Source organism: Pongo pygmaeus, chromosome 4 (genome assembly GCF_028885625.2).
Source record: "Pongo pygmaeus isolate AG05252 chromosome 4, NHGRI_mPonPyg2-v2.0_pri, whole genome shotgun sequence".
Lineage (NCBI taxonomy): Eukaryota > Metazoa > Chordata > Mammalia > Primates > Hominidae > Pongo > Pongo pygmaeus.
Window position 1 is genome coordinate 179,023,961 of NC_072377.2, and position 144,179 is coordinate 179,168,139.

Genomic DNA, 144,179 nt, shown 5'->3' on the forward strand with positions numbered 1-144,179 from the left:
CAATATAAGCTGAGGAAATGTTAAAATTTGGGAAAAGTCTTGGGTAATCTGGGAATCTTATGGGAGTAAACTTATAAAATAGTGAAATAATGGTCTTGAGTTTAGGAGCGGGTCTGTGGGAGTCGGGTGGCTGGACAGCCTGGGAGTAGAGGGGGAACAGCACTAGTGCAGCATTTTATTTTAGGGAGAATGCTGAGTTAGGTGGTGGTATGTTACTGCAATAGTATTCCAGTTCCTGAGTCATGGACTATACCTATGGCAGTCATGAAAATGTGCTTCTTGGATTTCCCACACAGGGGCATAATTGACTGATAGCCCAGCTGTGCTGTATTGTGAATTCTACTGCATTTGTATGAAGCCATTCTTCCCAACAAGTTGCTCCCAAGCCAATGATTAAGCATGGTAAGGATTTTAAGGCAGGTATGTTTCTGGAAGACAGGCCTCAAAGGTTCTCCATTTGTTTTCCTGAAAAATTCTTAGAACTGCACCAGAGATAGCCTGAGACTCTCACAATGGGTCCACTGGGTTTGGAAACCTACCCAATAGCGATCTCCCCAGGCCCTCGGTGTGTATAATTGGAATTGATATACCTGGCAGTTGGGGTAACTCTTACATTGGATGCTTGTCTGGTGGAGTAAGAGTTATCACAGTGAGGAAGGACAAGTAGGAATGCCTAAAACTGCCTCCTTTCTCCCAGCCAAGATAATAATAATAATAATAAAACAAGATCACATTCTGTGGAATGGGAGAAGGGTGACAGATTATTGCTACCATTAAAGACCCAAAGGACTGTAGACTACTACAGAGTTAATTGAATAGTAACCCTGAACACAGCTGCTTTGCTAGACAGGTACCATTGTTAGAGCAGGAGCATGGTATATAGCAATTGATGTGGCAAATGCATTCTTTTCCATTTGAATCAGAAAAGGTCACACAGTTGTATTCACATGGGGCAGACAGTATTAAGTATTAAGGTTTTGCCTCAGGGCTATGTTAACTCTCCTACCTTTTTTTTTTTTTTTTTGAGACGGAGTCTTGCTCTGATGCTGAGGCTGGAGTGCAGTGATGCGATCTCGGCCCACTGGAACCTCCGCCCCCTAGGTTCAAGTGATTCTCCTGCCTCAGCCTCCCGAGTAGCTGGGACTACAGGTGTGTGCCACCACACTCGGCTAATTTTGTATTTTTAGTAGAGACCGGGTTTCACCGTATTAGCCAGGCTGGTCTCGAACTCTTGAGGTCAGGTGGTCCTCCCACCTTGGCCTCCCAAAGTGCTGGGAGTGAGCCACCACGCCCAGCCCTCTCCTACCTTTCATGAGATGTAGTCCAAAGAGATCTGTACTGCTTGTTCATCCCACAGAATTTCACACTGATCATTACATTAATAACTTTATGCTGATCAGCAGAACAAACAACAGGTGGCTCGTATACTGGAGGCCTTGGTAAAAGGTGTGTGCTCCCAAGGGTGGAAGATAAATGCTACAAAGATTCAGGGACCTGCCTGGATTTTCAGTGAAGATTTTAGGAGTCCAATGTAAAGCTTGAGTGATATTTTTAGGGGTCCAATGGCCATGGGTATGCTAGGATATCCCCTCCAGAGTGAAAATCACTGCTCACATCTTGAATCCCTCACCACAAAAACTGAAGCACATGCATGGTGGGCCTCTTTGTATTTCTAGAAGTAATATATTGCTCATCTAGCAATATTGATCTGGCTCATATATTAGGTGACACAGAAGGTTGTTAACTTTGAATGAGACACAGTGCAGTAAAGGGCTCTGCAGTAGTTCCAGGCTGTGGTGTAAGCAGTGCTGCTGCTGGAGTCATATCATCTGGAAGACCTTATGATGTTAGAGATGTCAGTAGTGAGAAAAGATGTAGTACGTTGCTTATGGAAAGCCTAACACGGGCCCTGTAATGATATTATGGATCAGGGTCATCTGTCCACAGCATAGAATTAAATGCCTTTTGAAAAACAGCTTCTGGGCCAGGCGCGGTGGCTCACGCCTGTAATCCCAGCACTTTGGGAGGCCGAGGCGGGCGGATCACGAGGTCAGGAGATCGAGACCATCTTGGCTAACATGGTGAAACCCCGTCTCTACTAAAAATACAAAAAATTAACCAGGCTTGGTGGCGGGCGCCTGTAAGTCCCAGCTACTCGGGAGGCTGAGGCAGGAGAATGGCGTGAACCCGGGAGGCGGAGCTTGCAGTGAGCCAAGATCGCGCCACTGCACTCTAGCCTGGGTGACTCCATCTCAAAAAAAAAAAAAAAAGAAAAACAACTTCTGACATGATTCTGGGTTCTGGTAGAGACAGATTGCTTGGCCATGAGGCACCAAATGACTGGATCTGGGACTTCACTTTGAAAATAGGATTCTACCAGACTCACCAAGTAAAAAAAGTCGAGTACTAGCAGTAGACTATCATAAAATGGAAATAGTGCATCTGGACTGAAGACTGAGCAGGACCAGAGAGCGCAAGCAAGTTACATGAGCAGGTAGTCTAATCTTCATATCATCCACCTTGGTTGCCCTAGCTAGAAATGCCCGCTAGAAAGCCTCCAGTGTCCTGGAGGTTGCAGTGAGCCGAGATTGCACCACTGTACTCCAGCCTGGGTGACAGAGCAAGACTCTATCTTAAAAGAAAAAAAATAATCCTCCAGTGTCCTGGAGAGATACTGGACAATTAAGAAAACAGAATGATGGCCAGATGATTTTGCCATCCTTCATCAGTGGCCACCCAGGAGCTCTCGTTTTTCTGTTTTCAATTTCTTTCATTTCTGTTTACTATTTCCTTTCTTGTGTTTGCTTTGGTTTTATTTTGCTCTTCTTTTTTATATTCTTGAAAAGAATGCTTACATTATTAATTTGAGACTTTTCATCTTTTCTATTATATGCATTTGGTGTTATAAGTTTTTCCGTCAATACTGCTTTAGCTGTATCCCACAGATTTTGATATATTGTGTTTTCTCTTTTTTCCTCCTGATCAAATAGCTCAGATTCTAAGTGTTTTAATTTTGGTTTACTTAGATGTATTTTTTGATTTTCCTTGAGATTTCTTCTTTGACTTGTAGATTATGTAGAAATACGTTGTTTACTTTCTAATTGTTGAGATTTTCCTGTTTATTGATTTCTGGCATGATTCCATTGTGGTCAGAGGACACACTCTGTATGATTTCAGTTCCTTTACATTTGTTGAGGCTTGTTTGATGGCCAATGATATGACCTATCTTGGTATAGGTTTCATGGGCACTTGAAAATAATATATATTCTACTGTTGATAAGTGTTCAACAAATGTCTATTAGATTCTCTTGGTTGATGCTGAGTTCTTCTGTATCCTTGATGATTTTCTGTCTAGTTATTCTATCAGTTGTTAAAAGAGGTGTGTTGATGTCTCCAATTGTATGTTTTTCTATTCTTTAGGTTCTCACAGTTTTTACTTCACATATTTTGCAGCTTTATTATTTGTTGCATACATATTTAGGACTGGTAAGTCTTCTTGGTAATTGATCCTTTATCATTATATAATGCCCTTTTTTGTCTGGTAATTTTCTTTGTTCTCAAGTCTATTTTATCTGATAATTATATAAATATTCCTGCTTTCATTTTATTATATCTTTTTCCATTCTTTTATTTTCAACCTGCCTGTATCATTATATTTGAAATGAGTTTTTTATAGATAACATATAGCTGGGTCATTTTTTTTAATCTACTCTGACAATGTCTGTCTTTTATTGATATGCATATATTTAGATCATTTACATTTAATGTAGTTAATATTAGTACTTAAGTTTTCCATTTTATTTTAGTTTCTTTCTGTTTGTTATTTTTGGTCTGTGTTTTTCTGTTTTCTTTTTCCTGCCTTCTGGCTAGTGGGGTGAACGTCTGGGCTCTCTAATTTGCGTTTTCTGGCATTACCCCATTGTGGGTGTTGGGACACATCAGCATGGCCTCATGAGTGTGAAAGCCTGGGCTTCCTACTAAGCCCTCACTGCCGTTAATGTGGTTGGGGCCCCAGTTTTTTCTGTGGTATTTGGCTAGTTGAGTGGTTATCATCGTAAAGTTTTCTGTCTTGCTCAGCTATTCCTTTCCTGGTCCTTCAGGTAGAGAGAGCTGGTTTTTGTTGGGCCTTTTTTGTCCATGCCTTTTGGCATTTCCAGGTTCCTGGCTTGTTAAGCTTCAAGTCTGGAATATATGAAACAAAAAGAAAGCCTAAGAACTCACTCCTGTGTTGTTCCTTGAGCCTTGAGGTTCTTAACTGGTCTGTTCTCTACAGCTTTCAGAGTGTTCTTATATTTGTTTTATATGTAATGCTCCAAGTTTTTAGTTTTTAATACTTGGAGAGAGGAATAGGGAAAAGTGTGTCTGCACCATTTCTCTGTGGAAGCATAAGTCTCAGCTGATATTTTATAAAGGAAATGTGCAAATGCAGTTCAGTAAAGAAAGGGTGGTCTTTTCAATAAATGGTGTTGGAACAATTGGATATCCATGTGCAAAAAAGTAAATGTTTTCCTAAACCTCACTTTTTTTTTTTTTTTTGAGACAGGGTCTCACTCTGGCCTAGCCTGGAGTGCAGTGGCGTGATCATGGCTCACTGCAACCTCGACTTCCCAGGCTCAAGCGATCCTTCTACTTCAGCCTCCTGAGTAGCTGGGACCACAGGCATGTGCCATCATGCTCAGCCAATTTTTGTATTATTTTTATTTTTGTATTTTTTTGTAGAGAGAAGGTTTCACCATGCTGCCCAGGCTGGTCTTGAACTCCTGGGTTCAAGCAATTGCCTGGCTTGACCTCCTAAAAGGCTGGGATTACAGGTGTGAGCCACTGTGGCCAGCTCTTCATATCTTATATAAAAGAAATATTCAAAATGGATCATAGATCTAAGGAGGAACAAATGCAAATTCTCTAATTTGCATTGTCAGGGAAATGCAAATTAAAACCATGATGAAATAACACTACGGATGAAATAAAAAAATACTGACTGGAGAGGAGGAGCCAAGATGGCCGAATAGGAACAGCTCCGGTCTACAGCTCCCAGCGTGAGCGACGCAGAAGACGGGTGATTTCTGCATTTCTATCTGAGGTACCAGGTTCATCTCACTAGGGAGTGCCAGACAGTGGGCGCAGGTCAGTGGGTGCGCGCACCGTGCGTGAGCCGAAGAAGGGTGAGGCATTGCCTCACTCGGGAAGCGCAAGGGGTCAGGGAGTTCCCTTTCCTAGTCAAAGAAAGGGGTGACAGACGGCACCTGGAAAATCGGGTCACTCCCTCCCGAATACTGCGCTTTTCCGACGGGCTTAAAAAACGGCGCACCAGGAGATTGTATCCCGCACCTGGCTCAGAGGGTCCTACGCCCACAGAGTCTCGCTGATTGCTAGCACAGCAGTCTGAGATCAAACTGCAAGGCAGCAGCGAGGCTGGGGGAGGGGCGCCCGCCATTGCCCAGGCTTGCTTAGGTAAACAAAGCAGCTGGGAAGCTCGAACTGGGTGGAGCCCACCACAGCTCAAGGAGGCCTGCCTGCCTCTGTAGGCTCCACCTCTGGGGGCAGGGCACAGACAAACAAAAAGATAGCAGTAACCTCTGCAGGCTTAAATGTCCCTGTCTGACAGCTTTGAAGAGAGCAGTGGTTCTCCCAGCACACAGCTGGAGATCTGAGAATGGGCAGACTGCCTCCTCAAGTGGGTCCCTGACCCCTGACCCCCGAGCAGCCCAACTGGGAGGCACCCCCCAGCAGGGGCAGACTGACACTTCACACAGCCGGCCGGGTACTCCAACAGACCTGCAGCTGAGGGTCCTGTCTGTTAGAAGGAAAACTAACAAACAGAAAGGACATCCACACCAAAAACCCATCTGTACATCACCATCATCAAAGACCAAAAGTAGATAAAACCACAAAGATGGGGAAAAAACAGAGCAGAAAAACTGGAAACTCTAAAAAGCAGAGCACCTCTACTCCTCCAAAGGAATGCAGTTCCTCACCAGCAATGGATCAAAGCTGGACGGAGAATGACTTTGACGAGCTGAGAGAAGAAGGCTTAAGACGATCAAATTACTCCAAGCTACGGGAGGATATTCAAACCAAAGGCAAAGAAGTTGAAAACTTTGAAAAAAATTTAGAAGAATGTATAACTAGAATAACCAATACAGAGAAGTGCTTAAAGGAGCTGATGGAGCTGAAAACCAAGGCTCGAGAACTACGTGAAGAATGCAGAAGCCTCAGGAGCCAATGTAATCAAATGGAAGAAAGGGTTTCAGCGATGGAAGATGAAATGAATGAAATGAAGTGAGAAGGGAAGTTTAGAGAAAAAAGAATAAAAAGAAATGAGCAAAGCCTCCAAGAAATATGGGACTATGTGAAAAGACCAAATCTACGTCTGATTGGTGTACCTGAAAGTGACGGGGAGAATGGAACCAAGTTGGAAAACACTCTGCAAGATATTATCCAGGAGAACTTCCCCAATCTAGCAAGGCAGGCCAACATTCAGATTCAGGAAATACAGAGAACTCCACAAAGATACTCCTCGAGAAGAGCAACTCCAAGACACATAATTGTCAGATTCACCAAAGTTGAAATGAAGGAAAAAAATGTTAAGGGCAGCCAGAGAGAATGGTCGGGTTACCCTCAAAGGGAAGCCCATCAGACTAACAGCGGATCTCTCAGCAGAAACTCTACAAGCCAGAAGAGAGTGGGGGCCAACATTCAACATTCTTAAAGAAAAGAATTTTCAACCCAGAATTTCATATCCAGCCAAACTAAGCTTCATAAGTGAAGGAGAAATAAAATACTTTACAGACAAGCAAATGCTGAGAGATTTTGTCACCACCAGGCCTGCCCTAAAAGAGCTCCTGAAGGAAGCGCTAAACATGGAAAGGAACAACCGGTACCAGCCACTGCAAAATCATGCCAAAATGTAAAGACCATCGAGACTAGGAAGAGACTGCATCAACTAACGAGCAAAATAACCAGCTAGCATCATCATGACAGGATCAAATTCACACATAACAATATTAACTTTAAATGTAAATGGACTAAATGCTCCAATTATAAGGCACAGACTGGCAAATTGGATAAAGAGTCAAGACCCATCAGTGTGCTGTATTCAGGAAACCCATCTCACATGCAGAGACACACATAGGCTCAAAATAAAAGGATGGAGGAAGATCTACCAAGCAAATGGAAAGCAAAAAAAGGCAGGGGTTGCAATCCTAGTCTCTGATAAAACAGACTTTAAACCAACAAAGATCAAAAGAGACAAAGAAGGCCATTACATAATGGTAAAGGGATCAATTCAACAAGAAGAGCTAACTATCCTAAATATATATCCACCCAATACAAGAGCACCCAGATTCATAAAGCAAGTCCTGAGTGACCTACAAAGAGACTTAGACTCCCACACATTAATAATGGGAGACTTTAACACTCCACTGTCAACATTAGACAGATCAACGAGACAGAAAGTCAACAAGGATACCCAGGAATTGAACTCAGCTCTGCACCAAGTGGACCTAATAGACATCTACAGAACTCTCCACCCCAAATCAACAGAATATACATTTTTTTCAGCACCACACCACACCTATTCAAAAATTGACCACATAGTTGGAAGTAAAGCTCTCCTCAGTAAATGTAAAAGAACAGAAATTATAACAAACTATCTCTCAGATCACAGTGCAATCAAGCTAGAACTCAGGATTAAGAATCTCACTCAAAACCACTCAACTACATGGAAACTGAACAACCTGCTCCTGAATGACTACTGGGTACATAACGAAATGAAGGCAGAAATAAAGATGTTCTTTGAAACCAATGACAACAAAGACACAACATACCAGAATCTCTGGGATGCATTCAAAGCAGTGTGTAGAGGGAAATTTATAGCACTAAATGCCCACAAGAGAAAGCAGGAAAGATCCAAAATTGACACCCTAACATCACAATTAAAAGAACTAGAAAAGCAAGAGCAAACACATTCAAAAGCTAGCAGAAGGCAAGAAATAACTAAAATCAGAGCAGAACTGAAGGAAATAGAGACACAAAAAACCCTTCAAAAAATTAATGAATCCAGGAGCTGGTTTTTTGAAAGGATCAACAAAATTGATAGACTGCTAGCAAGATTAATAAAGGAAAAAAGAGAGAAGAATCAAATAGATGCAATAAAAAATGATAAACGGGATATCACCACCGACCCCACAGAAATACAAACTACCATCAGAGAATACTACAAACACCTCTACGCGAATAAACCAGAAAATCTAGAAGAAATGGATAAATTCCTCGACACATACACTCTGCCAAGACTAAACCAGGAAGAAGTTGAATCTCTGAATAGACCAATAACAGGTTCTGAAATTGTGGCAATAATCAATAGCTTACCAACCAAAAAAGTCCAGGACCAGATGGATTCACAGCCGAATTCTACCAGAGGTACAAGGAGGAACTGGTACCATTCCTTCTGAAACTATTCCAATCAATAGAAAAAGAGAGAATCCTCCCTAACTCATTTTATGAGGCCAGCATCATCCTGATACCAAAGCCGGGCAGAGACACAACCAAAAAAGAGAATTTTAGACCAATATCCTTGATGAACATTGATGCAAAAATCCTCAATAAAATACTGGCAAACCGAATCCAGCAGCACATCAAAAAGCTTATCCACCATGATCAAGTGGGCTTCATCCCTGGGATGCAAGGCTGGTTCAATATACGCAAATCAATAAATGTAATCCAGCATATAAACAGAACCAAAGACAAAAACCACATGATTATCTCAATAGATGCAGAAAAGGCCTTTGACAAAATTCAACAACCCTTCATGCTAAAAACTCTCAGTAAATTAGGTATTGATGGGACATATCTCAAAATAATAAGAGCTATCTATGACAAACCCACAGCCAATATCATACTGAATGGGCAAAAACTGGAAGCATTCCCTTTGAAAACTGGCACAAGACAGGGATGCCCTCTCTCACCACTCCTATTCAACATAGTGTTGGAAGTCCTGGCCAGGGCAATTAGGCAGGAGAAGGAAATAAAGGGTATTCAATTAGGAAAAGAGGAAGTCAAATTGTCCCTGTTTGCAGACGACATGATTGTATATCTAGAAAACCCCATCGTCTCAGCCCAAAATCTCCTTAAGCTGATAAGCAACTTCAGCAAAGTCTCAGGATACAAAATCAATGTACAAAAATCACAAGCATTCTTATACACGAACAACAGACAGAGAGCCAAATCATGAGTGAACTCCCATTCACAATTGCTTCAAAGAGAATAAAATACCTAGGAATCCAACTTACAAGGGACGTGAAAGACCTCTTCAAGGAGAACTACAAACCACTGCTCAAGGAAATAAAAGAGGATACAAACAAATGGAAGAACATTCCATGCTCATGGGTAGGAAGAATCAATATCGTGAAAATGGCCATACTGCCCAAGGTAATTTACAGATTCAATGCCATCCCCATCAAGCTACCAATGACTTTCTTCACAGAATTGGAAAAAACTACTTCAAAGTTCATATGGAACGAAAAAAGAGCCCGCATCGCCAAGTCAATCCTAAGCCAAAAGAACAAAGCTGGAGGCATCACACTACCTGACTTCAAACTATACTACAAGGCTACAGTAACCAAAACAGCATGGTACTGGTACCAAAACAGAGATATAGATCAATGGAACAGAACAGAGCCCTCAGAAATAACGCCGCATATCTACAACTATCTGATCTTTGACAAACCTGAGAAAAACCAGCAATGGGGAAAGGATTCCCTATTTAATAAATGGTACTGGGAAAACTGGCTAGCCATATGTAGAAAGCTGAAACTGGATCCCTCCCTTACACCTTATACAAAAATCAATTCAAGATGGATTAAAGACTTAAACGTTAGACCTAAAACCATAAAAACCCTAGAAGAAAACCTAGGCAACACCATTCAGGGCATAGGCATGGGCAAGGACTTCATGTCTAAAACACCAAAAGCAATGGCAACAAAAGCCAAAATTGACAAATAGGATCTAATTAAACTAAAGAGCTTCTGCACAGCAAAAGAAACTACCATCAGAGTGAACAGGCAACCTAAAAAATGGGAGAAAATTTTCGCAACCTACTCATCTGACAAAGGGCTAATATCCAGAATCTACAATGAACTCAAACAAATTTACAAGAAAAAAACAAACAACCCCATCAAAAAGTGGGCAAAGGACATGAACAGACACTTCTCAAAAGAAGACATTTATGCAGCCAAAAAACACATGAAAAAATGCTCACCATCACTGGCCATCAGAGAAATGCAAATCAAAACCACAATGAGATACCGTCTCACACCAGTTAGAATGGCAATAATTAAAAAGTCAGGAAACAACAGGTGCTGGAGAGGATGTGGAGAAATAGGAACACTTTTACACTGTTGGTGGGACTGTAAACTAGTTCAACCCTTGTGGAAGTCAGTGTGGCGATTCCTCAGGGATCTAGAACTAGAAATTCCATTTGACCCAGCCATCCCATTACTGGGTATATACCCAAAGGACTATAAATCATGCTGCTATAAAGACACATGCACATGTATGTTTATTGCAGCATTATTCACAATAGCAAAGACTTGGAACCAACCCAAATGTCCAACAATGATAGACCGGATTAAGAAAATGTGGCACATATACACCATGGAATACTATGCAGCCATAAAAAATGATGAGTTCATGTCCTTCGTAGGGACATGGATGAAATTGGAAATCATCATTCCCAGTAAACTATCACAAGAACAAAAAACCAAACACCGCATATTCTCACTCATAGGTGGGAACTGAACAATGAGAACACATGGACACAGGAAGGGGATCATCACACTCTGGGGACTGTTGTGGGGTGGGGGGAGGGGGGAGGGATAGCATTGGGAGATATACCTAATGCTAGATGATGAGTTAGTGGGTGCAGTGCACCAGCATGGCACATGTATACGTATGTAACTAACCTGCACATTGTGCACATGTACCCTAAAACCTAAAGTATAATAATAATGTTAAAAAAATAAAAAAAAATACTGACTATAACAAAAGTTGGTGAGGATACAGAGCAGCTGGAGCTGTCATACATTGCTGGTGGGAATGTAAAATGCTGCAGCCACTTTGAGAAATAGTTTGGCAATTTTTGAAAAAATGAAACACTCAACTACTGTACAACCTGGCAATTGGGCATTTATCCCAGAGAAATGAATTTATGTTCACACAAAAATCTGTACACGAATATTTATAGCAGCATTATTTGTAGTAGACAAAAATGGAAAACAACCCAGATGTCCTTTAATGGATGAATGATGAAACAAACAGTGGTATCTCAGCATGGAATAGTACTCATCAATAAAAAGAAACAAACCGTTGATACATGCAACACACTTTAATCTCCAGAGAATTATGCAGAGTGAGAAAGCCAATCCAAAAAGCTTATATACTATATGATTCCATTTATGTAACATTCTTGAAATGGCAAAATTATAGAAATGTAGAACAGATGAGTGGTTGCCAGGGGTTAAGGAGAGGGTTGGGGATGGAAAGAAGTGCATGTGGCTATGTAAGTGCAACATGAGAGATCCTTGGTCTGTGTCTTGCTCATATCAATCACAGTATCCTGGATGTGATTTTTCACTATAGTTTTGCAAGTGACATCTTGCAAAATCACATCTGGGATATTCACTAGGAGAAAGTGAGTAAAGAGTACACAGGATCTCTCTATTATTTCTTACAATTGCTTGTGAATCTACAGTTATCTCAAAAAAAATAAAAACTGTATCCTAATTCTTAGGCTAAGTTATTAATTATTATGATAATATATAATAAACAAAGATGCCTTTAAAATATCAATTGATCATATGTCTGTGGGTTTATTTCTGGATGCTCTAACACTGTTCCTTTGATCTCGGTATCTATTCTTTCTCCAATACCACACTGTCTTAAGGCAATAGTAATTTTGGGGTAGTTTGGCCTATGACTGGCTATAGTAATTTTAGAAACTAAGTATTGTGTCTTACAGCTTAAGGTGTTTCCCCAAAATTGTTTTGGCTATTCTAGCTTTTTGCCTTTCTACATAAATTTCAGAATTAGCTTGTTGATTTCTGCAAGAAACACTAGGTATTTTTATTTGATTGCATTGACTCTATAGATCAGTTTGGGAAAAATTGTCATTGTAACAATGTTGAATCTTTTGATTCCTGAACATGGGATATGTCTTCATTTATTTAGGTCTTTTTACATTTTGTTAGGTTTTGAATGTGTTGTGGTCTCACTCTACAGATCTTGCACATAGTTTGTAAGATGTACACCAAATATTTTGTGATTTTTGGTTCTATTCTGAATGGCACTTTTAACTTGAATTTTCCATTGTTAATTGCTAGTATACAGAATTTTTTGGGATTTCTACAATCATTTCATCTATAAATGAGACTTGTATTTCTTCCTTCCAACCTGTAAATACCTTTTACTTATTTTCTTTGCTTTATTGCACTGGCTAAGATTTCCAGAATGTCAGGTGCCAAGTTGGTCTTTCTCTGACTTTAATGTGTTCTTATTGGACCCCATTATTCTAGGAATCTGGTGAAGTTTAGTGAATTTTTTTTAACAACTGGGAGTAGCCTAGTTTGTTAGTGGGTGACTCCATTAGTCTCAGTATTTACTATATGCCATATTAGAAACATTTCCTACCTTTCTCCCTCCTTCCCCCCTCTTTCCTCTCCTGTCCTCTTTCTTTCATTTCTCTCTTTCTCTTTTTTCTTTTTTCATTTTTCTTTCTTTTCTCTCTTTTTTAGTTTTCTCTATCTTTCTTTTCTTTCTTTCTTTCAAGACAGGGTCTTGCTGTGTTGCCTAGGCTGGACATGAATGAGATATTTCCTTTCTGAACCGCTTGTCTCCATCCCCAACCCTCTCCTTAACCCCTGGCAACCACTCATCTGTTCTACATTTCTATAATTTTGCCATTTTAAGAATGCTATATCAATGGAATCAAACACTATATAACCTTTTTGGATTGGCTTTCTCACTCTGCATAATTCTCTGGAGATTCAGATATGTTGGATATATTAACGGTTTGTTTCTTTTTATTGATGAGTAGTATTGCATGCTATGGAGATACCACAGTTTGTTTCATCATTCATCCATTAAAGGACATCTGGGTTGTTTTCCATTGTTGTCTACTACAAATAATGCTGCTATAAATATTTGTGTACAGATTTTTGTGTGAACATTTTTCTTTTCTTTTAAAAAATTTATATGAAATTGAATCTTCCAGAGATCAAGAGGCAGAGACCAACTTAAAACGGAAATTACCTTAAATCAACAAAAGGCAATGCCAAGTAGTTACAAACATGTACTACCCACTCCTGCCTGAAGGTGGGAGTCTTTAGTTATGTAATGGTCTATGGCACAGCTTGTGGAGGAGGGGTGACATCCATGCACAAGGCTCCTACTTATGTGAGTCTGGTTCAAGTGAGACACTTATCCATTCATTCCTTCATTCTTTCATTCGTGTAATATTTATTGAGTCTATATTCTGTACCAAATTCTTTTCTAGGTACTGGGGGAGCAAAAGTGAGCAAAACATACAAAAATCCATCTTTAAAGAAAGACAAGTGATAAAATAACTAAAGTATACAGTATGTTTAAAAAAATAAGTGCTATGGAGAACTAAAGCAATAAATGAGAGAAAGAGATGAGGGTGTCAGGGGAGTCAATGTTAAGTAGAATGGAAAAGGAAGGCCTCACATAGAAAGTGATATTTACATAAAAACCAGAAGTAAGCAAACCAGACATGCAAATAGTTGGGGTCAAGGCCAGGGTCCTGAGGCTGAAGAACAGGAAAAAAAAAAGAAGAAGGAGAAGGGGAAGGGGAAGGGGAAGCGGAAGAAGGAAGAAGAAAAAGGAAGAGGAAGAAGGAAGAAGAAGAAGGGAGAAGAAAGAGGAAGAGGAAGAAGAAGAGGAAAAAGAAGAGGAAGAAGAAGAGGAAGAATAGGAAGCAGAAGAAGAGGAAGAGGAAGAAGAAGAGGAAGAATAGGAAGAGGAAGAAGAGGAAGAGGAAGAAGAAGAGGAAGAAAGAAGAAGGAGAAGAGGAAAGAGGAAGAAAGAGGAAGAAGAAGAGGAAGAAAGGAAGAGGAAGAGGAGGACGAAGAGGAAGAGGAAGAAGAAAGAAGAGGAAGAAGAGGAAGAAAGAAGAGGAAGAGGAAGAAGGAGGAAGAAGAAGAGGAGAAAGAAGAGAAGAAGCAGAAAAAGAAAAGAAGAAGAGAAGGAGAAGGAAGAAGAAGAAAGAAGAGGAAGAGGAGGAAGAGGAAGAAGAGGAAGAAGAAGAGGAAGAAGAAGAAGAAAAGAAGGAAAAAGAAGAAGAAAGAAAGAAGAAGAAAGTAGTCCCATGGAGTGAGAGGGAGAGGGAAGATGGGAGTGTGAGTAACAGAAATTGGATTATGTTGGGCTACTTAGAGGACTTTCCCTCTCTTCAGAGTTAGATGTAAAAACTATTGGAGAGTTTTGAGCAGTGAATTTACATGAACTAATTAACATGTAACTACTTTGTCGACTGTTTTGAGAATGGACTGAAAGGAGGCAAGGGCCATCTTACCTTGTATGAATCAGTGAGGGATGATGTTTTCCCCTTATTCTTTAATATAAATATAAAAAATCAAGCATACCTTCTCTACAAAGAGAAACTTTTCATGAGGAATTTGCAAATACTACATGTTATCTTTCTTTGGTGGAGATGTATGGTCCATCTTTTGGGAGGGGACACTCATGTCCCTGTTGCACCTGGTTTCAGAGCAATAGATATTTGCATTCTGCAAATCCTCTGGTATATCAGAGACTTTCAGGCTCATAAAAGGAATTTTCCATGGGCTCTTTCATTACACCCAAACTTATACTCAAAATATTTGGTTTTATCATATTGACTTACTAGTATGCGATAAACTCACTGTTTTTTAACATTTGTATTTTCTAGAACTTAGTGGATTTTTTTCTGGCAGAAAATTTACATGTTTTTCCCATATTTAAGAATAAACAGCAGCTGGCATGGTGGCTCATGCCTGTAATCCCAGCACTTTGGGAGGCCGAAGCAGGTGGATCACTTGAGGTCAGGAGCTTGAGACCAGCCTGGGCAACATGGTGAAACCCCGTCTCTACTAAAAATACCAAAATTAGCCGGGTGTGGTGGCACACACCTGTAGTCCCAGCTACTTGGGAGGCTGAGGTGGAAGAATTGCTTGAACCCTGGAGGCAGAGGTTGCAGTGAGCCAAGGTCACACCACTGCACTCCAGCGTGGGTGAGAGTGAGACTCTGTCTCAAAAAAAGCATGTATTTGGGGACATGAACAAAAAAGTATTTTAAAAATAATGGAAATCACCCATAACATCATCTAGAAAAAAATCCAATAAACAGTTTTGTATTTTTTAATCTTTATTTTTTCTCAAGGTTGAGATTATATAATGTCTATACAACTTTGATTCCTCTTTTTACTCGAAATTACATCGTAAACATTTCCCATGTTATTCCATATTCTATGCCATCATTTTTAATGACTGCATAATATTTCATCATATGCAGTGAACCAAGATTTACCCATCCACCTCTGCTTGCTGATATTTATATTGTAAAAACTCAGTCCTCATTCTCATTAAGTCACAATTACACAACTAATTATGTAGTTTTATGTATCATGGTATTTCAACAATGAACAGGGTACTAAGGAATTGGACAGAGTCCAGGGCCTCAGGGGGCTTCTCTGAGGAAGTAATATTTAAATGGCTCTCAAGAATCACAAGGAATTAATTAAAGGAGTGGAAAGAGCGCTCCCTGAAGAGGAAACATGAAAGGAAGCATCAGGGGAGAGTCTCTGGGCTGGGAGGGAGTGGGTGTTTGGGAGGCTGGGCTGTAGGATTGGTGGGGAGGAAAGCACGGCTGTTAGATCAGGAGACAGAGCAGAGTAGGGTGGAGTTGTGGAGACAGAGGGTGGACTGGTTTGAGTGATATCTGGGAGGGAGAATTGCCAGGACTTGGTGATTGGATGTAGGAGGAAGAAGGAGTTGGCAGGAATTCTTCTCAGGTTTCTGGCCGGAACAATGGATGGGTGGATGATGGGACAGATTCCTGAAGGAGGCATGGCAGGAAGAGCAGCAGGTTGGAGGGCAGAGGCTGCCTCAGTCTGTTCCGGCCACTTTCACAAAGCATCCTTGATTGGGTGTCTGATAAACAGCATGAATGTATTTTTCACAGCTCTGGAGGTTAGAAGTCAGAGACCAGGGTGCCAGCATGGTCAGGTTCTGGTGCACTCCCTCTTCCAGGTTCCAGGTGGCTGATTTCTCCTTGTCACGTGGGGGAAAAAAGAGGTAGACAGCTCTCTGGGTCTGTTTTATAAGGACACTAGTCCCATTCATGAGGGCCCCACCTCCTAATACCATCACTTTGAGGGTAGATTTCAACGTATGAATTTCAGGGGGACCCAAACATTTAGTTCATAACAGAGACCATGAATTCAGTTTTGGACATGCTGAGATTCAGGTGTCTTGAAACATCAAGTGAAGATATCAAGGAAATAGTTGCATATATGGGTCTGGAGTCCTAAAGAAATCTCTGTGCTGAAGGTATACATTTAGGAGCTACCTGTATAGTGATGGGATTTGCAGTCGGTGGTGTGGGTGCTGAGCAAGAGAGTGTGGCATGAGGACAGCCAGGACAGAGCCTGCAGTGGATGCTGAGCAGCCCGGACAGATCTCCCTTTGGGACTGAAAGACGTTTTTCCCTCGGCTGCTAGCTGACAACCCTTAGCTATTAGCCCTCTCTGGGAATCGGCCTTAGCTAAAGACAGCCACATTGCCCGGGGTTATGCCTTCTTGGGAAAGAGGGCCCACCTGCATCTCAACGTGGGGTGGCTGTAAGAAAGGCCATCCCAGCTTCGTAGCTACTTGTGGGGTCAGCTGAGGAGTTCATTGAGGCTGTATCACAACCTACCATCTTCCTCTGACCAACCCTATTTCCTTTTCTTCCCTTCTTCATCCTGGAACCACACCCTAATAAACATCCTGTATTCAGAGCTTCCCAGAGCTAGCTTTTTGGGGAACCTGTCCTGTAACTGAAAACCTTCCATTCAAATGTGGCTTGTTTTACGGCACAAACTAGGAAGTGTTTTCTTAGAAGAGACAGATGAATGGATCATTTAACAGGAAAATAGTCTCTAAGAATGCTCTTTAAAGACAGAAATTTCTAGGCAAAATTCAAAAACTTTTTCAAAAAGCCCTTATTTCTTTCTAAATGGATTCCTAGACCTCAGTTGGAAAGGTTCTTTGTAAGTCATGCTGCTTGCATTAAGTTGATGTCAAAGTATCACCCCTAGGGCTAGTCTCCTTTATTTGGAGAATCTCCATCTTCATCTATTTCTAGCCAGCTGGAGGAGAAATTTTGACTGTCCTTTCTGCCACTTCCTTTCTGCCTCTCTATTGTCCTTTTTCCCTTGAAATCAAAAGTAGGCAATGTCTCCTTTTATAAGAAAAAAGAGAATCTCATGCTTTTCATAGCTTTCTGACATGGTTATTTGAAATTTAAATATAGAGCTCCTAGTAATAGTCTTAGTATAGCTTTCTTTTGTGCTTGTGTCTGCGAGATTCTTAGAACAGATTTCTAAAAACCTTATATTCTTATCAGACCATTACATTTTGAAAAACATTCTTAAACTGACAACAGGATTTATAATGAGACATTTAAAGTGCTTTTATCACGTCTTTCATTGGCGGTATGCTTATACATGGAAAAAGAACACTAAACGTAGGATGTAATGAAAACCTATCACATAACATCACAAATCCTTTGAAACCTATGTATGTAAAATAATTATTTTCAGATAAAGCATCATTTGAGGCCTTCTGGAAATAGAAACTTACATTGTATCAATTTTTCTCCTACTTCCAATTCTGATGAAAGTGTCTCAGGAAATGGAAATAAAACAGGGAAAAGTATGTATCAGTGAAAATAAAGACGAGTTAATCTAAGATTTGACTGATAAAGGTGGGAGAAAGGAGAAGCAGGAAAAGGAGAAGGCGAAGGAACATGTGTGCTGATGATCTCATTTTACACAGAGGAAGATCTAAAGTGTGTTCTATTCCCAAGGCTAAGAGGTAAGTGTTGTTTCAAATGTTTTTGACTTATTAAGAAATAACTACAGATGTAATTTTAACAAAGCACCTTCCAAATTACTGGGAGAAAAAAAGTGTGTGTAGAAAACAATGAAGGAAATGAAGAAAATAGCAAAGAATCAGAAAAAATTATGACAAGTACATGACAATACATGTTGTCATAAGAATTACTTTTTTTACGTGTATTTTTTAGAGATGTGGTCTTGCTATTTTGCCCAGGCTGGATTTGAACTCTTGGGCTCAAGCTGTCCTCCTGCCTCAGCCTCCTGAGTAGCTGGGACTATAGACAGTGCTACCATGCCTGGCTAAGAGTTAATTTTAAGGGGTTAAATCCTTACATTGAAAAGTTTACCTATAAAGTACAATGACCTAGTGAAGAAATAAGTCCAACTATAAAAAGCTGGGAAGAACAAATAGAAACCATAGAAAGAAGGCCTTGCAATTGTATTTTAGATAAAGAAGAATTCAAATCATGAAATGCTAAATAGGACTAATAGCTCATTTTACACTTATAAAAGTAAAATTCACGAGAAGATGTGACATCATGAAACAGTTTGCCAAATATCATAGCTTTAATGCAAGGAGAAATTTCATAACAATCATGTAAGATAGAAACACCTCTCCTCATTTCTTGACAGATCAGGCAAGTAAAAAAATAAATGAGGGCAGAGAAGATTTAAATGGCATAACTAACAGACATGATGTAGTAGTTATATATACAAATCTGTATTTATAAATAATATGGCTTCTTTCTTTATGTCCAGAGAATTTTAACAGAAATAGTTCATATGTTAGGCCATTGTGAAAATGTAATACATTCCCCAAAGCAGAAAAGACCACAGTTTTGGACTACACATAATAAAACCAGAAACTAGTCTCAAAAGATACGCATCATAGCAACAATGAAAACCAAGCATTTGGAAATTAAAACAAACCAAAACCATCTTACTGAACAAGTCGTGAGTCGAAAAGAGAAGTAAATCTTCAGTTAAATGTGAAAAATTATAATGGAAAAACAACAATCAGCAGAGATAAAGTAATGACATTAACTTCTTTCATGATTAAATAGGAAGAAGGCAATTCAATAAATTAGATATTTGTCCCAGGAAGTTCAAAAGCCAAACTTAAGGAAATTAGACACTATAAAATAATTCTTAAAAAGTATAAATTAATATATTAGAAAATGAAAACAATACCACCAATTAACCCAAGACTGATTCTTTAAAAAGTTTATGTAATAATAGAATAATAACAGTAAATATTTGTTTTGGACATACATGTATTGTTTTAAGCACTTTTTAGATGAGTATGAACTCATCTAATCCTTATAATGGTCCAATATGGTATTAGTAGTATCTTTACTTTTCAGTGGGGAAATTGAGGCCCAGAGAAGTTAAATAACTGACCCAAGATCATAAATCTAGCAAGTGGCAGAGCTGGAATTTGACACCGACAGTCTGGTTCCAGAGACTGTGTCCTTAATTCCCATACTATACTCACAATTATTAAGGAAGATGCTTACAAACTCATGGAAACAATGTCAAATTAAAAATCGTAAGTGAAAATGTGTATGATACTATAGTAAAAACATGGATGATTTAAAATATTCTTTATAAGTTATTTATAGTGAAAGCCATCTGGCAATATCAGATAATGTTCAAATGAATAATTATTTCTGTGTTTCATCCATGTCAGTGCCAATGCATAGCCTTAAGGATGTATTATTAGGCTAAGGGTAAGGTTATAAAGTTTGCACTTCTCGGCATGGTGCTGTGATAGATATCTGTTGATTGTAGTTCTCAACACTCCTTTCTGCTTTTTAGAAATGCTTCCTTCCTTCCAATAAATGCTTTTGCCCAATTCAACCATGGGGTTTGCATTGAGGTTCTCATCTTATAAGTCTCCTTTCCCTTGTCAGATGTGAGCACTGGACTCTACTTGGGCCAATCAGAGCCTTTCCTCAGAAGTTTTGAACTTAGGACTGGAGAGAGTAAATCTCATGTTCTTCTTTGGTGTGGTGGAGAAGCTTATCTTAGTAATACTTCTGCTGAAAGCAACTAAAATTTTGGTCAAAATAAAAAACAGGTGTTTGAAACAATAAGCTACCACTATGCACATATTAGAATGGGTAAAACCTAAAACACTGATACTAACGTGGAGCAACAGAAACTCTCATTCATTGCTGGTGGGAATACAAAATGGTACGAACACTTTGGAATACAGTTTGGCAGTCTCTTACAAAACTAAACATACTCTTAGCATACAATCCAGCAGTTGTCCTCTCTGGTACTTACCCAAATGAGTTGAAAAATTATTTTCAAATAAAAACCTGCACAAATATTTAAAGTAGCTTTATTCATAGTTCCCCAAATTTGGAAGCAACCGTGATGTCTTCAAGAGATGAATGGATAAACAAAATGTGGTGCATCCAGACAATGGGACAGTATTCAGTGGTAAAAATAAGTGAGTTATCAAGTCATGAGAAGACCTGGAGAAACCACAAATGCATACTACTAAACAAAATAATTGATCTTAAAAGGCAACATACTGTATGATTCCAATTAGATGACATTCTTGAAAAAGGCAAAATTATAATCAGTAGTTCCCAAGGGTTCAGAAGGAGAGAGGGACGAATAGGTGGAACATGCAGATTTTTAGGGCAGTGAAACTCTTCTGTATGATACTGTAACGGTGGTTACGTCCTACATGCATTAGCCAAAATTCATAGAATGCATGATCCAAAGTGAGCCCTGATGTAAACTATGGACTTCGGTTAAGAAAAGTGTATCAAAATTGTGTCATCAATTGTAAAACATGTACCACACTAATACCAGATGTTAGTAATAGGGGAAACTGTGTGTGTTTGTAGGGAAAGGTGGGTGGTGATGGCAGAAGAGAGGGTGTATGGAAACTCTGTAGTTTCCGCTCGATGTTTCTGTAAACTTAAAACTGCTCCCAAAAATAAAATATGTTAATTACAAACAGAAAGAAGAAACAAAGCAGCTGTTTGAAGGAAAGGGACCGATGCAGGATAGAGTCGGGAGCTAAGATTCTGGAGAGATTGGCGGTAAGCCTCAAATTCTCCACTATTTTCTCCCTTCACGCTGCTGATGGAAACTGAGCAGAAAGTGGTGATCCGGAGCTTTCAGCAGTTTTATGGGATATGGGAGATTAACACTGAGGTTCAGTGCTACCAAGTTATCCAGGACGGGAAGGGAGAAGATCCCAGAGAAAAGGGAACTGCTGAGAACGAGCCCAACCTTCTCTAACATGTTCCCCCTCAAGATGTTTTCTGATTCTTAATCTGTACACGACTGATGACCCAAACAGAAAGTGGATGTGAAAAGGCTAAGAAACTTCAGCAGAACCGTTGAAGCCTCACAGCACCACAGAGAGGCAACTGGAGGCCAGGGCCTGGCATGGGGGACGTGTCCTGGTAAATGCCCTAGACTTTCATTTGAGACCCCGGAGGGGTCTTTCATTGGCGGTATGCTTATACATGGAAAAAGAACACTAAACGTAGGATGTAATGAAAACCTATCACATAACATCACAAATCCTTTGAAACCTATGTATGTAAAATAATTATTTTGGTAGTCTTAGGTAGATTCCAGCTGAGTGGCTGTTGAGAATCTGTGTGGCTCTGTGGTTGGGACCAAAGGCCCTGGTGGCATGGGCTCTCAAGTGGGATCTTCTGATTTGGGGTTGCACAGATCTATGGAAAAAGCACGGTTTCCCAGGCTGGGTAGCATGCTCACTCACCACCTCCCTTGGCTGGAGGTGAGGACTCCCTTTGCCCTGTGTGGCTCTCAGGTGGGCCAACACACCACCTTGCTTTTCATTTTTATCTGTGGGTCATGCCAACCACCTAGTCAGTCCTGATGATAGAATACGGATACCTTGCTTGCCAGTGCAGGATTCTCATGCTGTTTCGGTTCTTCTCAGTGTAAGCCTCCGACCACTGCTAGTCAGCCATCTTGGCCCTGCCCACCCTTCCTTTTTTTAAAAAAAAAAATTGTTTCTTCCATTTAATCATGCTCCATTTCCTTCCCTGTGAAAATGAGCTCTTGGGAAGGAATCTAATAGATTCATTCACACAAAGGCTGATTAAATTAATTATGTGATCTCCAGGACCGTAATGCTAATGATTTTGAACATCTTTTAATGTGCTTATTTGCTATCTATTCATACTCTTTGATGAAGTATCCATCCAAGATTTTTGCCCACTTTTTAATTTTGTTTTTTATTGTCAAATTATGAGAGTTCTTTATGTCTTCTGAATACAAGTCTGTTGTCAGGTACATTTGCAAATATTTTCTCCAAGTCTATAGCTTGTCTTTTTATTTTTTCTTAACAGTGTCTTTGGTAAAACAAAAATCTTAAAGTTTGATGAACCCCAATTCATCAATATTATGTTTTATAGATTTTGCATTTGGTGTCAAGTGTATAAACTATTTGCCTAACCCTAGGACATGAAATATTTTTTCCTATGATTTATTCTAAATATTTTACAGTTTCATATTTCACTTTTAGATGTGTAGTCTATATTTATATAAGATATGAGGTTTAGGTCAAAGCTCATTATTCGACATCATTTTTAAAAGACCATCTTTTCTCTACTGAATTGCATTTGCGCTATTGTCAAAAATCCATTGGCCATATTTGTGTGGGTCTATTTTTGTGCTCTCTCATCTCTCCTATTAATCTACATGTCTATCCCATTGCCATTACAGTGATGTATAAAATACTGTAACTTTATAGTAAGTCTTAAAATTGGATAGTGTGATTCTTTCAATTTCATTTACTTTTTAAAAATAATTGTTTTGGTTATTATAGTTATTTGGCCTTTCTATATATATTTTGGAATAACCTTATCTACAAAAATTTCTGCCAGAGGTTAGAAGTGAAAATTGACCCATAGATCAATTTTTATGGATTCGACATCATTACTATGTTGAATGTCCAATTAGTGAACTTGGTATTCTTCAATTACTTAGGCCTTTAAGATATTTCTTAAGCATTTTGTAATTTTCACTATACAGACCCTGTATGTATTTTGCTAGATTTATACCAAGGTTTTTTATTTTGGGGAACTATTGTAAATGGTATTGTAAAAAACATTTTGATTTCTAATTATTCATTTCTGGTAAATAGAAATATGATTGATTAATTTGTGCACATTCATATATTCATGAATGTTAAACTCACATATTAAATTGGTTCAAGGTATTTAAAAAATAGATCTCTCTTTTTTTTTAATGCAAGCAATTATGTTCTCTACAAATAAGGATAGTTTTATTTCTTCCTTTCCAATCTGTATGCCTCTTATTAATTTTTCTTGCTTCATTGCACTGCCTAGTACACTTCTAAGTAAGAGTGGTGAGTGTTGCTTTGTTTCAGATATTAGGAGGAAGGCATTTTGTCTTTTACCATTAAGTACAACATAATGCTAATTTTAAAATTGTTTGCAGAGATGGGGGTCTCACTATGTTGCTTAGGCTGGTTTCAAACTCCTGGCCTCAAGCAATCTTCCCACCTCTGCCTCCCAAAGTGCTGTGATTACAGGCATGAGCCATTATGCTTGGCCAAATTTTATTTTATTTTTAAGATGTCCTTTATCAGGCTTAGTTTCATTTTGTTCCAAGTTTGCTGAGAGTTTTTATTGTGAATGGACATAAATTTTATTAAATGTTTTTCTCTTCATCAATTTTACTCCTAGGATAAAGCCCATGGTGTATTATTCTTTTTGTCTGTTGCTGGATTTGATTTTCTAATATTTTGTTGAAAAGTTTTACACCTATATTCATGAGGCATATTGGCCTGTGTTTTTCTTGTCTTGTACTGTCTTTGGTTTTGGTATGAGAGTAATGCTGTCCTCATAGAATAAATTGGGAACTGTTTATCTCTTCTTCTGTTTTCTAGAAGAGATTGTATAGATTTTTTTTTAAAATATGTGTTCTCACAGTGAAACTGTCTGGTTTGAAGATTCCTTTTTGGGGGAAAATTACTACAAATTCAATTGCCTTAATAGTTAGGATTATCATTCAGATTATCATTTCATCTTCAGTAAGTTTTGCTAGTTTATGGTTTTTGAGAAATTGGCCCATTTAATCTACTTTATCAAATTTATGTACATAGCATTGTTTGTAGTAGTCTCTTATTATCCTTTTAATCTCTTCATGCTCTGTAGTGTTAGCGCCTCTTTCATTCACAAGGTTAGTAATTTGTGTGTTCTGTCTTTTCTCTTTGTCAGTCTTTCTAGAGGTGTATCAAAGTTACTAATTTTTAAATTTAAATTTTAATTCTTTTGAAACAGAGTTTTGCTCTGTCACCTAGGCTGGAGTGCAGTAGCTCTATCACAGCTCACTGCAGCCTCGACTTTTCTGGCTTGAGTGATTCTCCCGCTTCAGCCTCCTGAGTAGCTGGGACTACAAGTATATGCCGCCATGCCTAACTAATTTTTAAATTTTTTGTAGAGATGGGGTCTCACTATGGTGCCCAGGCTCCTCTAGAACTCCTGGGATCAAGTGATCCTCCTGCCTTGGCCTTCCAAGGTTCTGGGATTATAGACATGAGCCACTCTGCCCAGCCAAATTTACTAATCTTTTTAAAGAACCAACTTTTGCCTTTGTTGATTTGCTCCATTGTTTTTCTGTTTTCAATTATATTGATTTCTGCTGTTTATTATCTCTTTCCTTCTGTTTGCTTTGGGTTTATTTTGCTCTTCTTATTTCTGGCTGAAAGGTTAGATTATTTATTTGAAATCTTTCTTCTTTTATAATACACACATTTAATGCTGCAAATTTATCTCTCATTACTACTAAAGCTGCACTCCCCAAATTTTGATATCTTGTATTTTCATTTTTGTTCCATTCAAAATATTTTCTCATTTTTCTTGAGACTTTCTTTTTGATATATGAATTGTTTCTAACAATGTTGTTTAACTTCTGTTTGGAGACTTTCCTGTTACTATTCTGTCATTGATTTTTTATCTAATTCCATTATAGTCAGAGAACAGTTTTTTTGTATTATCTCAATTTTAAATTTTTTTCAGGTTTGTTTTATAACTCGGGATATGGTCTATCTTGGTATGTTTTTAATATGCACTAAAAATAAATGTTTATTCTCCTGTTTTGGGTGAATTATTCTATAAATGTCAGTTAGATCCAGTTAATTGATGATGTTCTGTTCTCCTATAGCAGTGGTTCTCAACTGAGAATGATTTTCCCCCACTTCCCCCAGGGGACATTTGTCAGTATCTGGAGACATTTTGATAATCACAGCTTAGGAGGGGATGCTGCTGGCATCTGGTAGGTAGAAACCAGAGATGCTGCTAAGCATCCTACAATACACAGAAGTGCCTTACCCCACAACTCTCACCATAATTATCCAGTCCAGAATGTTAATATTCCTGAATTTTCTGTTTGCCCTATCAGTCAATTAAAGAGAGAGAAGTATTGAAGTTTCCAACTATAATTGTGGTTTTGTCTGTTTCTCTTTTTAGTTCTGTCAGGTTTTGGTCCATGTGTTTTGAAGCTTTGTTATTAGGTTCATACGCATTTAGGATTGTTATGTGTTCTTAGTGAATTGACCTTTTATTATGTGTAATGTCCCTCTTTATCTCTCTTTTCTTTGCTCTGGATAGTTTGTTTGATATTAATATAGCTACTCCAGCTTTCTTTTGGTCAATGTTACATTGGTGTATCTTGTTTCATCCTTTTACTGTTTTTTTGTTTGTTGTTGTTGTCAAATGATGCTTCATTTAAATATTTTCCTTTGTCGTTGTTAACTAGCTGGACATTCCACTATGCCATTGTTGATGTCATCTATGATGCCACGAGGGTGGTAGCCATCAATAGTGCAGTCCACCAGTTTGTGGGCAGTCTCCAGGAGCTCTTTAAGAGTTCCAGAGATTTCTCTAGCTAAATATCAGTGCTGCATTGGGAAATGCTGACAATTGCAACAAAAATGATATTTCCACTCTGCTTACTGTTTTTTTGCTGTTTTCTGTCACAGAGCGATTCTTGGAGAACTTTGACGATAGTGCAGAGGCAGAATGTACCACCTCAATCTGGGCCTGCATGTTCTGAATGGTTCATTTCACTGTAATCCTTAGGGTCTTCCAGTCACTAGCTTTTTTGGCAATGTCATCACCAACATTTATTTGGAGACAGGTCCATGGAGTTGATCTCAGGAGTCAGGGCAGGCATGACACTGACTTCCCCACCAGTGTACCTCAGGTATACAACTTTGATCTTGGTGTGCTTGAACCTGGATGGCATGGAAAAGGTGGCTGGTGTTATATGAAATCAGATGCTGCATGACAGAAGAAGGTTGCACTTTGTTTTCCTCTGAGCTGAAAGCCCAGAGTCCATACTTTTACTTTGAATCTACTTATATTTTTATATTTGAAGTGAATTTCTTGTTGACAGCATATATTTGGTTTGTGTTTTTTCTCCATTTTGACAAACTTTTTAATTAGTTTGTTTAGCCCACTTACATTTAATGTAATTACTGGTATGTTTGAAGTCTACTGTTTCATCATTCGTTTTCTTCTGCCCCCTAATTTTTTTGTTCTTCTCCTTTTCCTTTTCTGCCTTCTTTTGGAACTTTTTTTGTATCTCACTTGATCTATTGCATTTTGACTATATCTCTTTGTATATTTTTGTTTGCCCTAGAGATAACAATAGAAAAATTTAACTTTGCCTACTTTTGCCACTTCAAGTAGAATATAGAAACATTCCCACCATATTGGTCCCTTTAGCCTCAATTCTTTGTATTGCAGTTGTCTTATATATCACTCTACATACATTGAATACCTCATCAGAAGATGTTATAATTTTTGTTTTCAACTACAAACATATTTTAAAGAACTCCAGGCCGGGCATAGGTGGCTCATGCCTATAATCCCAGTGCTTTGGGAGGCCAAGGCAGAAGGATCACTTGAGGCCAGAAGTTCGAAGCTGCAGTGATCTATAATAGGATTGTGCCATTGCACTCCAGTGGGGGTGACAGAACGAGACCCTGCCTCTTAAAAAAAAGATCATTACGTAGCAGAAAAATAGTCTATTATACCATAATAGTCTATTGTATTAAGAACCCCTCACAGTAGAGTAACTATAATTTATAAAAATCTATTGTATATTTCAAAATAGCTGGAAGAAGAAAAAATAGGACCTTGCCAACCAGGAGAAAATTTCCCATATCACTTCAGCCCTCTGTTTCTTCCTGCAGCTTCTCTCCTGGCCTCACATATCAGGAGACCTGAATTTCCCACTGCCTTGAGACAGGCTTGGACCTTACTAAACTCAATACCACTGGCTTGAAATTATTTTTTGAAATTTTGCTTTTAATTAACACATAATAATTGTACATCTATATGGAGGATGGTGTGATGTTTTGATACATGTATACATTCTTTTTTTTTTTTTTTTTGGGACGGAGCCTCACTCTGTTACCCAGGCTAGAGTGCAGTGGCACGATCTCTACTCCCTGCAATCTCCACTTCCCAGGTCCGAGTGAGTCTCCGGCCTCAGCCTTCCAAGTAGCTGGGATTATAGGCACCTGCCATTAAGCCTGGCTAATTTTTGTATTTTTAGTAGTGACAGGGTTTCACCATGTTGACCGGGCTGGTCTTGAATTCCTGACCTCAGGTGATCCACCTGCCTCAGCCCGCCAAAGTGCTGGGATTACAGGTGTGAGCCACCGTGCCTGGCTGATATATGTATACATTCTACAGTGACAAAATCAGGGTATTTTGCATGTTCATCTCATTTATTTATCATCTCTTTGTATGAGAACATTCAAAATTCTTTTAGCTCTTTTAAAATATACAATACAATATTGTTAACCATAGTTACCCTACTGTGCAGTGTAACAGCAGATTTTTTTTATTTAAAAATATTTATTGAACACCTTCTCTTTACCTGGCAATAGGTGACATGCTGGATATACATGGTGAACAAAACAGGCACAGTCCTCACTTTATTGGGTTCTCATTAACCAAATAAGTTTTACTGATGGAAAGGATTCACAGCTATGATGTTATATAAGTTATTTAACCCCTTTGAGTCTCAGTTGTCTCTTCTATAAAATGGGGTTAGTAATATATTCCTTCCAGAATTATTATGTCCCCATCTTGTTCATAATGCATATCCCTGGTTATCTGCCATATAGCGGGTACTGTATGTTTATTACAGAACTAACAAATATATCAAAAATGAATATATAGGTCCCTTAAGCAATGGGTCCACATTATACAGTAGCCAATATTGTGGACAATATTTTCTCCTCCTTTTTAAAAGTCACTGTCACAGATAACAACAATAAATGTGACAACTCATATTTGTTTACTCTTACTTTTTTTCCTTGCTAATTTTTAAAGATAATATGTCTTTTGTAGGGACATGGATGAAGCTGGAAATCATCATTCTCAGCAAACTATCGCAAGGACAAAAAACCAAACACCGCATGTTCTCACTCATAGGTGGGAATTGAATAATGAGAACACTTGGACACAGGAAGGGGAACATCACACACCGGGGCCTGTCATGGGGTAGGGGGAGGGGGGAGGGATAGCATTAGGAGATATACCTAATGTAAATGACGAGTTAATGGGTGCAGCACACCAACATGGCACATGTATACATATGTAACTAACCTGCACGTTGTGCACATGTACCCTAGAACTTAAAGTATAATAATAATAATAATAAAAGAAATGAGCCAGGCACAGAAAGACAAATATCATGTAGTCTCACTTATAGGTGGGAACTAAAAAAGTTGAACTTAGAAGTAGAGAAGAGATGGTGGTTATCAGAGACTGGGGGTAGGGCGAAGACATTGGTCAAAGGATACAAAATTTTGATTATATAGAAGGAATAAGGTAACAGCAGTATTTATTCTTCCTGTCTAACAGTAACTTTGTACCCCTGGACCAATCTCTTCCCCTTCTTCCCCACTCCCTACTATCTCCAGCCACTGCTAAGTACTATTCTACTCTCTACTACTATGAGATTAACTTTTTTTTTAAGATTTCACATTAGTGAGATCATGCAGTATTTGTCCTTCCGTGCCTGGCTTATTTCATTTTACAGAATGTCCAGGTTCATCCATGTAGCCACAAATGACAGAATTTATTTTTTGTGGCTGAATAGTATTCCATTGTGTATATATATATATCACCTTTTCTTTATCCATTTATTTGTCAAATGCACACTTGGGTTGAGTCCATATCTTGGCTATTGTGAATAGTGCTGTCATAAACATGAGAGTACAAATATCTCTTTGACAGACTGATTTCCCTTCCTTTAGATGAACATCCAGTAGTGGAATTGCTGTATCGTATGGTAGTTCTATTTTTAAATTTGGAAGAACCTCCACACTGTTCTTCCTAATGGCTGTACTAATTTACATTCGCACTAACAGTGTATAATAGTTCCCCTGTCTCCACGTTTATGATGGCATTTGTTATTTTTGTATTTAATAATAGCCATTGTAACTGGGACGAGGTGATATCTCATTGTAGTTTTGATTTGCATTTCCCTGATGATTAGGGACATTGAGCCCTTTTTCATACACATGTTAGCAATTTGTATGTCTTCTTTAGAGAAATGTCTATTCAGGTATTTTGCCATTTTTTTTTTTTTTTGAGACAGAGTCTCGCTCTGTTGCCCAGGCTGGAGTGCAGTGGCGTGATCTCAGCTCACTGCAACCTGTGCCTCACAGGTTCAAGTGATTCTCCTGCCTCAGCCTCCCGAGTAGCTAGGATTACAGGCATGCACCACCACTCCTGGCTAATTTTTGTATTTTTAGTAGAGACGGGGTCAGGCTGGTCTCGAACTCCTGACCCTGTGATCCACCTGCCTCGGCCTCCCAAAGTGCTGGGATTACAGGCATGAGCCACGGCTCCCAGCCGCCAATTTTTAAATCAGATTTTTTTTTGGCTGTTGTTTGAGTTTCTTATATATTCTGGGTATTAACCCCTGGTCAGATGCATAGTTTGCAGATATTTTCTTCCATTTTGTAGGCTGTCTCTTTAGTCTGTTAATTATTTCCTTTGCTGTGCAGAAGCTTGGCTTGAAATTATTAAAAGTGTGATTTCTATGTGTGAATCAATCACAAGACATGTCAAAGGGAATTTCTTTTTCCTTTGGAGGAAAAAGATTAAACACAAGTGTTCACAATTGACTCCACGTGGTTATCCACATTGTGTTGTCACAATGATTGCACCTGAAAACTCATCTAGGTCTTTGGAGAGAAGAGAGTGGAGGACTAACATTTATTGGGACACTCCCATATCATATATCTGCCTACTTCTATTAATATAGCCCTGTGCAACTCAGATGTGCTAGCCTTTGTTGTCTTAGAGAATCTCTCTCTCTCTGTCTCTCCACACACGTGCCCCCCCCACACGTTTCATTACTGAACAATATATATAATAATTAAGTTTTCTCCTGACCTTTTAGCTAGTAGAGTGTATGCTCAGCACATGAGCACTAACTAGGGTGACCTAACAATTTATCACATAAACTAGAATACTTTTGAAAGCAAAAGGGGACCCTATTACAAATGCCAAGACAGCTGGGCCTCATGAGGTGCATCATAAGCAGCACTGCAGCTGGGAATGAACAACCATCAGTGACTTGAACCACAGCTTAGTGAAAACAGTGGCAACAGCCTTGACCTCAGAGGATTTGAAGAGAATCTATGAGCAATCCTCAGAGATGAAATAATTCAGCCATTCAGAACCTTGTCCCTAAGTAATAAGGGGTTTCCTTGAGCACAATCTCTTCTCATATTTACAATCACTCTGCAAGAGAGATATTATTATTCTTACACCAGAGATAAGGAAATGGAGGTTTAAAGAATGCAAAATGTCAAAAATCCATACAGCCAGAATTTGGTAGAGCCGACACTAGGACTTTGCCCTCTCTGATTCCAGGCACCAACTTGGAAGCCGTGTAATGTCCTGGGCTGGATACAAATTTTGGTGGCCACCGATCAGGGTTCAAATTCCAGCTCTGGTTACCATGGCTGACCTGTATGATCACGGTGCAATGTTGAGTGTAGTAGCTAATGTGAATACAGTGCTTGCCATAGTCCCTGCTCTGTACTACATGCATTCCCTATGCTATCCCATTTCATGCTTTGTACTAACCCCATCATGTGTGTACTATTAGAAACACCATTTTGCAAATGAGGGAGATAGTCTGAAAGAGGCTGGAAAAGTGCCCACTGCATGAAAGATACACAATAAATGTATTTCCCTTCTGTCCTGACCACAGGGTCAGAGCACAGCAGAGGTCTTGAACTATTCTGTTTTATGATATTGTTCTGGAAGGTCTTAGGAGGCATCCCTTCTCCTAATGAATGTGCCTGCTTTTCCAGTTTTTCCAAAGGCTCAAGGATTACTTGTTATATGGTGCATATAATTTTTTTTTTTGATGTGGCCAAAATCCCTTCCACTTTCTTGAAACCATTTTGTCCCATGCAGTGGTTGTGGCCATGCATTAGAAACAGCAGGTGGTGCCAGATGACAGATGGTGTGGGAGCGCGTTCCCCGGTAGGAGGGGGCGCGAGCGAGCAAGCAGGCAGGCAGCTGCCAGGAGCTCTTCCCTGCTCGCTCACGCCTGCTCTCAGAAGCTCCGATCCAGACACACGCGAGGCGCTGTCCTTTCAGCACCACAAGCTCGGGCTGAGGAGGGAGGACTCCTGGCCGTCCTCCTCCTCTTCAAATTGGCTTGAATCTGCTCTGACCCCCCACGAGTGCAGCACAGTAAGTAGGCATTTGTTTTTGCTATAACCACTCCCCAATATCTTCCAACCCCTTTCACCCCCACAACAACCCTGTTTTGTCTAAACGTTCGTTCCATCAGCAGGATTGAGAGAAGAAATTCAGTTGTGTTGGGCTTCTGGGGGTGGGAGGGGAGAACCATTTGACTTCTAAGGGATCTGGAGATGAATAAATGTGATTTATTTATTTAGTTGGCAATCCTGCAATATGGGGGCTACTAACTTTCCATGGAACCAAAAAAAATAATGGCCCTTTGCTATTGAGGAAATGGAGGCATTCCATGGCTGAATTAACAGGATCAGGTTCAAGCTAGTCTTTTTTTTTTGTTTTTATTTTAGGAAATTGCACCTCATGTACAATCCACATATGATGTAACAGGGTACACATTGAGACCTTGAATGTATTTATTGTGTTTTAGGGTATTGCTGATGGAAAACCAACATAATAGAATAGCAACCAGAGTGGTGAGGTGAAATTTATCATACTACGGGTGGGGGAGTGGTATAATAGGACTTCATTTTGCACTAAGTATAATCTTTTTACTGGCATTTTGTGAGCACTTTAGCTCTAGTGTCTTGGGTATTTGTTTTACACTTGTATTTTTTGTGTGTAGGTTTAAGATTTTCCTTGAATTCCTTAAATTTGAGTGCTGTTGAACCCCATGGGAAGGTGGCATATTTTGATGATTAAAGAAGTTTTGTTGGACAATGGGAATCATGTCAGGAAATCTAGTGGAAGATCAATGACTGATCACTAGATTGAAAGCCACTTGAGTGGAGCTGTTGAGGACAGTGCTATTTTCTCTGTCGTCAGCCCTCTATTTCTGCCTCACCTCCTGCTGTAACCAGAATCCCACTGCTTGCCTTAGGTCTGGGAAGAAAGGCGTAAGGATGGTGAAGCTGAACAGTAACCCCAGCGAGAAGGGAACCAAGCCGCCTTCAGTTGAGGATGGCTTCCAGACCGTCCCTCTCATCACTCCCTTGGAGGTTAATCACTTACAGCTGCCTGCTCCAGAAAAGGTAAAGCAGGTCCTCTTGCTCTCATCAGCCCCCAGGATCCCCCCATCTCAGGAAATAAAGCAGCAAAAAATTCCACCCCCCAAATCCTTTCATTCCCTTATCTGCCAAATGTGCTCCCATTCTTGTAAAATGTAGTTATTCCTTTCAGAGCCAGGACATCTCTTGTGTTATTTCAGATTTATGGTAAGTGTTTATTCATTTTTTGTTCATATCTGCATAAATGGGCAAGCAAATTGATCTTTCCTTGTTAAAGTTTTCTTACAGCTGGTGAATACTGATAAGCTTCTAGATGGTGACAGAAAATTCATCTTGATTATTTTGGGAAGGTCTTTCCAAAATTGACAGGTATAGATTTGAGGACAGAGGATTGGATTCACTCCAACAAGCATTCAGTTTGTACCTGCTAAGGCCCTGTCCCTATATTAGGAGTTGGTTATAAAAAGACAAAATTACAAAACCCTTTTCTAGTATGACAGATTAATCTAATTCATCCTGGTAAATGTTATACCTGAGCATTACAAAGATTGTGAGGATGCACAGGTGGAAACAACTAAATTCTGTTGGGGTGGAGAGGGTTTGGGAATGGGACTGGGAGGACAGGTTAGGCAAACTGCAGGAGAGAGCATTTGAATTGGGCTTTTAAAGGTGAGTAAAAACCCTTCCTGGCAGACCATGGAGTGGGGAAGGGAAGGCATTTTTAAGGCAAAGGGCACATATATGCAAAGCATGGAGAGCTTTGGGGAGCAGCATGACTGCAGGAGAGTGTCTTTTGGGGAGGCGTGGCTGGAAATGAGTGACTGGCTGATGGCACATCTCCTGACATGGGAGTAGTCTATGAAGAATGGAGGTGGGCATTCACACAAATGTGGGATGGGGGTTATGGACACAGAAGGGAGAAATAGTATCATTTCAGGTCCACCTGAGACAACCTGGAGTTTTATTATGTGAGCTTTTGTACACGGTAAGGGAGAGACTTGGAGGCTAATGATGGAGTTTCCTGGCTGAATGGATTATTCCATCTGTTTGATTTCCCATTGGCATCTGCAGGAGGGCATTGTGTGTCTTAACCAATTGGCTTCAACCAATCAACAGAAGAGGAGCCAAAGCTAGATAAATGGGCTGCTGATTGGCCAGGGGTTGAATCATTTGTTTTGAAAGTGCAGAGATTGTCAATAGGAGAACGTGCAGGGGTGGGGTGGCAGACAGAGAGAATTCTTAAGAGCCATCCTAAGGAACTGGTAAAGCCTTTAAAGATAAATTCTGAACAGGCAACTAACACTAAAGCAATGAGAAGGAGCAGTATTAATAGAGCATGTGCTACATGTATATCAGAGCTTCTTGGTTTTCAACTGCATATTAGAATCACCTGGGGAGATTTTGAAACTCCTGCTTTCTAGGCCATGACCCAGAACAATTGTATCAGAGTCTCTGAGAGTGAGACCTAGGCATTAATATGAATGAAATCTCCCAGGTGACTCCTGCATGCAGCCAAAGTTGAGGACCATTGTTTTAGGTGTGCGTTAACCCTGGGAGTCAGGGATTATTCATTCATGTTTATAGATGAAAATTTGGTGAGTTATCCAAGCTCACAGAAGGAGTAAGTAGAAATGTTGCAGTTTGAACCCAGATATAAGTAGAAGTTGGGTAGGAGAAAGGAGGGATATTCTCTTGGGGCTTTGTGAGGCCAACAGCTATAGCCTTGCAGATCTGCATGTCTTTAAGAGGTGTGAAAAGAAAAGGGATTGTGATGAGGTCATCTTTCCCCTAGCATTCTACATGCCTGCAGGTCATCTAGAGATTATCATGGTCACTGTCCCCCCTTACTCTCCCACTCACCTCCCAGGGCTTTATTCTTTCCTTGAGAGAGGAGGCACGTCTGATAACCATTGAGTATCTAGTCCAGGTATACCAGAAGCTGTCCCAAAGCCTGAAGGATAATGCATTGTCTCTCATAGTGGGCCTGCATGTGTGCAACGTGAAGCCAATTATCCTGAAAGATCCAGGGCACCAGTTTGACACTCTGATTGTCATCACACAGTCTTTCACCAGGGCGGCCTCAGTTTCCTGTTTTTTGATATGGGGAGGATCACATCTACCTCACAATGGTAAGAACAAAGTTAGATGTGGCATCATACGTAAAGTGCCTGGTAAAAAAAAAATTCCAAGAGGCCAGGCGTGGTGGCTCATGCCTGTAATCCCGCACTTTGGGAGGCTGAGGTGGGCAGATCACAAGGTCAGGAGATCGAGACCATCCTGGCAAACATGGTGAAACCCCATCTCTACTAAAAATACAAAAAAATTAGCCGGGCGTGGTGGTGGGTGCCGGTAGTCCCAGTTACTTGGGAGGCTGAGGCAGGAGAATGGCGTGGACCTGGGAGGCGGAGCTTGCAGTGAGCCGAGATTGTGCCACTGCACTCCAGCCTGGGCAACAGAGCGAGACACTGTCTCAGAAAAAAAAAAAAAAAAAAAAAAAAAAAAAAACTACAAGAGAATAGCATCACCATTTTTCAGGTGCTTCCTAAATTCTAAGCTATATGTGCACGCGCACATGCGCGCGTGCGCACACACACACACACACAATCACTCACACATGCGTGCAATTTTCTTTCTTTTTCTCAGGAATTAATAGGCCCCAGTGAGGGGGTCACTACGTTGGTCTGAATTTTACAGAAGCTCAGACACAGAGTGGTAAAGTAGCTCCCCACAGCAAATAGCTGGGAAAGCATCCTGGACGTAGAGCCCAGGCAGTGCTGTTCCAGAACCTTCCGCCTCAGCAGGAATGAGGAGTGAGCCAGCCTGGGAGTCCCCAGGTGTGGTCTGTGGCTCAAGCTCAGCCACTGAACCACAGTGCGCTCCATTCCCCTCTCTTAGCTCTGTCTTCTCTGAGTGGGAAATTGTATTATCAGTTTTCTGTGCTAATATTTAGATTTTAGAATTTTACAAGAGTAATTATATTGTTTCCCTGACATGAGATGTGTTAAAAGTAAATTTTGCTCATGAAGCCAAAGGTCCTCTAAATGCTTAGAATAGTGTCCAGATGACAAGCAAGGACTCTGAAGCCACCTGTTTACGTGGGTTCAAATCCCACTCCAACTCTTACCAGCCTGCTTTGGCTAAGAACTTGGAGGGTAGTTTCTTAAGTTGCCTCAGCGTCAGTCTTCTAGTGTATAGAATGGGGACGCTAATTTTGGGACTCACTTACAGGACTTTTGTAGAGGAGGCAGAGTGAGCCCTGACACAGCTGTCAGCTGTCAGCCCTTTGGTTAGGCTCCAGTCAGATGGTGAGTATTTGAAGCTAAGATGGTTATCAGAAAGAAGGATATTTGACCCCAGTGTCAGATCATAGCTTTTCTTTTTGAAAATGTAAAATACAGAGTATGCTTGTAATACTGAAAATCAGTATTCTAAGTATCCTTTAGTAGTATGAAATCTGAATTTCAAGAGAACAGCTTCTGAAGGCTAGCTGGAGTCCTCTTGTGGAATGTGTCTGAAGACTTGTTCCAGGATAGGGAGGGGACTATGCAGGGCATTCAGGTTATTTCAGTTAATCTTCCCAGTAGCCTTGTGAGGCAGATCTCAGTGCACCCATTTCACTGATGAGGAAACTGAAGCTCAGGACAATATAATGGCCTGCCTAAACTTTACAGATGAAGAGTGGAAGGGCTAGGGTTGGAACCTCAGTGTACTTGATGTTCCAACTTTTTTTTTCTGCATTGCACTGCCTTCAGTAAGAAGTCTCTCATTCTGGGAGAGTGCTTCCTCAAACTCTAGGCTTCCTCATCCGTGGCTGCCCCTTGAGCCCTCCCCCTGGCAGACTCCTGGACCTGGAAGGGACCTGGACTGTTCCCCCAGACAGAACACCAGAGGCCCCAGTGCTCTCTCCCTGCCTGGTGCTGGAGAGACTGGTGTCTGCCTCAAGGAAGAGCACCAGGCTCCTGAGTTGCCTCCTGCCTCTTCTCCCTTTCATGTGACTCACTGTCCCCAAGCCTCCACACTGCCCCCAAGCCTATCCCCAGGGCTGTGCCTTGGTCCTTCTCCCATGGAAACCTTCTGCATCTCCTCACCCCACAACATCCCGTCCCTGAATCTTGACCTTGCCACTCCAGCTCTTTCACCATCTGGCCTGCTGGCCTCCATTCCTTTCACTCCCACATTGTGCCTCGAATGTCAGCATGCCAGACCTACCTGCAGCAGCTCCATGGGTGCAGTTCTCTCTCCCTGGGGGGCAGTTAGCAATGTCTGGAGACATTTTTCATTGTCACAACTAGAGGGAGGATTCTACTGGCATTTTATGGGTGGAGGCCAGGAATGGTGCTAAATATCCTATAATGTACAGGACACCTAAGTCCCCCAGTCCTGCCCCTGGGAAGAATTATCCTGCCCCAAATGTCAACAGCGCCAAGGTTGGGAAACCCTGCCCTAGAGTCGCATACTCCCCAGGATGTTCCATGCCTTCACATCCATGAACATGCCATTCCTTCTGCCCAGAATTCCCTTCTGGCTCCTTTGCTTGTATGATGTCAGTATTAATCTTTCTAAATCCAGTTCAGACAGCACCTCTCCTGAATGCCTTCCTCGACCACTGATAAGTATAGCTGTAGTTGTACCTGTTCATTCATTCATCGTCCATCTATCCATCCATCTACCGATCCATCCATCCATCTACCCATCCGTTCATCATCTACCCATCCATCCATCCAGCAAGTCTTGTAGCATACCCTCTGTGAGCCAGGCACTGTGCTAGGCCATAGATACACAGCAATGAAAAGACAGCATTGGCCACTGCTTTCATGGAGCTTCCAGTCCAATGAGAAAGAGAGACTTCAAACAATCCATCATACACCTAAAAGCATATAGATGCAAATTGTGAGAAGGGCTATTAAGGAAAGAACAAGGTGTAGTAATGTAAGGAGAGATAAGACATATAGGGGACCTAATTATAATGACAGGGTAGTCAGGCAACAGGCCTAACTGAGCCCTGAGGAGGGTGGAGGAACGATCAGGGGGCCACATTGGCTGGTGATGTCAAATGGTGGAGAGAGACTTAAGAGATGAGGTGGGGTGGGCACAAGTTTATGTGGTTTGTTTGTTTTCTTCAAAAGTTATTTAAAGCAGGAGAGTCACAGGATCAGAGTTTGATTTTGGAAGATTGCCCTCATTGCTGTGAGCCACCCTAGGGACAAGGAACAGGCTCAGTCTCATGCCTGGTCTTCTGACGTCCTCTACTTCTCTCTGTCCAATCAGTCCTCCACGCAGCACCAGATTAGTGTCCCCCAAAACAGGGGTGACTGGGTTGCCTGAAGCACCCCCAATATGGGAGTACAAGAAAGGAATGGGAGGTCTGGCATCAGTTAGAAGGCCACTGCTACATTCAGGGAAGAGAGGATAGTGGGGCAGTGGCAGGGGGGTGGGGAGGCTAGTGGTATTTAGACGTGGTACCAGGTTGATTGGGAGGAGAAATTGCTTCCTCTGCTCCATTTTCCCACTAGACCTGAGGCCCTAGCTAGACCTGAGGCCCCAGCTAGACCTGAGGCTGTATCATCTCGGTAGCCTTAGGCCTGGCATGCAGTGGGCAGTGGAAATTACTGGCTGATTCTCTCTCTTGCCTAGCTTAAAACTGGACTCAATTCTCTACTTGGTGGCTGAGGAAATAGACTCAAATCTAGGTGGCTTTCTCCAGGCCATGGGAGCAAGCTCCTGAGAAGCTGGAACATTAGTTTGCAGACATCAAATTTCAGGACATGCCTTTGGTGCTTTGCTGCCTTTGGTTCATCTAAGTAGCCACAATAACCCAGGTGTCCCCACAACCTCTGTGACGTTGCTACCATAATCCCCATTTTACAGGTGCAGAAACAGGCTCAGACAGGTGGAAGGCTGTCCTAGGGTGCACCAAAGGAAAACAATGCAGCCAAGATCTGCATGCAGGTGTGCTGGGAAGGGTGGCAGGTCTGCAGAAAGCAAACCATAGACAGGCACAACCCACCTTGGCAGAGCCACAGGGCAACCGTAATCGGCAAGTCTGCAGCTGTGCTCTGGGAAAACACTTCTTTTCTTTCTATTGATTATTAAGTCTTTATGCATCTCGGAGGAGGTCACTTACCTGCTTGTGGGAGGAGAGGAACACAGATATTTAGAAACTAATGACTAATGTGTGACATGCTTTACATTTTGCACAGTAGGCCACATGCACTTCGTAGTCCTAGAGACCTGGGTTCAAATCTCAGCTAAGCTATTTACTTACTGTGTAGCTTTAGGCACATTGCTTAGCATCTCTGGGCTTTGAGTTTGTTCAGCACTAAAACAGGCAATAATGTCTACCTCAGAGGGTGCTGGTGAGGGAAACAGTGCGACAGTTGTCTAATGGGCCCAGCTCAGTGCAAGGCATACTGAGGGAGAGCACAGATAGTTTCCTTTCTTTCACTGGGCATCCAGAATATGTCTCTTGAAGATGATAGGTTTAGAAGGAGACTGCAGAATTGGAGCATGCTGAGAAGGATGGTTTTTCACAGGTGGGTGTGGGGCAGTGTGGGGCCTGATGATGCTACGCAGGGGAGGCCTGAAAGGGGACCTATGGCTGTCACTGAGGCCTATGTGCCTTCTGGGCCTCTCTCTGGGCTTTCCGCAGGGTTTCTTTTTCTCTCCGAGACACAGGATGTGAGAAACGTAGGCTTTCCCCAGGGAACAACAGAAATGCACATCCCTGCAGGCTCCAGGCCCTAGAGCCCCCTGGTTCTTCAGAGAATCTCAAGAGATGAATTATAAATCATCTCAAATTGGGACAACATCTCTGACTAGGCAGATCCAGCAAATAGATAATGATGTATAAATGTCAGTATTGATCATAACAAAAATGCCTTAAAATTTAAAATTATAAGCCAATAAAAATGCCATAAAATTTAAAATTATAAGGAATAAAAAATGCCTTATAATTTAAAAACACAATTTTAAACAAAAATACTTTTTTACCTACCGAATTGGCACAAAAAAATGGATATTTCCTCATGTTGACAATACTGGGGCAAACTTGTCCTCAGTTCGCTCTTGTTGGTTATGTAATGTGATGCAGTGTTTTTCAGAGGGTATTTTGACATTGTCTGTACAATGTAAACTGTGGATAGCATTTGACTGGTGTGCTTTTCACTAGTAGGAAGTTACCCTATGGGTATATATTTCAAGTATGCAAAGGCCACTATATATTGAAAAGAACTGGGAACAACTTGGACTCTTCCCTGAGAAGGGCTTGGTTAACTGAGCTCTGGCGCACGCATGCAGAATCCTAAGCAGAGGTTTTGAGAATGAGGCTGATCTGCATGCGCCAGCATAGAAAGATATAACAGACATGCTGCTTCGTCCAAACAGCTTTAAAGAGAATGGTGTGGAGTGATCCCATTTGGGGAAACACACATAGTGTGAGCATGTTTTATTCTTGTAATTCATAAGACAGTTTTGGAAGGACACACAGAAAACTGTTAAATGTTTGGGAAATGGGAATTGGGGTAGGTGCGTTCCATTTGAAGAATTTTATTCTATACTTTTCATCTTTTTTTGTTTTTACCATAAGAATGCATCAAATTTTATTCATCTGTTTTTAGAGACAGGGTCTCTCTGTTGTCCTGAAGCTGGAGTGTAGTGGTGTGATTGTACATAGCTCCCTGCAGTCGCGAACTCCTGGGCTCAAGCAATCCTCTTGCCTCAGTCCTCTAAGTAGCTGGGACTACAGGCACATGCTACCACACCCAGGCTGATTTTTAAAGACTTTTAATAGACGGGGCCTTGTTGCCCAGGCTAGTCTCAAACTTCTGGCCTCAACTGATCCTCCTGCCTTGGCCTCCCAAAGTGCTGGGATTACAGATGTGAGCCACTACACCTGGCCTCAGATTTTCTATTAAAAAAAATCACCCCCATTTCACAGACGGTGAATGGTCTCAGAGAATGGATGTAACTTGTTCACTTTGATACACAGGGAGATCACTGTGAAGCCAGTGTCTTTGTCTGTACAGGGAGGTGTCAGAATAGCACAGTTTAAATTCAAATCCTAACTCCACCTACTTGCACTGTGACCCTGGGCAAGTTTATTAACCACTCTGACCCTCTGTTTCCTCATGACACTAGTATCTTTCTCTAAGGATTGTTGTAAAGATAAAATGAGGAAAATACATAGCAAATGTTTATCATAGTGCCTAGTACATAGTAGATGCTTAATGCAACAGTGTAATTATTATTGTTGTTGTTCTTAACATTATCTATTTAGTCCCAGAATCAGGTTCCCTGTTTCTGGAGGTCACAGGGCTACCCCAGGCAGCAAGGAGAGTGAACAGTGACATGGCCTGGGCCTCTGGACTGTGGAAGACCCAGGTGGCAGAGCTATGGGCTCCACTGTAATGATTCCAGCCTAGGCAGCTTGCCTTTGTTCAGAGCAGAAGGAGCTGGAAGTCCCCCGTAGAGGATCCTGTGGAGAGTACCTCATCTTGCCCCATGCTATGCATTGCCATAGAAGTGGGGAGTTGACAGGGCATGGTGGCTCGTGCCTGTAATCCCAGCACTTTAGGAAGCCAAGGCGGGCAGATCACGAGGTCAGGAGATCGAGATCATCCTGGCTAACACGGTGAAACCTCATCTCTACTAAAAAAAATACAAAAAATTAGCCGGGCGTGGTGGCAGTTTCCTATAGTCCCAGCTACTCGGGAGGCTGAGGCAGGAGAATGGTGTGAACCTGGGAGGTGGAGCTTGCAGTGAGCCGAGATATCGCGCCACTGCACTCCAGCCTGGGCAACAGAGCAAGACTCCGTCTCAAAAAAAAAAAAAAAAAGAAGTGGGAAGTTATAGACTTATTGAGGCAGATAGTTCATTTGAGACCAACTTTTATACTGCCTCTGAGAAAGCAAAGCAAAGGCCCAACAAGAAAAACAAAGTTTATTCCATGGAAAGAGCTCTGGACTGAGAGCTGGCATTCATACTAGAGACCTGCTTCCAACTCAGTCTTTCTGTGTGACCTGTGGCAAATCCCTTTCCCGCTCTGTGCCTCAGTCTCCCTATTTGTGAATTGATGAGGTTGGACAACACTGCCACTAAAGTCTTTTGAGCACTGACATTTTACCCTGTGTTCAGGGCCCAATACCAACCTTCAAGGGCCCAGGAAAAAACTCGAATCCAAAGAGAGAGTGTGGAGTGAGGAGCGAGAGGTGCAAATGGGGAAAGTTCCCAACTAAGGATGCAGGCCCCATCTGGGCAACTTCACCCTCTCTCTTTAGAAATAGGATTTATTTGTTCACTCATTCATTCCACAGTTTTTATGGCCTCCCTATTACGTCTTGATTCCCCAGGATCAGAGTTCAAGTGTTAGGTGGCACTTGGAACTGAGCTTAGGTTCAAGTCTGGGCTCTGCCTCCTAGTGGCCATGTGAAGTTATGAAGTCATTTCTGCTCTCTAGGACTCAGGCTCCTTATCTGTAAAATGGGAATAATTACCTTTACCTCATAGAATGATGGAAAAGATTTGCTGAGATATAGGATGTAAAGTGTTTGGCACAGTGCCAGGCACGTAGTGGGTACCTTTACAAAAAATCCAAAACCATGATCAATAGGAAAGAGTATGATATTCTTGAGTTTGAATCTAGCTCAACCCGAGGCCAGTCATTTGATCACAGGCAAGCGACTGAACTCTCAGAGGCTAAATTTCCTCATCTGAAAAATGGGAATAATAATAATGATTTTGAGGGAGAGAACTGAGGCTTGGAGAGAATGTTGTCAGGAGAATTATGAGAATTGAATGAGTCCACATCAGCAGGGCACCTGGCACTGTGCCTGGCTCACAGTAGGGATTCAGTGCCAGCCATTCATTGTCCTGGCTCTGAACCTGTCTCTTTGCTCCAGGGATGATGGGTAGAGCTTAGATCTATTTTTAGACTGTGCAAGTCCAGCTCATAAAAATACAATCTTGCTCCTTGTCAGCACTTCTGCACTTTTATTTATTGTTCCTGCCAATCTTGGGACCTCTCCATGTGGGAACCTCTTCATTATTGATAATCCTGGGAAGTAGTATTTTAAATTTTTATGATCTGTACTTTGCACCGTCTGAACCACCATGTATTATCTGCCCTTGCCAGTGAAATGGGAATTATATCCAGACAAGGGGTCCTTTAGGGATGAATAATTTATCCCATTTTCACAATGCCAATTATATTAAATTATGTTCTTCATATTAGCAGCTGACAGGACAATGGGGATCCAATGTGTAAATATGGAAAGAAAACAAAGTTATTGCTTTGCCCAAATCCACAATCATATTTGAAAACCTGGAGTTTCATTTTTCCAAATATCTATAAAACCCCACTTTTAAGAATAAAAAGAGTAGGAGGAATTTTGCCCCTTCCCTCTCTACTTTTCTTCTCTTGTTTCTGCAGATAGACAAGGGGCTCAGGGCTCTGTTTTGCTCCATTTTCTTTTAACTGCGGGAAAAAGAAGAATGTCTAGAAGAGAGGCTTTCTTTGCATATTTATTTTTCTCCTGTCTTGCTCTCTTTGCCTATGCAAGCTGATTCCTCCAAGGTACAATTAATAATGATTGGCTAACATTTCTTAATGCTTTCCCTTTCAGAGTACTAAAAAAAAGGAACTGTGACTTTGTCGTTTATGGAAGGGAAATGTTTCTGGCTCTACTCCACAGTAACAAAACACTAAGCTTTATGAAAGTCCTCTAGCTGGCTGGTTGTAGTGACTTTGTAGGGTTGTATTTTCCCTGCTATCTGCCGGGCCCCATGCAGTGTACCTTCACTGTGGCCAGAGGCCTCGCCTGTGCCTGAAATGCATACCTGCAAAGCCGTTTTCTCATTTATAATCATTCCTCAGCTCTTCACTGCCCTCACATTAATCTTCAAGGTGCCTAGCATGGCATTCAGAGCCTCTGTGTGCCTCTCTAGCTTCCTCCCTGTCACCTACTCACCTCACCCATCCTGTTCCCTGGCCACTTAAAACTGCTTCTCTGTAGTTGCCTCAGGTGCTGGCCTCCCAGATGTCTTCTGAAGGTTTACTGGTATTATCTCTCCCTCATCTAGAGGGATCTTTCCGCTGGGTTTGGAAACAAGGAAGCTGGCCAGGGCAAAGGTCCAAAGAGAGATGACCATGTCCTGTATTGGGGTAGAGGCTGTGCAACTGAATGAGTGGGTTGATTTAAGGGAAATTTTTGAGGAAGCTGGAGCTGGAATGGGTAGAATAATGGAATGAATTTTGAGACTAAAGGGAAGGGAGGAATCATGAGCGATTCTGTCTTTGATTTGACGTAAACAGTGGTTTGGATAATGCTGCTGTTATCTTCTAAGTTGGGGATTACATGGCATGAAGATGTTGAGAGTGAGGTGGCTGGGGCAGGAGGGTCAAGGGTAAATGTCTGATAGGGTCATCTGAGTGTTGAGTGATATCTGAGTAGAAGTATATATTTGGGAGTCATGAGCATAAACAATGAACTTGATTAGCCAGGTGTGGTGGCACATGCCTGTAGTCCAAGCTACTCAGGAGGCTGAGACACGAGAATTTCTTGAACCCAAAAGGTAGAGGTTGCAGTGAGCTGCGATCACACCACTGCACTCCAGCCTGGGCAACAGAGCGAGACTGTAAAAAACAAACAAACAAAAAAACCAATGAACTTGGAAGTGATGGGAGTGAGAACATGCAGAGGGGGCTTGTAGATGGAAAGAAGAGTGGTCATGAGCTGGCTTTGAGAAATCCCAACACTGAGAGATCAGCAGAAAGAGGAGGAGCCTGGAGTGGAGACTGAGGAGGGCTGCTGGGTGAGCCAGCAACAGAACCAAGAGAGAGGCTGCCATGGGCTCAAGGGAGGAGAACCTTTCAAGGAGGAGAGAGAGAACAAGCTTGTCAAAAATGACTGAGAGGTCAAAGAAGATGAAGGCAGAGCACTGTCCATTTGTTCCAGGCAAACAGGCCAAGACCTTTTGAAATGGAGATGGAGTTCCAAAGAGCTAACACTTCCTCGGGGTGAAGACAAAATATTGTGTAGCAGCCTGAGTTGCTTTTGGAGAAAATGTGGCTCAGCTAAAGAAAAGAGCAGATGACTGAGGACTCACATGGTGTTAGGCACCCGCCTGTCTCTTGGCCTGTATTTGAACTTTGTGGTTTGAGGAGTGAGGACCTGAAGCTAAAGGGACTGTTTTCATTAGAAAGTCACTCAGAGCCTAAGAGCATTTCATAAGGGTTCAGAGCAAAGCAGGACATGGATTTGAAGAGAGGGTTATGGTCCCAACTACGTCTAACTTCAGTACCCTCTAACCCCATGACTGCAAATGGTGAGAGGTATATTTTTATGATAAATATATTATACATATAAATTATTATACGTATACTTGAAGTTGATGTAAATGACATCACACAGTATATAAAAACCTCGTGGTATCTAATTTCTTTTGTTCAATGTAATGTCTATGAAATTCATCAATGTATATGTAGTATAGTGGTGAGGCATTCCATTTTCTGAGTAAAACACAATTTATCGATTCTCCTATTAGTGTACATTTGAGATGTTCCCAGTTTGGGGCTATCAGGAACAAAGCTGCAATGAATGTTCTTGTATCTTTTGGTGGACCCATTATGTTTTTGAGCTGACTTTTTGCTGACACCTAGGAAATCTATTGATTTTGGTTTACTTATTTAGTATTTGGCTACCTTACTAAATTCTAATCGCTTTTCAGTTCATTTTCTTGCGTTTTCTTGGAAGACATCTGTATCAGATAGAAAGCTTTTAGTTTCAAGTAACAGAAAACCCAGCCAAAATTGGATTAAGGCTCAAAGAGTAGGTATTTGCCACTATAACTGTGGATCCCAGAGTAGGTCTAACTTCAGGCAAGGTGCAATCCCAGGGTAGGAGGTCATCTGGACCCGGCTCCATTTCTCTGGGTTCCTCTTGGCTCTGCCCTTCTTTGTGTGCTGCCTTTGTTCTTCTCCTGGTTCCCATCAAGATGGCAACAATTCCAGGACTAAAGTCTTCATCATACCATCCAAAGGAAGAATCACTCATGAAGACCTACAAGGCTTCTTTCATCAAGACACTAGTCAATACTACCTCATAGCTCATTGGTCCAAATTGGGTAACATGCCCATGACTGAGTCAATCAAATTGTGTGATCAATAGGATGGTATGCCCTGATTGGCTCAACTTCACTAGGGACCATCACTGTCACTAAGGAAGTGGTCAATCCCACTGAACCACATGGCTGCCACACAGTGAGGCAGGGGTGGGTTCCCAAAAGGAATATCATAGAGCTTTTGGTTGAAGAAGGAGATGGATGCTAGAGAAGCAACCTCAAAATATTTTTTATTATGAGAATAAAAATGATATTGCCTGTAATGATTATTCATGGTCTTGTTCTGACAGTAATATTTTTCAGTTCTGTCTCCTGCCTCAACATGTTGGTTAGAATATGGTGTCTTTTAAGTTTACACAGAATGGAAATGGTTTTCAGCTTTTTCAAAAGCTCCGGGAAGGATGTTTATAAAAATAGAGAGGGAGCGAGAAAGACTAAGAAGCAAGTACTTCTTAATATTTTTTTAAAAAATTTACTAGTCTCTGAGTTTGCATCCAACGTTTGATGTGAAGATTCTCAAGAACAGTCGGAGGACTGTGGATCTAGAAAGGAAGGGATCAAGCCAAGAGATGATGGAAATAGACTTGGCAATGTGGGAAGGTGGACTAGTTTTCAATTGCTGTGTGACAAATTACCAAAAATTAAGTGGCTTAAAACCCACAAACTTATTATCGCACAGTTTTCGTAGGTCAGAAGTCCAGCCATAGGCTAGCTGGGTTCTCTGCACAGGGTCTCATGAGCCTGAAATCAAGGTGTTGGCCAGGCTGCATTCCCACTGACACTTGGGATCTTCTTTCAAGCTATTGAGGCTGTCGACAGATTTCAGTTCCTTGTGGTTGGAGGACTGAGGTCCTGGTTTTCTTGTTGGCTCTTGGTTGAGGGTTGCCCTCAGGTACTAGCAGCATGGCTCTCTCTCAGCATGTCAGTTTAATTCTTCAAGGTCAGTGGAGAATCCCTTTCCAGTCTGTTACCCTGGAGTTTTACATAGCACAATGTAATAATGGTAGGGACTAGCCCATCATAACCACAGGTCCAGCCCACATTCTAAAAGAAGGAAATTATACAGCACATGAACACCATGGGGCAGGAATCTTTGGAGCCAAATTAGAATGCTGCCTACCACAAAAAGCAATTATTACCCCAAGGCTTGTGGCTCATGCTGACCAAGAAATACATGTATTATATATATTAATAGATCTGTTATATGTATATATTACACACACACACACACACATATATATATACACACATGCATGGGGAGATAAAATTAAAATTGCAAATCCAAGTTTGTGAATATTTCTAAAATCGTGGATTAAGAGAAATAATCAGACATCTAAATTTTCTGTACCACTTCATAATCTGACAGTTGATCTAGTGATGTCCAAAATATTTCTAATAACTGGAATTTGTAGAATATCCTTTCAGTTCATGAAGCACCTGCATGTATGTTCTTTCATTTGGTCCATCCTAGAATGCTGTGAACTAGCCTAGGAGCTTTACCATTTGCTCTTTTGTTTACATTGGCTTCCGACTCTCACATTCGCATTGCAGTTCACATGCCAGCAAAGCGAGTCCTTGTAGATCACATACTGTTTCCACTTTTGTTTCTTTGGTTCTGTGGTTCACTTTGCAGAGACTGTCTTCCCTTGTTTTGTCCACCCAGAAAACTTCTATTCATCTTCCAAAACTCTTTTTTTTCTGTTTTTGAGACGGAGTGTCGCTCTGTTGCCAGGCTGGAGTGCAGTGACACAATCTCGGCTCACTGCAACCTCTACCTCCCGGGTTCAAGTGATTCTCCTGCCTCAACCTCCTGAGCAGCTGGGATTACAGGCACGTGCCACCATGCCCAGCGAATTTTTTTAATTTTTAGTAGAGATGGGGTTTCACCATGTTGGCCAGGGTGGTCTTGATCTCTTGACCTCATGATCCACCTGTCTCGGCCTCCCAAAGTGCTGGGATTACAGGTGGGAGCCACTACGCCTGGCCCTCAAACTTTTTTTTTTTTAGGCAGGGCAGTTGGGGGCATTCTTGAATGCCCATGTTCCTGAGAAGTCCTTGTGTTGCTCTTGATAGGCTAGGTAGGGTGACCCTGCAGCCTGACAGGTGCAAGGCTCCACTCTACAGCTGCCTCAGATATCTATGGAAGAAAATGTGATAGCACCCAGATGTTACTGGGTTGATGTTCTGAATGTCTAACTTGCATCAACTCATTTATGCCTCCCAACAATCCAACGAGGTGGTCGTGGTGATTTCCCCATTTTATAGATAAGAAAATCAAGACACAGAAGGCTTCATCAACTCATCCAAGGTCACCAGCTAGTAAATGCTGGAGCCAGGATTTGAACTCAGCCTACACTTGTACACTCCCCTACAATATTGACAATATTGGTATCTGCTTTATAGTGTAGAATTAAGTGAGGTAAGGCATGTCAAATGCTCAATGCCTGCTATATAGTAAATGCACAAAGTATGAGAATTATTTTTCTTATCTGTGGTACAAGAGCTTCTGCTTTCCTATTCTTTGGCCTAGGGAGTAGGAAGAAAATAAAAATAACAGAGCATCCTTCTGCCCCACCCCCGGTAAGCTCTCATCCATGTTTGGCTGTGTCGCTTCGCTGTTTAAGGAAGCCAAGGGCTCTCTTTTTGTTGTTTGGAGGAACAGACTGCAAAGAGGGCGGGATACAACAGCAGAATTTCCAGCCGGAAATGGGTTCTAGAGGTAAGAGAGGGTGGGGTGCTGATGGGCTGGGGTCCAGGGCCTCCTTAACCCCCATAAATCCAGCCATAGGTTAGCTGGGTTTAGGTGCCACCTGGTAGATGTTCCATGTATGGTAGTGCCGTTCCTATCCCTTCCTTTTTGAGCTGCATTGAGTCCATGGCATGCCTCACAGATGTTAAAGGACATTCTTCATAGAAGAATTCTTGCTCTAGTTAATACGCTTGACTGTTGTCTCCAGGGAAAGTTGGTGGGTGTTTTCAGTGACAATTCTGTTAATTTGAGCCATAATGGGAAGTAGGAGTGATCATGGTTAGAAGATTACTTCATTTTAGCTGTGTGACCCTGGACAAGTGACTTAGCATCTCTGAGCTTGAGTTTCCTTGTTAGGGGAATGGAAATAGTAGTGATAGGTAGGTAAGGCATATGAAGTGCTTCATCTAGTTCCGGCACATAATAAATGGTTCAAAAATATTGCTCATCATCATCTCACTTAACTCTCAAAGCAACCTTACAAAATAGGGATACGATTCGAATTATTTGTCTCTATTTTACAGATGAGACCTTGAGGCTTAGACAGCTTCTGTGTTCCTCATGGTACTGCAGCACTTGGCAATAGTTATTGATTATCTGTCAGGTTTCTTTTTCTTTCACTTTGCCTGCACAGTGGGATGGAGTTACATAAATGTCTTGTCAGGTTGACAGCATATCTTGATAGGATGTTAACCACCTCTGCAAAAATATTCAGACTTTAGAAAAATAAAATGATACAACAGATTGAACAGAACTTTATATTTTTCTTCTCACAAGTCCCCAAATCAAATTGGAATTAAGTGTGTGTGCAAAGGCTTAGAAACAGAATCTTCATCGTAACTTTCTATTTTATTTATTTACATATTTATTTATTTATTTAATTTTTGTGGGTACATAGTAGGTATATATATTTTCGGGGTACAGGAGATATTTTGATACAGGCATGCAATGTGAAGCACATCATGGAGAATGGGGTATTTATCCCCTCCATCCCCTCCATTTATCCTTTGAGTTACAAACAATCCCATAACTTGTTTATATAACCAAAACTGTGGAGGCAACCTAAACGTGTAACAATTTAAGTTTAATTAGATCAGTTGCAGTACACACATGCAGTGAAGTGTTATACTATGCCAAAAGGCAAAATAAAATCATGTGTTTGTTTACATTGGAAAATTGGAGAAAAATATAGCGTTGTGTGATAAAAGGTTATAAACTATAAAGTATGAATTCATCTCATAAAATATATGTTTTCACAAATATTAAATATATAACAATATATACATATATAAGTCTATATAAATATCTAAAAAGGTGTAATCAAAATTGTTACCTAGGGTTGTCTCTGTTGGAATGGGGAAGTATTATGAGTAATTTGAATTTTCTCTTACGTGTGTTTGAAGGGGGGGTTCTTTATTTTTTTGATCTTTATGTCATGTGTAACAAATTCTGGTTACTAAAAACAAAGGAAGGAAAATGTTTCCAGTCTCCATGCACGCTAACACAGTGGTTGACTCTTTCAGGTGATTGTGAAGACAAGAACGGAATATCAGCCGGAACAGAAGAACAAAGGGAAGTTCCGGGTGCCGAAAATTGCTGAATTTACGGTCAGTTTCTTGATGGTGTAATAGAAAGAGTAAAGGAGAGGCTGGCTCCAGCCAGCTCAGCACACCTCGTGCTTGAAGCAAGTACTGCTGTGGGTGGGGAAATGACGCAGGCTATTTCTGGAGGATTTCTTGAAGCCGTACAGTCTGGCCACTGAATTTAATCAAATAACAAGAACTCTGCCTCTGAGGTCTATCATATTCTCGTGTACTCTGGAATGTTCTGATAAATCTCATAATTGATAAATGCCTCTTTTATTCCTCCTCCTTTCTCCTGTTCCCTTCTTCCTGCTTTTTCATCACAATCTCCAGGAAATGTGATGGAAATGCAGTAAGTGACTCACATTTTAGTCCTTCGTTGCAACAAATATGAGAAAAACAAAGGCAGGGGGGAAGAAAAGCTGGCTTCTTGGTGGTGAAACCCTAATGGTTGGCTTCCTATTTCTTGGTGGAGGGGCCATGAGGAGCACTGGGGAATATGTTGCTAGCTGTGATGAATTGCATCAAGGAGCCACAAAGCATTCTCTGTGAGGGTGAAAGAGGAACCCCAGGGAATGCCCTGAGGAAGTCACTTAGGAGCTGAGGTGGGTGGGGAAGTGGATAGGAAGCAGGTACAAGGTGCTGGCAGCTGAGGAGAGTGCAGCTTGTGCAAAGGCCCTGAGGCAGGAAGGAGGCTAGCCCCAACCCTGAATAGAAACAGAAATAGAAACCCTGAATAGAAATAAGGACAGTGAGGGCCAGGCACGGTGGCTCACGCCTGTAATCCCAGCATTTTGGGAGGCTGAGTCAGGCGGATCACCAGGTCAGGAAATCGAGACCATCCTGCCTAACACGGTGAAAACCCATCTGTACTAAAAATACAAAAAATTAGCTGGGCGTAGTGGTGGGCGCCTGTAATCCCAGCTACTCGGGAGGCTGAGGCAGGAGAATGGAGTGAACCAGGGAGGCAGAGCTTGCAGTGAGCCAGGATTGCACCACTGCACTCCAGCCTGGATGACAGAGCGAGACTCCGTCTCAAAAAAAAAAAAGAAAAAAAAAAAGAGATAAGGACAGTGAGGCCAGGCTCTAGGAGGGTGCAGAGAGCAGACAGAGATAAGGCAGAAGTGGGCGGAGGGCAGACAATTCCAAGCATTGAAGGCTGTATGAAGGCATTTAGGGTTTAATACTAAAAGCAACAGGAAGCCTTTGAAGGACTTCAGGAAGAGACGGGACATGATTTGGGTTTTAGAAAAAGTATGCTGGCTTTTACATGGCTAATGGAGTGTGGTGGATGAAGGGGGATGGGGGGGCACTATTAGGCTGCTGCAGTCATTCAAGTGAAAAAACACACAAAAAATGGTGGCAGATCAGATAAGGTGGTGTGTGGGTGGAGAGATGCAGGTAGATCTAAAATATTTAGGAGGCAAACAATCAGCCCTGGAGGCAGTAGAACAAGTGGTCCTGTGGATGGACGATGCAGCAGCCTGGCTGGGCTTGAGCCTTGGTTCCACCTTATCCTAGCTGTGTGGCCACAAGCGAGTCACCAAGCCTCGCTTATCAAGTGGAGATAATAGTAGGGTTGCTGTGATGAAGTACAAAGTGCATGCAAAGCACTTGGATCTGTACAGGATAAGTGTGTAATAGTAGCCTTTTTATGCCAACTGTGACTGGGAGCTTTGAAAGTGAACATGACTCGTGGTTGGTTGTCTGGGAATCGAAGTGTATGCGGGGAGAAACGTGGGTTTGTTTGTCTTTGACTATTTTTCTCCCCGCTAAATCAGTACTGAAGCAGCTGAGTATGTGGCCCAGGGGAGGAGTGTGGTCCCTCTGTGTGCATCCCCTGGAATGTGGAACTTCCCTAGATGCCACCCTCCTCTTGGAGAGCAGCGGCTGGTCTTACTTTTTTATTGTGCTTTCAGTGTCTGCCACACAGCACAGGCCCAGTGAAAGTGGACCAAGACCCAGCTGCGTACAAGTACTTGCAGGAATAAGCAGGTACCTGCATGAATGAGCACAGAGCTTGCAGGAGAGGCCTGGGGTATCTTGGTGCACCAGGCCATGGGGTCAAGTTGACCTGCCTTCGTGGCAAGAGCTCACAAGAAATATTCCCAGGTTCACGTGTAAGAATGTTTGCTGCAGTACTATCTATAAAATTAGAGTATTAATATTCCCAGGTTCACATGTGAGAATGTTTGCTGCAGTACTATCTATAAAATTAGAGTATTAATATTCCCAGGTTCACGTGTGAGAATGTTTGCTGCAGTACTATCTATAAAATTAGAGTATTGGAAACTAGACTTTCAACAACTTTCTTGTGATTTCATAAATGGGAACACATCCATATGATGAATTACTTTACAGTTTCTTAAGAATTACCTTTTTTTCTCAGAGAGTAGTTTTCTCTAAATTATATGTTTATGAGATACTTTCATCTGATTTTTACTTCTCTATGCTTTCCAAATTTTATGCAATGTGCACTTAATTATTTCAATAATCAGACAAAAATCAGAATTATTTTTTAAGTGTGCTTTTTTAAAAAAAAACAGATAAGAGTGTTAAGTGTTTTTAATGAAATTATCCCTTATCCAGCAGTCATTTGAAATGATGGCTGTGAAGTGCAATAATTTGGGCAAATACTTAAAGAGAGAATGTTGAGTGAGTAAAGTAGAGATTAAGATTGTGTGCTTTCTAGGATTGGAGCTATGAAAAATTACAAATACAGAGGAACAACAATATGGAAATAAATGTATTAATATTAAAATGCTGTCTATCGCTGTGTTATTAGCAGTGATGTAGGGCTACTTTTTTTTTTTTTTGTCTTCTTTGACAACTTTTGGTGATGTGGCTATTTTTTCATATCTACGTGAGAGATTGATATAATCCCCTATGGCTCCGAGAGGTGACATAACATGCTTACCCACCAGCAAGTGGCAGAGCCAGTAGGCAGAGCCAGGGCCTGGAGGCCTCTCTGCTCAGCCGTGTTGCCTGCAGTAGGTAACTTCTGGGTAGAACAGAAATGAGTCAGCTAAGAGAAAATGGGTGCTGGGTCAGGGACCAGGGCCTGTAGAAGTTCTCCACCCCTGCACAGTTTGACTCGATTAGTCCTGGGGGTCAGGAAAGAAGGGCTTTGTGGTTCAGGGGCAGCCCTCTGTCAGCCCTGTCAGGCATGGGCAGAGGGGGACCTGCACTTGAAACAAAATGGGAGGAATGGAGCAGATTCTCTTGTGCTTATGTAAAGCTGCAAGCATTAATTAGCCTAGTTTTTCACTTTCTTAAAGAGAGCTCCTTCTGAGCCCCGTGAAAGATGCATCTGCAGGTGCAGAGGTGGATGCAGGGAGGCGTGGAGGTAATTAAGAAGAGTCTGAGGGTCTGAGCTGAGTCAGCTGGCTGGGGCTCATGATCCAGGGAGGGCTGTTATGGAGGTGGAATTTACAGGACTTGCTCCTGGTTGGAGGAAGGGCATTGGGGGACTCTTTGGTGTTTGGCTTGTCTACCTGCCGCTGAGGTAGGGAGCTGGGGGGATGCTCTGAGTGTGAGGTGCCTGGAGACCATGGGTGGGGATGGGGAAGACAGGTGGTCTGGCCACCCTTGGAACTAATAGGTTTGGAGCTCAGGATGGAGATTTCCACTGGAGAACTAGGGCTGGAGTCAGGGAATTTACAGTTAGAGAGCTTGGTGCTGTTACACAGTCACTGGGTCACCCTGCAGATATATTGCCCGGGGCTGAGGGAACCCTGGGAACTGCAAAGGTGCACCTCTTCTCATTCCAATCCCTTCATGGATCTGGGACAGCTTGTGATTTGAATTTCAAAATTAACCTGCAGAAAGCAGTTCATGGCAATTATACTGTGAGAGAGAAAAGAAGGGAGCAGGGTGGGGAGAGATGAATAGAGAAAGAGGAGCTGAAAGAATTGCCTGGAGTTTTTGTCATTTCTGAAACTAGGGAGGCCCTGCCGTCATTGTAAAGGGCCACAGACTTGAAATATTTTCATCAGTTATGTGAGAAAATGGGAACATGCAAAGAAAAAAACCCTCCTTCTTTCTTAATCTGAGAGCAAGGCGTTCTCTAAAACTGATTTTGCTATGGATGGTGCTGGCGCTGTGGTGGGTGTTTGTGTCATGGGATCCTGGTGCTGTGGAAGGTGCTGGTGATGTGGAAGGTGCTGGTGTCATGTTGGGGGTGCTGGTGTTATGGTGATCCTGGTGCTGTGGAAGGTGCTGGTGCTACATAGGGTGCTGGTGTCCTGGTGATCCTGGTGCTGTGGAAGGTGCTGGTGATGTGGAAGGTGCTGGTGTCATGTTGGGGGTGCTGGTGTTATGGTGATCCTGGTGCTGTGGAAGGTGCTGGTGCTACATAGGGTGCTGGTGTCCTGGTGATCCTGGTGTTGTGGAAGTTGCTGGTGCTATGAAGGGTTCTGGTGTCACGGTGATCCTGGTGCTATGGAAGTTGCTAGTGCTATGAAGGGTACTGGTGTCATGGTGATCCTGGTGCTATGGAAGGTGCTGGTGCTGTGGAACGTGCTGGTGTCATGGGAATCCTGGTGCTATGTAAAGTGCTGGTGCTGTGGAAGGTGCTGGTGTCAAGGGGATCCTGGTGCTGTGGAAGGTGCTAGTACTATGGAGGGTGCTGCTGTCTTGGTGATCCTGGTGCTATGGAAAGTGCTGGTGTCATGGTGATCCTGGTGCTATGGAGGGTGCTGGTGCTGTGGAAGGTGTTGGTGCTATGGAGGTGATCCTGGTGCTGTGGAGGGTGCTGGTGTCACGGTGACCCTGGTGCTGTGGAGGGTGCTGGTATCATGGTGATCTTGGTGCTGTGGAGGGTGCTTGTGTCATGGTGATCCTGGTGCTATGGAGGGAGCTGGTGCCAAGGAGAGTGCTGGTGCTCTAAAGGTTACCGGTGCTCTGAAGGTTGTTGGTGCTATGGAAGATGCTGGTGCTGAGGAGGGTACTGAGGCTCTGGAAAGTGCTTATGCACCTAGCTATGCTGCCAGGCCTGGTTGTTTCCAGGCTCCTCTGTGAGTTGGAGCTGAGTTTGGATTTGGAAGTCATTGGTGCTAAGCTGTGGAGAGGCACAGCTGTCCTCCAGGGGTACACCTGGGTTTGAGGCTAGGCTCGCCTGGGCATCTTAGATCTTGGCTTTGCCATATCTTAGCTTCATGACCTTGGGAAAAATCTCTTCACTCCCAAGCTCCTAATTTTTCATTAATAAAATCAGACAACAATAATGAATAGTCTGTCTTTGGTGCACTCTAGGGGCTTAATAAATTATCATTTTCTTTCCTTCCTATTCATATCCTTTTTCTTCCTCTTGTGTTCTTAGCTTCCTGTCTAATTAGCTGCATTTTGTTTGTTTGTTGGGCTCTAGGCCTCTCTTTGCAGGCTTTTCTCCCTGGGAATGTGACTGGGAGAACCTGGAGGAACATTTCAAGGGGTAGCCCGTTCATTGTCAGGATTCATGGGTGGTCTCTGGCTTCCCACAGTAATTCCTGGAGGCACATGTTTGCTTGTTGGTAAGGGTAGGCCTTTTTTTTTTTTTTTTTGAGACAAGGTCTTACTTTGTCACCAAGACTGGAGTGTACTGGCATGATCATGGCTCACTGCAGCCTTGACCTCCCAGGCTCAAGTGATCCTCCCACCTTAGCCTCCTGAACAGCTGGGACTATAGGCACATGCCACCATGCTTGGCTAATTTAAAAAGGTTTTTCTTTTTTTGGTAGAGATAGGGTCTCGCTTTGTTGCTTAGGCTGGTCTTGAACTCCTGGCCTCAAGTGATCCTCCTGCCTCGGCCTCCCAAAGTTCTGAGATTACAGGTGTGAGCCATCATGCCCAGTCTGGTCATTGTTTTCGTAGGCTACTTTTTAGTACTTCAGTTATAAGATGAATAATAATGTCTTAAATATGCTTTTACATCTACTTTTCAGCCTAACAACAATCTTGGGAAGTAGGTACTTTCATTATCCCCATTTTACAGATGAGGGAACTGACGCTCAGAGAAGTGAGGTGATTTTCCCAAGGTCACATAGCCAGGAAACGTCAGAACAAAGCAAGAACCCGGCTCCATGGCTCCATATCCCATTCTCTCTGCCACAACTTGATGTCACCCTGCCATTGTCCTGGCCAAGCTGTGACCTTCCTACCTTCTTTCCTTCCTTCTTGGTCTTCCCCCCTTTTCTTCTTTGTCGTTATTAATATTGCTTCTGGCCTGGGCTCAATGCCTGTTGCTGGGAGATACAAAAATGGATAAAACAAAACCCCTGCCCTGAAGGAACTAACAAATGTGTGGATCAGACAAGAGACATTCTGTGCAGCTTCTCAGCTGTGCTCTTCCTAGAGTCAGCAACTCTGGGACCCCTTCCTGATCCTCTAGCTAGATTTGGGACCTCCTCTGGGCTCTGTAGGGTCATGAGGCCTCCTTTCCCACTCTCCTCTGCCTGGCCTATCCCGCACCTGCAGCCCCCTCTAGCTTCTGATCCCTGGAGAGCAGGGAGGTGTCTGGTGCATCTCTGTGTTCCCAGTTCCCAGCACTGGCCTGGCATGGAGCGGGCTTTGGGTATGTTGCATTGTGGGCCCTGTCTCTTGGGATGGTCTCAGGAGCATCCCTGACCCCACACCCTGATCCAGCATTCAGAGAATCTGCCTCATTAGGCTCTGGCCAGGGCCAGCTCAGACTGGAGGGTGTGCAGGCACTTGGGAAGGATCCTGGGAATGCCTGCAGTCCAGACCTAGAGCACATCCAGTGGGGAGAAGCTGCAGTGGGAGGGGCACCTTAGCCCAAAGGGACAAGAGCTCCCCATTCTCTTGTTAAAATGAGGTGGGACCAAGAACTGGAAATGAGAGGGTCACTCCTTTTTAAACAACCAGTGGCTCATGCCTGTTATCTTAGCACTTTGGGAAGCCGAGGTGGGTGGATCACGAGGTCAGGAGATGGAGACCATCCTGGCCAACATGGTGAAACACCGTCTCTACTAAAATACAAAAATTAGCCTGGTGTGGTAGCATGCACCTATAGGTCCCAGCTACTTGGGAGGCTGAGGCAGGGGAATTGCTTGAACCCGAGAGGTGCGGCTTGCAGTGAGCCGAGATTGCACCACTGCACTCCAGCCTGATGACAGAGCAAGACTCAGTAACAACAATAACAACAACAAGAACCAGTGTCAGTGGGCTATTATTAAAACAAAGAGCAACAAGTAAAACAAAAATAAAACCCCAGTTGAAGTTTCAGGCTAACATTAGAAGGTGTGGATTTTTTGCTGTTTCATCCATTCACTGATCCATTCCACTCTTTGGGCTCCTGCCTGTGACTAGCACTTTATGTGCACTACCCCGCTGAATGGTCCAGCACGCCAGGCTGGCGGGATTGTTACCCCACTTGCACATGAGGAACACAGGCTCAGAGAGGCACAGTGAGCCATCTGAGGTCCACACCCTGGAGGCTGCGCAGCTGGGCCACCTGCTTGGGTAGACAGGATCAGGGAAGGTTGCTCAAAGGAGGCTGCAGCTAAATGGAAGGGGATCCCTGGCTACACAGGAATGGCTCCTAAGGATGCTGCTGAGCTCACTTACCTGCCAGTGGCTCCTTCTCCTTTCCTTTTATAATCTAGGGCCAAGAAATGGGGGCCTTGGCTCCCTGTCTCAAGCCTCAACTCTGCTCACGTTCCCTCCAACACTAACAGGAGAAGAAGCAGGGAGAAACACAGAAACCAGCCTCCTCAGTGCTGGCCACTGCATCTAGCAGCCATAGAGCCAGGCCTCTCTCCCTCTGGAAGTCTCTAGTGACTGTCCTTTCTTCTCTGTTCTCATTCCAACACTCTGGTTCAACCCACATCACCGCCTGTCCCAGCCCTCTCCCTGATCCCTGGCCCCTTTCCTCAGCAGCCCCAGTCCTTTCTCCTCCCCTTCTAGAGCACATGCCCCACAGTGGCATTCCTGTGCCTCCATTGCTCACCCGCCTTTCCCATGGGTGCATCCACCTCCTGGAAGCACTGGCCCTTCCCTCATGATCCTGTCCATTTGATGCCTCCCTGCCTTTGTCTGTGTCATCCTTTCTAGCTGGATTGTCTTTCCTGCCTGCCATGGGGCCATCTCGCTCTTCATCCCTCAACACCAAAAGCACATGGCCTGGGCCTGTGCAGTCTTGCTTGCACTGACATGCAAAGCCTGTCCTTTCTCCTTTGGGTTCCTGCATGTCCTATAGGACCCTCCATTCTAGTACCAATTAAACAGAGTTGGCATCAGTGAGTTACCTACTAGGTCTCCTGCTGACTGGACCAGGAGCTCTTTGAGGCAGGAATGGTGTTTTTTGGTCTCTGTACCCTAAGAAGCTAGCCAGCACCTGGCCAGATGAAGCACTAAAAAATGCCCTTAATAAATGAATAAGGCTGGGTGTGGTGGCTCACACCTGTAATCCTAGCACTTTGGGAGGCCAAGGTGGGAAGATTGCTTGAGCCCAGGAGTTTGAGACTGGCCTGGGCAACATGGCAAAACCCCATCTCTACAAAAAATGCAAAAAATTAACTGGATGTGGTTACGCATGCCTGTGTTCCCAGCTGCTCAGGAGGCTGAGGCAGGAGGATCATCTGAGCCTGGGAGGTTGAGGCTGCAGTGAGCCGGATTGTGCCACTGCACTCCAACCTGGGTAACAGAGTGAGATCCTGTCTCAAATGAATGAATGAATGCATAAGGAGGTGAATGAGCAAACAAAAAAAATCCTTATGGCTGACCAAGAAACTCCACATCAATCACATCAACTGCTCTGTTTGCCTCATTTCCAGTATCTTTATTTAAAATCAGAGCCCTATCTTTTCTTCTGAACTCTTGCTGATAACACATCCTCATAACTCTCTTTCTGATGCCACATTCCTAAGAAGTTAGACAACATTTCTAGCTTCACCATTTGCTTCTACCAATTTTTCTTCAAAACTCCAGGGCCTTCGTTTCATGGGATTCTAATATTTGCTGACAGCAGCAAATGGAGATAAGCGATTTTACTTTATTTGTTGTCTTGGTTTTTATTGCTCTCTCTTTCTTTTAAATTTTGAGGAACACTTTTAGGCAAGTTATTAAAAACACTACCTGCTGGGTTAGGAGCAGAGTCATTATTTGGCATGGAAAGAATTTGCACATGAGGACTTGGTGGAGAAAGGCTGCCAGAGTGTTTCATGTTTATTATTTCACTTCTGTCCAGGGTTTTATTGAAAATCAGACTGAAGATGCTGGCCTATGTTTTTGTCCAGGTGCTTTTGCCTGGCTTTGTGAGTGTACTATTAGAATGACCTTCAAAAATATATGCTGTTATTAATTGATAGTTGCAAAGCAATTGTGGCTTAATTTTTTAACGAAACATTCCTCTGAGACAGAAAACACACATTGTGCTGCCTTAGGAGGAATGTGCATAGGGTTTGATGAGAGACGGGGTGTTTCAATGACTACCCCATCGCAAAAGGATGGGCTTTTATTACCGGCTTTACATTCTCGTCGATCCAAACAAACATTGTTAAGTAAATGCTGCAATAAAGCAAGTCACTTTTTAATAAACGTAGTGTAGAAGAAGACTTCTAGGGTATAGTGAGCACTCTTGTTTCCTATGGGACTCCTGCAGGGGTGGGCTGGAGTAATTTACACCCACTCCTGAGAGCTGATTCTTCCAAGTTTGCAAGCCAGTTGTGAAACTGTTGGAAGCTTGAAATCAATCATGGTGGGAGTATTTACACCATGGAAATCAGCAACGGCTACAAATCTCCTCCTCTCCCCCCAAGAGCTGGTCTCTCAGCACACCACTGTGGAAAGGCAATATGGAAGAAACACATGGGTTAGGGATTTGATCCCATGGGTTTGTGAACTAGAACATGTCATTTCAGCTCTCGGAACCTGTGTTTCCCAATCTGCAAAATGGGTGGCTGAAGGCTCCATCATAGACCTAGTGCGAGGCCTAAGTGAGGCAATGTAAGCTAACACAGTTGTTCCACTGTGGCTCGATAAACGTGAGCTTCCTCTTGTAGCTGCATGGTAGTTTCATTTCTGGGGAGGGAGGTCTCTTGCTAGATGGATGCTGCCACCTAGCTTGGGTCTCCAGTGGGAAGCTATGCCTGGTACCTGTGGGCCTCCATCCCAGGGGACGCTGCCCTAGCTCAGTTGCTCCTCTTGGCTTACTCCTTCCACTGTTTCAGCTCCCAGCTCTCCATCTCTGTCCCACCCCTTCACGCAATATGAGAAAAACCAGGTTAGGTCATCAGATCAGTCTCCTGCTTGAGAAATCTGCCATGTCTCCCTGCTTCCTAGGGGCTGCAGTGTGATGTCCTTAGCACGGCACTGCAGGCTCTTCCTAAGGTGGGCCTTGCTGCTGGTTCCTGTCCCTCTGCCACTGCCTTCCTACACTCCCAGTGTTCTGGGGCTCTCATAGCACTGCAAAACTGCCATGCCTTTTCACACTTCCAGCATTGCCCATGCAGTGTCCTCTGCCTCCATTGCCGTCCATGTTTTCTGCTTGGAGACCCCGCTTAGAGCTCATCTCCCCTGGAACCAGTCCTTGACTCCCCGCTTTCACACCTGGAAGTCCTAGGTTCCTAGCATTACAACTTTTCCTTCTCTTCCTGCACCTCACTGCTGAGATGGCACATCGGCTTTCCTAGAGTTCTGCTACCTGGCTGGATTGCTGAAGGTGCCACTGAAGAGAGGGCTTCCTAAAGGTTTCTCAAATCCTTGGTTGGAATAATAAAAGGAAGATACTCACCGAAAGTAAAACAACATTTTAAAAATAATTATTTGCAGTAATAAATAATAACAACTTTATTTTATTAAACTTCTATTATATGCCAGATAGCCTGTGAGTCATTTCCTGTTTTATCTTTATTGTAACTCATGAAATAGGCATATTTTTAATATACGGATGAGAAAGCTGGGGATCAGCATGATTAATTAAGCCACTCGGGGTCACACAGCCAATAAGGGGGCAGAGTCGGGATTTTCTGACCCAGAGGGGTATGTGCACCGACGTATGGTTATGTGTGTGTGTGTGCATGCATTCACGTGTATTCTTTTATCTATACCATCTTTCAAATTGGGAAACCCTGCACATTTGGGGAATTGTCTAAATTAAGCTAAACTGAAATGTGGTTGCAAGAATACTAAAATTTTGCTGCAGATCCCTGTTATTTGCCGAGTGTTAGGTTAATTTTGCATTGGCTCTCTCGTCCTCTTTTTTCTCTTTAAATACACTGTTTGGCCGAGTCCTGAAATGCATTGATCCAAAAGGGAAAAAGAGAAGCGACAATTTCCCAAGAAAGAGATGCCGTTTTCCCCAGGGTCTGTCATGCCACCTGCTCCGCAATCCCAGTCACAAGGTGGGAGAGCTCATCTCCTGGCTTCCTCGCTCTCTGGGCCTCTGCTCCTGCAACGCATGATTATATTAAATGTGATTCTTAAAAAATTGATGATGTTTAAGCTCCTGGAACTGTCAGAAGAAGGCCCTAATAAGATGACTGTATGTGCAGCTTTTCATGTTGCCACTAGGTTCTGTAATTATAAGAAAATGAGTTGTTATAGCAACTGCCATGTAGGCCTCGCTTCCTCCTGGGGATGCTGAGCGCTCAGCTCTGTGATCCAAGTAACTGGGAGGGAATTTGGTTCTTTAAGGGGTTTCAACCCTCACTTGGGTGATCATCATTCATTCATTCTAATTCTTGACAACCTGAACCCAGTGTTACTTTGCAATCTGACAGACCTGGTTTGAATGTTAGTTCTATAACTCACTGGACTGTGTGACCTTGAGCAAGTCACCTCACCTCCATCAGCCTCAGTTTTTACTTCTGTAAAATGGGGATGCCAGTGCCCACCAATTGAGAGAGCGATTGTGATGATGGTACTTGGGATGTGGCTAGCACAGTGCCCGGTATGCAGTAGCCCCTAAAATAGATGGGACACATTCCCCTTAACTTCTTTCACTGGGAGCAAATGAAAAATGAAAATGCTACGAGTAGAGAGGGTAGGTGTTTTCATAGTCTTTAAGAAAGTATTGTCATTAATTTGGGTAGCATTTGTGGCTTGAAAACCAGGCTACTAAACAGAAATTTGAGGCTGAATCATGTATAAGATATGAGACAGGGAAAAAAAGAGAGATAAAGAGAGAGAGAAAAAAAGCTGAATATAAATGAATATTTAGCTAATGAAACTGACTTGAATGAAAACTCCAACTTTATTTTATATTGCATTTCTCGAGGCTAAGAAAAAAAAATTTCTAATTTCTAAAAGAATCTCCAAACTGAGTCAAGAAACCTGGTTTCTGGTCTCAATCTTTGGGCCTCAGTTTTCCCATCTGTAAAATGAGGTAGTTGGCTGAGTTCATCCCCAAGAGGCCTGGAACAATCGTTCTCAGTCAGAGGTAATTTTGTTTCTCAGAGGACACTTGGCAATATCTGGAGACAGTTTTGGTTGTCACAACGGGAGGTGGGGATGCTATTGGTCTCTAGTGGGTAGAGGCCAGGGATGCAGCTAAACATCCTATGATGCATAGGACAGCTCCTTACAACAAAGCACTGTCCAGCCCCAAATGCTGAGAAGCCTTGCTCTAGGATTTACCAGCATGTTCGCTGGGTCTAAAACCAGAAATCAAACCATAGTCACGCTACCAGGGATAAGTCAGATTTGTTCAGTATTTCAGTGTCTTATCCTAGCAATCCCCCAGAGATTTGAAGCCTTAGAAAAATTAGAAAAAGTAAAGACAAAAAGACTTCTCAAGGTTGTAGGAAGCTCAATAAAAAATGACATGGCCACAGGAAGTGCGATACTGCACAACCCTAAACGGACCCAATATGATTGTTTTGTGCACAAAGCAAAATGTACTCAATGCAATTTTAGGTCTATAAATAGCTTTATTATTTTTTGTATAGAGGAGGATAAAAATAAATCTTGTACATATTTCAAGCGCCCTTCTCATTTCCAGCTCCTGTCTTCGGTTTTGACATGTCAAGCCATAGTCAGAGTGCATCTGTTCTGAAACTCACAGGCAATCACTTCCTTTCCCTGCTTCAAACCATTCTGGGGCATCTCTTAATCATTAGGGTGAAATCTGAACTCCGTCGCCTGCTATACTTGGTCTCTCGAACCTGTCTCTTGCTCATCTCTTCAGTCTCCTCCCAATAAGCTAAATTACCTGTGGAATTCTCGACACACTGGACCCGATTTCATCTTTACTCCCCTGCTTAGCTGTTCTTCCTACTCCGAATGCTTTTCTCTCCCCACAATCTGGTGGCCACCTATTCATCTCATAAAATTGGCTGGGACAGCACCTCCTTTCCTAGTAGCTGCACCTCTCTTCCTCATTTTCAGAAAGGACTGACCATTTCCTTTGTGGGACCTTAATCACTGGGCAGAATTGGTCATCTTTCCCTCCTTCATGCAGTTATTTCCTTTCCTGCGTTTTTCCAGTCCTGTGAAAGCCTGGGCTCTTGAGGACAGAAACCACCCTGATTCAGTTGTATAGCCCTGTATGCCTATACATTCTTGGGCCTTGAATACAGTAGGTGGTCAGTAACCTTTGTTTTAAAATAAGAATAGCATACAAGTGTACAACATTCCAACAGTACAGAAAGGCATTCACTGAGAAATTAAAGTCTCCCTTTCTCTCCTTCATAGTTCTCACAAAAAATATCTGTTGTCTACGTCTATGCTGTCCAAATTGGAAGCCCCTAGCCACCTGTGGCTATATACATTTAAATTGGTCAAAACAAAATACAATTTAAAGTTTAATTTCTATCACACTAGCCACATTTAAAGTACTTAGTAGCCATGTGAACCTACTGACTACCATATTGGACAGCTCAAATTTAGAGAACATTTCCATCATTGCAGAAAGTTCTGTTAGTCCAGGAGCAGCTTCCTATGTTCCTATGATCTCATCCAGGGACATTTCCTAAAGGTCTTATATGTACAGTACATGCACACACACCACACACACACACATACACACACACACACACTTAAACTTGATTTCTTCGTTCATCTTCTCAAATGTAACCATTGTATATACATTCTCTTGTACCTTGCTTCTTTCTCTTAATAATATATCTCAGAGATCTTTCCATATCAGCACATTGAGATCCTTTTTGTTCTTGTTAATGGTTGTAGACAGGATGTTTCATCATCTTTCTCAATTAGTCCACGATTGTTCTAGCTTTCAGCCTTCTGCTGCTGAAATCAAGCTGCAGTGAACCTCCTTCCAGTGAACTACACGCACGACTACAGTTTGAATGTTTGTGTTTTCCCACAAAGTCCGATGTTGAAATGCTAACCCCCAAGTTCATATTAGGTATTAGGAGGTGGGGCCTTTGGGAAGTGATTAGGTCACGGGGGTGGAGCTCTCATGAATGGGCTTAGTGTCTTTATAACAGAGGCCCCAAGAAGCTTGATCTACCCTTTCACCATGTGAGGACACAGATAGAAGGCACCATCTATGAACCAGAAAGTGGGCCCATCCCAGATACCAAATCTCCTGGTGCCTTCATCTTAGGTCTCTCAACTTTCAGAACTGTGAGAAATAAATGTCTGTTGTTTCTAAGCTATCCAGTCTATGGTATTTTCTTATAGCAGCCCAAATGGACTAAGACACACGCACATACACACATGCACACACACACCCCTTTCATATGTTCTGCAAGTGTAAGTGGAGGGCATGAGAGTCTTCAATCTTAAAAACCTTGCCAGAGGGTATATACATCTTCCATTTTAATTAATAAATTTTGCCAAATTACCTTCCAAATATGTTCCACCAGTCTATACTCCTCCCACAGTGCCTAAGCGTGAGCTGCTTCTCCCTGTGTGCTGGAATCAGGTTTTAACCAACTGTAAGTCCTACTCATCTGATAGGTAGGAAATGGCCCCTCCTCTTGAAGTCTGCATGTCTTTCTCTCTCTCTCTCTTTTTTTTTTTTTTTTTTTATTTAGATGGAGTCTCGCTGTGTCACCCAGGCTGGAGTACAGTGGTGCAATCTCAGCTCACTGCAAACTCTGCCTCTCGGGCTCAAGTGATTCCTGCCTCAGCTTCCTGAGTAGCTGGGATTACAGACACCTGCCACCACGCCTAGCTAATTTTTGTATTTTCAGTAGAGACGGGGTTTCACCATGTTGGCCAGGCTGGTCTCGAACTCCTGATCTTGTGATCAGCCTGCCTCAACCTCCCAAAGTGCTGGAATTACAGGCGTGAGCCATCTTGCCCCGCTGTGCACATCTTTCATTATCAGTGAGTTTGAGCTTCTTTTTGGGTTCTTCTTGCCTGTTTGATCATTGGTTCTCTTCTGGAAAAATTCTTATCTGGCTGGACCATTTGTTCCTTCCTCCTGATTTGTGTTGCTACCTCCCAAAGCCACAGACTTAGTTTTTCTCCCTTGTTTGTTATTTCCTCAGTCGTCCTTTGCCTTTTGGTTTTGTTTATGGTGTAACTGCTTTTTTCATTCTGCAATATTTCTAACTTTTGCTTTAACTCAAATTAATCATGGACTCGACAAGGCATGAGGGAAAATATTGATACATTTGACTTTAAAAATTAAGGCCATCTTCCACCCTAAATTTATGTTTTCTTCTGGTGCTTTTGTGATTGTGTTTTATATGTTACAATTTTGATTCATTTGGAATTTGTCTCTGTGTGAAGAGTGAGCTGGGAATCCAAGTTTCTTTCTTTTTGAATGGCAGTTTGTCAGGTGTTCTAAGATCGTTTATTAATCTTTTCCCTCTCTGACTTGACATACAACCTTTAAAAAAGCTACTGCATTTCCATATGGGTTTCAGTCTACTTCTGTTCTCTCTTTTCTTCTATTGAACTGACTGTTTTTTGTTATTGTATACCAAATTCTTTCAATTAAAACTTGTTATACATCTTTATATCTGTGTAAATTATTCTTCTCTCATTCCTTTCACTCGTTACCCATTCTTGCATTTTGCTTTTGCAGGTAAATATATATATTTATATATGTTAGATATATATAATGTTATATATAACCCTATATATAAATTAACCTTATTATATATAACCATATATATGTGGATATTTTACTACTGTTACTGTTTACTTGGATTACATAAATTCATGGATTTCAATTTGAGGAGATGCTACATCTTTAAAATATTGAGATTTTCTTTCTTTCCTTTCCTTCTTTCCTTCCTTCCTTCCTTCTTTCTTTCTTTTTTTTTTTTTTTTTTGACAGAATCTGTTCTGTCATCCAGGCTGGGGTGCCGTGGTGTGATCTTGGCTCACTGCAACCTCCACCTCGCAGGTTCAAGTGATTGTTGTGCCTCAGCCTCCTGAGTAGCTGGGATTACAGGCATGCACCACCACACCTGGCTAATTTTTGTATTTTTTAGTAAAGATGGGGTTTTACCATATTGGCCAGGCTGGTCTTAAATTCCTGATCTCAGGTGATCCGCCTGCCTTGGTCTCCCAAAGTGCTAGGATTACAGATGTGAGCCACCACGCCTGGCCTAAAATATTGAGATTTTCTATCTAGAAACAAGACCGCATCTGTTGAAGACTTTCATCACTTTCAGTTGAGCTGTAAGATCATTTTTGCAGTTCTTGTTAAATTTATTCCAAAGGATTTTACCTGTTTTTTTTTTTTTGATATTGTACAAGGAATCTTTTCTTTCATTGTTTTTTAACTGGGTATTATTTATACTTAATAAAAATGCTTTTGAATTTTGTATATTTATTTGCCACCAGTTACCAACTTCTCTTATTATTTCTAATAATTTGTTTAAAATTTTGATTTTTTATGTTTACAAAGAATATACAATTGTTCCATCTGCCCGTAATTCTAATATTGATTCTCTTTTTCTGATATTTAGTTTTCTTATGTTATTTCCCATTTGCAATTTTTAGACTCCTGATGTCATTTTCCTGTCTAATTGCAGTGGTCAGTACTTTCAGATTTGCTATTTCTAGTGTTTTAGCATTTACATTTTGATGTTTTTCCCCCCGAAATGCCCTTTCTGCATTTATGGACATGATGATATGGTTTGTCTTCTTTGACTCGGCATTATGGTAAATTATACTAATATATTTTCAGATATTAAGCCATTCTTACATGTCCTCATTTGGTCATGGTGTACCATGGAGTTCTGTTTGCTAATACATTACTGTATTTAAAATTTTTGCTTTATTAATATTGTGAGGTTGTGTTGAGATTTTCTTTTTGTGCTGTCTTCATCAGGTCTGGTTTTAATGTCATTCTGCCTCTGTAAAAAGAATGTACAAGCCATTTTTTAAAAAAGAATGTGCAGGCAGATCACGAGGTCAGGAGATCGAGACCATCCTGGCTAACATGGTGAAACCCCATCTCTACTAAAAATACAAAAAATTAGCTGGGTGTGGTGGTGGGCACCTGTAGTCCCAGTTATTTGGGAGGCTGAGGCAGGAGAATGGCATGAACCTGGGAGGCAGAGCTTGCAGTGAGCCGAGATGGCGCCACTGCACTCCAGCCTGAGCAACAGTGAGACTCCGACCCAAAAAAAAAGAGAGAGAGAGAATGCACATGCATTTTTCTTTCTCTATGTCCTGGAAAATTTGACAGTAGAGAAATAATCTGTTTCTTTATATATTTTTTAAAAACAGAATTAACCCACAAAATCATCTTAGCATTTGGAAGGATGTGGGTAGTTTTCAGTAAATATGTGAAGAATTAATATACAAATAAATTTCATTTGTGCCCGACCACCTGTCTGAAGCTTTGAAAGATTACATTTAGAAATGCACCCATGGCCATTCTCTTAATTGTAAGTCCCTTCAGCAATTTTTTCGAGTGGCTCCATTCAGTCAATAAGTGTTTACAGAGTAGCTCTCATGTCCGGAGCCTTGGGTAGATGGTATGGATGAGTCATGGAAGTACAAGACGTGGCCTACAATTTAATGTTCCCAGGGTGCTGACGTACAGCTGAAGCTTCCGTTTATGTGAATTTGATTCTAAAGCAATATCATCTATCATTGAATATTAATGGAGCAGTATTTGCAGATTACCCTTTAGGCTCACATTAGTCATCCTTGGATTTAGAGTTCAATAGCTCACTCCAGGCTGCACACACTGAGCCAACACATGGTCTTTCCTTCTTGCATCTGAGTCTGGCTTCCCTCTCTGTTGCAGGTCTGCAGAGTAGAGCACACTGATTGCTCTGTGGGGTGTGGCTCTGCCACTGGCTCCCTGTGTGACTCACTTCTCTTCCATGAATTTTGGTCTTTCACCTGTGAGATGGAGACACCGATCTTATTTTGTCATACTTAGATAGTATATGTAAAGCATCAAAACACAGTTGGCACCCAGAAAATCTACGTTTACCTCCTCGTTTTGGTATCTCCCAAAATAGCTAGCTGAGTACTGGGCTATGAAGTACTATGGGGTATGGGACACTTGTTCAAGTCTAGATTATTTTTAGAGCCCTTGACTGGTCTTCCTACTTCCAAAATCCACTCCTTCCAATCAGTTTCCATCCAAGCTGCCAAAGTGATTTTAAAAACTCCAGTGGAACCACGTCCATGAATGCCGGATATGAAAGACTCACTGGCTCTCTAGTGCCCCCAGTAAACTCAGTCTGAAGCTTCAGTCTGAAGCTTATGCTCCTTCCTCAGACTTCCTCTGCTTACCATCCAAGACTTGTCTTTCACTGTCATGGGCTACCCCAATGTCCACACCCTGGGGCAGGCTGTTCTCTCCACCTGGATCCCCCTTTTACTCTCTCCTTCCAGACTGGCCCAGGAGCCCCACTCCCCAGTGCCATCTCCATCACATCGCTTCTCACCTTGCCTTCTATGAGTCTTTCCTGAGAGCAGACACCATGTATACGTCATCCCTGCATCCCATGTGCCTGGCCCAGGGCCAGCGAAGGGCTAGGCGTTCAGCTTGTATCTATTGTCCAGTGAACAATTAGGCTTTGGCTTACATGGTAAAATATGAATGAGATTTTCTCCATTTTAGTTCTCTGGGGATCCCTGGGGGAAATTGTTCTTTATAACAGAAATGAGGCCAGGAAAATCAATTGTGTTTCTCGGCTGCAGGAGATGATGGAACAGCGTAGCTTTCCTGAATATCCCAGGGCACAGCACTATAACAGAGTGGCAAGAGGTGGACTGTGCTGGAGGCCCCTTTCATTCTTACGTGCATTTCAAGCCGAGCTCAGGCGAGAACTCACCATTTAGCTTCCCACTGCTCATGAAATTCAGGAGCTGGCGTGCTTGCAAAGCTTCCTTGCAAAGCTCCTTTCTTCTTTTTAGGTAATAATGAGCTGGTTGGGCAGCTGCTTGGTTGCCAATGACTTTATAATTAGACACCCACACTCCAAGACACTGCCTTCAGTAAATGGGGGGAGAAAAAAAGACCACAAAAAAGACAGGAGAACGAACATTGATACAGCATCTTCTGGGTTCTAGGCACAGTGACTACTGCATTTGTCTACTTCCTTGACTTGCATAAGTGCCCTGTGATGGGGACATTATTGTAATCACTCCCTTTGTACAGAACATAGCGAATGAGAGAGAAGTGACTTGTCCAAGGCCACATGCATTAGATAGGGGCCATTTGTGCATCTTCTGAGCAATCAGTTTGTTTTTATCTTCTGGACTCTATGAATATTATCACCGACCCATTTCCTATCATTGGTCAGGTTTCTGGAAAACCTTGATCTGTATGTCTTGCCCACCTGCTGCAAGTAGGGACACTGTTACCATACCTGCCTCCAACTTATGGCCATCCTTTTTCCTTCCATTTCCTCCATTACTATTTTTCTCATCTATAAAATGGGAATAACAGTAATTATACCGATCACAATATTGTTGTGGAGAAACCAAGCAAAGTGCTCAGGGCAGAATTGGGCACAGTGTGAACACTCAACGTGGAGCCTGTAAGTTGCCAGAAGTCATTTCTGGAAAAAGATGGAAGTGTAATAAAGATAAGATGAGTGAAACAAGTTAGATGGCATTTTTTACTTAGCATAGGTTTATCAAGCACCTACTGCAACCAAGCCCTGGCCAGATGCAGGGGCTACCGAGAAGAGTCCTCAGGGCCTTGGGCCTCAAGGAGCAAGCAGTTCAGTCAAAACCCAGGTCTGCCACAGGTGAATGTCAAACTGGCTTTCTCAGCTGGCTTGATGCGAGTTCCTTCCACGGAGCCTGTAGTGAAGAGCATTCCACGCTCTCTGCATCTCCTGTCCTGCTTTATTTTCTGTGTCCAGGAAGCAGCCCAGATCTGAAGCTCACCTCCAGCCATGTGGTTTGTCCACAGCCCCTCAAAGAAGAGCTTTGCATAAAGGAAGACAACCCTGGGCTGACGCCCCACCCTGGGTTGTGAGGCTCCACTCATCCTGCCAGGGCTACGGGGTCACAGTTGAATAAGCACACAAACAGGGGAACCAAATTGCAGCTGCAGCAGGCAGGTCGGCTGAGGGAAGATAATTTCATCAGGTTCCAGGCTTTTGCTCTAATGCTCTGTGGCGATGTCTCTGAGGCCTTGCAGGCTGGCTGTGCATGCACTTCTGTGTCTACTGGATAATTTTCTTGTCTTTGTACAGTCAGAATGGTGAATAAGGATGTGCACGTCCATCTTTTTTGGAGCCAGGAAGAGTGGGTGAAATGCAAGAGTCTGATTTCTGCCCTGATCAAACCATGGGAAAGTTAATTAAGGCTGTGACTCACCAGACCATCTTGATGAAATTAAGCAGTGCAGCCAGGCATCCGGCTATTTTAGTGGCAGGAAGTCAAATGGTTGGCTCTGTTGGTGACTCCATAGGTGTGTATTTAAATAATAATGACAGTAATAATATCCAACATTTATGGGAGCTTTACGTCCAGCATCTTTGGAAGTCCACCCAATGTACCTAGTAGGTAGGTGTTATGATTCAGATAAGGAGACTGAGGCTCAGAGAGGTGGCATCGTGTACTGAAGGTAACACAGCCGGGAAATTGTGGAGCAGAGATTAAATCTAGTTTGATAGTAAGGCCTGTTCTCTTTCTCCCACCTCACACTGGTTCTCTTTTAGGCTCCTGCATCCCAGTCTCTGAACAGCCAAAACTAAACTGCTATATCATCTGTATCCTGAACGCTTGCTAGCCCTTCATTTTCTTAATAACAAATTAAAATTATCATCATGGCAGCAGTAAATAAGCTTCATGACCTCACTGCTCCAAGCCCATTTGCCTGCATTTTGGGACAAATTTGTAGCTACAATCATTGCCTGTGGAAACAGCAAGACTGTGCGACGACATCTTAATTTCCCAAGTTTCACTTTGTACAAAATGACCGTGGTGAGACTTGTGAGGGTTTCCTTGTTTGGATCATTTTTCCCAAACGCTAGTAATTGACAAGTTCGTGGATGAAAGCTCCACATCCCAGGCCAGAGGAAGGCGTAGGTGTATTGAGCAAATGTCAGAAAGAAGAGACTCGACCTGGCCTGGCTGTGTGAGGCTCGGAAGTCCTTTCACCTTTCACAGTCAGATGGGGATTAATGACATCTTTGTCAAACCGTTGTTGTTATTTTGGACTTAAACTAAAGCAATGCATGCAAAGCCCAGCTCCTGGCTTATAGGGATGCTCAATGAATATTAGGTCCTTCTCCTCTACATTCTCAAATCCCTCCTTTGTGGTAGGTGGTGGCCTGTACGTATTTGGAGATTTTTTGTGGACACATGTTTCAAACCCATTTAACCCCCTGCCCTGCCCTGTAAAGTAACTGGCCATAGGAGCCCATGGTGCCAGCTGGGAGCCAGCTCCCGGCTCAGCCCCAGACAAGTCACACTCCTGGCCTCACCCTGGGCCTTGTTGAATAGATTGGGGTGATTGCTGGCTAACTGACCCTGGGCCAATCACTTTCTGGAAACTTATTTCCCCTAAAATAGGGATAAAAAGCCCAACCAGACAGGGTTGTTGAAAGGCTTAATGCAAGTAACAAAAGAAGGTAATGAAAGCACCAACCCCAATTTAAAACTGGGAAACTTCATGTAATTTCATGAGCTCTGCCTTTCTTGGAAAATCAGATCAGCCGTGTTAGAATCTCATTTCTGTCCTTGACAATGATTGTCTGGAGCTGTGCAGCTGCTGTCCCCTGTCAATGAGGCAGGTTCCCTCTAGGTCCCGAGCATGCCACACCAGCCTTCTTCACTCATTGGTGGTGTATGCCTGCTCCCTGCTTGCACAGAGGAGGTCACCAGGCCAGGTTGGCTCCTTTCCTCTCAACAGGTCGGTGAGATCTAGGTAAACAGGTTTCCATCTATGACGCACTTGCTTTTGCTTTGTTGCCTTATAAAGGCACAACCTTGTGAGTTAAGGCCTCAGCTTCTCCATCCTGTAAGAGGTTCACTGTCAAAGGTCTTAGTATTCTCTGGCCCATATTGAATGATGACTTGAACTTTTAAAATGAAAAACATTTTGGGAGCCCAGAGATTTATCTCCTACATCGGCAGGGCCCTCGGACCCTCCCTCTTCTTCCTAACAGTTATACCACAGCACATTAAGTTGGGAAATGAATTGCTGCTTTGGAATGCTCCAGTTCAAACTGTGCTTTTTCTCTTTCAAAGATTCCACAAATATTAATGAGTTTCTGGCTCTACACCCAGGAATCACACTTCTACACCCCTCCTTCTTCCCATGGGGAGCTTTCCTCTCTGGGTTCTGAAAGAGACTCCTGAATTATTGCTCATAGAAAGTTTGAGGCCACAGATGTTTCATTTTCCTCTTACTTTCAAAAAGCAATTTACTTAGTGAGATTCATTGGGGCCCTAGAGAATGGGCATCTTTAATGGGTTTTTGGGGGGCTTCCATGGGGAGCTGACCAAACATTATGATAATGCAATCTTTTTGGTTTGAGGATGGAGAGAATCCATGTATTCCATGCTGCAACAATCATACAGCCACTCCAGAGGCTGTGGAGTGAGTAGAAGGTGCACATGGCCTTTGGGGTCACACCTGAATTCACATCCTGGCTACTCCATTCATTAATTGAGTTTCCTTATAGGCAGGTGACTTAACTACTCTGGGTTTCATTTTCTTCATGTATAAAACAGGAAAAATGACAGTATCTGCCTTATAGAGTTGGTTTTAAAAATTATCAGCAAGAAATGAGGCTGAGCATGGTGGCTCATGCTTGTAATCCCAGCACTTTGGGATGCTGAGGTAGGAGGGTTACTTGAAGCCAAGAGTTTGAGACCAGCCTGGGAAACACAGTGAGACTCCATCTCTACAAATAAAAATAATAAAAAAATAGCTGGGCATAGTGGTGCATGCCTGCAAGTCCTCCTACTTGCAGGAGGCTGAGGTGGGAGGATCGCTTGAGCCTGGGAGGCTGAGGCTGCAGTGAGCCAAGATCGCACCACTGCACTCCAGACTGGGTAACAGAGGGAGACCCTGTCTCAAAAAAAAAAATTGTTAACAAGAAATGAAATTAAAATAACTACATCATGTTTAATAAATTCTAATATGCATCTTAAGCCTTTCCAATGAAATCATCTTGGATATGAGAGCGCAGCCCACAGACAAAGCCAACTCCTTCTTTAGGGATTGACCCCAATTGGGGGATTAGACAGAACAATGGGCAGTAAACAGGCCCTCCACAGATGTTACCTCCCAAACCTGTCTTGCCATTTTAGGGTTGTCATTTCTATCTAAGAGAGGATCTTTACAGGAATTCTTCTGATATATTGACTTAGATGCCGTTTACTGAACACATACTGTTTCAGACCGAAGCCAGACAGGTGAGCTCCATAATCTCATTCCACCTTTCAGCGTTTTGGGGTGTGAGAGAGCATTCTAGTTCCTGTTTTATGAATGAAGAAACTGAGGCTTAGAGATATCACAAAACTTGTTCAAAGTCGCACAGGTGGTAATAGTGGGAGAAGCTGCAGGCAGAGAATCCGTCTGCCCCCAGAGGCTATACTGGCTCCAGACCAGCTCTGGCCAGTAATGAAGGCTGTCTTCAGCCTCATTCCAGTATTTCACAACACCCCAAGGAAACGATTCCTTTTCTTCTGATTAGGCCAAATAGACCAAGAGAAACATCATGATCACCCTGGTTATCTCCTATTCTCAAATATGTGCATAAGTCTGATAAATCCAAAACAGGAGAATGAATTCATTCATATTGAATAAATGCAGTCTGTTTGGCATGAAAAAAACTCATTTGAAACATGGGAACTATGGGACAGGGAGAGGAACAAGACTTTAGATCCTAAGGCATGTTCCTTCTCCCAGATCCTTGGTCTCTGGGCACCTGCTCTATGCCAGGCGCTGGGCTTGGCATTTCCACGCAATGACTTCATTTCCTCCTTACATCAGTGCTTCAAGGTGGCTATTAGGATTCTCATTTCCAGATAAGACAGCTGAGCCCAGGAAATGTAATAAGAGACCCAGAAAGTGATGGGTGGGAATCTAAGCATGGGTGTTTCTGGCTTCAGGCCAAAGCTGAGGTCAAGACCTGGTTTTTCTCTTTATCAGGACAGAACAGATGGATGCAAAGGTGAAGTTACAGTGAAACATACTTCCTGACCTGGGAACATGTGGGCTTTGAGGGCAGACTTGGCTTGTAGGTATTATTTAAAGGTGAAATTGGCGAGCACCTTGAAGGGGCTGAGTGGACGAGGGGTCAGCCATGACCCCATCTGCATAGTGATACTGACAGGGATCAGAAAGGGGCTTTGGGTTCTGGAATCCCACCACTTTTGCCTTCTAAGGCTCACTGACAAGCAGGTCTGTCTATAAGGACAAGCCCCAAATGGCAAAGAACTGCTGTATTCACTTGGCAAGCATCCCTATCTCCGAGGGGCAGCACCTCCAGTAAGCAAAGCTGGGGTTGAGGCTCAGGATGGGGTCCTCAATGAATTTGCAGATTCCTGTCCTGTTGTGTCCACCCTTGCCCCAAAGAGGGGTCTCATCCTGCAGTGCAAGGAGGCAGTCCAAAGTGTACGCCACCACCAGAGGGAAACCCATGAGGTGGAAGGTAGGAGAGGGTGTATTTTTTTTCCATGTCTAGTGTCAGGCTCACTGAAAGATAGCTGAGGTCAGGATGCCACAGGGAAGGAGAGGAAGAGGGTCTTATTCTTCCTGCACAGAGGAGCCTGGCCCAAAAAAGATACCCCAGGCTTCTCCGTGCAGGGAGAATAAGACCCCTACCTTCATCCTGACCCATGAGGAAAGAAGGAAAGGAAGAGATTGTGGGGATTTTGTTGTTTGCATGTTTGAGACAGTTCTTGCTTGATTCGTTGCCCAGGCTGGGGTGCACGACTCACTGTAGCCTCAAACTCACTGGGCTCAAGTGATCCTCCCAGCTCAGCCCCCTGAGTAGCTGGGACTACAGGCATGCTCCGCCACCTCCAGCTAATTTTTACTTTTTTCTTTTTTTGTAGAGATGAGATTTTGCTGTGTTGCCCAGGCTGGTCTTGAACTCCTGGCCTCAAGTAACACTCCTGCCTCAATCTCCCAAAGTGCTGGGATTATAGGTATGAGCCACCACACCCAGCCAGGATGAGATGTTAGTGGGGCCTGGGCTCTGGGAGGCAGGAAGAGAAAGGCAAAGGTCTGGAACCTGGTGCCTGCCTTTTAAGGCACAGGGTCCCTGGTAAAGCATAGCTCGTTACAAGTTCGACTCCGAAAACTAAGATACGGAATACCTTCTCCTGCCTTCACATTGAGCACAGGGGCAACTGTGTTGACGGTCCCCAAGACCATCCCCAGGTTCGATGATTCACCAGGAGGACTCACAGCACTCAGCATATGGCTGTATGCCATGGCTGTGATCTCTTACAGCAAAGGGATACACAGCAAAATCAGCAAAAGAAGAAAAAAAGAGCATGAGGCAACGTCGAGGGGAAACCAGGCACAACCTTCCAAGAATTGTCTCCCAGTGGAGTCATGGAGGATGCGCTTCATTCCCACAGCAGTTTCAGAGGCGCGTGGGCAATGTCCGCCAGGGAAGCTTGTTAGAGACTGTCTCCAGGGCTTTCACTGGGGGCTGGTCACATAGGCACTGTTTGCTTAGCACCCACCCAAGTTTCAGACTCCAGGTGTTCAACATAAGCCATATTGTAAGTACAAGTTAGGCAGGGTGAGCCACTCCTATCAGTTCTGGAGATGGTGGGATCACTCTTAAAATCCAGCTTCCCAGACACCAGCCAAGGGGCCAGTCTTGCATGCAGACCTTTCCAAGGGTACCAATCTCAGGCTGGCTATGTGAACTGTTTTGTGTGAAAACGCCCTCCAAGACTCCTCCCAGGTAGAGTGTGTCTGTGTGTCTGTGTGTATTTGTTTAGGGCAGCGGGGTGGGGAGGTAGAAGACAGGGTAGAGATTCCTTCCTCCTCATGGACAAGGTAGCAAATAGAGCACAGGGGCAGAAATGCCGTCTTCCCCAACGTGGCTGACTTATGTCCGGAGGAGATACTGCTGGGTATGCTAGACTGTGGTATTAGCAGAATTATTCTTATCCTTGCAAGAATTACAGGGAGACATGGAGTAGTTTATCTGGCAGGAGAACCCCCACTGGCATGCCTAGCAGTGCCACACATTGAAATTTGGGTATGATTTTTAATTTTCCAAACCAACTTTGCTGATCTGATTCTTTGTTTTCTTCTTCCTTCCCCTTCTTCTTCCTCTTTTTTTTTTCCATCAACTTTTCTGCCAAGAAAGGGGATTAAGGAATGGAAGTAGCTTAATGGAACAAGCTATTTGGGCTGCAGGCTCATGTCTCCATGGAGATGGTAATGCAGGCTGTGTCTAGACAGACAGTTGGCGGGGATGCAGCGAGACAGTTGTGCGCCTCTGACTGGAGCCGGGATCTGCAGGGATGGCCCTCTGGGCTGAGGGGGATGGTCTGGCCCTGCTCTGGAGCCTGTCTCTTGGGGTTGGATGGAGCAAATAGATGTGAGTTCTTCTTCCGAGTTCACCTGTGTGCCCTTTGTGCAGGCCCCGGCCAAGAGCTGGGCAGGCGGCCACCGAGGCACAGGCCCTACTCTTGAGGAGCTCATGGACTGCTGGGGCAGGCTGATGTGTTACGTGGCCGTGATAGCCCACGTGATGTGTGGCCGCAGCTGGAACTGATGGCCTTGGGAGCCTGGGGGGGCCTTGCTCACAGGGGAAGTCTGGGAAGGTTTCCTGGTGTGTGTGTGGAGCACCCTCTAAGTGGGAGGCCGTGGAAAGCATGCCAGTAGCAGACAGCCTAGAACTTTCAGGAACTAGGACAGTCATGTGTGTGTGTGTGTGTGTGTGTGTGTGTGTGTGTGTGTCTGGGGCAGGAACAATTAGTGAAGTGGGACAGGTAAGCAGGGACCAGATGATGGAAATAGCACAGTGCCAAGGAAATAACACGTGTTTTGGATCCAGGCAAACCTGGCTTCTAGGTCTTGCTTTACTACTAATTGGCCGGATAATCCATTATTTAATCCACAATTTACCCAACATCTGCAAGCCTCGGTTTTGCCATCTGAAAACCAGAATATCAAGAGTCCTCACTTTATGGAATCCTGGGTAGGACTTAGTGAGATGATATTTGTCAAGTGCTGAGTAGCTGACGATTTAAGGATTTGAGTTTCTTGCCCTCCTTTATTCAGAAGCCAGACAAAGGATTTTGAACATTGTCTTGTTCCAATGACAGTCTCCAGGCTACTTGCATTCAAACCTCTTGGATTTGTGTGGAAAATGCTGATTTCTGGGTGTTATGGTAGAACAAGGGGATCAGAATCTATGTGTACTCAGGACTCTGCATCTTACCACTCTCCTTAGATGGTTCTGATGCTTAGTCAAGTCATAGACCTGCTGTGCCAGGAGATGGGAAGTCAGGGGAGGGCTTTGAGCCCCACCATGCAATGTTCAGAAGAGTAATTTAAGAAGATAGCTTTGGTGGCCAACAGGGAGACTGGTTAGGGTCGGGGAGGCAGGAAGGGTCAGAGAGGAAATGATCCATGTCAAAGGTGCTTTTCTGTCCCATTAATATGAATCATCAGCAAAACCCTTAAAGGGTGGGGCCCTCGGGCCCTGGGGAAGGTCAAACACAGAGGGTATGGCCCTGCCCTTGAGGGGCTGTCAGTTGGTTGGGGAGGATGGATCACAGGTGTAATACAGTGTAATACCCAGGCAACACAGAGTAATACCCAATGGCTTCGTGCTGAGGAGATAGCCGAACCAAATTCATAAATGATGCATAATTATAAAAATAACAACGACAACAAGAAGCATTAATTTGTCACTTTAGCATTTACACGGCACTCTTTCCTTTTGCATTAATCATCTTGATTGTACCTCACGACAGTTTTTCGTTCATTAGCGTACTGATTTAGAGCCATTGTGTACGTGGTGAGGTCAAGGCTTGGCTTGATTCTGAGGTGGCCCAGACTTGGCACATGAGGATGCTCTATGTGATTATACAAAGTTGGAGGGGCCACCGTGTGTAAAATGGGATGGAACAGAAGGAATCAAGATTTAAGCTGGGATCCATGTAGATGGGAACAAGAAGCAAGCCTGTAAAAACATATGGGGGATTGATGACAGGATTATAATAGGTGTTTTTCCTTTTGGATTTTCAATATTGTTCTTATAATAATGGTGCAATATATTTTTAATAAAAATGAACTGTAATGTCACTGTAGGTTTATAGGCAGTCTAACATATGGTTAGCCAGCTGGGCTTCTGAGTGAGGCAGGTCTGAGTTATAATCCTCACCCTGCCCCTCACATATGTAAGGTCTTTCCATCTATCTCTGATACAACATTGTACAATGGGCGCATTGATAGCACCTACTTCATGGAGTTGCAGGGGCATGAAGTATTGAAATATATGTAAGCATTCCATGTATGCTAATTAACTAAAGGCATTTCCGGGAAAGGCTGAGCATCTACTAGGATAGGCTAGCCTATCCTGAGGGCTTTTATGCACTACCACGCTCCGCCATCCAACAGCTATTGTGAAGCAGCCATCAGTGTCACCTACCTTTCAGAGAAGTAAGCTGAGGATTCCAAAGGGTAAGCAACTTTCCCAGGTTCATTGGTGAGCAGGTGGTGAGCTGTGCTTTCAGTCTAGACCTTCTGGCTTCGAAGGCTCTGCTTCATTTACTACTTGGTACTAGGGGAAGGGCTAAAAAAAACCCAGGTGTCATCTGAGCAGAATTTACAGAGGTTGCAACCCCTTTGAACTTTCTGCTCAAGCCCTATTGTCAGGATCTTTGGGGCTCAGCCAGGAACAAGGTGCCGGGAGGCCTAATTCTGTCTCTGGAGGTTCCAGCTGCCACATACAGAAGGCAAATGTCTGTTTGGCAGCCCTGTTTTTATTTCCCCACAAAGTTTAATTTCCCTGATGTGAGTGGTTCTATTGCTTTGAGGTTTCCAGGGTTTGCATTCTTCATAAAAAAGACTGGTTTATTTTACACTGTGGTGCTAAGATGTGGCAGTACCTGAGTGTTAATGAAGTTCATGTTTCCTGACATGATGAGTGTCCTAGATCAGCATCCTGGCTTGACAGTGGAAGGGTTTTTGGTTTTCTCCACTGTCTTCCTAATTCCTGAGGTTTCTACCTGGGTGGTGACATATCTTCCTAGACTAAGTTTACAGTATGCACCGTGCATGGTATCTTGCTTCGTTGCACTATTACAAGCAAATGTAGCTGCAGGACAGGAAAATATGTATCATAACGCCAATTAAGGTATGGTTAGGGTTGAGGGCTTTAGAATGAGATACTCCAGAGTTCTAAGCAGGCTCTACTCCTTCAGTAACTGTGTGGCCTCAGACAAGTTACTAAACCTCTCTATGCTTCAGTTTCTACAGCTGTAAAATGGGGGTAATAATTCAGCTTCCAGGGCTGTCATGAGGTTTAAAGGAGATCACACATAAAAATCACTCGCCAAATGCCTCGCTCATTATTGAGTAGTCAATAAGTGATTGTTATTATCAGGTAAACCCATAGCCTGGGCCAATAATACCAGGCGATTTATAGGCACCATCTCATTTAATCTTCACAGCAATCCTATAGGGTGGGATTGATTTTTCTGGTCCCCATTTAACAGATGAAGAAAAAGGGGCTCAGAGAGATGAAGCATCTTACCCAAGGTCACACAGCTCATCAGAAGCAGAAGCGAGATCGACTCCTGTCACGATGTGGCCATAGTTACCACAGAGAACTGCCTAAATACCTTCCAGAATGCAGGGTCCAGCTCTCCCAGCTGTCAGAGAGAAGCTTCTCGTCTTTGAGGGGCACAGCACGCAGGCAAAGAGGCCACTTCAGGGTCAACTAAGAATTCTTCCAGCATCAGACAAACTATACTTCAGATGACCATATGCAGTGATTTCATCCAACTGGGTTCTTCCCTTCAGTCACTCTGCCTAGCTGTAGAACAGTTAAGACAGGTCCTGAAAACTCACTGCAGCCAGTGCTTTGTACCAAAAATGAGGATAAGGTTTGGGCTAGGGAATGAATTAGCCTCTCCCCTATCCCATGCCAGGTCATGAGTTGGAAGTTGGGAATAAGATTTGGTCCCTGACCACATGACACACACAATGAACAATTGTGATCCAGTGGGCTGAGTGCTAAGTGGTAGATGGATGCACAAAGTGTAGTGAGAGCACAAATAGGCAAAGGAAGGCTTCTCAGAGGAGGTGACATGGTGAGTTGGGCTTTGAAGCATGACTAGGAGTTCACCAAGGGGAGAGTGGCTGAAAAGATATGCAAGAGCAGTTCGTATGGCAGTCTTCCTGAGTGGCTGGAGCTTTTGAAGTCCATGCTGAGGAGCATGGCAGACAATATGGGGGAAGAGAGGAGCCCACAGTTGTAGCACGTATACCAGGCACTGCGGGAGGGCGCCGTATTCATTTCCTGGAGCTGCCAAAACAAATGACCATAAACTGTGCGGCTGAATGCAACAGAAACTTGTTCTCTCACAGTTCAGGATGTCAGACATCCACTGCTGAGGTGTTGGCAGGGCCACGTTTCCTCTGAAGCCTCCAGGGAAGAATCTCTCCTTTCCTCTTTGGGCTTGTGGTGAGCGCAGGTGTTCCCAGGCTTGTGGATGCATCACTCAAATCCCGCCTCCCGTTTCATGTGTCTTGTCTTCTCTGTGTGGGTCTGTCTCCCTCTGCATGTCTCTAATAAGGGCACTGCTTGAATTCAGGGCCTGCCTGCGTAATCCAGGATGATTTCATCTCAAGATTCTTAACTAAATTACATCTGCAAAGACCTCTTTTCTAAATAAGATCACATTGACAGGTTCTGGAGATTTGGACATGGGCATGTATTTCAGGGGCCACCACTCAACCCACTTTCAGGTCCCACATGCATTATCCCATGTAACCCTCAGAACTCCGAGAGGCAGATGTTGTTACAATTTCCCTTTGACAGAAAAGGCAACTCAAAAGATTAAAGGTAGACTTTATGCAAGCAGGGACTCCCCTGTCCTCTTTGTATGCCCAATGTGTGCAATTATCTCTGACACACTGTAGGTGCTCAGTTCATAATTAGTGAATAAAATATCTCAGCCCAAGCTTTATGAGGAGCATAGCATAGGCTAAGAGCCCAGGCCATGCTACATAGAACTAGATGCCTGGCTGGATTACTTAATGAGCTGTGTGACCTTAAGAAAGTTATGCAACCTCTCTGTGCCTTAGTCTTCTCATCTGAGAAATGAAGATACAATAGCACCTACCTCATAGGGCTGTTGTAAGGTTTGCAAGAGCAAATCCATGTACAGTGCCAAGCACAGTGCCTGGCACAATCAGTGCCTAGTAAATGGAAGTGGGAAGTATTACCCCACACTGCATCCCAAGAGGGGCGGCAGATAGGTGAGGTTAATTAAAGTGCCCTAGGAGAAGTGTCTTGAAGAGCTGTGATCAGACAGGGTAGCGGCTCAACATTGCCTGAGGACTTTTGGGGAAGACTGTGGGGAGGAGGAGATAGTTGAGCTGAGTCTAGGGTGAGCAGGGACTTGACAGGCTGGGGAGTGGGAACTGGCATTCTAGGCAGAGACCAGCAGCTGCAAGATCATGGGGGTGGGGAAAACTGAGGTACCTGGAGCTTGGAGGGCCAGGGTTGGGGCTGAAAAGAGAATGGAGGTTAAATCCGAAAATGCCTTGTCTGCTCTGCCAAGGAGATGAGCCCTCATCCTGTAGGTGTGGTGACTCGTTCATCAGGGAGGCAGTGTGAGTGTGACCAAGTTGGCTTGTTGGAGAGTCTCGGGCGGACTGGAAGCCTAGAGGCTGGAGGCCCAGGAGCAGCAAGCAGGCTGCTGCACCCAGGGGAGAGGTGATGGTGGTCTGGCCAGGGGGCTTATGATGAATACGGGGGCAGGGGGAGATAAATAAGCTGTGTCAGAGGCAGAAGCTGCCAGAGCTGGTGTCTGCCTGGGCATGGCTCTGGGGGAGAAGTGGAGGCAGGGGTCGCTGCAGAGTCAGGCCCCAGATGCAGTGGGCAGCGCTGCCTCCTGCCACGGCTGAGGCTAGTCATGGGCATGGTGAGGTCAGGGTGCCCATGAGACAACTTGGTGCCTTTTCTCGACTTACCTCTTACCAACTGGGGAACCTTGGGCAAGTCACTTCACCTCTCAGAGCCTCACTTTCTCCATCAGCAAAATGGGAATAATAATTCTACTCCATATGATTGTGACGATAGCGTACATTACGTTCCCAATAACTCTTAGCATCTGTTATTATTGTTACGACTCCTGCTACTGTGATTAGATGGAGGGAGGGTCGTGGGGCACCGGTCGCTGTGACTGTAGTCCCAGCACATCTTTGCCAGAGTCACCAACTCTGTGCTCTATTTTGAATTCTTCCTCTCTTCTCTCTTGGATCTCACAAGCCTGAAGAAGAATCTTGGGTGCATCTTCATGGGTGCCAGCCCAAACCCTGATTCTCCTCAAGGTTAAGGTGCTTTTGTTGGGCACATATGTGGGGTGTCGGGGTTGAGGAGAGGGAAGAGAACAGGAGGAGACATGCAGGTGCTTCTGTGCACCACTACACCTGCACACGGTATGGTTTGGGCCAGGTTGCACGTCTGTCTGTTTGTGGATGTCTGGGGGGAGGCTGTGTGCGTGTATGTGTGTATGTCTGTGTATGTGTGTCTTTCTCAGTGTGTGTGTCTCTGTATGTGTGTAACTATGTGTGTGTGTCTCTATGTCTCTCTGTGTGTAACTGTGTGTGTCTCTGTGTCTCTGTGTGTGTGTCTCTGTGTTTGTCTCTCTGTGTGTGTGTCTCTGTGTGTGTTTCTCTCAGTGTGTGTGTGTGTATCTGTGTGTCTCTGTGTGTGTAACTGTGTGTGTCTCTTTGTGTGTGTTTGCCTCTGTGTGTGTGTCTGTCTCTGTGTGTGTCTCTGTGTCTGTGTGTGTGTCTGTGTCTCTGTGTGTACCTTTCTTTCTCAGTGCGTGTGTCTCTGTGTGTATGTGTAACTGTGTGTGTCTCTGTGTGTGTGTGTGTCTGTGTGTGTGTGTGTCTGTGTCTCTGTGTGTACCTTTCTCTCTCAGTGTGTGTGTCTCTGTGTGTATGTGTAACTGTGTGTGTCTCTGTGTGTGTGTGTGTATGACTGTGTGTGTCTGTGTATGTGTGTGTGTGTATGAGTGTCTGTGTGTCTGTCTCTCTCTCTCTGTCTCTCTGGTCTTAATTCAGCTCAACACTGCAGGTCAGGAAATGTTTCTGATCCCCACTTTGTATGAGTCACTGATGGGCACAGAGAAAAGGGTGCGACTCACTTGCTGCCTGAGGCCTTCCCAGCAGAAGGTGGCTGGGAGGCGAGAGGGGTGATGGGGATGCAGTGTGTTCCTATGGAGGAGGAACTGAAGCAGGCCCCAGATACAGAGCGGGGATGGATTGGGGGTTCAGGGCTGGAGCTGAATACTGAGGAGATGTTCTCCTTGCTGAGGAAGGGCACACGGGGGCTCCAGGCCTGGCCCAAGGCCCAGAGAAGCAACTGCAGGAGCTGTCAGTGTGATGGGGCTGGAGGGGACAGTGTGAGCCAGTGGGGAGAGGTACATGAGACTGGAGGGTGGTTGAGGGGGTGCAGGCTGAGTGAAGGTGTTACCCCGACAGCACCAGGGCTGCCTCTGTGGGGAGCTACTGTCTTGGGCAGGACAAGGGTGATATTAGCCTCCAAAACCCTAGGGGGCTGGACCCTGCCTTCCTTCCAGCCTTACCTCAGTGTTCTCTCCTCCTTGTCCCCTTTGTCACAGCCAGACTGCTTCTTCCAGGCCCTCTGGAACCTCGAGCTCCTCTTCCTTGTAGGATCTCTGGGCGGCCTAGAATGCTGCAATGCTCTGGCCCGGGGTTGCCTGGAGCCCAATCGCCTCTCACTTCCAGGACCACCCCGTCAAAGGGCCCCCTTCGTGTGCTCTGTTCAGACCACGTTCGGTGCTTGGTTAGTGGCTATTTCTTTGGTGATTTGCTCATTGAATGTCTGACTCTCTCCCTCCTGTGAACTCCTTGAGGCAATGACTGTGCACAGCATCCGGCTTACAGTAGGCCCTTTAATAGACTCGCACTGAGCGGACGATGAGTGGCTGAGTGAGTGGATGAGGGGAGACGGGTGCAGAGAGTGTGATTCCGTGGTGAGGACTGTGCCTCTAATGAAACCCTCCAATCTAGCACTGGAGTACTAGCGAGCTGTTTATTGCGAGGCTCAGGTTGTTAAATTCAAGAGGTGAAACCAAGGGCTTTAGAACGTCTCTGAGGATGGAGGTTATATAAACCAAGTCAATAAATATTGATGTGGAGTCCGGCTTTCATGTTCAGAGGTGCTTTGTGGGGAGGTGGGAGTTTTTCTCCCCGGCCCTCTTAGGCTCGCCCGGCGTGGCGGTAGCTTTGTTGCAGGGATCAGGCACGTGGGCCCCTGAGTTTCACAAATCCACCAGAAAGGGAGGCCGGGGAGGCTGGGTCCAGCAGGATGCCTCGCAGAACTGAAACCTGCCTGTAGGAAATCTTGCCCTGGAACCAAACCAGGACTCTCCAGCTCCCACCCCACCCCAGGAACCACTGACAACTCCGTCATCCAGAATCCAGAAAACTCACCGGTGGAACTCGCCGGTCTGAGCCGGGCCTTCCTCCTCTTGTCTTGCAGTGCTGTGCTCACCTCCTATGCCATCTTAGGCCATTGACTCCACCCCACTGCCCCGTCTGGCCTCAGCACCTGGGACACGCCCTACTACATCAGCCTTCCCACTGGCCCCCTTGCCTTCAGTCATCCCCCTGCAAACATGCCTCCTGTTGCCCCCAGAGACATCACTCCAAAACACAATTCTCACCCTGTCGCTTCCCTGCTTAGAACTGTCACTGGCTCCCTGTTGTCCTCGAGATCAAGTCCAAGTGTAATCTGTTCTCTGCCCCCTGCCCAGGCCCCCAGGCTTCCCCATCACTCACACCCCTTGGGCCAGCCATGCCAAGGCCTGTGATGCCTCCAGAACAGCCCGTGTGCTCTCCATGTTCTGTCCAGGGCTGATGCCATTTCCTCTGCTCAGAGCCTTCTTCCCCTCAATCCTAATGTTCTTCCATGAAGTCACTTCTGATGTCACATTCCCCAGGAGGACTTCCGTGATGCCCCTGCCCCCAGGTTAGTTAGGTCCAGCAGCCCCCTGTGCTGATGGTCTCAGTCATGGTGTCACCTCTGCGTTGCAAGTGTCTGCACCCATCAATCCATCTCTCCCTCCCCCTGTAGATTGTAAGGCCTCAAGAGAGAGCCTGTGCCTGATTCACCACAACGTACTCTTTGACCTCCCCAGACTCTTAGGGAATGATTGGCCTTCAGTTGCAGAAGTTACCAAAATTCAGGAGAGGGAGGCAAACTCTCCTTCAGCTAAAACAACCTCCATTGAGCCTAATTCTGGGGTCACGGAGCATGTGGGGCGGCCTGGCGGAAGTTAGCCCTGCTTGGGCAGAATCCCATAGGCTGGGCTGCACCCGTAGCAACCAGTCAGCATTAGAGGCTTGACTCTGACAGTCACGGAGGACACCCCGGCAAGTGTCAGCACACAGGACTGCTTGCATGTGGGGACCACCTGGGGGCTTTGAAACATGCTGAGGCCTAGACTGCACCCCCAGAGATTCTGGTGTAGTTGGTTTGAGATAGGGTTAGAGCACCAGGATCGTTTGAAATGTTTGAATCCCAGGGGATTCTAACATGTGCAGCTGCTTGAGAACCACTCACAGCTAGTCCTACTAGAGCAGTGCTTCTCCTCCTGGTTACACATGGTAATTACCTGGACAGCCTTGTCCTGGACCCACGGAATTAGAATCCATGGGGGTGGTGACAACCTAGGCATCAGCATTTCCGAGCTCCTCAGCTGCTTCTAATGTGAAGCAGGGTTTGAAACCACTACCTCAAAGGGACCTCCCTCCCTCCCTTTTCTTTTTCCAGAAGCATTTGCTGGAGGCCTGCTCTGTGCTCGTGCTCTCTAGCCCTGGTGGTTCTTTGGTGAATCAGCCCCTGCAGTTCCTGTTTGGGATTTCTTAACTCAGGGGACGTTAGCAGGGGAAGAGCCCACCCTGTAAAGGGACCCTGTCCCACAGGCGGGCTTGCTGGGTCCTGCACTAGCTCCTAGTGCCCCTTTACTAACCTGCTGCTGACCAGGGGCCGCATCCAGCCCTGTCTGGGCATGTTCATACCCGTGTTGGGAGGTCTTGCCCGGCTCCTGAGTCTCCCAAGAGGCCTGGGACTCTGCCTAGGCAAGGTTTGGGGTTGCACATGGTCATTGGGATGGGAAGCTTTCCAGCAGCTCCCTCAGACCCTGCATCAGACTGGAGGCAATGGCAGGCTGAGGCTGAGGCTCTGAACTCCTTCCTGCGCATGCACGAGCTCTGCAGCTGCGCTGTAGTCCGTGGATGAGCCTGTGACTACAGGCAACTCTCTTGGCTGGGCCCAGGCATGTTCTCCTTGAGGGGAGGGGATGCCAGCAGGATTTTAATGTCCCTTTAACAGAAAAGGTCACCACTTAGGAAATTGGCTCCCTGTCCCCAGGGCAGAGCTGCAGGTGCCAGGATGCTGCCCGAACTCTGGGCATTTATTTTTAAAAACTAAGAGAAAACTCATGTAACATAAATGTAACGACTTTAAAGTGAGCAGTGCAGTGGCATTTAGTGCATTCATAATGTTGTGCAGCCATCACCTCTGTCTAGTTTCAAAATATTTTCATCACCCCAAAAGGAAACCCTATACCCCTTATCAGTCATTCCCCATTCCCCCAGACCCCCTAGTCCTAGCGGGCTCCAGTCTGCACCTGCTTCTGTGCATTTCCCCATTCTGGGGGTCTCATCAGATGGAATCACATGACATGTGGCCGTTGGCATCTGGGTTCTTTGGCTCAGCATCATGTTTGGAAGGGCCGTCTGCATCTGCAGCTGGTCCTTCGTTCCCTTTCATGGCTGAATAACATTCCGCTGCACGGATAGACCACAATTTGTTTATTCATTCATCAGCAGATGGAAATTTGGGCTGTTTCTACCTTTTGGCTATTGGGAAATCTGGGCATTTAAATTTTTTTTAGATCTCTACTCCAAACACATGCTGATCACGTGTTCCCAGGTCCTCAGCATTTGTGAGTCATGGTCTTGGGTGGCCCCCTTTCCTGTACTATTCCAATAGGAGTTTCCTAGGGTGCATATGTGTCTTCAGGGTATCTCTTGCTTTAAGTCCAACTTCTCTTGATTTCTCCACCTCGGCTCCACCTCTTACCTGTGTGATACTGGACTGATCTCTGCACCATCTCACCCCATACTGTTATCACTCCAATCCAGGGCAGGAGGCTGATGAGCATGCAACAGGCTTCGACTTCTGGCTTCGGGTAATGGAGAGAATGGACAGCACGTGGTATCAACAGTGGCTTAAAACTGAATGTTACACAGTGCTGTCCTCAAACTTCATATACACACTCATTAGGAATTGCTCATGGACGGTGTCTGCCCATGAGATTTGGACAGAATCCTCCCTACATCCATCTTCCTCTTTTCCTTTTCAAATTCCTCCCGTCCAGTATTCAAAACTGCCAACAGACAACTCTATATTTTTGGAGCAATGTAGACTCCTGTCTCCTCCTTTCCTTATAAACATGCCCTGGGGTGGGAAAGAGATGGCATGGGCACCTCCAAAGTTAATTTTATTCTTTTTCTGAATCAAAAGGAACCTTTCCTCCATGAGAAGAATCCTGCCATATTTCTAGGCCAACTGACCGAAAGGGACACCAACTTTAAAAAATAACACACACACAAATTCTGCTTGTAATATTAGATGCCCCAGTATCATGGGGACTTCCCTGCCCCCTTGTACATAGCTGGTAGGATGGGGTCAGTGCAAGCCTAGAGGTGCCTCTGAAGTTAACCAATTACTGGTTTCAGATGAATCCTGATGGTGCCCCCACTTTGTTTGGTGTTGTATTATTTTTTTTAAAGGTTGCTTTCAGATAGTGGATAGGAACTGGGTTATATTTAAGCTGGAGACCACTGCATGCTTTTGAGCAGAAAAGGGCCATGCTTTGTTTTATTTATTTATTTATTTATTTATTTATTTATTTAGATGGAGTCTCACTCTGTCGCCCAGGCTGTAGTGCAGTGGCACGATCTCAGCTCACTGCAGCCTCCTCCTCCCAGGTTCAAGCAATTCTCCTGCCTCAGCCTCCCCAGTAGCTGGGATCACAGGTGCCTGCCACCACCCCTGGCTATTTTTTTTTTTTTTGTATTTTTAGTAGAGACGGGGTTTTGCCATGTTGGGCAGGCTGGTCACGAACTCCTGACCTCAAGTGGTTTTCCTGCCTCGGCCTCCCAAAGTGCTGAGATTACAGGTGTGAGCCGCTGCACCTGGCCCCTGCTTTGTTTTAGATTTTACAAAGCTCTCTCTGGTTGCTGTATGCTGAATGCACCCTAGAGGACAAGGAGGTCGTCACTAGTTAGAAGACTGTTAGATGCTGCAGGTGAGAGATGATGATGGCTTCCACCTGGTTGGACATGATTGAGGTGGTAAGAAGTGGTCAGATTATGGGTGTATTTGAAGGCAGAAATGATTGTTTCTTCTGGTAGATTGGATGTGGTGTGTGAGAAAAAGGGAGTCATGGATGACTTCAGGATATTTGGCCTGAGTGACTGCAAATGTGAAATTGACATATTCTGAGACGAAGAAGAATGCAGGTGGAGCAGGTTTGAGTTGGGAGGAGAGCGGGAATCTGGCTTGGGAATGTGTTGAAAGTGTGTATTAGATGTCCAAGTAGAGGCGAAAGAAGCAGTTGATGTCCGAGGTTGCAATGTACCAGTAGTGGGGCACGGTGGGGATGGAAAGCAGGAAGCACTGGAAGTGACGGCTTAATGATCAACTCCCCCACATCCCACATAGTTATCGGGAAAAGGAAAATGAGGGGGAAATCACATGTTAGATCAGAAAGGAGTGGTCGGGTGCAATGGCTCATGCCTGTAATCCCAGCACTTTGGGAGGCCGAAGCAGGAGGATCACCTGAGGTCAGGAGTTCAAGACCAGTCTGGCCAACATGGTGAAACCCTGTCTCTACTAAACCCTGTCTCTACTAAAAAATACAAAAATTAGCCAGGTGTGGTGGTGGGTGCCTGTAATCTCAGCTACTTGGAAGGCTGAGGCAGGGAGAAGCGCTTGAACCCGGGAGGTGAAGGTTGCAGTGAGCTGAGATGGCGCCATTGCACTCCAGCTCTCCAGCCTGGGTGATGGAGTGAGACTCCATCTCACAAAAACAAACAAACAAAGAAAAACAAAACAAAACAAATGGAGCTTCAGAGATTATCCCGCAGAAGGGGAAAGAGGCCCAAAGAGCACAGGTCATCTGCCTAAGACTGCAAGTTAGAAACTAAGCCAAGACAGAGCCAGTTCCTTGGGCCTGTCCCCCTTTCTAGCACACCATGCTGCCTACCAGTTCTAGGCTCTGAAAGCTGCATATGGGGACTGAAGGTGGGCAGACTGAGGCTGGATGACTCTCAATTTTGTATTCCTCCAGGTCACCATCCTTGTCAGCCTGGCCCTAGCTTTCCTTGCGTGCATCGTGTTCCTGGTGGTTTACAAAGCCTTCACCTATGATCACAGCTGCCCAGAGGGATTCGTCTATAAGGTAAGAGGTGGTTGAGTAGTCCCAGATCACTATCAAGTTCAGTTAGAGGGTTGATCAATGTCTTCTCTTCACTGGTGTCCAGATTCTGGGTATGACGACCTCCCTACCGACTGTTTAAAATGGAATATGTGTTTGGCAAGGAGTTGCCAAGTTTTCGTGAGGGACTCAGTCTCCAGTAGGCAGTAGAGTTCCTCCCCCAAGATGGTGCTCTCCAGGGTCAGGAGGTGGTCCAGCTTTGACGGCACATCAGCAATGAGGGAAGCAGCTCACTACCTCTTGACATGGACTGTTCCATTTGGGGAAAGCTCGGCTTGGTGCGGGTCTTCCTGGCTCAATGGCTGTTTGCTTACCCTTGCAGTGGCCCTCCAGAGGTGTGAAGGCAGGGCTGGTGCCTCTGATGTTCTTTGGAGCTCTGTCTCCAAGTTTCCCCTTGACCCACGCTCTGATTAAACTCCTTCTCTGAAAGAACGGAACCTGCTGCGTGACCTCTGGGAGTCTTCTTGCCCCTCCGAACCTTGTTTTCTCGCCTGCAAAATGGGGTCTGATAATGCCTGCTCCCAGGATTTTTGGGAGGCCTTAAGGAGAGAATTTAAGTAAAATCAGTTAACAAAGGGCCTATTAGATAATGAGCTCTCAACAAATGTTAGTTGCAATAAAGACAGAGTCTATTTCAGAGTGAACACAGCTGATACTATTAATATTTATAATTACCATTTGCTGAGTATCTCTAATACATCAGACCCTTTGCTAGACGTTTCCTTAAACATTATCTCAATTGAGCTGTACAACCATTCTGAGAAATAGGGTTTCTTTGGCTCCCATTTCACCTATGAGGAATTAAACGTAGAGAGTGTTTAGTTAAGAGAGTTTTCCAAGACATCACAATAATTATGTTTTGATGTGGGGAGATCAAATAGGGAATGTGTATCCTTCGGTTCTGTACTGCATAGATTACACTCCAATCTGACCGCCTCTAGCTGGTTGACTCACCTATCGCCTGGTTGCCTCTCTGGGCCACTGCTCACAGCCAATGACTGTTTATTTCCTCCATTATATACTTGCATCTCTTTTCTCTTATATCAAAAGTCTTGGCCCCTAACAACGTTCCTGTAATTATGTATTTGCCTTACCCTACAATATATATAGAACAGCCACAAAATAGCACCAATATTACTACTGAGAGGTAATGAACTTGGAGACTACTGAACGAACTTGGAGGTTTCTCTGCAACTCCGTGTGTCCTTAGAATACACTCCACCAAAGATGTAGTCTGACTTCCTAGACTTCCATGGAGGGGGTTCAGATCTGGCTTCCTAGATTGCACTCCAAGTGATCAGAAGCTGAGGTTCTGAGACCATCCTGACCAACGTGGAGAAACCCCATCTCTACTAAAAATACAAAATTATCCAGGCGTGGTGGCACATGCCTGTAATCCCAGCTACTTGGGAGGCTGAGGCAGGAGAATCACTTGAACCTGGGAAGTGGAGGTTGCGGTGAGCCAAGGTCGCACCATTGCACTCCAGCCTGGGGGGACAGAGCGAGACTCCATCTCAAAAAAAAAGAAGCTGAGGTTCCGGAAGACTCAAAACAATGGGAACAGTAGGGGACAGTTGAATAAACTGACACATCCACACAGTGGACGTCACTACAATTGGGAAAATAAGGAAGGAAGGCCTCCATACATGGACAGAGAATGCTCTTTAAGATAGTAAGGATGAATGATGGAAGGAAGGTCCTGCCTGTGTGTGGGCAAAGGGGAGGTGAGTGCTATTTGCTTATTGTTTTGGAAAGAAATTCAAGAAGGATAAATTTTAAAAATTAATAAAAGTGGTTCATCAGGAGGAAGGGATGGACGCAAGGCTTCTTCGGATCTATCTTCTTAAATATTTGTCCTTGAAATATGTAAATGTTTGACATATTTAAAAAGAAATAAATGAGAAAAAACAAGAGGTTCGTTGTTTAAAGAACCTAGCTCTATATCAAGTTAAGGACATAAACGTGCAAAGAAAATAAATATTTCAACCGGTTGTAGATGACAGCATGTTCACCTTACACGCTTGGTGGAGTGTATTCTAAGGACACATGGAGCTGCAGAGAAACCTCCAAGTTCGTCCGGTAGTCCCCAGGTTCACTGCCTCTTAGTAGTAATATTGGTGCTATTTTGTGACTGTTCTATATTTATTGTAGGATAATGCAAATACATCATTACATGAATGTTGTTAGGAATGAAGCCTTTTTTTTTTTTTTTTTTTTTTTGCGACAGAGTCTCGCTCTGTCGCCCAGGCTGGAGTGCAGTGGTGCCATCTCGGCTCACTGCAATCTCTGCCTCCTGGGTTCAAGCAATTCTCCTGCCTCAGCCTCCTGAATAGCTGGGATTACAGGTGTGCACCACCACGCCCAGCTAATTTTTGTATTTTTAGTAGAGATGGGGTTTCACTCTGTTGGTCAGGCTGGTGTTGAATTCCTGACCTCATGATCTGCCTGCCTCGGCCTCCCAAAGTTCTGGGATTACAGGCGTGAGCCACCGCATCCGGCAAGACTTTTGATATAAGAGAAAAGAGATGCAAGTATAAAATAGAAGAAATAAATAGTCATTGTCTGTGAACAACAGCCCAGAGAGGCAACCAAGGGGACAGGTGAATCAGCCAGATAGAGGGAGTCTGTGGGGGTCTCTACAGCATCCCCTACAGCCAGACAGTCAGTACGCAGAGAAGGCTGGCCTTGAATCAGTGTCAATATCAGGTTCAGGTCGTCTGGCTTCTTCTAAGTGGAGCTTTGGTGTTTGTGCTGGTGCTGGTGTTGGGAAGGCTGCTGCCTGCCAGGCCCAGGTCAGGAGCTGTCACCTGCCCTCTGGCTGACAGCCCCAAGCAGCTGCGCTCCAGTCAGGGTGGCTGTGTTGCTGGGCAGGTTGGGAGCAGTTTGCTGAATGACCCCTGACTCTGTCTCTTTCTTCCCCAGCACAAACGCTGTATCCCAGCCTCCCTGGATGCTTACTACTCCTCCCAGGACCCCAATTCCAGAAGCCGCTTCTACACAGTCATCAGCCACTACAGCGTGGCCAAGCAGAGCACTGCCCGGGCCATCGGGCCATGGCTGTCGGCAGCCGCTGTCATCCATGAGCCCAAGCCGCCCAAGACCCAGGGCCACTAGAGGCCTGCCCCAGCCAGAATGGGGGGCGGGGTGGAGAAGAGGACCCCCATTGGCTAAGCCAAGCTCCAGTTACAAGACAACACTGTACTCCTGGGATATGGGGGCGGGGGCGGGGCAGGGCAGGGTGGGGGAGGAACGCACCAAAAACATGGTGTGTGCTGGAGTTGTCTGAACCGATATTTCTTTTTGTTCCTTGGTATTGTTGATTCGTCCCCGAGTCAGGCTCATGTACAAAGGCATGTTTCGTGTTGATTGTTCCCATGTAAGATATTTTTAAAGCCACTGCTTATTCTTTGTTAGGAAAACGTAACAGCAGAAAAGGAAAGAAACAAAGAACATGAACAAAAAGCATTAAATTGGCTCCATCGGAAGACGTTGAAGGGCAGTGAAGAGCACAGACTCTGTGGGCTTCTTAGATAAGAAAATGTAGCTTCAGTGGGGGCTCCAGGGGTGCAGAATATGTGAGTGACACAGACCGGGACTATTCCATTAGCCTGCGGTCTGCAGGGTAGGCACGTGGGAAATGAGGAATGGCCGAGCTGGAGAGAAGAACTGATTTTGGCATTACTAAGCTCAGAATGCACATAACCCATAGTGAAATGTGCTGGCCTCTGGTGCATTTTGCAAGATGAGCACAAACTTTCTGGGCCTCCGTACTAGGACCTGGGCAGACCCACATGGCCTGGGCTCTGAATGCCCACCCTGCGACGGTGGGTTCTGCATCAGCAAACGCTGAGGAGTGGGCAGATTTTCTTTGTCTTTTGTTTGCATTTTCTAGATCCACACCTGGATACTGCCCATGTTGACGAGACAGCAGCGGGGGGAGAGGGAAGGAAGGAAGGTGCGGCTGCAAGAAGGAAGGCACGGGACAGGCATGTGACACTAGGCCACGAGTGATAAGCACAGGCACCTGACTTTTAAGTTTTTATTTGTTTGTTGTTTCCCAAAGTGCTGATAACAATAACAACAACAATAGGATTCCAACCAGGAGCCTCAAGTGACAGCCAGGAAGAGATGTGAAGATTGGGGCCACCAAAATGCCAAATCATTTCTAAAGGAAGCTGAAAAATGGGACTGTCTTTTGCCCACTTCGTTGTGTTAAAAGGGGACATTTGTCCAAACTCCCAACCGAGTTCTAGAAGCTCCTGACAAAGAGGCAGCATCCAGCCTTGACCAGGCCTCCCAGTTCCCTGGAACCATATCAGGCATTCCCCTGCCTCTCACAAACGTTTCAGGGAGGCCAGTTCTGCAGGGTGTCAGCTCCAGGACCCACAGGGCCAGAACCAGCTGGGAGAATTGGTTATTTGAGATGTGGTACTGCTTCCTCACGAGTCTCTGACAGGCTACGTAAAGGGTATTTTTTTGTGGCTTGCTGTGTTGCTGAAATCATCGTATGCAACAGCTGGGTAATAAGACTAGCATAGCTCAAACTATCCTGCCAAACGCTCTCATCTGATTTTTCTTCCCTTCTCCCCCAACCTCCAATCACCCTGAGTCACCTGTAAATTCATTTGTCATTCAAAGCGGAATAACAAATTGTCCCTAGCAAAACTGCTGAGCGCTTTATAATTGTGTGGTGTATTTTTGTCAGTAGGTAGCAGAGGCTGAAGTATTTTTTGGTGTAATTCTTGAAATTTTCTGACAGGAAACAAATAAAGATAGATGTGTCTGAGAGTCTTGACCTTCCTTTGCAATGTTTTTTATCTCCTGCTCAGTGAGCCTGATGGGAAAGATGCCGGGGGTGGGAGTCCCAGAGGGCAGGGTGAGCCCTACAGTGTCCTGCTGGGCTGGGGCTAGAATTGGACTGTAGGGGAATGTCCGTCCTCAGGCAACTGGGGCCTGAGATGGTGTTGCGGTCCTAAGGAAGGACCAAGAGGTGTACCCGGCTGCTTATCTGCCAGCTCAATGTCCTTCATGCAGCGGATGCCTACTGGGCAGCTTCTAGGGCCAGGCTGTGCTGGGCATGGGGGATACAGCAACAGATGACACAGAAGCACTGCCCTGAAGTCTGGCAATGGACTCGGATATGAAAATAAAGGTGTGATGATGCCTTTGACTTAATGCAACTGGTGGTTAGCTGCAACTGAGGAGGAAGATGTTGAGGACCCCTTTTTAAATTGCTAATTTAGGGCTTAGCATGACCTTGGCAGGTAGGGGTCATTGACCCCATTAGACAGATGAAGACATGGAGGCTCAGAGGGGAAAAAGAGACTGTACTAGGGCTGTAACAGAGCAGTGGGGGTCCAATCCCAGGCTTGTGGGACTCCTTTGCACCCCCACACTACTTCTGTTCCATGTCAGACCCTGAGCAACACTGTCTAGTTACTCTTCCAGAAAGTCAAGTTGCAGCTATAAGAGTGAACCAGCTGACTCTCAGCCAGAACTCGGTATCCATGGTGACTGTGAAGAAAAGCCAACACTTAAATGCCCTGTGTTCCATGCCAAGTACTAAATGCCTTGTGTATCTTAGTTCCTACAACCCTCCTACCAGTTCTGTGAAGTAGGTGCTCCCACCTTCAGCACCACTACCATCCGCTTTGTCATCATCATCCCCGTTTGGAGACGAAGAACTGGAGGAACAGAGTGGTGAAGCAGCTTGCTCGAGGTCATGCAGTCAGTGAGCAGCAGAGCTGTGATTGAAGCCCACACCTTTTTGGTACCAGGGTCTTAAGCACTGTGCCATGTAGCAGTGACCATGCACCTCTGCATCTTGCTTTGTAGGTTATAGTTTGTGCTCACACATCTTCTCTAACGTGGATGGCAGGCCATCTGAGGAAGAGACCAGGGTTGACTTTGGGCAGAGTTGGAAGCTGAGGCTCCAAGCGGGTTGCTGTGCTAGGGGTTGGGGCTGAACATGCACGGTGGGTGGGAGCGAGAAGGGAGACGACACAGCACCTCCCGGCTGGGGCTACACAGGCTGCCGAACACAGGGCCTCAGACAACCCTACCCATTCCCATACAGCTTCAGGTTTCCAGCCCGGCTTTGGGAGATGGTGAGAGAGAGTGCAGGGATCGGAGCTGGCATCCTACCCACAAAGCCTGGCTGATCCACAAAGCCAGCACAGAAACACCCAACATGTCTTTCAATTACACAGAATCAGTGAAAGGCTTAATGAACACATGAACAAACACTCTGTCATAAGTGGATTTACCACTCCAGTGCCTCAAAAAGTAAGAAAGCTATCACTTCTCCGGAATGAACAGGCTATGGGTGTATGAGTAGAAATGAGGGAGAATGAGAGGGCCAGGAGATGGGTGCAGATATTTCTGTTTTAGGAGTGACTCTGGGGCCAAGTGCTATCCTTAGCGGAATAGACAATGATGCCTGACTCTTCCCGTGAATGTATCCAAGGAGTGTGGCATCAGTTAGAAGAGTTTAACCAAAGGGGATTTGGTCAGGGACATCTCCTCTGCATTTTGCAGGATGGGGTGTTACAGAGCCCTGCTGGTTGATGGAGGGCCAGGGGAGCCAGGCAATGATCCTAAAAACAGCACCTTGGTTTGTAGATCAAGCTCTATTTGTGTGTTTTGCATGCTTTTTAATCTATTCACCAACACTGGGAACCTCCCCAGAGAGTCCCCCAGATAAGACAGGATGAAGGCTGTGCAGAGAGGGTGGCTGGGCTGGGCCTGTGTGTGGCAAGAAGTTCTGAGGCGGGAAGGCTTGTGTGTGTGGGTGTCAGACTGGGTTCTGGGGGGACATGGCCTTAGAACTGGGCCTTGAAGGACGGGCTGCACTATGACAGGAAGAATTCGGGATGGTGGAGGAGAGACACCACAGAGCCATCCTCCCAGGTAATGGGGACAGCATTGTAAAGGTTTGGAGGAGGGAAAGCTCGAGGCTTCTGCTCATAAGGCTGCTGGGGTGCCTCCGCCAAGCCATTGCCAGAGGCAAAGATTCAAGTCTGTACTCCTGGGCTCACAGTCCAGGCTGGGGGAGAGGAGGAGCGAGATGAAAGAGCAGCCCATGGCTGCATACTGGGGAGAGGCAGTGATGGCGCCCGGAGTCATCCCAGTGGTCGATTGGATCAGAAGGTATTTAGGGAGATACACATTTTTTCTGGAAAATTGAAAGGCCACCTGTCAGAACTGCTGTTGGTCAATTTATCTTCCCTCAACTCCTGCAATGTGCTCTAATCCAAATGGGGAGTCATGTGGAAGAAGAAGAAATTGATCCCCAATAATTTTTCCAAGAAGCACACAATACCATCTCTTTAAAAAATAGCACTCCTGAACAGTGGAGAGAAAAGGACTGGTTTCCATGGCAACGTCAATGCCGTTTCCCATAGATCAGACTCAGTCTAGCACAGCAGGCTGTTTATCTGAGTCTGTCCTTTTGTCAGAAATGACCTGTTTCTGGAAACACAGATCTAGAGTTCAATTAGCCAAAGTAGCCCCCAAAGATGGTTGCACCTCTCTCTCTGGACACTCCCTGCTCCTCTCTCTCCTCGCTGTCTCCTCTCCTTCTCTTAATCTTTCTCTTTTTCTGTCTCTGCCTCACTCTCTCCTTCCGAGGGAATGTTGTCTAGAGGCTGTGGACTGAGCTTACCTAATTTATTTTTCAATTCCAGGCCCTTGGTGAGAGGCTTGCTGGGTTTGGGCCAGGTGTTGGGGGTGTGGCCGGTGGCACAAGGAGAGTTTGGACCCGGGAGGAGAGCAGGTGGCCTTGGGACCGGGCGCGACTCCTGCACCTGCCTCTGCCAGTTCCCTTCCTCTCTTCACACCACAGCTTCCTCATCTTTAAAATGGGAATGAGAATTGTTCCTACCTCATTTTGTGAGAATTCCATGACATAGTGTTTAAAGATCTACCTAGGGCAGGAACTCAACAAATTGTAGCTACTGTGGATCAATCTCTCTGCCTCAGCTTCCTTATTTGTAAATTGGAATTACTTGTAAATACTGCCCCCCCACCTACCAGTAGGGTTGCTGTGGGTTAAAATAAGGCAATGGCCTTGAAGTGACTATAACAGAGAAATGGATTACCTCCTGGCCACCCTCAGGAAGCTCCCAGGCCCTGTCCCTTTCCTCGCAGGGCAGCCTCATGTCACCTACCACATATGCCACATCTACCACACAAAGCCACAGGCTGCCCCATTTTCTTCATGTCTACTCACAGTTTTTAATCGCTACATTTAGTTACACAAAAACATCATCTTAAAAAAAATTCATTTTATCTTAAGTTCTGGGGTCCATGTACAGGATGTGCAGGTTTGTTACATAGGTAAATGTGTGTCGTGGTGCTTTGCTGCACCTGTTGACCCATCACTCAGGTATTAAGCCCAGCAAGCATTAGCTATTTATCCCAATGCTCTCCCTCCCCCCACCTCACCCACCCCCTGACAGGCCCCAGTATGTGTTGTTTCCCTCCCTGTGTCCACGTGGTTCTCGTTGTGTAGCTCCCACTTAGAACATGCCATGTTTGGTTTTCTGTTCCTGTGTTAGCTTGCCGAGGATGATGGCTTCCAGCTCCATTCATGTCCCTGCAAAGGACATGATCTCATTCCTTTTTATGGCTGCATAGTATTCCATGGTGTATATGCATCACACTTTCTGTACCCAGTCTATCACTGATGGGCACAAATACATCATTTTTAAAGATTACAAATAAAGTGTTGCTTTGAGGTCTCTGTCACATTTTCTAAAACCATTTTGATTAAATTATTTACATGCACTTCAAAACAAGCAATAAATAATAAATAAAACAAGATTACAGACTTTATTCAAATTCACCAGTCTTTCCATTAAAATCCTTTCTCTGTTTCAGGATCTGATCAAAGCCCTTGGATTGCATTTAGTTTTCTCCTCAGTCCTTTCAGATTTGTGACAATTCCTGCTTGACCTAGTCTTTCACAACCTTGACACTTTGGATGTGCTGATCAGGTGCTTTGTAGCCTATCTCTCAATTTTGTCTGACATTTTTCCGTGATCACACTGAAGATATGGATTTTGGAGGAAGAATTGCATGGAGGTGCCCTTCTTAGAGCATCATATCAGGAGTACAAGATATTGATGTGTCTTATTACTGGCAAAGTTAACCTTGACCCCTTGGTTTAGGTGGTATTTACCAGGTTTCTCTATTACAAGTTACATTTTTTTCTTTGTAATTAGTAAAAATTTGAGGGAAGTTTCTTTGAGGACAATGTGAATATTCTATTTCTTCTTTCACACATTAATTTTAGTGTTCATCAATGGATCTTACCTGCAGCAATTACCGTTATAGTGTTCTCATAGCAATTTTATATTTCCCCCATTTCTTGTACATTTATAAACTGGAATTCCTCTATAAGGAAGAGTTGTCCCATCTCCACATTTATTTATTCAATCATTTATTTATATTAGTGTAGACTCATAAATATTTATTTATTCTTTGCATTAAAATCTAATACAATTTTTATTTTGTTGCTCAAATTGTTTCTGATTTTGTCATTGAGTGCTCTTTCAGTTTAGCTCATGTGTCTTTTTGACACATCCCTTTTTTTTTTAACAGTTTCTAATTTTCTGGCACCACAAGATACTCCAGGCTCATCTTATATTTTCCCCTTTTCAGTCCTGGAATCAATTGTGTCCCCAGGGAGCCCTGCTTCCTTTGATGAGGGAATGACATTTAGAAACCCAGTTCTGGATGTTAGCTGTGCTCACTGCTGCAGGGTGTCATTGCTTCCATGCTTTCTTGGTATACAGAGCTAGGAAGTTATGGATGTATACTAGCCTGTGTATACATCTGTCTATTTGTCTGTCTGCTATCTATCTATCTATCTATCTATCTATCTATCTATGTCACACAAACATGGGTATTTTAATCCCTCTTACTCCAATGCAAAACCATAGGGTTTTTTTCTAGGATCCCCTCTTCACTTGCTTGTAATTTCTTTCTCTGACAGTGGGAAATATGTCTCTATTATTTACAATATATTTACTTATTCATTCATCTCTAGTGTACATGTGAAGTCACTTCAGACACATGTTTTTTGGCATTTAGAACTGACATTGCTAGAGACATTTTCTGAGTCACTAACATTGTGTTTGAGAGTACAGCATCTTTGTGTTTAATTGTAAGGACTCATATATAAAGCCACTTCATGTTTTCTGAAGGCTAACATTTTTGCAGGGGGCAATGTGTTGTATTATATTTAAGCTGACTTTCCCAAGGCCTCATCACTTAGAGTAACAATGAGGACTTATTAACAATAATCTCTTAAACGTGATAGATACCTACTCCCATCTGCTCATGCAGGATCCTGACCCCCTTGTAAAGATCTCACTCATCAGCCCACTACAGATATTTCTGGGAGCTCCTAGGTGGACTCTCACATGTGCCCAAGAATAGGTGTGTACCTGCTGGACTTGGCTGCTCCTCTGAGCTCCATGGATGCCCAGATGTTCTCAGGCTCTGATGGACAGCTCCACAGATGCCCTGGAGTTCTTGCAGTTTCCAGTTGCCTCAGGATCCAGTGGAGTAAGTGAAGATGGCATTCTTATTTTATTTATTCTATTCTATTTATTTTTATTTTTAGAGACAGGGTCTTGCTCTGCCACCCAGGCTGGAACGCAGTGGCATGATTTTAGCGCATTGCAGCCTTGAACTCCTGGGCTCAGGAGATGCTTCCACCTCGGCCAGAGGTATTCTTTTTCTTTTGAACTTCATTCCATTATCAGTGGCCCACTGCCGGATTGCTTTTGCTTCCAGTATCCTACAGAATTTTAACCAAAATGGTTCTTTGTTCTTTCTGTTTTATCCACAGCACCCTTACCTTTGCGCTACTCCACGTGGGACCCATGCATGACTCCACGGGGGCTGCACTGAAGACAAATCTGAGTAATGGCTGTCATGCTTGACACACACTATACCTGTTCCTATCTATACCCATGGCAGGCTCTGCAAATCAGTCACGTCACTCTTTCCCACTGAGCCCTGTTGCAGCCAAGTAATCTTTCCCTGCACAGCTCTCTGTGCTCTCTCTGCTACTCAATTTGATGCTGATAGTGACAGAGATTTCTGGCTCTCTAGAGTGTTTCATGACCCCTGTTCATAGCATGGAGTTGTTTCCAGGAAGGCCATGACTGGTGGGGGATTTTCTTTCTTGGCCCCTCTTGCTTCAAGCTTGGTGACATACTAGGAATCACCACTCGAATGTGAGTGGAAGTGATGTATGTCACTTCTAGGATGTCATTTTTAAGCAAGTGCTAGGTGCTTCTCTAGTCTGTCTTCTATACCAACACTCCCTAGCCTGTAATATCTGGAAGCTGAGGCCTCTCATGCCTTAGGGGATGATGGAGCTACAGGCTGGAAGGAGCCTGGATCCCTGAATCTCCGGGTGGATGAGAGCCACATGAAGCTGCCCACGTTGGGCTGTTGCCTGAGTAAAATATAACTTTTACAGTATTATTAGTGAAATGTTGGGGTTTGTTACAGTGGAATTGCCCTGCCCCATACACAAATGAAAGCCATTTTCCCTCTGGACACCATACCTGGTTTAAGATCGGTTATAACTATGGCTGGGCTCATGATGCTCAACCTGGCTCTCCCGTAGGTGAGCTCTCTCCAGAAAGTGCCTTGGCCTCCAAGCTTTCTCATCCATCAACTGTGTTCCAGTTCATACTTCAGGACTCAGTTCAAGCATCACTTTTTCCAGGAAGTCTTCCCTGATCTTCCCAAACTAGGTAGTATCCTCCACTGTAGTTTCCTCAAATCCTGTATATCCCTCTTTAGCAGAATTACCACAACCTATTTTTATCTTCTGATTACTTGTCTGTGAATTACTGGATGGATGTTTGAATCAATAGATGAAAAAATGATCTTTATGCCAATGACTCCAAAACATCTATCTCCAGCTCTGATCTTTCTGTTGAGATTCATACCGATAGATACCTCTTCCTGCTGGCTATTTCTAATTGAATATCCTTTCAGGAACTTCAAACTCAACATGTCCCCCAAAACCTTTGTCATGTCTCCCCCAAATATGCTCCGTTTCCTGTGTTCCTTAAATTGGATGATGACTTCACCAACCACTTGGGTTTCCAGACAGGAAACCTGAGTGTCATGATTATTTCATTGAATAGATGAAGAAATGGATGCTCAGAAAGGTTACCTGCGGGGAGTGGTGAACCTGACTTACAGTCCAGTGCCAGGCAAATGCCCCTGCACCTTGGCGTGGGGCCCCTTTGTACCCTTCTTGCCCTCCTCCAGCTTCCTTGCAGCCCTCTCCCAGTCTCAGTCTCCTGCAGGACTACAGCATCACTGACATCTCCACCGGCTGGCTTTCTACCCTGCCACTTTAAATAAACACATCTGATTAGAAGGATGTGCCTTCCAATGTTGGTAATTTATTCCCTTCTACGCAAATTGTCCAACTAATTAAAAAGGAAAAAAAAACCAACACAATTTAGACCAGTGAGCTCTTGAGAGAGAAAATGAAGATGCTATCAGCAAATTGGTAGCATGTAGAGGATCCTGGGCCTTGAGTCGGACAGATACTGGATCTGAATCCAGCTCCACTGCTCTCTGGCTGTGAGACCATGGGCAGGTCATATCACCCTTCCAGCTTCACTTTCTTCATCTGCAAAATGAGGATAAGAATCCCAAGATGCTTCCTTGCCCTCTGAAAGGACCAACCCTGTGGATACCTTGATCTTCACAGGGTAGCTGTAAAGATCATTTGAGAAAGGATCCAGGTTTTTTTGAAACTCTAAGATGCAGTAGAAGTAGAATAATAATATTCCTTTACATTTGATTGCACAAAAACAAACAAGTGGCCCAGATATCCTCCTGAGGACACGAGAGTACGTGGTCACCCTGCTAGAAACTCATGGAGTCGTGATGTGACTCAGGGATGTCTAAATCTGTTATGGGTTGATTGTGCCCCCCACAAAAGGTATGCTCCAGCCTGCACCCCTCAGTTCCTCAAAATGTGACTTTATTTGGAGGTAGGGTCTTGACAGACATACTTAAGTTCAAATGAGGCCACTGGGGAGGGCTCTGATCCACTCTGACGGGTGTTCTTATGAAATGGGGAAGTTGGATGCAGAGACAAAGACAGAGGGTAGATGCCCCGTGAAGACAGAGGTTTGGGGTGATGCATCTACAAGCCAGGGCCCCAAAGATTGCCAGGAAACCACCAGAAGCTGGGCAGGGCGGGGGAGGCGAGGCATGGAACAGATTCTTCCTTGCAGCCCTCAGGAAGAACCAACCCTGCTGACATCTTCATTTCATACTTCTAGCCTCCAGAACTGCGAGACAATTAGTTTCTGGCTGAAATACATTTTAAGCTACCATTTGTGGTACTTTTTATACAGACTCCAAACCCTGTACCCCTTCCTTTCTTCCTTCCTTCCTTCCTCTCTTTCTCTCTTTCTTTCTTTTTTTCTGGAGTCTTGCTCTGTCATCCAGGCTGGAGTGCAGTGGTGCCATCTCAGCTCACTGCAGCCTCCTACCCCCAGGTTCCAGCAATTCTCCTGCTTCAGCCTCCTGGGTAGCTGGGATTAAAGATGCATGCCACCACGCCCAGCTAATTTTTGTATTTTTAGTAGAGATGGAGTTTCACCATGTTGGCCAGGCTGGTCTCGAACTCCTGACCTCAGATGATCCTCCCACCTTGGACTCCCAAAGTGATGGAATTACAGGTGTAAGCCACCACACCCGGCCTGTGCCTTTTCTCTAAACCGCACATGATGACCCTTTATGGTGTAGTCATTATAATAAAATAAATACAAAGCTGAGCAGATCTATTCAATTCAGCATCCACTGACCTCCAGTCACATACAGGGCCTCTAGGAATGGAGAAGCCAGCCATGACCAAAATGCAGACCCCCGCCTTCAAGGCAATAGTGACAGATGCCAAACACAGTCCAAAAATGGAGTCTTTTCATTCTTATAAATGCCCCACAGTCATTCAGCCAGTGCCCATACTGCCTGGATCAGCTGGTGGGGCCATAAAAGATGGGAGGGCCTGGCCCTGCCCTTAGGAAGCTACCAAGTGAACACTGGTGTGGCTGGACATAGGGTTACAAAAAGCTTGGAGAGGACTGTATTAAGGAAGTATACCACAGCCTCTAATGCTGGGGGTTTTGCAGTGTGGTAACAGAGAGGACAGTCCACAGACAACAATAACATCATCATGCTCATGGTCACACCCACAACAGCAACCCAACCGTTAGCCAGCCAGGAGCAAAAGAAGAGGAGAGAAACTTCATTTGGACTCGATGAGCTGGAAAACAACCTCTCTTTCTTACATATTTGCTGGTAGCTCTCAAACTCCTGTTTTGTAATCATGAGAGTGAGATAAAATAGCATCAGCAATTTGAGCTGGAAATCAGCAAAGGTAGTTGACATTTAATTGCATTTGGAAAGAAAAACAGAGGAACTTTTTAAAAGTCATTACTGTATTTTTTCCAGCGTGAGAAGTGGTGCTTTTAATTAGTTGTTCTTTGAGCCTTTTTTCAGTAACCCAGATGAAAGCTGGTCAAGCTGGGCTCAAGCCAACCCGAAATTCACTTCCATCCCCTGCCATATTCCTTAAGTAAGCGGAGGGGGCGGCTGCTGGTGTAGACAGACGCCTTCTCATTGGAGAGAGCTCTGCCCTCCAAGTGAAGAAGGCAAAGGGGCTTCAGATTCCGCATTGTTGAAAAGCAACAAGTGGTACTTTTTGCTTGGGCTTTGGCCTGCAATCCCTTCCTGCAGCTGTGGGAAGAAAGCTTCTTTCAGCTGAGGCCTGGAAAATACGTACAGCTGAGAAGCACACCATGTGATTCTGGGGTGCCCTGAAATGCCTATCTTTCATCCGGGCCCATCAGACAGCTTTATTGTGGCTGATCGAGCTCTTTGCAAATGAATTTCCTTTCCTGAAAGCAAAGGGACAGCTTTATTACACACCCCTCCTCCCACTCAATGAGATGGTGAGAATTCATTTCGCCAAATTTCCTCCTGAGAAGAGTACTGTATTTATTTGGAAGAAATGCTTTGAGAAGCCAATTGGATGAAAGGAGATAAGCTCAGGCAGCGGTCTTAAAAAAATTTTACTCAAAGTCCCCCTAAAACAACAATAATTTTAAAAACTACATTTTCCCTTAACACGTTTTTAGGATGATATGTGAAGTTTTTCAATCACACATTTAAACAGTTGTAAATGATATAACTTACAATTTATTGCATTTAAGTATGGGCTTTAAATATACTTTCTTTGAAACCTTGAAGCAGCACATTTAGCTCTTTCAATTTCAAAAAATGTCTGCCATGTAGCGCAAATGGCAAGGCTGTCTATTTAAACCATCAGCCAAATCAAACTGTCTTCTGGAAAACATCTGACCTCATTGCCGAGTTCATATGCACTCGACCTTGAGACAAGTATCCCATTTCCAAATTCTAAGCTGGACAAACAGACGGACAGACAGAGATAGATAGATGGTTGAATAAAGTCGGCCAGGAGTCCCACAAGCAGTTTGCTTCAGTATTCCTCACTCACTGATTTTGCTTTATGGTGGAGCTGTCCATTCTCAAATCTTTCCCCTTTTTTGGGCCTGGAGACATTGCCCCCTGTGCCAAAGCACCGTCATAATAATGAGAAGCAGTTCTCACTTTTGCTAAGTGGGAGAAGGGTGACTGGGAAGCAGGAGTGGGGTGAGAATGAAGTGCAGGCAGGCCTTGGTAATGGCCAGAGGCCCTGTGTTGGAAACCAGGCTTTTGAAGCTGAAGATCTGAAAACTGATTCCCTAAAACAAACCTAAGTCTTTGTGTGCCATCCTGGGGTCTGCTCCACCTATTTGATGATTCTCAGATACATAAGTAGAAAGGGGAATGAGGAAAGCTTGCTAAGAGGTTCACAGATTCATTGAGAGGGCTGGAACCCACCCCCAGGCTCAGCTTCCTGAGCCCAAATCCATGCTGCAGAGGGGCCTGCTAAGGAGGCCAGTGTTCCCTGCAACAGCTGCAGGGTGAAAGAACAGAGAAACAGCACTAAAATAGCCTCATCTCTCTCAGCCCAGATGATTCCCCTCTGGTATTAAATAGGTCAAGCCTTTTCAGAGTTAATAAAGTAATACAGTGGTGTGGATATTAAAATATTCTACATTTATAGGTCTTTATTGTCCCAATAAGTTATCATCTAAATTAAGAATGGTCTTTTCTCTCTAAACTCTGTTTGGTGTCTTGGTAGTAGTTTGGGATTATTTGGAGCACACAGAGAAAAAAAAAATCATGCTGTGTTATCAACTTTTTAAAAAGATGAGCGACGTCTTTGTGACTTCGAAGATACCCGTCAAGCTTCTGTCACCCTTCTCCAGAATATTGCAAAAGCTTCTCAGTCAGTCACCCGCCTGGCTGGGCACTTTTTTTCAAGTCTGTCTTCCTCAGAGGGCACCAGAGTGATCTTACCTTTTAAAAATCTTAGAAAATTATTGGGAGTGTAGATTTATTGCAGGCCAAAGCCCAAGCAAAAAAATTAGTGGGAGTGTAGAATGACACAGCTATTTTGGAAAACGTTTCTGGAAGTTTGTACCTATATATATGAACCAAACATATTCCTACGCTATGACCAAGCATTTGCACTCCCAAGAAATAGGAAAGCACAGCCAGGCGCAGTGGCTCACGCCTGTAATCCCAGTACTTTGGGAGGCCAAGGTGGGTGGATCATGAGGTCAGGAGATAGAGACCATCCTGGCTAACACGATGAAACTCCATCTCTACTAAAAATACGAAAAAAATTATCCAGGCATGGTGGTGGGCGCCTGTAGTCCCAGCTACTTGGGAGGCTGAGGCAGGAGAATGGCATGAACCCGGGAGGCGGAGCTTGCAGTGAACCGAGATCGCACAACTGCACTCCAGCCTGGGGACAGAGCGAGACTCCGTCTCAAAAAAAAAAAAAAAAAAAAAAAAAGAAAGAAAGGTGAGGGATAAAAACTAAATATCTACATATTGGGTACGATGTAAACTACTTGGGTGACGGGTGCACTCAAATCTCAGGCTTGGCCTGCCGCGGTGGCTCAAGCCTGTGATTCCAGCACTTTGGGAGGCTGAGGCGGGCGGATCACTTGCAGTCAGGAGTTCAAGACTAGCCTGAACCAACATGGATAAACCTTGTCTCTACTAAAAATACAAAATTAGCCGGGCGTGGTGGCACATGCCTGTAATACCAGCTACTTGGGAGGCTGAGGCAGGAGAATCGCTTGAATCCGGGAGGCGGAGGTTGTGGTGAGCCGAGATCCTGCCACTGCACTCCAGCCTGGGCAACAAGAGTGAAACTCCGTCTCAAACAAACAAAAAAAAATCAGGCTCAAACCACTATACAGCTCATCCAGATAATCAAAAACCACTTGTATTCTAAAAGCTATTGAAATTTTTCAAAATATTAAAAAAAAAATAAGACAGGCCTACTTTAAAAGAGTAGTGCTGTAGACAGCCATGCACCCACCACCCACATATCATTAAGATTCGGCTGCATTTCCTTTATCACGTATCTTTTCATCTATCCATCCCCTCCATCCATTTCTCCCTTGTCATTTTTATGCATTTCAAAGTAAGTTGCAGGCATTGACACATTTCCTCTTAAACATTTCAGCATGCATCCCGTTAACCAGTGTTCAATATTTGTTTACAGTGCCTTTTGTAGTTTGGGGTGAAATTTAATACAGTGAAATGCACAAGTCTTTGACAAATGATATCCCTGCAAAACACAAACACCTCTCAAGATACAGAACATTTCCATCACCCTAGAACCTTTCCAGTTAATTCCTCTCACCCATCCACCGTCAGAGGCAGCCATTGTCCTAATTCCTATCATTCAAGACTAGTTTGACTGTTACAAAACTTCATGTAAATGGAATGAGACAGTATGTATTCTTTGGAGTAAGGATTCTTTCACTCAGCAGAATGTGTTTGTGAATCATCCACGGTATTATGTAATCAGGGGCTCGTTCCTTCTGTTGCTGAGTACTATTCCATTATATGGATGTATCACACTTCCTTTACCCATCCTCCCACTGATGGAGGCCTGGGCTGCTTCCACTGTTTTGGCTAGTGTGGAAACACTGCTATGGATATTCTTATACAAGTCTTTGTGCAGACACGAGCTTTCCTATTTCTTTCTTTTTTTTTTTTTTTTTTGAGACGGTGGCGCGATCTCGGCTCACTGCAAGCTCCGCCTCCCAGGTTCATGCCATTCTCCTGCCTCAGCCTCCCGAGTAGCTGGGACTACAGGCGCCCGCCACCACTCCTCCTGAGTCTCCAAAATCCATTATACCACTCTGTATGCTTCTGCATACCCATGGCTTAGCTTCCATTTATAAGTGAGAACCTACTGTATTTAGTTTTCCATTCCTGAGTTACTTCACTTAGAATAATGGCCTCCAGCTCCGTCGAAATTGTTGCAAAAGACATTTTTTTTTGTTTTTATGGCTGAGTAGTATTCTGTGGTGTATATATCTCACATTTTCTTTATCCAATCATTGGTTGGTGGGCACTGAGGTTGGTTCCATGTCTTTGCGATTGTGAATTGTGCTGCAATAAACATATGGGTGCAGGTGTCTTTTTGATATAGTGACTTATTTTTCTTTGGGTAGATACCCAGTAGTGGGATTGCTGCAGGGAATGGTAGATCTACTTTTAGTTCTTTAAGAAATCTCCATACTGTTTCCATAGAGGTTTTACTAATTTACATTCCCACCAGCAGTGTATAAGCATTCCATTTTCACTACATCCATACCAACATCTATTGTGTTTTGACTTTTTAATAATGGCTATTCTTTCTGAGTAAGGTGGTATCTCATTGTGGTTTTGATATGCATTTCCTTAATCATTAGTGATGTTGAGCATTTTCTCATATGTTTGTTGGTCATTTGTATGTCTTCTTTTGAGAAATGTCTACTCATGTCATTTGCCCACTTTTTGATGGGATTATTGTTTTCTTCTTGCTGATTTATTTGAGTTCTTTGTAGATTCTGGATATTAGTCCTTTGTCAGATGCACAGTTTGCCAATATTTTCTTCCATTTTGTAGACTGTTTCTTTACTCTGATGGTATTTCTTTTGCTGTACAGAAGTATTTTAGTTTAATTAGGCCCTATTTATTTATTTTTGTTTTTGTTGCATTTGTTTTTGGGGTCTTAGCTATAAATTCTTTGCCTAGGCTAATGTCCCAGAGGAGTTTTTTCCTTGGTTACCCTCTAGAATTTGTATGGTTTCAGCTCTTAGATTTAAGCCTTTGATCCATCTTGAGTTGATTTTTGTATAAGGTGAGAGATGAGGATCCTGCTTTATTCTTCTACATGGGGCTATCTAGTTTTCCCAGCACCATTTATTAAATAGAGTGTCTTTTCCCCAATTTATGTTTTCATTTGCTTTCATAAAGATCAGTTGGCTGTAAGTATTTGGCTTTATTTCTGGGTTGTCTATTCTGTTCTCTTGGTCTATATGCTGAAATTTATGCCAGTACCATGCTGTTTTGGTAACTATAGCCTTGTGATATAATTCGAAGTTGGGTAATGTGATGCCTCCAGATTTGTTGCTTTTTTCTTAGGATTGCTCTGGCTATTTAGCCCTTTTTTTGGGTCCATGTGAATTTTAGGATTGTTTTTCCTAATTATGTGAAAAATGATGCTGGTATTTGAAAGGAATTGCATTGAATCTGTAGATTGCTTTGGGTAGTATGGTCATTTTCATGATACTGATTCTTCAGTCCCAGAGCCTGGAGGTGTGTTTCTATTTGTTTGTGTCATCTATGATTTTTTTCAGCAGTGTTTTGTAGTTCTCCTTATAGAGATCTTTCACCTCCTTGGTTAAGTATATTCCAAGGTATTTTTTTTTTTTTGCAGCTGTTGAAAGGAGATTAAGTTTTTGATTTGATCCTCAGCTTGGTTGTTGTTGGTATATAGAAGTGCTACTAATTTATGTACATTGATTTTGTAACCTAAGACTTTACTGAATTTGTTTATCAAATCTAAGAGTCTTTAGGGGGACTCTTTAGGGTTTTCTAGGCATACAATCATATCATCAGCAAACAGCAATAGTTTGACTTCCTCTTTTCCAATTTGGATGCCTTTTATTTCCTTCTCTTGCCTGATTGTGCTAGGTAGGACTTCCAGTACTATGTTGAATAGAAGTGGTGAAAGTGGGGATCTTTGTTTTGTTCCAGTTCCCAGGGAGAATGCTTTCAACTTTTCCCCATTCAGTATGATGTTGGCTGTGGGTTTGCCACATATGGCTTTTATTATTTTGAGGTATGTCCCTTCTATGCCTAGTTTGTTTGGTCCATCTTAAACACCACTTGATAGCACTATGAGTTTAGCATTATGCCTGCTGTGAGCTACTTATCAGGCATTTGCTCACTGGGTTTTCATACTAATCTTATGAGACGTGCATCATCCTGGGTTACAGATGAGAAAACACGGTTCAGAGAGGCTCAAATAACATGTGCAAGTTCACATAATTGTTTAGAATTAAGTCTGGATTAGAATCCAGGAATCCCACCTCTGACACCCAACTTTGATAATCTCACCAAGATCAAAGGCTGCCCTTTTAGAGGCCAGTAGTTATTTAAAATCTTGGGAAGTAAGGTTGAAGAAACCATCAAGTGTCAGCTATTCTCTAGCGATAGATGTGACAGAGACTGGTTGACTTTGGCGCTGTACATGTGACTCTCTTACATGGCCCCAACTGTTTTTCCTTTGAACATTTTGATTTTGAGACAAAGACTGTTATGGGTTGAATCCTCCCCAAATTCATATGGTGAAGGCCTAACCCCTAGTACCTTTGAACATGACCTTATTCAGAGACAGGAACTATAAAAATGATGAAGTTAAGGGTGGGCCCTAATCCAATTTGAACATGCATATAGGGAGAATACCACATAGACATGAGGGCAGAGATGGGATGATGTATCTACAAGTCAAGAAATTCAGAAGATGGATGGCAAGCCGGCAGAAGATAGAGGAGACGCATAGAGCAGATTCTTTCTCAGCCAACAGAAGATGCCAATCCCATTAACATCTTGATCATGAACTTCTAGGCTCCAGAATGTCAGACAATCCATTTCTGTTGTATAAGCCACCCAGTGTGTGGCACTTTGTTAAGGCAGCCTTAGGAAATCATGCAACACCAATGTAATTCTTAGTCCTAGGACATTTTATGCTGTGATTTGTTTTGACACCCATCTCCCATCCACACACACACTTAAGTATGTTTAGCTGATTTCTTCAATATGACATGCCTTGGAAATATGTCCCCAGAGAAATGTGACTTTGATAGCATCATGAAGGCCAGAAGAAGACAAGACTTAATTTATACAAATCTATTTTCTAGGTGACCTTTCAGGAATTATCTATATGTCACGTACTGCCATAGAGATGCTGGGAGTGAAAGTGAGACTGTTCAGTAAAACCATTACGTTTTCACTGAGTTATGCTAACATCACTACGTCTATGGAAAAAGTAGCTCACGCTCATTTAAAAGAGTGAAGACTCAAGGTGAATAGCATTTTTCCCACTTAAAGGGAAAGAATAGGGCACCTTCTCTTCCTCTGTCTCTCTTCCTTCCTTTTCTCCCTCACCTGAGCTCTTATAACATGTCCTATAGCATGTGTGCTAGCTGCTAGTGACAATGTGTGGCAGACGTGGTTCACAAAAGATTCATGCATGTCTTCCATGGGGTAGAATTGTTGCAGAAAGCAGTGGTTGAGCTTTGGACTACATTTCCCACCTCTTCCTAGATAGGCTCATATGACTGAATTTTGGCCAATTGAGTGTGGGAGGGAACGTAGGCCATTTTCCCAGCAGCCTGATTCTTCATGATAAATCAGAAAACTTGGTCCATTTGACTGCAGATACCTCACTTTGTTGTGACATGTTTTTGGTTGTGGTGACCAGAAACCTTGTAGTAGGTTAAAGAGAAGGAAAATAAAAAGGCTATCAGTGGGAGAAATGAGGGGACTTGTTAGAACACTAGCTTTTAAAGGTACCCCTGAGATAGGGAGATGCTCTTAGGAGGTTGGGGAAAAAGCATTAAGTAATATTGAGTCGCACAAAGAAAAGGTTATTCTTCTCCTAAATCTTTATACATCTGGATATGTTAAAGAGATGGTCTCAATTTACATCTACTTTTTTTAGTACATTTCTCTGTGTCTCCATCTTCAATGCGTAATGGTACCTAGCTAATATTTACATTGTTTTAGTTATATTTACTTTTGTCATTACCTGTAGGTATAGCAAATGCTACTAATTTTCTGTTTACAGACTTGATATGCAGTTTCTTCTTTAAATAAAAAGTTTTAAGCAAACATATCTGTTCAACTTAAAGAAGAGTATTAAGTAAATGGTTGGTGCGGTGCGGTGCGAGGATATGGCTAAGATAGGGGTAGTATTCGAATGCCCAAATATTACCTTTTGGAAAGGTGGTTGAGAAATACAGGTCAGGAAGATGCTGCACTGTTTCTAGGAGCAGGGCCTTAGGGACCAGAGAATGGAAAGAGAGTTCATGAAACCCTCCAGTTCTGTTCTATCTCTGTTTCTCTTCACACGCCTACTGTATTTTGGTGTTTCTCTTCAGACCAGCTTTATCACAGTAGAAAATGGTCATCGATAGCTCCCAAATTTTATAGCCACTTGGGGCACGATTGATTGACTTGCTCTGATTCTCAATTTCACATTCCATAGAAATGGGATCCTTGTCCCAGTGGGGTCAGAAGCCCATCTGTGCACAATCACTTATATCCATGAAGGCAAGAAGACATTGGAGGCACATGACTGTCTGTGCTACAGTCACGTGCTTAGGACCAGGAGTAAGTTTGGAGAGAAACAGAGATCCTGACAAGTCAGAGAGAAAAAAGTGGATGATTTTGACATTAAAACAGAAGACTCTCTCTTAATTAAAAAAACCCATCAGGAAAGTTAATCAATAAATGCCAGACTGAGTAAAGGTATTTGCAATATCTCATATCAACAAATTACTGATACCTCTGATATATGTAAAACCCCTACAAATCAATTAAAAAGAAAAGAACTCAATAAGAAATTAGGCAAAGAAGATGGACCGTTCCTTCACTGAAAGGAAAATCCAATTGGCTAAACAATATGTGAAGAGAGGCCCAAACTCACTAGTAATGAGGGAAACAAAAATGCGAACAGCAATGAGATAATCCATTTATATCTATGAGTTCGACAAACATTAGCACGTGAATAATGCCAAGTGCTGGTGGGGATGTGGGGAAACCAGAGCTCTCCTACTCTGAAGCTGGAATATAATTTGGCAGAGTCTTTCTTTCTTTTTTTTTTTTTTAGATTTTTCTTTATATATATATATATATATACATATATATATATACATATATATATATATATATACACACACACATTTTTATTATACTTTAAGTTCTAGGGTACATGTGCAAAACATGCAGGTTTTTTACATATGTATACATGTGCCATGTTGGTGTGCTGTACCCATTAACTCATCATTTACATTAGGTATATCTCCTAATGCTATCCCTTCTAGAAGGTGACCTATAACACTTAGCAAAATTAAGCACACCTGTGCCCTATGTCCCAGTTAGCACCTTCCTTGGTATACAATCCAGATCAATTCTTTCCAATGTCTGCAAAGGAAGATGTACTAGGGTAGGTGTTGCTAGGCTCTGTGTGGAAGTGGAGGAGAGGAGTGAAGTCAACCTGGGTGTCTGTCATTAGGGGCAAGGACAAGTACAATGTGGTGGATACACACTGTGTGGGATACTATGCAAGAGCCAGAAACCACAAATTAAGTGTACACACAGCTGCATGGAAAGGTCTCCATTCAACAAAACTGGGAAGCAAGTAGGAAATCCAATGAAATTAACCCCATGGCACAATGTATCTAAATTAAATGCATCACACACAAAGCTATATTACCTATTTCATTAGAATCAATGCATATTTAAAGCTGTGTATGAGACATAGTAGGCTGGGTGCTAAGAGAGTTCAGTCTAATAAAGAATCAGGGAAGGCCGAGTGCAGTGGCTCATGCCTGTAATCCCAGCACTTTGGGAGGCCGAGGCGGGCAGATCACCTGAGGTCAGGAGTTTGAGACCAGCCTGGCCAACATAGTGAAACCCCATCTTTACTAAAAATACAAAAATTAGCCGGGTGTGGTGGCAGGCGCCTGTAGCCCCAACTACTTTGGAGGCTGAGGCAGAAGAGTTGCTTAAACCCAGGAGGTGGAGGTTGCAGTGAGCTGAGATTGCACCACTGCACTCCAGCATGTGCAACAGAGTGAGATTCCATCTCAAAAAAAAAAAAAAAAAAAAAAAGAATCAGGGAGGAAGCAGAGAAATTTAAAGTAAAGAAACAGGGATCTAGGCAGACACTTGGAAGATGTCTGACCACAAGTCTAGGTAGTAGAGACAGGAGTGGACTGGGACAGAGAACCCAGTGAGGGGCTACTAGAAAAGTCTGGGTGAAAAAAGATAAGTGGCTCATGTCTGTAATCCCAGAACTTTTGGAGGCTGAGGTGGGCAGATCGCTTGAGCTCAGGAGTTTGAGACCAGCCTGGGCAACATGGTGAGATCCTGTACCTACAAAAAATATACAAAAAATTAGCCAAGCACGGTGGTGTATGCCTGTAGTCTCTGCTACTCAGGAGTCTGAGGTGGGAGGGGAGGATCGCACGAGCCTGGGAGGCGGAGGTTGCAGTGAGCCGAGATCACACCACTGCACTCCAGCCTGGGTGACAGAGTGAGACCTGTTTCAAAACAAACAAACAAACAAAAAACAAAAAAGGAAAAAGAAAAAAGATAAGACTTGAGCTAAGTCTAGAAATAACATGATTCCAACAGATTTAAGGGACACATGGGAGGAGGCAGAAATGACGGGACAAGTGATGGATTGAATGTGGAGGGTGAAGGAGAGGGATGCATCTAGAATACTTCTTGTGTTTCTGCACACCTAAGTGGACTGTGCTGGCATTACCAGGACGGGGAACTCACGAGGAGCACCAGATTTGGTGTGAAAATAATGAGCTTCCTTTGGATTGTCCATACAGGATAAAATTATTGGTGTGTCCATGATGAAGTTGTGAATGTTTTACTGCAAGTAAACCTTTGGGCAACGTATTTGAGCAGATTCTCTAATATTCCACATGCTGCCATGCTAAATTGGCCTTCACAAAATGGCTAGGATGACTTAATGAAATGAATTTCTGGACCCAAGAAGAAAGCAAATAATAGTTATATCTCAGTGAAGGTCAGAATTCGGGCTGACCCAGACTGAATAAAAGGTTTTCGTTTGAAGTTTGAACTGAAATACGGCAGTTTATTTTTAAATCTCTAAGTTATAAACTGGGATTTGTGCAAACAATTTGATTCCCTGTGGACTCCAAATCGTGATGAATATCAATACTTTAGGACTTTCATAATACAATGCCAGAGTTTATTAAGGAAAATAAATACTCATGACAGCGACAAAGATTTCATTTCCCAAACTCTCAATTCACGTAGCAGTTGGCCACTGCAAGGACCAAGGGCTGGGAAAGTATCTATTTGACCTACACAAAGGCTCAGAGAGGAGTAAGACTCATCTTTAGATGTTATACTGAACTCCACAAGGTCTCACTAGAGGTTTGAGCAGAAGAGAGTGAAAATGAGATGAAAGGTGGGGCAGGGCACTGAACTCACAGCCAAAAAGCCTGGGTTCCAGTTCTGCCACAGACTCGTTAGGGGGCCTTGGGTGAGTCACTTCTGTGTACCTCCCTTGGGTTCTTCTGTTGCTTCATTGATAAAATAAGCCCGTCCAACGATAGGGTCTCTGAGTTCTTTCCCTATTTGATTCCAATACTCTGCTCTGTCCCAATCCTCTGTTTCTACAACCACGTTCTAAAACAAACAGGCTCACTTACGTTCTGTTCTTTACCAAAGATGTTCCCACTCCTGATCGCTAAGGACCCCTCATCATTATGTCCTTCATCTTTTCCTCTTTAAATAAACTCTTTAAATAAAATAAAACTTTTTACTTAAAAAGTTTTAAGTAAACCTCTCTGGTCCATTTGAAAAAAGTGTGAAGTAAACAGTAGTAGATATGCTCAATGATATGGCTGAGATAACAGTAGCGTTCAAAGGCACTGATATTACCTTTTGGTCTGGTAGTTGGGAAACAGATCAGGAAGATGCTGGGCTGTCCCAAGGAGCCTTACTTGCAATCTGCAGGCAGCACGTACAGGGCTGGGACTCACTTTCTAAGTGAAGGATGTGGTGCTCAGAAAGAAAGCAATTCCCAAGACTGCACAGGTAGAAATTAGTGTGACCAGCTGTCTCAGCTTGCCTGGGACTGTCCCAGTTTGAACACTGGAAGAACCACATCCCATGAAACCCTTCCCTCAGTCTGGGACCATTGGGCATCCTAGGAAGGTGCAGCAGGGACTTTACAGTCCTTGAGTAAAGATCATTGATTCATAAGAATTGGCAGGAAGGTGGCAGCTGTTTGGATTCAGCAACAAACCCCACCAGGTACTGTTTTTTTTTCTTTTTCTTTTTTTTTTTTGAGACAGAGTCTTGCTCTTTCACCCAGGCTGGAGTGCAGTGGCGCTATCTCGGTTGACTGCAAGCTCCGCCTCCTGGGGTCACGCCATTCTCCTGCCTCAGTCTCCCGAGTAGCTGGGACTACAGGCTCCCAACACCGCGTCCGGCTAATTTTTTGCATTTTTAGTAGAGACGGGGTTTCACCATGTTAGCCAGGATGGTCTCGATCTCCTGACCTCGTGATCTGCCCTTCTCGGCCTCCCAAAGTGCTGGGATTACAGGCGTGAGCTACCGCGACTGGCCACCAGGTACTGTTTTGAGAAGGCCTTAAAGGCGAACGCTTGTGCTTAGAATATGTCAAAAGCAGCTCTCATAGGTCTTTAACTTTTCTTCCTGGCTGGCATCAAGGCTGTATCTTTTGGCCTACAGATTCCTGCCAATTTGGGTCAAAAACAATTCTGATATTAGACACACATGTCATAGGTTGAATTATGGCCCCCCAACCCCTGCAAAAAAGATTTGCAGAGGTCCTAATTCCTGGCACCTGTGAATATCATCTTATTTGGCAAGAGGGACTTTACACATGATCAAGTTAAAATGAAGTCATTAGGATGGCCCTAATCCAAAAGGGCTGGTGTCCTTATAAGAAAAGGAAAATGCCATGAGAAGCCACAGATCCAGGAGGGGAGAACTCCATGTAAGAATTGGGGGCGAGGATTGAAGGGTGGCAGCTGCAAGCCACTGAAAGACAAAGGTTGTTAGCAAGTAACCAGGAGCTGGAAGAGGCCAGGAAGAAACTTTTTCTGCAGGTTTCAGAAGGATTTCCCTACAGCCCTGCAGGCACCTTGATTTCCGTCTTCTAGCCTGTAGTGCTGTTAGGCAATACGTTCTTGTTGTTTTAAGCCACCCAGTTTGATGTTCTTTGTCACAGCAGCCTTAGAAACCCATGCAGTACTCAACTGAACAGCTGCATGGGAGAGTGGTCTAACACACCACATCTGACTATGTCATTCCCCAAAGCAGAACCTCTTGTGGCTCCTACTGCATATGGGATAAAGCACAAATACCTTTTCTCTCCTACCTTGTTTTCTATGTGAACTGTGCTCCAGCCACACTTATCTTCTTTCTCCTCTTTGAACTCGCCAAATGGGTTCCCAGCTTAGGGAGGGTCTTGGAAGTCTTCCTTGCAGGAAGCCTTGAGCTGAGTTTTCATGCACTGCCCTGGGGTCACTGTGCCTGCCATTGACAACCTTCAAAATTCTCTGTCCCTAGCTGGCTTCTCCTCACCCTCAAGGAATTAGTTCAGATGTCACCTCTAAAGGGCCTTTGCTGTGCACGCCATCCAGGCCACTCTTCCTGGGTCACTCACTGCCCTGCCACCCTGTTTCATTTCTATCGTGGCAATTATTGCTAGCACATATCCTCTATCATGTTTGTTTATTTGTCTATATGCCTATTGCTTGTCTTCCCTCACTAGGATATAAGGTGCATGAAGGCAAGAATCTTGTCTGTTTGGGTTATTATGATGTCTCCAGTGATCAGAACTGGATCTGGCAGCCAGGAGAGCCTAACGCAGGTATGCCAAATAAATGGATAATCACACATAACAGAGCATTGTGCTAGGCCTGGTTTAAGTGCTTTAAATATGGTAAAGTTTTTCTAAATCTTTTTTGCAATTGCATGAGAAACACAGAGAGGTTTAGTGACTTGGTCAAGGTCACACAGCTGCTAATTGAGAGCCAGCACTGCTAACTGCCAAGCCACCATGCCATGCTACCTCTTGGTGGAAGGAAAGAAAGCTGTTGCAGTCATTGTGTCCTCTCAGAATTTTTGCCAACTCTTCTCACATGCTTACCCAGGGTTCCCTTCAGCTGCTGGGTGTACCTCAACCACAGCCTCCTCCCACTGCCTCCCAGGTATTATCATTATTGCTTATCTAGGTTTCCATCTCTCTTACTATACTCCTTGATACCTGCTGCTGTCTGCTTTTTCTGTCCTCCACGGGGTGTGTCTGCAAAGTCCTATCAATGATCACTTCCCAACTTGCCTGTGTATTTCTCATCCTCCTAGGTCCTGGCTATGCCAAGTTCTCTCTTGCCTCCGGGCTGTTGCACATACATTGCCTTTGCCTGGAATGCTTTTCCCCTCTCCTTCTCCTGTTTCAGCCCCCTTGCCATTTGAGGTACATCGCCTCCTCCAGGAAGGGTCTCTGGGTTGCCTGGTTGAGTTGGGTGCCCTTGCCACGGGTGCTCACAGCCTGTTAATAGTTCTCCCATCATGGCAGCCACGTGAGTGGGGGTCACTGTCTGTTTACCCAGCTGCCTCCCACACTATGCTGCAGCCACATGGGGGTTGCAATCACTTCTTGGTTATCTCTCTATCTCCCACATTCGGGACCTAGAAGAGAGTGGATGCTGAGTAAGGGCTAGGTATGTAATACCACATCTTTTTATTTTTATTTTTTAGATGGAGTCTCGCTCTGTCTCCAGGCTGGAGTACAGTGGCATGATCTCGGCTCACTGCAACCTCCACCTCCCAGGTTCAAGTGATTCTCCTGCCTCAGCCTCCTGAGTAGCTGGGACTACAGGTGCGTGCCACCACGCCCAGCTAATTTTTGTATTTTTTAGTAGAGACGAGGTTTCACCATGTTGGTCAGGATGGTCTCAATCTCTTGACTTTGTGATCTGCCTGCCTCAGCCTCCCAAAGTGCTGGGATTACAGGTGTGAGCCACTGCACCTGGCCAATGGCACATCTTTTCATTTTTACTCTTGGCCGACATCTATTGGGTATCTACAGTGTGCCAGGTATCATTCTCATGCTTTCTATGTGTGAACTCACTAATCCGTAAAACAACCCAATAAGGCAGGTGCTATTATTCTTCTCAATTTACAGATTCAGAAACCAAGGCATGATGGGGGGGTCATGCCACTTGCTCAAGGACACTCAATAAGAAGCAGAATTGACTTTCAAACCTTGACAGTTGGGCTCCAGAGCCCACTCTCTCAGCTACTAAACTATATCTGCAAAGGTATAACAAGCTCTCTGAGGGCCAGCCTCAAGCCCCCTGCCCCTGTGGGGCAGAGGCAGTCCTCTGGCTGTGTTGGCTATTTCCACTTTGGGGTGAGGACAGGACAGGGAAATGGAGATCATCATACCCACATCCCTGGCCTGTGCCCTCCAAACTCCTGCTCTAGTTCTGCCAAGAGGGTAGGTATGAGGGTAAGGCTCCTTCTCAGCTCACATCTATGCTTTTAAAAAGCACTACCTCTCAGGATGCTTGGGGAGGAAGATGTGCACCCTGTCTTGCATCTAGCTGTCCTAAATTTGCTAAATCCCAAAATCTCATCAGAAATAACTATTCATTTATTATTTACCCATCCATCCATCTTCCATTCATCAATTCATTCATTATATATCCATCCATCCACTCATTATCCATTCATTCACACATCATCCACCCATCCATCCATCCATCCATTATCCATCCATCCATCATCCATCCATTCACCCATTATACACCCATCCATACATCCATTCATTATCCATACATCCATTCATCATCCATCCATCCATTATCCATCCATCCATCCATTCATCATCCATCCATCCATTATCCATCCATCCATTAATCATCCATCAATCCATCATCCATCCACCCACCCATTCATCCATCAATCCATTCATTATCCATCCATCCATCCATCCATTCATCATACATCCATCAATATCCATCCATCCATCCATTAATCATCCGTCAATCCATCATCCATCCATCCATCCATTAATCATCTATCAAGCCATCAAACATCCATCCATTCATCCATTCATCATCCATTTTCCATCCATCAGTCCATCCATTCATCATCCATCCGTCCATTCATCATCCTTCCATCCATCCATCCAGCTAGCCAGCCATCCATCCATCTCTTATTTATTAAGCCCTCATTCTGTACCAACCATTATTCAGAGGACTTCACAGACCTCATCTCACCTAATCCTCATAGCAACCATTCAGGTATTGTTAACTCTGTTTGCAGGTACAGAAATGGGGGCTTAGGGGCTGAGCACCTTGCCCATGGTAGCAGGGCTGGGGTTCCAAACCAGGTCTGCCTGGCATTAGAACCTCCAGTGAACAGGCTACTGAGAAAAAGAATGAACTAACCAGTTACTGAGACTGGTTGTTGAGAAGGGAATGCCTGGAGAGGCAGCACCACCCTATGCAGCTACTCATTTGCTCAGCTGGGATGATTCCCAGTCATTCATTCATTCATCACACATCAAGGAGAATCTAGAGTGTTTTAAGAACTCTGCTAAGGTGTGTTTGCCAGGAGGGTTATAAGATACTGACCATGAGGTTCCCTGAATGGAGTGACGCAGGGGATACCTCTGAAAGGCCTTACACCCCCTCTGCAGAGTTCTGGCAAACTATCTCCAGCTTTGCCTAAGCATTCTCTTCTATCTGGAATGTTCTCCTCTTCCCTCTCTGCCTTCCCCCAGCCTATTGAGCCTCTTATAATTTCAGTTACTTAATTTGCCCACATGCTTATGCAGGCCTTTGTTCAATACATGTTTATTGAGCACCTATGTTGTGTCAATCACTCATTCAGGGTTTGAGGATACAGTGATGAATAAGGCAGGCAGGGTCTCTGCCCCAGGGAGCTCACATTCTAGTGAAGGAGATGGGAAACACACAAACAAGATTAGGAAATGGACCAACTACTGTCCTAGGAAATAACGGAGATGGAGAGAAGGGGCTTTACTTTTGGTGGAGGTGTGAGCGGGTGATTGGAGATGAAAGGGGAGGAGCTGGCCATCTGAAAAACCAAGGGCAGAGTGTCTTCAAGAGAGGGAACAGCAGGCTCGGAGGCCCTTAAGAGCAAGGAGATGGGAGAGCTGTGATAGTTGCAGGATGTAGAATTGTTGACCCCCACCCTAAAGAGAATTAATCAGCTTTCCATCTGCATTCCTGCAGCATTGTGCTTCCTTCTGCTTGAGCTCCCACAATATGGTTATTATGGGTTATTATGGATTCATGTCTTTGTCTCCCCCATGGAACTTGGAGTGCTTCTAGGTCAGGGACCATCTGTAATGTGTGGCTAATAACAGTGAAAACCTTATAAACCTTACAAGGTAGTTGGGAAGATTAAAGGTGATAATCTAGGAAAGGCCTTTAGTACAGTTTCTGAATCTGTAAATGCTCCATAAAGTCTAGTAATTATTATTGATAGTGACCTACTGCCCACCCAGCCCAGGGGCCAACACACAGAAAGGATTGAGTCCTGTTTCCAGTGCACAGGAAGGAGGGAAACAGGTGAGCTTGTCCAAGAGCAAGGCCATCAGGACTGTCGATGGGTCACCACCAACCGGCTGGGGGTTGTGCTTCCAGGAAAGAGCACCTGCTATGGCTCCCAGGCCACAGACAGTGCAAGAAACATAGCCTCATTTTCTATAACTTACATGACTTCTACTTCTAGCCTCCATGTTAGGGTGGTGGACACAATCAAATGTTCCCCTACTTTCTCCTAGAGTGACATCTAAGATCTAGAGGTCTCAAATACTATACACACCTTGAGGATCTGGCTTCTTGGGTTTTGGGTAACATCCATTCAAGACTCAGGATTCCAGTCTACTGGCCCTTGGTTATCTGTCAACGTGGGCCATTTGCTTATTCAATAAAAACTCATTGATCACATCTGAAGCATCAAGCACTGTCCTAGGTGTTTGAGATACAGACATAAAAGAAACAGACAAAATCATGCTCTTGGAGCTACATTCTAATAGGGGTGAAGGTGGAGGATAGAAAATAATCCAGTAAACATCTGTCAGGTGATAAGAGTTACGGCAATCAGAGTGTGGAGAGTGAAGGGGTGGGGGCGATGATGGACAGGATGCGAAGGTGGTGTTTAAGCCAAGACCTGAAAGAATTGAAGGAGTGAGTCCTGGCTCTGCCTAGGAGCACTCCAGGGCATGTGCAAAGGCCCCAGTGTGAGCTCTGTATGTTGGAGGGACAGCCCGGAGGGCGGGGTGGCTGGAGCTGAGTGAGCAAGGGGGAGACAAGGCCCTAGAGGTGGGCAGGTAGGGCCTTGTAGGTCACAGAGGGGATTGGCCTTTTGGGTTCAGTGAGACCAGGGGATGCTGGGGGATTTTGAGCAGAGGAGGAGTGACATGACCTAACCTATGCTTTGAAAGGATCACTCTGGCTGCTGTGGGAAGAAACAGCTGTAACAGGATGAGGGTGGGAGTAAGTTAGGAGGCTGCTGTGGCAATTCAGGGGAGAGGTGGTGGCTAGGTCCAGGATATGAGGATGGCAAGAAACATAAAAGTAGAAAGAGCAACACTAGTGGGGCATCTCCCTTGTACTTAGGTTTTGAAGGGCCAGCCCAGTATCTGCTCATTCTTCAGAGAGAATGGGTCAAGGCTGCCCTCTCAGATGCGCGGGCTCTGCTGGGTGCTGGCTGGGTGCTCGGATGTCGTTTCATTGCTTCTGCAGCCCCTGGCCACCAGCACATCTGTGTGACCTGTCTGGGGCCTTGTTTCCAAGACATACCATGCATTTTGGCTTTTGTGGTTTCTTTCACCTTCCTTGTACTCCTGCGAGGTCTCTGCACTGGGATCCCACAAACCTCTTGAAGATATTTATTCCTTCCTGGGGCTGCCTGGAGCAGAGATCAATGCACTTTCTCTAAGACTCCCCTGAAGTATCTTGATTCTCCTCTAATATCTTCTTGCTCCAAGTCTGGAGAAATCTGCTCGGACTTGAGGGGTCAAGCAATGAAGGAGGGGAATGCATTGTTTGTACAGCCTCACGTTTTCTCCTAAATGTTTTGTGTGCTGTAAGGGGTTTCCCTCCGCTAAGAATTTAGGTTTTTCCCTTTTCTCTGCTTTAAGCTCCAGAACAGTCCTGAGGGGGAGGGGTAAGGGAGGAGAGAGAGCAGGGAAAGTAACATGGGTGTAGAATACCAGTTGTAATTTGCAAAGATTATCCTACCCTCAAAGCAAAAGGAGCAGTTTGTTTTGGATCCAAAACACAAAAATATGCATTTCAAAAACAGCTTTATTGGGGTGTTCTTGATAAAGAATTGCACATAGTTAATGTGTATGATTTCATGAGTTTGGACATCTTCAAACACCTGTGATACCATCCCCACAATCAAGGTGACTGACATAGTCAGCCTCCCCCCTGAAGTTTTCATGTGTAGCTTTGTTTTTGTTTGCTTTTCTTGTTTTGTGGTAAGAACATTTCATATGAGATCTACCCTCTTAACAAATTCGGAAGGGCCCAATACCATATTGCTAACTAGAGGCACGACATTGCACAGCAGAGCTCTAGAACTTGTTCATCTTGCATAACTGAACCTTTTTACCCATTGAACAACTCTCCATTTTCCACTCCCCCAACCCCTGGCAACCACTATGGTACTCTCCACTTCTATGAGTTTGTCTATTTTAGATATAGATATAAGTGGAGTTATAAAGTATTGGTCCTTCTGTGTCTGGCTTATTTCACTTAACATAATGTCCTCCAGATTCATCCATGTTGTTGCAAATGGCAGGATTTCCTTCCTTTTTATGGCTGCATAATATTTCATGGTGTGTTTATACCATATCCTTCTTCTCATTCCTCAAATGCTCACCCTGCTCATTTCTGCCTCAAGGACTTTGTCCTTGTCATTCCCTTTATCAGGCACGTGGCCCCAGCTGGGTGCAAATGGAGTCTTCCTATGTGCCTAGCTGGGGAGAGAGATGGCTTTGATGAGCGAGCACCCTGTCTTCTCCACGGTGGCTCTGTGCCAGCCCACCTTCATGACATCCACCCTTTGTCAATTGAGGCCTGCAGGGTTGGAATGGCCCTGTTTTGTGGGTGTGATGTTGGGATACAGTATGGAACTGTTCCACCTTTCTGCACCAGTTACAACATGATTTGTCAGTCTTCTCAACATATTTTGATGAAATAACCATTAGGTATCATGCGCTATACTTGGAAACGAAGATACAGTAAAAAGTTGTCATTAGAGTGATAAAGATTACACTCATCCATCTACTGCATTTTGCAAACATTTATTGAGTCCCCATATTGTGCTCAATGGTCACAGCCCCTGCCACATGGAAAGCCCACGTGAGCCGTATTTCATGATGGATGTGATAGGCTTGGTCTTCACTTACTAGTGTTATCCTGTGTGAATAATTTCACCTCTGACTCTCAGTTTTCTCATCTGTAAAATGGGAATGGTGATAAATTATGATTCAACAATCTTGCACAGAAGGTGCTTGGAGGAATAGCCCTTTCTTGGGTTTTAATATCTGAGCTCTTTTTTCCCTCTCCACTCCACCTCCCTGCTCCCAGTTGCCTTTTTTTTTTTTTTTTTTTTTTTGACAGAGACAGATCTCACTCTGTGGTTCAGGCTGAAGTGCAGTTGCACAATCATAGGTCGCTGTAATTTTCAATTTCTGGGTTCAAGTGAACTTCCCACCTCAGTCTCCCAAGTAGCTGGGACTAAATCCATGTGTCAATGCATGTGGCTAATTTTTAAATTATTTCAGAAATGAGGTCTCATTATGTTGCCCAGTATGGTTTCAAACTCTTGGCCTCAAGCAATCCTCCCACCTCAGCCTCCCGAGTTGCTGGGATTACAGGCGTGAACCACCGTGGACAGCTTTCTCTTCCCTTTTAAGAGCTCAGACTATCTGTTCAGAAATTCTCACTTTTGAAGCCAAGGTTTGCCAGCAATTGGTGCCAAAAAAAAAAAAAAGAGAGAGAGAGAGAAAGTAGGTTAGAGTTTAGGCCTCCACAATCTCACTTTACATGAACAAAAAGGAAAATAGTGCCTGAATTCAGGAATGGGGAAGGATTAAAAAAAATTTAATGTGAACATAATTAGCATGGAAGAAAAAGGGCAACTTGTTCTCTTTATTATTGACATTTAGACAAGACTGAGCTTGGCAATGAGAAAGGAAGAATTCCATAGAGGCTGAGCTCTGGGGCAGCATGGTTTTGACTCCCACTACTTTCCTGTCTTCCCTTTCTTCCGATAATTGTCCCCTTGAGTTTTCTGGGAGGTAGGTGGTATAATGTAAGGGATTTGGGTTTTGATGTCTGAAGGAACCAGATTTGATTCCCGGCTCTCCCCTTTCCTACATGTGAAAACTTGGATAGATTTTTCAACTTCTCTGAGCCTCAGTTTCTTCATCTATAAAATGGAGGTAGGAACGCCCCACTCATGGACTGAGCGAGGCAGTGGATGGGAACCGCCTGGCACATAGTAGGTATCCACACGTGATTGTTTCCTCCCCTCCCGTTTTCCCTTGGGAATCTAGGCCTGTGCTAGTATCATACAGTTAAGTTTTCATTTAAATTTTTCTTACTTCTTCTTTTTCCTAATTTAATTCTCACCTTGACTCCAGAAGCTCATTCCTGCCTCCTCATTTCCAGGTCTCCTTAGCTTCCTTCCCAGGCCCTAGTTCAGGACACTCCACCCCTCTCCTGCCCTAGTCCCACCCTTATCTCCTTCCTGCATTCTCTTTCCCTCTCTCCTCCCCACTGCCCCAAAGTGATCTTCCCAGCTGTAAATCTGACCTCACCACACTCCTGCTCAGAAGCTCTCAGAACTTCCCGCTGCTCTTGAGATGAGGGCCACTCATCCTGAACTTGCATTTCAGGGCCAGCCCTCACTCAGCAGATTCCCAGTAAACCCTATGCTCCAGCCATAAGGAATGATGTGTCCAATCGCAAACACATCTCCTTGTTTGACCCCCTGGCTCTTTATATGCACAACGTCCTCCTCCACCTGGCTAACTCCTACTCATCCCTCAAAGCCCAACTTGAGTCTCTCCTGAGGGAAGCCTTCTTGGCCACTGCTGAGACAGAGTTCCTCCCTCGTCTTGTTCTGTCTATTTTTTCTTATTCAGCTGCTCTCATGGCATTAATCTTACTGAATCCATATCCCCTGTGTGCTCGTCGGTTGTTCTACACCATGCAGAGGTTCTCTGGGTGCAGAGGCTGCACCTTGTTATAATTTATTTATAAATTCATTCTACAGGCATGTATTCAGGATCTCTTTTGCCAGGCCCCTGGCTGGTACTGGCAACTCGGTGGAGAACAAGACAGACAAGATCTCTGCTTGGAAGGGACTCACACTGTAGCAGGACAGTACAGATAGGCAAACAAATATATGAAAGAGAAACTATAAGTTGGTGATGAGTGCTATAGAAAGAAGGAAATCAGCAGGGACAGAGTGCTGGGGGTGTGTGCTGGATGCATGTTGGGTGGTCTGAGGAGGTCTCTCTGTATCTGTCATAGAAGACACTAGAATGCCTGTTGACAGAAAAGAGGAGGGGAAGGACTGATGGGTGTACTTCCTTCTCTTTGATGCACGTGGCCTCGTGACTGGTAGCAAGGTCATAAGTGAGTGCCCCTGGGTTTATGTTTTCCAGAATAGCCGTTCTAAGGTTGGATTCAAGTCTTAACAAAGCTGACAGATGCTTATCTTTCTCACCACAACCACTGCAATTACCCTATGGGTGGAGAGACCTGGTGAGTAGGTGCCAGAGGGGAGCAAATGTGGGTTCAATATCAGGGGAAGCTCTGGAACAATGAGTGCCGTGTGACATCCTTATAATAACGGTAATTGTGACAAAAATAACTCTCGCCTTCCCTTTTGCTGCTTTACCTTTTGCCGTTTCTAAAGCATATTAGTAGCCAATGCCGTATTTGAGTCTCTGCAGCACTGTGAGATCATGAGCCCTGTCTGTAGGAAGGGCAACTGGAACCCACGGAGTGCAGTGGCTTTCCGGGGTCACACAGCTGAACCCAATATCCAACCCCAGGTTCTCATTCCCAAATCTAGGTTCCAGAAAGGGCTGTCTTGGGAAGTAGTAAGCTCTATCAGCAGATAGGCGAGGAGAGGCTGAACATCTCGCCTCCCTCGCAAGGAGACAGAGGAAACTGAGGGATGGGAGGGAGGATGTGGGGCTCTGCTGTCCCCTCTTAGGTTCTGGACTCCTCATTGTAAGACCGTGGGAACAAGGCATTTTTAGGTGCATGGGAGGCTTTTCATTTCTTCACTTCCTTGACATCAGCAAGAAAGCTCCACCTTCTCAGTGAGAGCTCTGCAAGCCCGCTTGCCAGGTTCAAAGGTGTGTGAAAGCTGGCCCATGCTTTGCTGCGTGAACTTTAAAATCGAACAGGCAACCTACAAAATGGGAGAAAATTTTTGCAACCTACTCATCTGACAAAGGGCTAATATCCAGAATCTACAATGAACTCCAACAAATTTACAAGAAAAAAACAAACAACCCCATCAAAAAGTGGGCGAAGGATATGAACAGACACTTCTCAAAAGAAGACATTTATGCAGCCAAAAGACACATGAAAAAATGCTCATCATCACTGGCCATCAGAGAAATGCAAATCAAAATCACAATGAGATACCATCTCACACCAGTTAGAATGGCAATCATTAATAAGTCAGGAAACAACAGGTGCTGGAAAGGATGTGGAGAAATAGGAACACTTTTACACTGTTGGTGGGACTGTAAACTAGTTCAACCCTTGTGGAAGTCAGTGTGGCGATTCCTCAGGGATCTAGAACTAGAAATACCATTTGACCCAGCCATCCCATTACTGGGTATATACCCAAAGGACTATAAATCATGCTGCTAACCTGCACATTGTGCACATGTACCCTAAAACTTAAAGTATAATAATAATAAAAAAAGAAAAAAATAGAATATGCTGAGCCTCACGTGAGTGCCCGAGCCTTTCCTCCACGTTCTGTCATCCCTACACTGATAAGACCTAGAACAAAGGGCTATAAAAGATGATGGAGTTTTCTGGCCGGGCGAGGTGGCTCACACCTGTAATCCCAGCACTTTGGGAGGCTGAGGAGGGCGGATCACAAGGTTAAGAGATTGAGACCATCCTGCCAACATGGTGAAACCCCATCTCTACTAAAAATACAAAAGTTAGCTGGGTGTGGTGGCAGCCACCTGTAGTCCCAGCTACTCAGGAGGCTGAGGCAGGAGAATTGCTTGAACCCGGGAGGCAGAGTTTGCAGTGAGCCAAGATTGCAGCACTGCACTCCAGCCTGGTGACAGAGCGAGACTTGTTCTCAAACAAACAAACAAACAAACAAGATGATGGGGTGTTTGATAACCATTTGAAAGGTCACTATTTGGTTTCCAGGCTCAGACAGCCACCCCTAGGAGGGTCTCCTGGGTGGGGAAGTGAAGTTGGAATTGGCCAAACAGCGTGTTCCGGGAAGGTGTTTGTAGCAGCACTCTGCATTGGAAGTGCTTTCTTGTACCATGGGCCTTTGTGACACCTCAGGGAGGGGAGCACCAGATGACCTGGAAATGACGCTAAGAAGCTTCATTCTCTCCAGGGCCTTTGGCCTTGCTCAGCTCTGGAGACCTCAGCACAGAAATGGGGCCTCGGATGGAGAGCAGGCTGAGGAGTTTGCTTCCCACAGCAAAACAGGGCCACCGGCTTCTGAAAGCCCCTGGAGGCTCCGAGTCCCTGGAGTGCAGGCAGGAGGGTGTTCAAAAGGTATGGCGTCTCCAAAAACCAGTGCCTTTGACTTCAGAGCTGGCATTCAGTTCCTGCCACAGTTAACACTTGCCTTTCTGGGAGTTCTCGAGGTTGGAGGTAAGAACAGTGTCTGCTCCGAAGTTCCTCTTAGCAGTGGCTTTGAGGTCAGACAGAGCAGGTTTGGGTCCTGGCTCTGTGGCTTACTCACTGCGGCACCTTGGACATAGCCCTCTGTCCTTTGCACTTCAATTCCCTCATCTGTCACTGGACCCGATATTCCTACATGGGGGGATTTATATATGTAAGACACTTAGAGGAAGAGCTTGGTATGTGATAGCGGCTACCTATTTTGTTATGATTGCTGTTATTGTTATTGAGGCAAGCATCATGCTCTTGGCAAAGGCTAGGAACAATTAGGCTAAAATTCTTTCTTGAAGAAGTAATGGGCTGGGCGCGGTGGCTCATGCCTGTAATTCCAGCACTTTGGGAGGCCGAGATGGGTGGATCATCTGAGGTCAGGAGTTCGAGACCAGCCTAGCCAACATGGTAAAACCCTGTGTCTACTAAAAATACAAAAATTAGCCAGGCGTGGTGGTGTATGCCTGTAATCTCAGCTACTTGGGAGGCTGAGGCAGGAGAATCGCTGGCACCCTGGAGGTGGAGGTTGCGGTGAGCCGAGATGGTGCCAAGCACTACAACCTGGGCAACAGAGCGAGACTCCGTCTCAAGAAAAAAAAAAGAGAGAGAGAGAAAGAAGAAATAATGGCAATGGCTTCAGCGATCACAGTATCAGTATCTAGGCTTCTGGTGGCAGATGCAACAACCTATGGACACCTTTTTGGGTAGAGGACCAGCCTCTTGAGTTTGGCCTTATTTGGAGACTATGGAAACAAATAATAAACCCTTTATAATAAATAATACTAAACAAAATGAAGGCTGATTTTTTTAAAAGTTTAATATGCGCCAGGCACTGTGCTAAGTACTTCCTAATTACTAATTCTTTTAATCTTTTGAACACCAGTATACGTATGTTCTTATTAACTCTGTTTTACAGGTGAGGAAATGGAGGCATGGTGAGGTGAAGTGATGTGCTCTAGGATACTGTTTAGTCATCTGCTGCTGTGTATTAAATTTACAGCAACTTAGCAACTTACAACAACAAACACTTATTATCTCATAGTTTCTGTGGGTCAGGAATTGGAGAATGGAACCGCTGGGTGGCTCTGGGCCAGGGGCTGTCATGAGGCTGTCGTCAGGATGTTGGCTGGTGCCGCAAGCATCTGGAGGCTTGGTGGAGCTGAAGATCTGCATCCAGGATGGTTCACTCAGATGGCTGCTGGCCAGAGGCCTCAGGGCTTTGCTGTCTGTCAATGGGACCCTCTCCTTGGGCTTGCTTGAGCATTCTCATGACATGGCAATGCTCTTTCCCCAGAGTGAGTGATCCAAGACAGACAGCAAAGTCAAAGCTTCAGACCTAGTCTTGGGAGTCATGTGCCATCATTCCCACTTTATTCTGTTTGCTAGAAGTGGATCACTAATCCAGCAGACACCCAAAGGAAGGAGAACTAAGTTATAACTTTTGAAGGAAGTGTTGAAGAATGCATGGACACATTTTAACACCACTGTAGTCATGGACCTATTAAGACTTCTTGCTAGGATTCAAATCTAAGTCACCTTGGTCCAGAAGCCTGGGGTCCTCCTGCTACCTTGACAGGCCACCTTATACCCTCGGGAGTGATGTGACATTGTTGGTCAGTCTCAGGTGTAAACAGGCATCACCTGAGGGTGACTGGAGCATCCAGAATCAGGGATGAGCTGCACCTGACCTAGAACTTAGGATGTGTTTTTACTGGAAAACTGGTGGGTCAGAGAGGTGCCTGAGTGGCTAAGGTTATCAGCAGTCCTCTGCTCACCTGTTGTCAGGGAACACTGAGGAGCACAGTCACTCAGAGTGTCAGGAGTGAAGGGTGGGGGGTCCCTGTGTGTGTTGTGTGTGTGTGTGTGTGTGTGTGTGTTGTAGGCAGCAGGCATAGGGACTCTGCAGGACCTTGAAGGCTTTGGTAAGGAGTGTGGGTTTCAAACTGTGGGCAGGTGGAGCCATCAGAGGGATTCAAGCAAAGGAGTGACGAGGCCAGAGGCAACCTCTAGACAGGGCTGCAGGGTGGAGAGGGGTGGGCAGCTGAGGCTGGGCACCAGGTGGTGGGTCCAGGACACCATGGCCAGGTCTGGTCCTGAGAATGGAGAGGAGGCCTGTGGAGAAGACTGTTGCTGGGATTTGGGGCCAAATTGGCCTTGAGGTAGACGAGAAAGAGAAGCATCCAGGATGACACCTGTTTCATTAGGTGCTAGTCATGCCCAGGTGCTGGTGCCATTGTGAGAAGAGGACTTAGCAGCAGAAGGAGCTGGATGGGGGAGGATGAAGGGTCCAGCTTTGAGGCTCTTAAGTGAGCTGCCTGGAGTTCATTCATGGGAGAGGACCATAAGCACTTAACTATTTGTGTCTCGAGCTCAGTAGAGTCAGTGCTGGGGAGCAAGGTTGGGGGGGCATTGGTACCCTTGTGGACTAGGGAACTGAGCAAGGTCTTTGGGGAAAGAGAGACTTGAACTTTAAATCTCTGAGCCTCATCTTTCTCAGCTGTAAGTTGGGGATAAGCATTATTCTGAAAACCATGAATGTATAGTGTATGCAGAGGGCTGTAGCATACCACTCAGATCCACTCTGAGTCCCCTCCTCATACCAGAATGCCCAGGGAATTGGGAGGGTTGTGGGTCCCCCTAGGGAAGCAGAGGAAGCTAGAATTGGGGGGCTTCCCTCCAGAACTAGATTATAGGTGTAGTTGATTCTTGCCAAAAACAAGGCCCTGCTCCCACCAGTTCCCAGAGCCTGGCTATGACTCATTTCTTCTGCCTTTGTTTTGACTGGTGCCTGATGCAGCCTGGCTCTGCAATGATGCAGATGCGGATGCTGTTGCTAGGCAACCGAGCTACAGCACGAATCCTGAGAGGCCTCTGTTCCATTCACCCCCAACCCAGGGCTGCTGACAGTGGTTGACTTGGAACTGGCTGGAAAAATTGGAGAGGTTCTTATGAGAGTCCACGGGTATGTTAGGGCAAGGAGTGCATATGTGTGTGATGGGGAGAGAAAGGCAGCAACGATAACAACTTCCACTTACTCGGGGCTTGTTCTGTGCCAGTCACTGCATGAATTAACACATTTCATTTTGTATAACATATAACAGCCTCAGGAGGCATGTTCTAAACTCTTCCCATTTTACAGGCAAGAAACCCAGGACTTAGACAGGAAAGGGGGCTTATCCAAGTCCACTTAAATATGAAGTGGTAAGGCTGAGAGGGAAACCTAGGCCTGTCTGACTCCAGGGCTCCAGAGAGCATGAGGAATTTGGCTTTGATTTCTTCCCTGCTCCATCCATTGTCCACTGCAACACGTTCTCTGCAACACAACCAGGGGTTTGTTTGGAAAACATGAAGCAAATCATGTTGTGTTCCAGCCATGGCTCACCCTCAGGCATCACACTCCTTCCTCTCCATGCCCTCATTCCTTCTTTGCTGTTTCTCCTTCCTTTTCTCTGAGTGTCATGATCTTCTTGCTTCAGAGCAGGTGACTTCCTTTCCTTGACCTTGGTCATTCCTCTCTCTCCTTCAGGTTTCAGCTCAGATCCCCCTCATCCCCTCAGCCTACCTTCCTACTCTGAAGCCATGGGGTCCTTCTGCCCCCAGGACCCCATCCACCACCCTCTGCCATTCACAGGGCTCTCCTCTATCAGGTGCTGAGGTTCCAGTCTTGCTCACCCCTTTATCTACCCCAACACCTGGCCCAGGACCCGGCACACAGGAGAGGGGAGAGGCCATTTAGTACTTTTTGAACGAATGAGGATCTCAAAAGTGAATGTTAGAATTTGTGAAGTGAGTCTTCTGGGGTCTTTGGTCTTACATTGATTTGGGAGGAAGCAGCTCACTAATATTTCTCTGTCTCTATTCTGGGCCAGACATTTAGCTGAGGGTCTAGTGCATGTTACCAAATAAGTGCTCTGGCCTTGCAAACAGCCCATCCTGCAGGCGAGGAACCTGAGGCTCAGAGACAGGAAGTGACTTGCCTCAGGTGGCACAGCTTGTGATCACGGTGCCAGGATCCAAGCCCACGTCCACCTGGTGCCATGGCTCTGCTAGGAAGCTCCAGGTCTCTTTGAAGGGCAGTTAAAATAAAACTGCACAGAAATAAGAGCCTTGATATATTCTCATTTCCACAGTGTTCACGGACACCTTCAGTTTGGAGACAACACCTGCCAGAGAATGAAAAGGCCAACCAGATGAGAGGGTAGGTGCAGGGGTGTGTGGAGAACCATGAGGGAGAGGAGTTATGGGAAAAGCAGGTAGAGTGAGCTGTAGCCCTGCCCCGCATGGGTCTGGCCTCTGCCCAGGACACCAGGAGCCTCCTCCTCCCTGTACCATGCTCAGCAGGACCACCGACCCCAAACCAAGCCCCAACCAAAATACTTTGCTCCTTCATAGGTCAAGGAACTGGTACCACTGCCTTCACCTCTGCACCCTCAGCAGGCTGGCCACTCTGACCCTGCACCCCGAGGAGCTGGGCAGAGTGTCCCCGGGCAGAGAGGAGCTGTGGCCCCTCTGGGCTGCAGTAGCTCTTCTCAGGACGAGGGGCAGGAGACACTTGAAGAAGGAAGTCAGAGAGCTCTAAACACAGAGTGGAGGGTAGGCAGGGAGGGCAGGGGCAGGCATTGGGGCAGGGCAGGGCAGCTCAGGGGCAGGCAGGGGAGACCACCTCTCCCTCTCCAGGGCAGCAACAGAGCAACTTCCTCCACCTATGACCTCTGCAGTCTTATTTTCTTTTCACAAAAGTGAGGCTTATTACCTCCACATTACAGAGGACCTGGAGTCTCATTCATTCATTTATTCATTCATCCAACAGGTTTTATTGAGCACCAGTTAAGCACTAGGCATCTCCCTTTGGATGCGTAACTGGCATTGAAACCTCCCTAACCTCTTCCTCTCTCAGTCTTCCCATCTCCCTTGGTAACTCCCTGTCCACCCCTGAGGACAGCCCTTCGCTATTCTCTTCCACATCTTACACTTCCGTGCCTTCCTGCTTCCTCCACTTCTGACACATGGACAGACCAGATTCACTTCTTCCCAACTCTGCTACCCCTCCCTGGTCTCAGTGGCCCTTCTGTGCCAGGATGTGGGCATTAGTCTCCTGATTGGTTCCCTGCTCCCCTTCTCCCCTTTATAAATCACACATTGGATCATGTCCAGCTTCTGATTCAAAATTTCCATGGCTTCCCAGAGGACCTTGAAGGACGTGCTGTTCCTACCCAATACTGCTTGCCTGAGATGAATTGCCCTCTGCCCACCTCTCTCCACCCTCGTACCTGTCCCAGGCCCTTTGCTTTTGTGTCCTTTGTGTTCCCCATTTTTGCATGGCTGACATTCATGCCTCAGCTCATGTCACTATCTATGTGGGGGTCACCCCTCTCCTAGTCTCTGTCACATCACCCTATTTTATTAATTGGTAACATTTATTTTCCTGTTTATTATTTTTCTTCCCCATGATACTATAATCTCTATGAAAGCAGGAATTAGTCCTGTTTATAGCACCCGGAACAATGTCAGGCACTGTGCTGGCAGGGCTGATGCACTGCAAACTCCAGGGAGCACAATTCATCCCAAAGTTTGTATGAAGGATACTCTGGAATAGAGCAGTGCACAACTTATGTAACTGTACATGGAAGACATGAGGACACAGTTGTGAGCAAGATAGAAACAGTTCCGAGCAAGATAGAAACAGTTCCTGATCTCACAGAGGTTTCAAGGGCTTAGCTCAACAATTTGAGCCTTTTATAAGAGTAAGTGCCAGATACTGTCATACAATTCACACTTATTATTCACATTTTTCCTAACAAAAGCCACCATTTTACAGATTATGAAATTTTACATTTTACAGAATATGAAACTGAGACTCAAACAAGTAAAATGATCTGCCTTAAGCTTACCCGCCTGGTAAGAGGCAGAACCAGGACACAGACACAGTTCAATCTGGTAGCAAAGTCTAGGTCCTCAGAGATGTACGATACAGATGGTCCCTGTCCCATGGAGCTCTCTGTCTTCTTGGGACAAGGACCTAGTATTTATTGTGCACTTATCATGTGCCTATCATGATGACAAACAGTTATGTGTATTTTTTCTTCTCATGTTTAAAATCTCACATCAATTGGAGATAGAGACTCAAAGAGGAAAAGAGGCTTCCCCAGAGTCACAGATGTGGAGTCAAAGCCTGGGATGGGGACCCAAAATTGTCTGAGTCTCAAGTTCTGTCCACTTCATGGCACTGACCAGGAATGATGGTAGTCGAATGTGGCAGCTGCTGTAATTGGGGAATGAACTGGGTGCTGAGGACGGGAGAGGAGAATGTTTTGCTTTGTTCAGAGAGGGACAAGAGTCACCAAGAATGGCCTGCAAGCAGAAGCAGGAAGAGTTCCCAGCAAGCCAGGGCATCTCAGAGGGTGGGCCTGGAGAACTGAACTCCATACTTGGGGCCATCACCAGAAGTGGCCCTGGGGCCATAACCCTGGCCTCTTGACCCTTTCCCTAGCCCAGAACCCTGGATGATTTTGACTTCCTTCTCCCCTACCCCGACGACCAACAGAGACATTCCCTAGACATTGGATAGAATTTTCAGTTCACCAATTTGCATTGGTGATTTTCCTGTTGAAGTTAGCCACACTGAAAATTGCCGGTGAACTAAAAGAAATGCACAAATGGACCCAGTTTTTCTAGATGCTTCCATCATCTAAATAAAGATCCCTGAAATGTCAGTGGCTTGAGAGAAAGGGGTTACTTAGAAGACTTGGCCTCCAAAGGTCTTAACTGCATGTCAAGATTGCTCTCCTGAGAGACTGTAGGTTTGATGCTGGGATTCCTCACCTAATGAGATTTTTAATCATCCCCTCCACAGATGCCCCAGCTGCCTTCCTCCATCCGTCTCAGCAAATGGCACCATCTTCCCCCTTTTGCTTATAACTGGGAGCTGGGAGTATTCACGTCTCTTTCATCCAGCATATTCCCCGCATCCGCCTAATCACCAAGTTCTGTTAATTCTGTCTCGCCATAAATCCCAGGCCTGATCACGGCCCTCCACTTCCCAGGTGTGCCTACCCACAGGGTTTTTTCCAGCATGTGATGCAGCTGACACACAGCTGGTTGTAATTCCAGGAGGGCGCTTCTGTAAGGGAGCTGTGGGTGTGAGGAGGAGAGAACCACTAGCTCTTTCTGGACTGGGACAAAAGGGTGATATTGGAGCTGAGCCTAGAAGGCTGGCTGAGGAGGTGGTCACAAAGCCTACAAAAGAACTGCTGACCAAGGGCCTCAGGAAGTTCTGGAATGTGCTCAGGGGCTCTGGAAGGGCAGTTTTCCAATGGACCTTTTAGTGTTCTGTTCTACAAACAGAACAGACCCCATCCCAGGTGCCATCAACCCCAACTCAATGCCTTTGCCCTGGGCAGGCAGAGATGGCACAGTGTGAATAAGGCTTGACAAGGGAAAGAGGGGATGAGGGATGCTCCAATTTTTGCATCTGTACAGTGGATGGAATCACCCTCCCCATCAGATCTGTGAGAGGGTTAATTAGGGTCATGGCTGACTGCAGCCTGCCATGGGAGGGGAGGACAGGGAGGGGACAGAGCTAGAACTCAGGCCCAGGGTGTGTGTATAGCAGGCTTTCCCTACTGTGGAGGGTGGGCTTGGGAATCTGACTGCTGGGACTCGAATCCCCCCCACCATTGACTAGCGGGGCCCTTGAGTGAATTGATTATCCTGATGTGTCCCACCATTTGCCAAGGCACATACAGCAAATGATCAAATTTATTAGTCACTCTAGGGAAAGCAGATGAGTTTGCTCATAGTTGGGGACTGACTATGTCCAGTGCTGAGGGCATTAAGGCTGTCTCAGCATACACCTCATCCAATAGGAGCACCTTGCGGGGAAGCATAACATAACCTGTGTGAGCCTCAATTTTCTTATCTGTGGAATGGAGATGATGATAAAAATAGCATTATTCTAGAGTTGTGGTGGGGATAAAATGAGAAAATCAGGCCTGGCACGGTGGCTCACGCCTATAATCCCAGCACTCTGGGAGGCCGAGATGGGTGGATCATGAGGTCAGGAGTTCGAGACCAGCCTGACCAACATAGTGAAACCTCGTCTCTACTAAAAATACAAAAATTAGCTGGGCATGATGACAAGTGCCTATAATCCCAGCTACTCAGGAGGCTGAGGCAGGAGAATCATTTGCACCCAGGAGGTGGAGGTTGCAGTGAGCAGAGATCGCACCACTGCACTCCAGCCTGGGTGACAGAGCAAGACTCTGTCTCAAAAAAAAAAAAAAAAGAGAGAGAGAGAAAATTGATGCCAAGTGCTTCCTCCATAAGAAGAACTCAATGCACATTCACTATTCTTCTTGTCTATTCTCTCCCCTTGCTTTGCTACTGAAACCAGTCCATTTCCTGTCCTGCTCTGCCTTCAGTCAGCTGCTGATGACTCCCAAGAGTGCCCTCACCAAATGACCCAACCTCTCTCTGTTTCAGGGAATGACAGAATGTGACTTCTGGTTCATGCAGCCATCTCTGGCAAGTCTGACAGATTCTGAGCCCAGTCAACTCCAGGGGCCTTCGCCAAGTTTTATTTCTGGTCTGGCCAAGCTGAGGCATAGCTCTTGACCATGGTGGTTACACCAAGCATGGAGGGAGATATACACATGCACCCATATACACATGTGTACACACACACATGGGAATGGGGGAGAGAAATACACACATGCTTACATACGGTGGGGAGAGAGAAAAGTGAGATTATTTGCTAAGTGGTAGGCTCTGTACATGATTTTACTTGATTCTTACGATAATCATGTGGGGTTGCTACTATTATTAACACTGTTTTATTAATAGATGTGGAAGCTGAAACTGTGCTAGGGAAAGCTACTTGGCTTTAGTCACACAGCTGCCAAGAGACAAAGAGAGTTCAAACCCACATCTGTGTGGCTTCTGAATTGCAGGGTTATCCATCTATCTGTCCATATGTCCATCCATCCATCCATCCATCCACCCTTCCATCCATCCATCCTCCATCCATCCAACATTAACCAAAGCCATGCCAGTGCCCATAAACCCTTGGTGAAGGGGCCTCTCTTTCTCTCTCACCTTCTCCACTCGTCCCTTTCCTTCTTGGGCTAAAGCTGCTCAACTTCCTTCTGGTTCCTCCAAGGGACCCCTCAATCCCTTTCTCAGAGACTTCATCTAGGCTGTGCTGCCTGCCAGAAGCACACTTCACCTGGCTGATGCCTTCTCCTATTTCAGGTTCCAGCTTCCGTGTCCACTCTCAGAGAGGCCACCCTGATTACCCTTTCTAAAGTAGGTGCTTTCTCATTATTTCTGTCACCAAATCAGGTTAACTTTCTTCCCAGCTATTGTCACAGCAGCAATTAAGTTTAATAATTTAATATTCAGTAATAACAATATGAATGAACACTTACTGAGTGCTTGCTGTGTGTCAGACACTGTTCGTTGCTCCATGTAGACCTCATAACAGCCTGATGGTTATTATCATCTCCATTTTATAGAGGAAGAAATGAGGCTCTGAGAACTTACCTTCATTCGTTTACAAGATTATTATTCTTCTTTCCAGCTATACTGTAATCTTCATGAAGTCACAGCTGTTGACTAGCCCACAATAGGTGCAGATCACATATTTGTTGAAAATGAATTCCAGGCTCTGTGGGAGAGTTGGAGAAAAATGAGACATGACAGGCTTAGGAAGAGAGAAAAATGGTCTCAGAACCACACAGCCAGTACTGTAAAAGGAACCTGTATAATATATCAATGGAGTCCAGAGAGGGAAAGATTCACGATGTCGGGGGGATCTTGCAGGGCCTTACAGAAGACAAAAAATTTGAGCTGGATTACAAAAAAACTTTAGTGAGTTATAATTTATGTACAATACATTGCACCCATTAAAAAAATGTAAAATTCAATGAGTTTTGACAGAAGTATACAGCCATGAATATACATACAGTAACATTCACCTGTTTTAGTACACAGTTCTGCAAATTTTAACAAATGTATATAATTATGTAATGCTGCTAAGATTATCAAGATAGACAAGCAAGCTATAGAACAGTTCCATTAATCACTCCTCAAATTCCTCCATCCTTCTTGCAGTCAATCTGTGTCCCACCCTCAGCCCCTGGAAACTATGAATGTGTTTTCTGTCCTTACAGGTTTTGTATTTTCCAGGATAACATGTAAATAGAATTATACAGTATATAGCCTTATGAGTCTAGCTTCTGTCAGTTAGCATTATAAATTTAAGATTCATTCATGCTGTGGAATCTCAACCATCTATCAATAGTTAGCTGTTTTTTATTTCTGAGTAGTATTTCACTGTATGGACGTCTCAGAGTTTGTTCATTCACTCACCAGTTGAAGAATATTTAGGGTTGTATCTAGATTTTGTTGATTGCAAATAAATCCACTAAGACATTTACACACATATTTCATTTCGCTTATGTAAATACCTAGAAATAAATTGGCTGGGTCCTGTGATGAGTGTATGTTTGACTTTATAGGAAGCTACCGACCTATTTTCACAGTGACTGTGACATTTCACATTCTTATCAGTAATATATAAGAGCTCTAGTTGTTCCTCATCTGCACCAATATTTAGTATTATTGTAAGTTCACAATATTATTAATGTTATCCATTCTAATAGGTGTGTGGTGGTGTCTCATTTTGGCTTTAATTTGCATTTCCCTTATGTAAATTCTTATATGCTTTTTCTTGGATTATTTGTTTTCTTATTATTGAATTTTGAGAGTTGTTTAGATATTCTGAATACAAGTTCCTCATCAGATATGTGATTTGCAAATAATTTCTTCCAGTCTGTGGCTTGTCTTTTAATTCTTTTAATTGTTTTAAAGAGTAGAAGTATCTATCTTCAAATATTATGTTGCTCAATATTAAATTGTTTGTAGCAGAAGGACCTTACTACAGTATACTGCCAATTCTTCTCTCCCATCCTTTGTGCTACTGTTGCTGTAAATTTTACTTTTATACATATTATAAACACCCAATACATTGCTACTCTCATTGCTCTAGTCAGTTGTCATTTGATGCAGGTAAAAATAAAAAAAAACTGATTTTTTATATTTAACTTTGTTTCTACTTCCAGTGTTTGTTTGTTTTGTTTTGTTGTAGCTCCAAATTTCTGTCTGGCATCGTATTTCTTCTGCCTGATGAAGTCCTTTTAACTCTTTTTTGGTAATGTAAGTCACCCAGCTGTGAGTTCTCTCTCCTTTTGTTTGTCTGAAAAACCTTATTTTTCTTTCATTTTTGAAAAATACATTTGCTGGGTATAAAATTCTGTGTTGACAGCATTTGTATTTCAGCTCTTTTTAACACCACCCCATTATCTTCTGGGTTGCATAGTTTCTATTGAGAAGTCTGCAATGAGTTATTCTTATCTCTTTCCTCTCTAGCTACCATACATAAACTGCCTTTTTCTTGTTCATTAGTTTAGTTTTGTTTACTTGTTTAATTTGGTTACTCAGGTTTTTCTCAGAATACACATTGTCTTTTTCTTAAGTTTTTAGCAGTTTGAATATAGTATTCCCAGTGTCTGGATGTGATAAGTTCAAGAAAAACATTTTTTTTTTCAGGTTGCCTAAAATTTTGTTGTTTTTATAAAGGTGAGAGAAATGTTCTTTCTAGCTTTATGAATTCTAAGCTAAAGCTATAAGTTCATCATTACCTAACAAGTGTATTTTAGATTTCAGACGTGCTTTTCCAGGTGTTGATTTTCTATTTGGTAAACACGTACACACAGACACATCTATTTCTCTGATCGTGTTCCCTATCTTTTTATTCATTGGTATATTTTCTTCACCTCCTTGAGCAAAACTAGAATTTTAAAAAATAATTAAAACATCAGAGTCATCTTGTGGTTTACCATTGTTGATTTTTCTTTTCTATTGCCAAAGAGTCAAATTTTCCTAGTTCTTCATATGGTGAGTTATTTTGATTTTATCCTGAACATTTTGATTATTATGGAATAATAAACTCTGGAATATAACAGGAACTCTGGCTTTCTTTTATACTCCCCGCAAGAATGTTAATGTTTTTGTTTTAGCAGACAGTTAGATTCCAACTGTGGTCTCTTGCTTGCCTGCACTGGATGGTAGCTCAATTCCCAGATCTGGATTTAATCCTTCTTTGGGCTACTTTGAGTGTGTCCCATGCATACATGGTTCAGGGGGTTGGCCAGATACTTGGACAAAGTTTATACATTGAACCTGGGTCTCCCCATTCTCTATATCTTTCCTTTCCTGGATCCTCAATCCTTTCCTTAGTTTCTGGTGGCTGTGGCCATGCTAACCTCTATCCTCTTTTACTGCAGAAAGATTATGGGTTTCCTATCAGAGCTTCAGCTGCCTTACACCACTCTGAGATTACAGCCCTCCCTCAGACAAAGCTGCAAAACTGGGAACTCACCCGATGCCAGTCCTTTCAGCATTTTGGCTTCCCTCCAAAATTTGCCTGCTTTTAATCATTCTCTAGAGTCTTTAATATAGTTGCTTTTTATATTCTGTCCATAGTTTATAGTTGTTATTTCTGGGAGGATTGATGTCTGCTAGGACTTAACTCACAATACTGTAAGCAGAATTCCAAGCTCATTCTTAAAGAAAAAGTAGTTCTTTTTGCAGAAAGTATGGGCAAGGGCCTCCAAGGCAAAAGGATCAGCATGACAAAGGCATGAAAACAATGTGATAAGCTCAGGCTTCTCTTATGATATCTTTCCTTCAAATAAATATACAAGAGAGAAGGCTTGCAAACAGATACAGCTAGTTTCTGGCATCTCTACAGCCTGCCTTCTCCCCTTGAGAGAAGAACTGAGATAATGAGTGCTTTAAATTCATCTTTCTGAATATAGACCAAATCTTACCGCCCATGTTGTCTTCCACACAGTCCCTCAGCTAGAAGCCCTGAAGGGCAATGACACACTTTGGACTCATTGTTGGAGACGAGGTCAGGAAACTTATTTCTGGCATCTGGATATTGTCAAAAGGAATATATCTTTTCCTGTCTCTTTAAAATGCCTTGCAGATTTTTGTGACACATCCATAAATTTATCTAGAAACAGATTGGCAGCAAGCTCAGTGTCAATGATTTAGAATGTGTGCCCCTTTGGACCCCTCTTTTGCTCATCTCTTCGCCCACCCCAGCATGGCACATGTATCAGGAAAGCAATCTGCATGTGAATCAATGCTGTGGGCCGGAACTGTCTACACTGTGATCAAAGGCTACTACATTTGATTCCTAGGAAGCTCATAAATGTGCCATTGCAGAGTGAAAAGAAGAAATACGAGATAATATATTCCATCTGAGCCATGCATTTTTTTTCTGACATCAGTTAAAATAATTTCTGAAATCTACATTTTTAATGGGCAAAAACTTAACTATTATTTATGCTCACTTAAAAAAATTAAAGAATAAGTAAACCTAGATGGGTTTTCCCCGCTACACACATCTACCCATAGTACTGGCAAAAGAGTGAAATCAGAATGGATTCACAAAAGATGAATATGATGCTTTATTTATGGAAGCATTGCCTGATATTGCTTTTACCAATTAGGATTTATCAGGAAACAAATGTTTCTTTGTGAGTTGTTTCTTTTAAAGGAAGCTCTTTTCCCTTTTTAACCTCTTTCTGGGACAGCTGATGCTGAGGCTGCAGTGGCCTGTGTGGGTGAGAAGCTCTGCTTTTGCCCCGCTCCTTCAGTGGGAGGGAGGAGGTGGTCTCTAGTCCTGAGGACAGGACACTCAGATCTGCCTTTCCTCTGCTTTGGGCTTCTGTGGAGGTTGCTCCACTCAGGAAAGCCCACCCTATGGGCAGTGGAGGGATGAGCATGGGGATACTGGGGCCACTCGCATTCTCAGCTGTGCCCATCTGAGCCAGCAGGTCCTTGGACAGGATGCCAGGGCCCCTCCACAATCTGGCTCCCAACGACCTTCTGGAGCTCTTCTCCTATCACTACTCTTGCTCCTACATCACGCAAACACACCTCTATCTCAAGACCTTTGCATGTGCTGTTTTCTCTGGCTGGACCACATGTCTCACTCCCTCATTTCCTTCCATCTACTGTCGGGTCCTTAGAGAAGTCCTCTCTGTCCACAGTGTCTGTCCTTCCTAGCTTTATTTACATCTGAGCATCTCCTGACATTTTATATTTTTGTTTATTCATTGTGTATCCCTCCCCATGGGAATGCCAGCTACCTGAGAACAGGGGCTTTGTTTTGTTCACTGCTATATCCCTTGCCTTTTGAACAGTGCCTGGTACATGACAAGCATTCAAAAAATTTGTTGAATGAATGAATAAAGTGTGACTTGCCATGTGTCTTGATTGCTCTTGTTCTTAGTTTCCTCATCTTTAAAATGGGAACAGTGTAAATTAGTTCAACCATTGTAGAAAGCAGTATGGCAGTTCCTCAAAGAGCTAAAAGCAGAACTACCATTCAACCCAGCATTCCCATTACTGGGTAGA

At 44.0% G+C, this 144,179-nt stretch overlaps 1 protein-coding gene across 1 annotated transcript; it reads left to right on the forward strand.

The window, feature by feature from the left end:
* The first annotated feature begins 31,657 nt into the window (after positions 1-31,657).
* On the forward strand, positions 31,658-95,232 carry NSG2 (neuronal vesicle trafficking associated 2). Its single transcript, XM_054489522.2, has 5 exons — positions 31,658-31,924; positions 32,811-32,961; positions 50,326-50,409; positions 90,298-90,408; positions 93,367-95,232. The coding sequence occupies exons 2-5, from the start codon at positions 32,833-32,835 to the stop codon at positions 93,556-93,558; spliced, it is 516 nt and encodes a 171-aa protein (XP_054345497.1). The 5' UTR covers positions 31,658-31,924; positions 32,811-32,832; the 3' UTR covers positions 93,559-95,232.
* Positions 95,233-144,179: the final 48,947 nt, after the last annotated feature.

Excerpts from the sequence above, each read along its gene's own strand:
- NSG2 (XM_054489522.2), top strand. The coding sequence starts at position 32,833 with ATGGTGAAGCTGAACAGTAACCCCAGCGAGAAGGGAACCAAGCCGCCT. Across the intron at positions 50,410-90,297 it reads CGAAAATTGCTGAATTTACG|GTCACCATCCTTGTCAGCCT; the intron begins GTCAGTTTCTTG and ends GTATTCCTCCAG. Across the intron at positions 90,409-93,366 it reads CAGAGGGATTCGTCTATAAG|CACAAACGCTGTATCCCAGC; the intron begins GTAAGAGGTGGT and ends TTTCTTCCCCAG.